General features: G+C 42.3%; 4 protein-coding genes and 1 long non-coding RNA gene across 11 annotated transcripts; 4 read left to right on the top strand and 1 right to left on the bottom strand.

Moving 5' to 3' along the window:
• Nucleotides 1-1,374: 1,374 nt before the first annotated feature.
• Nucleotides 1,375-19,492, top strand: LOC310765099 (cytochrome P450 4B1-like). Its single transcript, XM_083619639.1, has 14 exons — nucleotides 1,375-1,871; nucleotides 3,528-3,672; nucleotides 4,463-4,507; nucleotides 6,256-6,383; nucleotides 8,550-8,674; nucleotides 9,309-9,460; nucleotides 11,684-11,790; nucleotides 12,658-12,848; nucleotides 14,083-14,216; nucleotides 14,488-14,552; nucleotides 15,731-15,813; nucleotides 17,311-17,606; nucleotides 18,874-19,080; nucleotides 19,453-19,492. The coding sequence occupies exons 1-12, from the start codon at nucleotides 1,713-1,715 to the stop codon at nucleotides 17,486-17,488; spliced, it is 1,512 nt and encodes a 503-aa protein (XP_083475765.1). The 5' UTR covers nucleotides 1,375-1,712; the 3' UTR covers nucleotides 17,489-17,606; nucleotides 18,874-19,080; nucleotides 19,453-19,492.
• Nucleotides 19,493-28,106: 8,614 nt separating this feature from the next.
• Nucleotides 28,107-48,700, top strand: LOC310765098 (cytochrome P450 4B1-like). 2 transcript variants are annotated; one of them, XM_083619638.1, is made up of 12 exons: nucleotides 28,107-28,463; nucleotides 29,864-30,005; nucleotides 35,221-35,265; nucleotides 36,702-36,829; nucleotides 38,748-38,872; nucleotides 39,863-40,014; nucleotides 41,084-41,190; nucleotides 41,434-41,624; nucleotides 42,118-42,251; nucleotides 45,010-45,074; nucleotides 46,791-46,873; nucleotides 48,473-48,700. In XM_083619638.1, the coding sequence occupies exons 1-12, from the start codon at nucleotides 28,278-28,280 to the stop codon at nucleotides 48,639-48,641; spliced, it is 1,527 nt and encodes a 508-aa protein (XP_083475764.1). In that variant the 5' UTR covers nucleotides 28,107-28,277; the 3' UTR covers nucleotides 48,642-48,700. The 2 variants fall into 2 exon arrangements, 1 of the variants encoding a protein (XP_083475764.1); XR_014549446.1 differs by having other exon boundaries at nucleotides 28,204-28,463; nucleotides 46,791-47,074.
• A 2,832-nt stretch (nucleotides 48,701-51,532) lies between these two features.
• On the top strand, nucleotides 51,533-86,385 carry LOC310765251 (uncharacterized protein). The gene is made up of 25 exons (XM_083620027.1): nucleotides 51,533-52,322; nucleotides 56,494-56,635; nucleotides 57,481-57,525; nucleotides 58,056-58,183; nucleotides 59,619-59,749; nucleotides 60,941-61,092; nucleotides 61,455-61,561; nucleotides 61,986-62,176; nucleotides 63,184-63,317; nucleotides 63,926-63,990; nucleotides 65,051-65,133; nucleotides 65,464-65,631; nucleotides 71,476-71,758; nucleotides 73,098-73,239; nucleotides 73,911-73,955; nucleotides 76,707-76,834; nucleotides 78,268-78,398; nucleotides 79,240-79,391; nucleotides 79,747-79,853; nucleotides 80,278-80,468; nucleotides 81,468-81,601; nucleotides 82,192-82,256; nucleotides 83,988-84,070; nucleotides 84,401-84,682; nucleotides 85,962-86,385. The coding sequence occupies exons 1-24, from the start codon at nucleotides 52,131-52,133 to the stop codon at nucleotides 84,567-84,569; spliced, it is 3,168 nt and encodes a 1,055-aa protein (XP_083476153.1). The 5' UTR covers nucleotides 51,533-52,130; the 3' UTR covers nucleotides 84,570-84,682; nucleotides 85,962-86,385.
• Nucleotides 77,306-78,261, bottom strand: LOC310765108. Its single transcript, XR_014549450.1, has 2 exons — nucleotides 78,061-78,261; nucleotides 77,306-77,526 (listed from the first exon to the last, which is right to left on the bottom strand). It is a non-coding gene; the product is annotated as an uncharacterized lncRNA (long non-coding RNA).
• Nucleotides 86,386-97,656: 11,271 nt separating the features above from the next.
• Nucleotides 97,657-109,445, top strand: LOC310765097 (cytochrome P450 4B1-like). 6 transcript variants are annotated; one of them, XR_014549445.1, is made up of 12 exons: nucleotides 97,657-98,001; nucleotides 99,773-99,914; nucleotides 100,828-100,872; nucleotides 101,400-101,527; nucleotides 102,678-102,808; nucleotides 103,915-104,066; nucleotides 105,240-105,346; nucleotides 105,528-105,718; nucleotides 106,352-106,485; nucleotides 107,098-107,202; nucleotides 108,212-108,334; nucleotides 108,452-108,534. XR_014549445.1 is itself a non-coding variant. In XM_083619636.1 (12 exons), the coding sequence occupies exons 1-11, from the start codon at nucleotides 97,804-97,806 to the stop codon at nucleotides 108,284-108,286; spliced, it is 1,368 nt and encodes a 455-aa protein (XP_083475762.1). In that variant the 5' UTR covers nucleotides 97,658-97,803; the 3' UTR covers nucleotides 108,287-108,334; nucleotides 108,452-108,538. The 6 variants fall into 6 exon arrangements, 4 of the variants coding, with proteins under 4 accessions (XP_083475762.1, XP_083475760.1, XP_083475761.1 ...); XR_014549444.1 differs by lacking the exon at nucleotides 108,212-108,334 and adding an exon at nucleotides 108,865-109,445 and having other exon boundaries at nucleotides 97,658-98,001; XM_083619636.1 differs by having other exon boundaries at nucleotides 97,658-98,001; nucleotides 107,098-107,162; nucleotides 108,452-108,538.
• The last annotated feature ends 1,709 nt before the right edge of the window (nucleotides 109,446-111,154 follow it).

Here is a 111,154-nt window from a genome sequence, read left to right as displayed (position 1 = left end):
GCACAAGTTAGCATAAGTCTGCAGAAACAATTTTCAAAAACCACCAGCAACGCTGTTATGAAGAACAGCACCTACATCCATAAAGGGCATGTCAAATTATAAATGTTTCAATAATAGCCAGTGTAATGTAATATAACATTGTTATAAGAGACTATAGAGCTGGGGCTGTGGAGCCCAAAATAAACTAGGTCACGTAAAATATATACCCACATCTCCAGGAGACTGTCCTCTACAAGATGGCATTGAACTGAGTCCAATACTTCGTTGGACACAAGATGCTGCAAATAGTAATCAAAACATATAGTGATTAAGCAGCCTGGGGTGTGCACCCTAAAATAATCTTTGGGGCACTACAAATCTTTGGCCCACACCTCCATAAAAGAATCCCCTGCATCTGGTCCAATGCTTTGTTTGAGGGTAGAACATTATCAAGCATGATGCCCTTGTGCTAATAACCAGAATATGCAGACTAGAATCAGAAACTGCTGGTAAGCAACTGAAAATAATTCTTGGGCTATCACAAATTATTTACCCACACATCAGTGTGGTGGGGTGGCATCACTCATCTGATCTCCTGGCTGTTGAGTCATTGCTGTTTATCTGAGGAGGAGAGGATGAAGCAGCAGGGAGGTCAATGCAAACACACCAGCAAGACCACCAGATTCGCAGCTACCTCTCCCTTTCCTGCCTAGTAAACAGTGGCAACTCACCTGTCAGATGTTTAGGTGAGTGCCACCACCTCACCATGCTGTCAGCTGCTACCATACGTTTTGAAGATTGTCTTCTGCAAGTTGACAGTAAACTGTGGGGTCCAGCATTTTCTTTGGGAATCTATGCCAGTAATAGCCAAAATATGTAAGAAGAAAAGAAAACTAAACCAGTTCCTTATTTGTGTTTCCCTCTTTGGCTGTCATTGGCCAAGCATTGACGATGATGCAACTCAATGCCATCTCATTGATGATTCTATCCTGGAGGTGCAGGTGTATCATTGGGGTATCATTTGCATCTACATCACCTGTTCATCATTCTTCTCCCATATTTTGGCTGTTAAATACTGCATCATCATCATTATATTATCTTGCTGCCACAAGATGTGGTGTCGATGGCTACTCACTTAGTTTTAAACGGGGATTAGGCAAATTCATGGATATAGAGTCTATCCAGGGCTGCTGATCACTGATAGCTGTATACTGCCTCCAGGATCATATGAAGCGTGTATCTAAATCCCAGTCGGCCGTTTTTGCGAAACTGGATGCTGGAATGGGCGGACCTTTGGATCATCTTATATTTAATTCTGGTTGAATACTTTCATGACCGAGGACAGCGGCAACAATATAAGTGACGTGGGTTTTTTGGTTTTTTTGCAACCACAGAGGCTGCAGTCTGCCTCGGGAGCTCTACGCCTGGCAGCGGCGGCAGGCAGCAGCAATTGCAACGCTTTTTAACCCTTTCCCTGCAGACACAGCCCCGCGCCCCCGCCGCAGAAAGCTGCTCCTATCTCTCCGATCGCCCAGGTTCCCAGAGGCCTCGGTTGCTTCTTCCTTTCTGACGGCGACCCGGTAGGTTGGGCAACTGCACGATTGCATACACTTTGCCCCGAAGTCATCCATAATATGCAAGAAGCGCCGCCTTCGTCTGTCCGTGGGAGGCACATTGATCGAGGCCGCGTCCTGCTCTGAAGCCCACTTGCTCCACGCCTTCCTGCTGTTGCAATGGATCTGTCGCGGATTTGGCACTTGGCGATTGTCTTTTGCCTAACGTGCGTGCTGGTCAAAGTCATCCAGTTGCATCGCCGGAGGCAGGAGCTACTGAAGGTTTTGAGCTGTTTCCCGGGGCCCCCCACCCACTGGCTGTATGGGCACATCTCTGAGGTAGGCGAAAAGAGAGGAGACTTATTGTGCATGGGAGAAAAGCAGCTTCAAATCCGGACGCCGCCGCAGCGCACAAAGCATCGCGAGGTGGGGTGGGGGTGAGGGACGGGTCCAGCATTATCCGGAGCGCCTGACACACTCTTCTGAATCCTCCACCCAGGGCCACCCGTCCCAGGGGCTTGTGAGTGCCCGTAAAAACTCGCCTACTACGGTACAAAGGTGACATTTACTTTCATTACTGTGCCCATTCCCCCTCCTTGGTGGAAGCTTTGCCCACAAGGAAATGTGGCTGAAAAGGTTTCCCCATCCCCGATCCAAAGAGGTGTTGCTTGAAGTTGCAGCTGAGTAAAATTCACAACTATTAAGAGACATTATTATTAATGGATTGTATCATTTATTAATAAATAAAAACACGCATTATTTACCGGTATGTGCTTTGATTAAACAACTATCTGACTTTTAGAAGACATCTGAATGCAGCCCTGTTTAGGGAGGTTTTTAATTTTTGATGTTTTATCACTTTTTATTTATTTATTTATTTATTTATTTATTTATTTATTATTATTATTATTATTATTATTATTATTATTATTATTATCTTGGGAGCCACCCAGATGGGCGGGGTATAAATAATAAATTGTTATTAAGTTAACAGAAGCAATTAGAACAAGGAAGATGCCTTTATATGGGGTCAGACCACTGGCCCATGGAGCTCGGATTGGTAGCAACTCAGCCTGGAGGAAAAGGTTACATTGTAAATTTCTGAAGTATGAGGCCGAACCTCAATCAGAAAGGCAGCAGACCTTTGACACTGCCTTTAGGTCTGGTGACCTGAAAACACAATGACTTGTTTTTCTAGATTGGACAATGTCACCTTGCATGTTTATGAACCTTAGGTGGCATTCAAGTGAGTTCTACTCAGACTAGACCCATTGAAATTAATGTTGATGATTAAGTTAGTTTGATAAATTTCAGTGAGTCTACTCTGATTAAGGCTTAGTTTAATACCGCCCCTTGAGCCATTTACATTAACAGCCACAGCTACAGCCACAGCCACATTTTGCGGCATGGAGTTTGTCTTCCCACACTTCTCTGATCAGAGATTGGGATAAAGTTCTGCTCAGATGAAGCAGACCAGAGACAATATATTGTTAAAATTTGTGGTGTGCCTGGGCTCCCCTTCTAATTCCTGGACCCCCTTCTCATTTCTGGGTGCCAGATGCCAAATTTATCAATGTCAAAATATAGGCCAAACCAGTTTTTCTGTGTTCAGGAAATAGCCTGGAGAATTAAGTCCATGGGTCTTGCTGTGGTTTATATCTTTTCTGTTCTGTTTTGTTATGTTTCTTCTTCCAGGCATTATTTCAATGTTCATGTTCCCCTTGTGCAGTTACACAATCTCCAACACATATAAAATGCTTTTTCTTTACCAACCTAGTGAAGACATTTTTTTTTTCTTTCAGTTGGCATTTTAATTGAAATTTTATTTTATAGTTTAGTTTTATAGTTAAAATTCCAGGTTTATTCCTTCTCCCGTATTGCGCTGGATCCTAGTTCTATCACTCTCAAGCATAATTTAGATTGAATGTTTGTTCTGATCCCTTCAGGAAAATATTCCACCTTCGCCTCCTTCTTTGCTCTCTTAATTTGTTGCAGCTCTTACCTGTTTCCAAGGTTTTCCAGAAGGTAGAAAACTGGAGCCTTCTGTATCCATTTGCCTTTCCTTTGTGGTTTGGGAAATTCTCTGCCTGTGTAAACATCACACACCCTGATTATGCAAAACCATTACTCGCAAGAGCAGGTAAAAAAAAAAAAGGCATTGATATCTGGTTGATTGGGGTACATGTGCATTGTTGACATCCTAGTTATTCTGATACAACAAGTTGCAGATACCAGTGATAAGTTCCAGTTATCCACAGTAAGGAAAAGGGAAGTCACAGATGCTATATTATCCACCAGATTTGCATGGTGTTCCATGTTGCCCGTAAGTAAATCTGACCTATGCAGCAGAAAAACCAGGTTTCCCCAAAGGAGTGGAATGGAATATCAGGAGTTGGGGAGCTGATGGTTGCTGTATCTGACTTTTGGTAAGCCACACACACATAGCGGGAGACCCTTGTAGGACTTCTCAATGAAGGGGGCATGGTTGTAGTCAGGATTTATTTTATGGGGGGCAGCCCGGGGGGGGGGGCAGAACCAAGTTATCTGTGACACAATTGGTCAGTTAGTTATTTTTACTTATTTACTCCCCCACCCACCCGGCTACACCCCGGATAAAGATAGGCTAGGAGGATTGGCTGTTTCCAGCAGACATTTAAATCAGCGCAATAATGCACAGCAGCATTTAGTTGCTAGCTTATTCCATTAGAATTGCAAAAGATCTGCCTGTGTTCTTATCTAGATGGACATGCAATATCCTGTGCGATTCTTTCACATGTACCATCATCCTGAATCATGTGGGAACTGGTTTGCTACATTAGTAAATGCACCACTCACAGCTTTATGGTCTCGTCTCTAAATACAGGTGCTATGAGTTAGTACTTAGTTTTGTCTTCTATGCTTTTCTTCACTTTATCTCTTGCCCTTTACAGAACCAAAGGACAGCTTGGCCTATCGGAACATAACTCCATGGATAGGTATGTATGTTTGTTTGAGGCCTTTATTATGAAGAAGAATTAATGGAAGTTCATAAATACTGTAAATAGCATAGGTTCTCTAGGAATTAAAAAGGTGTACATTCTGGGACTGTTGGCATGGGCATTCCACATCTAGATTTTAAATGTTTTGGGTTTTGTTTTTTTTAAATTTTCCTCTTAAGTATACTGCCCATGACATTTATTTTGGAAGATATTTAAATAAATAAATAGAATCCAATAGGATAGTGATCTGGATCCAGATACTAGCTGGGCTATTTAGGTATGATTTCTGAAAACTAGAAGAAAAGTCTACAAAGTGTTATGAACTAATAAAATTGCAGACGGGGGAAATGCACTGTTTTGTGAGCAGATTTCTCTTCATGCAGTGGGACTTCACCATCCTCTTCTCCTCCCTGCAGCCCTCATGTGCCCTCAAAATCTTTCCTAGGGGTCTCCAACCACCAGATCTGGTTTTGAGAGTGTGTGGGAAGCTGCAGAGGAGAGGAGGGGAAAGTTCCGTTGCACAAGCAGAAGCCTCTTGCACTAGCAGAATAGGAATGTGGGATACCACCCTGTTTGTTTGCAATACTTTAGCTACATTTAACTTTAGATATTGGAATGACATTTTATACACACGGCCACAGCACAATTCTACGTTTCAGGTTTGAATTCCACATCAGTCCCCATACTTATTTTCAAGAAGGGGGTGGGGAGTAAACTATTGTGTAATGCAGTGTCACCTTTGAGCACTGAGGCATCAGAACGACAGGTGGCATGCATGCTTAAGGCAACTTGCTGTGTTTGAAACATGAACCCCAGCCCAATGAACCTCCACCTATTTTTATAGAGCTGCTACAGGCAGAAAAGAGTAAGAGAGAGAAAAGAAAGAAAGAAAGGAAGGAAGGAAGGGGGGAGAGACCTGTAGAGCAAGGAACAAGTATAGAAAATTCACAACATGTTCACTCAAACCAGACAGACAGCAAGTAAGCCATAAGTGCAAACATGAAATTGAAAAGGCCTGATTGATACTACAAAATCAAGAACCTTAGGGCAGATTGTGACAAAATGTGTCTATTTTTTTGCCATTTGGCTACAATAGAAAGGTAAAAAAGGTAAACAACCCCTGGACGGTTAAGTCCAGTCAAATTCGACTATGGGGTGTGGAGCTCATCTCGCTTTCAGGCCAAGGGAGCCAGCGCTTGTCCGCAGGCAGCTTTCCGGGTCATGTGACCAGCATGACTAAACTGCTTTTGGTGCAACGGAACACCATGACGGAAGCCAGAACACGTGGAAAAGCTGTTTGCCTTCCTGCCATAGCGGTACCTATTCATCTACTTGTGCTGGTATGCTTTTGAACTGCTTGGTTGGCAGGAACTGGGAAAGAGCAATGGGAGCGCACCTCGTTGCACAGATTCAAACTGCTGACCTTATGATTGGCAAGCCCAATACGCTCAGTGGTTTAGACACACAGCGCCAGCCCCGCCACCCCCCCCCAGCTACAATAGAACTGCCAACTAGATCCTCAATCCAAGCAATCTGTGGTTCTGATCGACATCTCAAAAGCTCCCATCTTTTTCTCTACTTATATCAGGTACCTGTTTCTCCAGTGACTGGAGGAAATAAACAGAGAGAGAAAGAAAACAATTGCAGCTGAATTCTGATGACTAGAGAAGATTGTTCTGTTTGATATACCAAGACTCTTATGTTTGTAGATGCTCAATTGAAAGAAAATGTCTGTGTTCCTCCAGGGAAAGGCTTGCTCGTCCTGCATGGGCCAAAGTGGGCACAGCATCGAAAGCTTCTCACTCCAGGTTTCCATTATTCCATTTTGAAACCCTATGTGACGCTGATAGCAGAGTCTACAAAAACAATGTTGGTAAGTCCTGTTGCGGGAATCGACCTAACTGCTTGGCTTTGTTGGAACATGTTGTTGTTGCTGATGCTGCTTTGTTAAAATCATTTCAATTAATATTCAACCAAAAGTTGAAATATAAAAATGAGATTGTACTATACGGCGGAGTGAAGCAATAATGCATAGTTATATCCGTGTATTGGCTACTGAAGGAGTTGTTAGTCTGCTCCAACAGTAGGTGGAGCGGTACTCTATCTTAGTGTGTTAAAGCTTATTTGTCTTTCTCTCCCTGTCTGATCTAAGCCAGCTTTCTCTCTAACTTCCTCTTCTCCCCTCCATGCACCCTTTATAAATTCATGCCATAAAATGTTGCTTGCTGTCTACTGTTGCTGTAAAATTTACAGTGCAAAGCAATACTGTTTGTGAGGCTGACTTGATTTGTACTAGCGTTCTGTTAATACTATATTTCCCAATGCTTTAAAAAAAAAATACTAAAAAGTGTTTACCCTCCACTCAAAAATCAGTAGGGAAGAAGACAGTTGGGCCTCCCTGAGGAAACAATGCCAAAGTCTTGGGACAGTTGCATAGCTATCAACTTACAGATTTGAAAATAAGGGACCAGCAGCCTTGAAAATAAGGGACCAGCAGCCAAAATAAGGGACCTGCAGCCTCACCTGTTCCAGGCACTCCAGTCTTCCTGTCCTCCTGCAGTCTGGTCAAACTCATGCTGGTAGCTTCGAGAACACTGTCCAACCAACTTTGTAAGCAGAGGTTCAACTGAATAGAATCTGAATCACATGCACCACAAGGCCTATGCAGCCTCAACTTAAGATGGCTCCCCGGCCTGGCTTTGCACTGCAAAGTTTGCAGCGGCACGTGCAACAAAATGGCGTCCAGCATTTAAAAACCCCCTCAGCTTGCATTAACTAGCCACACACAAGGCATGCAAGCTCCACCCCCCAGTCGTTCTTAGATTTCTTATTGGGTGAGCAACACAGCCAAGCAACACAGTTGGAGCCTCCCGCCTCCCTGGCCGGCAGGGAGAGAGGGAGAGGAAATTTAAGGGTCATCATTTAAGGGACATTTAAGGGACATTCATCAATAAGGGACAGCAGCGGGACATGGCGCTGGAATAAGGGACTGTCCCTTCAAATAAGGGACACTTGACAGCTATGCAGTTGCTGAGAAAGTTGTTGTTAGCGGGCAGCAGGATTTGTAGAATTCTAAAGTAATGAGTTGGATTACACCTGTTTTATACACCAGATCAGTCTGTGCCAACCTGGTGCCCTCCAGGCTGCAGCTCCCATTAGCCCCAATCGCTGAGCTAGCTGGGGCTGCTGGGAGTTTGGTCCAAAACATCTGGCGTACACCAGGCTGGTGAAGGATGCACCCGGCGTTTTTCCATACCATTTATATTTACTTAAAATATCTTCTGCAGTTCAAGGTGGCTTTCAAAAACAGCAACATAGAAAAGGAACAAGGAGCAATGAAAGCCATCAAGAGACAAGTTTAAAACATTGTCTCGTTATTTTATCAAGGGGCTGCAGCCTATATGGGAGCCACAAATAAGGGTCATTTGTCTTAGGGTATAAAGCACATCAGACAGGTTGCTAACAATCAAAGCTCAAGAAAAGTTTGCTTCAAATCTGTGTGTCGGGAGGCAGAAAAAGGGGAGACGGATGCAGTTCTGATTCTTCTGCCACTTGATAAAGTCGCAGTAAAGTTGGATGTGCCCGAAGTCTATTCTTAATTGAGACATAGTTGCAATGTGTGCCCCAGAGCTGGGAATGAAGGATTCTCAAAAGCTGGAAGAGAAATTGCTGAGACCCAGAGTACAAAGAGAAAATGCAGTAGACAGGCTCCAGACACGCAAAAGGGAGAGATCCATTATTTGGAACTTATCTGTCTTCATACTAATATTTTCCTACTTAAAAATCCCCCATAGGGACTAGACTCTATATGCCTTACTCTACCAGAAATATTCAGGAAATCTTTCCAAGTCCTTTGGATGTTAGGCTCTTTCAGAGTTAGGCCCACCAACCAGTATAGGGAGATCTCGCAAACACACCCCTCTTTTATGCTTTGCGCAATGTGCTTTTTCCATGGTCTAAAAAAGCTAGAATCGGTTTTACACTCTGAGAACATCAGCGGTGAGATTAGCTATGAACCATTGCTCATCTCTTGTCTTAGGATAAATGGGAACAGCTGATCACACAAGGTAAATCAGTGGAGCTCTTTGAACACGTGAGCTTGATGACTCTTGACAGCATCATGAAATGTGCCTTCAGTTATAACAGCAACTGCCAAATGGACAGGTTAGTAGTATTAGTGTCTTTTAGCTCTGAGACAAAAGCCTCCTCTCACAGACTAGGAATGTACTGATCGGTAATTTTAACAGATCCAGCTGGCTCTCCTGAATTTACTTTCTGCATTCCACACCATAGTTCACTGCTCTGAAATACACAGTTGATGCCCACTTAAACTACCACATGTGGCAACAACATAACATTCAGTGCTATTTGCACAAATGTTTGGGATTCTCTTATGATCTGATTCAGCACTGATTGCTTATGTAATTAGATGAAAACTCCAGTAGCTTACAAAAATAACCAGATTTTTCTTATTATGCATAAACATTATGTCATTGAGAAAATGTTGTTTATATTAGTGTAGTAACCTTTCCTTCTCAAAAATAAAATAAAATTGAACTTTTAATATAGTATTTATAAAAGGTAACAGCAGTATTAGCAAGTGAAAAGCCAGAGCTTTCTCACACCCTTTTCACATTTTGAAATATTCACCTATTCATGTGCTTTGTTGTACGATTTGGTGCCACAGAGCTGATTTGGTGGCACAGTGTTAATTTAATGTTTTAAAACTATACTGTAAGAACAATGTTCATTGGTAAGATTTGGCATCAAAACCAGGATTTCATCATTTGACTTTCAGGGAGAATTCCTACGTCCAAGCTGTCATGGATCTGTGTTGCTTAGTGTACACCAGACTGCATACAATCCTGGGTCAGAGTGATTTGATTTACTGGTTTACCCCCGAAGGATATCGGTTTCGGAAGGCTTGCCAGGTTGCCCATCATCATACAGGTAATTTCCCTGAATCATTCTTTCTTTTTCTGCCTTAGATTTTAGAAGTCGATTCAAGCAATGCCAGGCTGCTACTGACCCAGAGAATAGAGAAGCGGCCATACATATTTAAGCTTGTATCCAATGCAGTGGATAAGGAACCATCCGGTCAGTGCAAAAAAAGATGCTCGCACAATAGGACTTTCCCTCTCTTTCCCCTGCATGTCTCCCTAAATCTGTTCTGAGGGGGTTCACGTTATTTTAAAAGGTTGTGTGAATGAGGCCACTAGCTTGAACATAGTGATTAGCTTTGATTACCATATGTTGCTTATAGTCCTCCTGTTTCCCTATACAGCTCTTTCTTGTGTGAAGGTCATGGGAATCCTCCAGAGTTTAGCATGCAAAACATTAAAATTGTCATGAAATAAAAGTCACATCCACATCATCCATTTAAAGCACTCGTATATCACTTTATCAGATGGGGATTCCCCCGAAGGCTCATGGGAACTATAGTTTATTAAGGGCCTCCTAACTATTCTCTCTCTCTCTCTTTTTTAAAAAACAATTTTTATTAAATTTTCCATTTTAACAGTCCAATCAAATTGCATTAAATATTCCAAATTATACAAATACATATCATATAGTCCAAATATTCTGCCAAATAATTTTTTGGGGGGACTTCCTATGCTTCAAGTTTGGGGTGGGGGCTCTGATCATCTTATATCTCTACTGCCTTGAGTTTCCAATAGTTCCTTTAAATCTTCCTGTTGTTAACCTTTCTTCTTTCATGGCCTCTGAGTTGAAGGCGAGTTGAAGTAAGCAATGATGTGCTTCTGTGTGAATTTTATATGCTTTACTCTCCTATTGTTGCAGCTTGTAAGCCTATTGTTGCAGTATCTCCTCACACGCTGGTGTTTATGCCGAATCAGTCCAAAAGTCATTCCGCTGCTGGCAGACGCCATCTTCTCTCAGTTCCGATGAAATCAAATCTAGGCATTTGCTCATTAATTTTCCCAGACTGGTTGCATCAAACATTAGCCTTTCCAGGGCAGATTTGCCAAATCGGACTTGAAGTGCAGATATAATAACAAATTAAGAGCTCACCTCCCCCTATGACTATTTATCTCTGCAGCTCAGTCTTTCCAAAGTTTTTTGAAGTGTCTCCAGCGGCTAACGAGATCCTGCTTCTTTCTAATATCAATATTTGGAGGGTCTTTTATCTTCTTCCAAGCATTTCAGAAAAACAAAAGATTTAATTTTATAATATTGTTATTTCCACACAGTTTATATTTTCCCATCTCACTTGCTGTAAATAATGTAAATGGTTCTTCTGGGGGGGGGGGGTTGTCAGGTATTGTAATAAATCATAGTAAAAAAAGCTTTACCCCCCCTCCTTTTCCATTCCGTTCCAACATACCAACTTAGATGTTATTCTTAGATGTTATTCTTTCTTCCTCTCCGTCTCTCTTGGCACCTCAGTGGCTGGCTTAATTGGCAGATTAATTTTCACTTCCTCACTCGAAGCATGTCCAAAACTTAAATCCAATTTTTCATCTTAAGAAATGGAACTTAGTGCGCTCGCGGGGACAGCGTCCAGGAGATCCAAACTCCCTTCCATCCAGTGCCCCCACCCCCTCCTTCTTTATGAACTTGGGGGTGGTTTATTGGGCATCTGCGGATGAGACTGCATCTTCCCTTACACCAGGAAGAATTTGAGAGGCTGATTACTCCCATCTCAGCCTCTAATTACCTTGTGGGAGCTGGAGCGATGGTATTGTCAGCCATCTTCCGTGGTGCCTCAAGAGGAAGTGGAACAATTCTCAGCAAGAATTCTAACAAGCTTCAGTTCCCATAAGTCTTTGTGGGAAACTCTGAATGTGGTATAAGAGTCCTTGCTCCAAATGAATATAGTAGATGTGAACATACTTGATGAAGTATGCAAGAGATGGAGTCTTAAAAAAAGAATATTAGTGGTTCATGCACATTAAAATACACTAGCATGGTGCTGATAACACCAAGGTTGAAGGTTCAGTCTCTGTGTGGGACAGCTTCATATTCCTGCATTGCAGGGGGTTGGACTAGATGATCCAAAGGATTCCTTCCAACTCTACAGTTCTATGATTCTATGGCAAACATTCACTTATCCAGAAATGTGTATGGGACTAAACATAGTCATCTTAACGAATCTGATCAGTGAGCTAGTAATTTCTGATGAGCTGTTATAGTATTCATTTTCCGACACAGATAAGATAATCAAAGAGAGAAGGAAATCTCTGATGGATGAAGAAGAACTCCAAAAGATCCAGAAAAAGCGGCACCTTGATTTTCTCGACATCCTTCTCTTTGCCAAAGTGAGTAGTGGGTGGGTGGGTGGGTACAGTGGTGCCCCGCAAGACGAATGCCTCGCAAGACGGAAAACCCGCTAGACGAAAGGGTTTTCCGTTTTGGAGGTGCTTCGCAAAACAAATTTCCTATGGGCTTGCTTCGCAAGACGAAAATGTCTTGCGAGTTCCTGCGGGGTTTTTTTCCTCCCCCCCCTTTCCCCAAGCCGCTAAGCCGCTTATCAGCTGATCCGCTAAGCCGCTAAGCCGCTTATAGCGCTAATCCGCTAAGCCGCTAATGGGCTTGCTTCGCAAGACGAAAAAACCGCAAGACGAAGAGACTCATGGAACGGATTCTTTTCGTCTTGCGAGGCACCACTGTAATAGTCATTTCAATATTTGAATCTGTTGCACCAAATATAGCTGTGATTTCCAAGTGACTTGTAATACTGGTGACACTTTTAACTTGAATGTAGGATCTTGCAACCATCATTTGTAATTTTGCATACTCGAGGTGAAGCTTCACTAATTCACTGTCCCAGAGCTTTCCTTGGAATGTTTGGAAGTTTCATATGATGGAGAAAGCAGTGCACAGCTCTTTTTTCTTTTTCTTTTTTGGAGAGGGGGAGGAACAAAATATGATTGAAGGAAAATATTGCACCAGTGTTTCAACATCTGTACTGACTTCTTTTTGTCTTCAAAGAAGAAATGGTGACATCATATTTATCCTGCCTTTTGGCACGGCAGAATGCTGCTAGTTCTTCATTCTGTGCCAAGAAAACCCACATTCTGTGAAAATGAATGTTGCAAATCATGCAGTTTTGCAGATGCATTGTGCAAAGGGTCAGAAACAATGGATTCCTGAATGAACCCCAGGTGACATTTATCCATCTTTAGGATGAAGATGGGAGTGGGCTATCTGATGAAGATCTGCGTGCTGAGGTGGACACTTTCATGTTTGAAGGCCACGATACCACAGCCAGTGGGATCTCCTGGCTGCTGTATTGCCTTGCAACAAATCCGGAACATCAGCAGAAATGCAGGGAGGAGATCAAGGCCATTCTGGGGGAACGTGACACCATCCACTGGTGAGTGCGCATTTTTATTGGACAGTTTCTCCACAATACAGGGAATTTAGGAGAACACACCCATTTTCCCAAGGATGTGCCAAGCAAAGCAGGGGTACAGTGGGAGGAGCTTGCAGGAGAGACCACCCAGCCCATCTCAAGGCTCTGGCCAGAGGTTGCCTCAGTACAGTGGTACCTCGGGTTAAGTACTTAATTCATTCCGGAAGTCCGTTCTTAACCTGAAACTGTTCTTAACCTGAAGCGCCACTTTAGCTAATGGGGCCTCCTGCTGCCGCTGCACCGCTGGAGCATGATTTCTGTTCTCATGCTGAAGAAAAAGTTCTTAACCCAAGGTACTATTTCTGGGTTAGCGGAGTCTGTAACCTGAAGCATATGCAACCTTATGCGTATGTAACCCGAGGTACCACTGTACTTGGCTGATCCTTAACCCTAAAGTGAGTAGGGCTCCAGAAACATTGCCTCCTGATCATCCCCACCAGTTTCCATTGCTTTGTCATTGCTGCCTGTAATTTGTGTGAGAGAGGGGCAAAGGGAGAGGCAAAGGAACAAATCCCTTTCTCCCCCCTTTTTATTTATTTTTTATTTTGACAAAGTAATAATCATAAATAAATAAGAATAAATCAATAAATATATGCCCTTCACCACCAAGACCATTCCATCGTAACTATCCAGCCTCCCAAAATTTGAACACTTCTTGCAGTGGTTTGACCCCTTTCCATTTTAACAGTACAAATTCTACAAACCCCCTCCATATCTCCTCAGATCCCCGTCTTACCTTAATGGCACATGTTAATTTATCATTAATAGCTATAATCCACACCTCTTTATACCTTTCTTCCATGTTATATTCTGCTTGCCCCTTCCACTTCCTAGCTATAATAATTCATGCAGCTGTCAATAAATTTGTGAGTAAGTCCTTCATAGCCTGTGAACCTTCCACCCCATCATAAATTGATAATAATGCTACAAATCCCTTTCTTCCGCTCGACCCCACCCTTTGCCCACATTGCATTTTCACATTGTGTTGGTGGCATTGCATTAGCATTTGGTTCTCCTGCAGTTATTGTGCCCCATCTGCTGAGGGAGCGTCGGACTCTCAACAACATTATGGTGGCACCAGCATAACAGCTCCTGGCACAGTGAGAACATAGGACTGGTCTGCCTGAGGAACAGAGCTGGGCTGCTTGGGATGAACTTTTCCCTGTTTTATTGACTTGCCTTTCTTTTTCCTCAGGGATGACCTTGGCAAGATGACTTACTGTACCCTATGCATTAAAGAGAGCCTCCGCCTTTACCCTCCAGTGCCAGGAGTGTCCCGAGAGCTCAGCAAACCTATCACATTCTTTGATGGACGGACTTTACCTGAAGGTTTGCTTCATTTTGTTCCGCTCACATAGCCAGAATTTGTCTTTATAGATGTGACCCACATTGTCTTCCGTTGTAAAAGTGAGTTAGAGATTATAGCAAGAGCCCTTTAGCAATGAATCACTTCTCCTAGGTGAATTCAAAATGGTCATTACAATATTTGTGACTTTAAATCTGAAGCTTTGCTGCCTCAAACCCACTTTAACACTATGGTTACTCCCTCAACAATCAGATAACACAACTTGACATTTTTTCCATGTTGACTGCTTCCCAGGAACTTGGGTTGCGATAAGCATTCATCTCATCCACAAGAATCCCAGCATATGGAAGGATCCTGAGGTATGGTACTTTGGTATTCTAGCTATTTCACTTTAAGGAAACAATGCTCCTTCAGTTTGCTAGTGTGAAGTCGTTGCTGAATACTATTCACTCTGCAAAAACAAGCTTTTAATGCAGCAAAGGTCCTCCTTATCCACAATCAGTTCATGGATGAGGGAGTTCTTGCTCCAAGACGATCAGGCATTCAGCAATACCAGCTGCAGACCTAAGGGCTGACTGCAATTCCCCATGTTGGAGGAGGGGCTGACACATGGCACAGTCACCTGTGCCCCTTACCTGGCCTGCCCCACCTCCCACACCATACCCCCCCTACCCTGAACCCCTGTGATTGCTTCCCATTTCTCTCCACAGCTCCTCTGCTCCCAAATACATCTCCCCTCCCGAAATAACAACAGCAAGAACAACAACAAACCCACACCAACAGTCCCCCAAGCCTTTCAGCCAAGATGTCTCTGGCATCCTCAGCAGCCTTCGTTTTGTAGCTGCAGTCAGTCCAGTCCCTGCCCTCCTGGGCCAGGTGAAAGAGGCCTGCAAGGCAGGGAGCAGGTCCCCTAAGACTCATAGCCAAGATAGTGTGGAGCGCCTTCCATCAGCTTTGACTGGTAGCCCAGCTGCGCCCTTATTTGGATAGGGATAGCCTAACTTCTGTTGTCTATCTTCTGGTAACCTCTAGGTTAGATTACTATAATGAGACAGAAACTTCAGCTGGTGAAGAATTCAGCAGCCAGGTTGCTCACCAGGGCAAGCTGGTTTGAGCACACCATTCCTGGCCTGATTGCACTGGCTGCCAATTAGTTTCCAGGCCCAATTCAAAGTACTGGTTTTGAGCAATAAAGCCTTAAATGGCTCAAAACTGCAATACCTTAAGGACCACCTCTCTGCATAAGAACTGCCCCAGTCCCTGTGATAATCATCTGAGGCCTTTCTTCGAGTGCCTTTTCCATGAAGGGTTCAGTAGGTGGCAACGGAAACGGGCCTTTTCTGCGGTGGCTCCTGGCTTGTGGAATGCTCTCCCCAGGGAGACTTCCCTGGTGCCTTCATTGCATATTTTTAGGCACCAAATAAAAACGTTTCTCTTCCACCGGGGTTGGGCTGATTAACATTCTATGGCTTTTTAAATGTCAAACTGATGTTTGGGCTTTGTTTCTTTTTTTAAATAATGAATGCTTTCATTTTAGGTGTTTGATCCTCTGAGGTTTTCTCCTGAGAACGTATCCAACAGAAACTCTCATGCCTTCCTGCCTTTCTCTGCTGGGCCACGGTGACGTTTATATAATATAGATGTAAACTAGAGCAGTGTTTAAGATATTAAATCGTAGTGGAAAAGCTAAACTCTGAAGACTCTGTAAGCTTGGCATAGTGAAAATGAATTTAAAATGCATTTTTAGCATGGGGGATATCAACAAAGTCACTTCTGGGTAGCTCCAATCTTGCAAAGAGGTCGTCGTTAGTATCTTCCATCTATGGGGGAGGTGAGGGGAATCCTGCAGGAGTCCTGGGTAAGGTGGCATCCAGGTGCAGGGCATGCTTTCTACTTCCACCCCTCCACTGCTACTTTGGCCATTCCACTAGTCTACTTTCTTTTGCCTCAGATCCTCCGCTCCTCCCTGCCACTGCTGCCCACTTTTTTAAAAAGCAGCTTTTTGGCATCTGGGTTGCTCCTTTCTCCCTCCTCAGTTTCCACCTTGCTTGTGGCCCAGAGTCGTTTCTGGGGAAGTGAAGGGGAAGGTGGCTTCCTATCAGTTTGCCACTACCACTTGCTCTCTTGCATCACCCCCCTCAAACCCCTGCCTGGGCTGCAGGGCCCAGCACTTTGTCCTGAATCTCTGCACTGCCCTCTACTACTTCACAATTCCTTTGGGCACAGTCACATGGAAAAGAGGTCCCCCACCCCTGCCTTTGGCCGACAGGAGCTTTAATTTGTGCTTATCCCCCAATGCTCTCTGCACATATATTCCCACCTACAGTAGGGGGGGAGAACATCCTCCCTCTGCCCGGGGAACAAAGTCCCTTACGGATAATCTGATGAGAATTGCATGCCAGTGATGGGGGGGGGGCAGGTGCATAGGATGCAGTAGGTGTGGCCAGATCCTGAAGTTCCCCACCCATGACCTAAGGTGGAAATGGTGTCAAAAGTGGGGGGGGGTAGAGCTGCTCCCCCTTCTGCCATGCTCACAGCATCCTTCCATTTGCACACACAAGCATCCCTAAGCATTATCCCCACGCATCTGTACTTACACATGCACCTGTCTGGATGAGTGTGCACACCCAGCTTCTCTCTCTTTTCCTTGCTATTCATCCTCCCCTCCTCTCTTTATCTCTCCCCTTTCCCAGCAGCCTCCCTATCCCTCATCCATAGGATAGTTAGAAAGAAGCTTCCATTGACATTAGTGGAATTCCGCCCCTGCCCCATGTCTAATTGTTACCTGGGACAGTTTTCAGGGGAGAGAAGCAGGTGGGGGAAAGGATGGCTATTCCTTCCCTCTCCAGCTCCCATACCCTGAAAATCCCCTGCCCCCCTTCAATGCAGGACCTAGGGGGGAAAGGACCTATTTGTGCAAATGAGACTTTTTTGGGCAAGCCAAATTGCCACACTTAGGGGGGTCAGCTGCTGCAGGGGAGGTCATGGGCCACATCAAACAGTCCAGGGAGGTTCTCCAGCCTTGGGCCAAGGGCATTTGCAGGAAGGTTCAGGTTTAGCATGGAGTCTCTGCAAGCTGAGGTTCTCTGTTGTAACCCACTCTCTTCGTCCTTCCAGGAACTGCATTGGGCAGCAGTTCGCCATGAACGAGATGAAAGTGGCCCTGGCCCTGACTCTGCTTCGGTTCGAGCTTTCGCCTGAACCGACTCAGCCTGCGCCTATCCCCACCCCTCAGATCGTCTTGCGTTCCCACAATGGGATACACCTTCGCATGAAGAAAGTAGCGCAAATCTGAAGCCGCGGCCGGAATAATGTGCAGTGGAAGACTTGGAGCAGGACGTCACATAATTCATTTGGTGCTTCAATAAAAGCCGTTTGTGGCTGAGCACATCGATTGCCGGCCTGCAAATAATGTTTAACAGAGGCTTTATTTTGTACTGAGGAAAGCCAGCAACACTGGCTCCACCTCCTGGCGATTCTCTCCTGGTGGGATCCCAGCAAACTGCTTTCTAGTTTTCCTTCTCCACTGTGAGCCTCAGCAGTGGCTGGGGTAGGAAGACTCAGTGAGTCCACTGCCCATGGGAGTGTCCCAGAGAGCGTCCCAGAGGGGCACCGCCCGTGGTGAGCATCTTACAGTGGATTGCAATGGCTTAGTGAGCGTATTCTCTCTTTCTGCATCTGATTGTCTCACATGAGAGCTGAGATGCATTGCATGCCATCCAACATTCCTCCAGTGAAAATAAGGACACCAGTCTGGGCTTTGAGGTGCAGCTCTTCTGCTCCAAATGGCTCTGGCAGGTGCCCAGGTCTGCCTCCAGCACAGCCACTTTCTCTCGCAAGGTCAACACCATAGCGCTCAGTTGTCCCAGAGCTTCGGCCATCCTTCAGCCAGTGGTGGAGCAAGCCGATTGGGTGCCTGGGGCGGCGTGCATGCCCTGCACCCAGGGGCGGGGCCAGCTGCCCACAGGGCAGGATGAACCGGAGCAGGATGCTCCACAGGGCCTCCAAGGAGTCTGCCTGCCTCTTCCCACTCAGCTGCCCTACAGCTGAGGGGAAAGCGGTGGGCGGACCGTTTGGGGCAGTGCAGAACCTGCAGGCCCCCAAGCCACCACGTCTCTCCCAGGAGAGACGTGTGGCTCGGGCGTGCTGCAGGCCCTACGGTGAGTGCCACCTGGCATTTTGTCACCACCCGGGGCAGACTGCCCCTACTGCCCTCCCTCCCTCCCTCCCTCCCTGCCTTCAGCTTCCACTGCCTCTGAGGAGGAAGAGGAGGAGGCAGCAGCAGCAGCACAGAGGCCGGGGCAGGGATGCAGATGCTGAATGAAGCAAGCCAGAGCCAAGCAACCGTAACAGCCTTGCAGACAGGCCCCACCCCCTTCTCTCCCTCACTTTTCTCCATTGCCCAAAGAAATGCAAAGCAACAAGTAAGAATGTGTCCATGAAAGAATCCTGCCTCTTTCAAACGCTTAATTGTCCTTCGTACCTGTATGTTTTCTGCCACTGGATGGGATAACTAGCCTGAGGAAAGGGCTTGGGCACAAGAAAGACTGGCATCTACACACCCACAGAGCCATGCATTGCTGATCAAAGTCAAATCTCCCTAAGACCGTTTCTAAGGTAGAAATAAAAAGACAGTGACATCCAAGAGTGGAAACAACAAAAAAAAATTCCTTCCAGTAGCACCTTAGAGACCAACTAAGTTTGTTGTTGGTGTGAGCTTTCGTGTGCATGCACACATCTCTAAGGTGCTACTGGAAGGAATTTTTTGATTTTGTTTCGACTATGGCAGACCAACATGGCTACCTACCTGTATCCAGGAGTGGGTCACTTGCGTATCATCTGGTTTGGCTCTATGGTAGCTCACTCAACTGTATATTAAACAGACATGTAAAGGTAAAGGTACCCCTGCCCGTATGAGCCAGTCGTGTCCGACTCTAGGGTTGTGCGCCCATCTCACTTAAGAGGCTGGGGGCCAGCGCTGACCGGAGACACTTCCGGGTCACGTGGCCAGCGTGACGAAGCTGCTCTGGCGAGCCAGCACCAGCGCAGCACACGGAAACGCCGTTTACCTTCCCGCTATAAAGCGGTACCTATTTATCTACTTGCACTTAGGGGTGCTTTCGAACTGCTAGGTGGGCAGGAGCTGGGACCGAAAGACGGGAGCTCACCCCGCCGCGGGGATTCGAACCACCAACCATACGATAGGCAAGTCCTAGGCACTGAGGTTTTACCCACAACACCACCCACGTCCCTAAACAGGCATGTACTGACATAATAAAACTGACGATTGTAGCATAGTGCTCAAGTTGCTCCTTTGATTTACCCAAGTTTCTCCCCAAGGGCAGATCTGGGACTCACCTCTTCCCTACCTTCCCACACTTCCCTTTCCTTCATCAATTGTGTCCAGTTCTGGGCACCACAGTTCAAGAAGGACACTGACAAACTGGAACGTGTCCAGAGGAGGGCAACCAAAATGGTCAAAGGCCTGGAAACGATGCCTTATGAGGAACGGCTAAGGGAGCTGGGCATGTTTAGCCTGGAGAAGAGGAGGTTACGGGGTGATAAGATAGCCATGTTCAAATATATAAAAGGATGTCACATAGAGGAGGGAGAAAGGTTGTTTTCTGCTGCTCCAGAGAAGCGGACACGGAGCAATGGATCCAAACTACAAGAAAGAAGATTCCACCTAAACATTAGGAAGAACTTCCTGACAGTAAGAGCTGTTCGACAGTGGAATTTGCTGCCAAGGAGTGTGGTGGAGTCTCCTTCTTTGGAGGTCTTTAAGCAGAGGCTTGACAACCATTTGTCAGGAGTGCTCTGATGGTGTTTCCTGCTTGGCAGGGTGTTGGACTCAATGGCCCTTGTGGTCTCTTCCAACTCTATGATTCTATGATTCTATTCTATTCTATGATCACTAGCCTTCCTGTTCATGGAGAGCTGAATTTTCAGGAAGGCTATATGCACACCCAATAGCATGTGTAGGGGAAGGACTGGACTATATTTGAAGGAGTCAAAGACTCCCTGGTTTTATAAAGTGAAACTAGTACGTGTGTCAGAATGATATATTATCTCAGTTTGACCTATGGAATTATTCCTAATTCTAAATTTTTGTTTTTGTTCTTTCGTTGTTTTGATGTATCCCTTGACCTAGGCACCCCCAACCTAGGAAGGCACATGTCTAAAACTTAATTCATTATTGACAAAAACACACATGTACAGCAACTCGCTAATGTGTACACACCAATAGCCTCTAGGCAGCTGTCCAGCTGTCCCCAGATTTGTGCCCTGCAGAGCATTTACAGCCAGTGCTTTTTTTCTGGGGGGGACGCATGCCCCTAAACATTTTGTAAATCTAAGTTAGGCCACATTGAGATGCAGTATTTCAATATGAGTAGGAAAATGAGAGTACCCCTGTAAAGGGAATTGGGGGTTGCTCGTGCGTAAGGGGGCTGCTGCTCTAGGCAACGTTGTCTGGCTAAACCTTTCCCTGGCTGGACAGCCCTTTCTCCGTGGCTGTGTCAGTCACTGGCAGAATCCGTCAGTGGGCGTTTCCTGAACTTCTTCCAACATAAAAGCTCTTTGACGCCAAGTCTCCGCCTAGCTTCTCTGCGCGGACGTCTTCTGCGCAGAGTGGGCGTGGCCAGCGGAGGTCCTGGGCTCTCCCCGCTGGTCTCTGTGGAAGAATCTTGGAGCCATCTCTCCGAAGTCCTTCCCTGCTCCCCTTTCTTCCTGGTGTCATGCCGATTTCCTTCCCCAAAGGAAGTGTTCTCTCTCTCCCTGCTGGTCCCTTCTCCTGCATCGTTGGAGAGCCTTACCTCCACTCTTGGCTCCGATGGCAGTTCCCTGACAACCCCTAAACATTTTAAAGAGGAAAAACAGCACTGGTTACAGCAACAGATAGACCACCCCCCTCCCGAACTTATGTATTCTCATTTGACAGGGTGCATGTGACCAAACAGGCTTCTCCTACACAAAAGCCATCTGTCAGGGTTGGAGCTAGGAGTAGGTCAGCAATGAAACAATAAATCTACTGAGGCCAGTGAAGTTAACTCTTTATTGAAGGAAACAAACCACAGCCTAGGCCTAGTAGTCTCAGCAACTCTTTCCAGGAGGTCAAGGATGATGGGAGTTGTGGTCCAGCAACATCCGGAGTGTGCCAGGTTAGCTATCCCCCCACCCTTCTCTTCTTTTTCCAGCAGTTTGGTCCCTGATCTGTTACATGAGCTGTGTATGTGTTTTTGCTTTACAGTTGTCCCTGAAAAAGAGTCTGATGACTGAAATGTTTTAGGCCTTTGAGGTCTCTTCTTCAGCAGTTCTTCCAGTGTACTTATGCTGTGCTGCGCTGTGATGCACTGCAACAAAACAAAACACTCAGGAAGAAGATAAGCAGATGAAACCAATTTTACTCTGCTGTAATGAAAAAATTGCTTAATCTCATTTGGAAGCAACAGAGTAGGGAGAAACGAAACAGCTGGACATGTTTGTACAAGAGAATATATGAAGAGGTGTCAGTTATTCTTTTGAATGGAGCAATGTTAAAGGGTTCAATGTTTTGAATTTTTTCCTTCTTGCAGAGCAATGGAGATGCAGTAGAGCTGCATTCCCACTGCATTCAAGGGGAATGAAGTTATTCAAATGCTATAGTTTTGTTTTCATGTAAGTTAATGTGAACATGTTGAGCCTAGAATCGAGAGGTCGGTGTCCAACTAGGTCCTACTTACAGTAGACCAATTGAACTTCAGTCTATTATTTCAGCAGGTCTACTCTAAGTATGATTTGGCTGCGTACCAACCAAAGAACATTGTCTTCTATGCATTTATCTGAGAGTGAGTCCCATTGAACTCAGTGCTGCTTACTTTTGAGTAGACATGCATAGGATTGGCTTGAAAGGAATATGCTATTGTCAAATGTTCCATGGGTAACTGTATCCAAGCCATATTCATTTGGTTTCTCTTCTCAATCCATAATATGCAAATAATAACTGCATTTTTGTTGTTGTTTAGTCGTTTAGTCGTGTCCGACTCTTCGTGACCCCATGGACCAGAGCACACCAGGCACTCCTGCCTTCCACTGCCTCCCGCAGTTTGGTCAAACTCATGCTGGTAGCTTCGAGAACACTGTCCAACCACCTCGTCCTCTGTCGTCCCCTTCTCCTTGTGCCCTCCATCTTTCCCAACATCAGGGTCTTTTCCAGGGAGTCTTCTCTTCTCATGAGGTGTCCAAAGTATTGGAGCCTCAGCTTCAGGATCTGTCCTTCCAGTGAGCACTCAGGGCCGATTTCCTTCAGAATGGATGTGTTTGATCTTCTTGCAGTCCATGGGACTCTCAAGAGTCTCCTCCAGCACCATAATTCAGAAGCATCAATTCTTCGGTGATCAGCCTTCTTTATGGTCCAGCTCTCACTTCCATACATAACTGCATTTTACAAAGCTGTTAATCAGACACATTGGTGATTCAAGCCCACCTGGAGACAGCTGCGGGCAGGATTCCTGCATTGCAGGGAGTTAGTCTAGTAGATGACTCCATCCAATACCCTCAATTAACCTTTTGAGATACAATCGTACCTTGGTTTCTGAACAGCTTATTACTCAAACGTTTTGGCTCCTGAACACCGCAAACCCGGAAGTGAGTGTTCTGGTTTGCAAACTATTTTTGGAAGCCAAACATCCGATGGGGCTTCCGCGGCTTCATATTGACTGCAGGAGCTTCCTGCAGCCAATCAGAAGCTGCGTTTGGGTTTTGGAAGTCGAACAGACCTCTGGAACGGATTCCGTTCAACTTCCAAGGTACGACTGTACATGGCTAGAATGAATTTGTGTGGAAATATGCCCTCTGCTTGATATGTGAAATCTGATTCAATATTAGAAGACAATGCCAGAACCTGACACTTTATAATTGGCAAGCAACCACATACCGGTACACACAAACAAGCTCACTCCCTCACCCTTTTAAACTCTTAGCCTATTTTTTGTTTTGTTTGTATTTGCCTCTGAAACGGTTGCCAGATCAGTCTTGTGTAAGATCCAGAATTCTGGAGCTGAGGATATTGGGCTGTTTGGAGAGGTTGGCAGTTTCCCCAGTAAAAGTCAACAACATGCTTTTCACATGCTTTGTTATCCTCCTAAGGATGTTACTCAGAAATAAACCTCCCCGATTTTAATGGGATGTACTTCCCATTGGTGATTTGCTTCACAATGCTGCAATTCTAAATGTGCTTTTAACGCATAAACTCAGTTGAACCTAGTAATAATCATTCCTGAGTAAACATGCAAAGGACTGCACTGACAGTCAGTGTTACAAGTTCAGACAGTGGCTGAACTTGTAACATGTGAGTTTAGGGTGGCCAAGTTCAAAAGAAGAAAGAAATAACAGGTCTCCTCTACATAATTGTTCAGGACACCCTATACCTGCTGAATCCCCTCTTCTACACAGCTATTAAAGGTGCAAGAGCAAATTCCTTATTTTTCACCCTGGCTATGCTACATACACATGAGCTTAGAGGACAGTGTTGCTGTGTTCAGCCCTATCTTACAAATTCATGTATATTCTTCATAGCATGGCAAATGACAGGAATAAAAAATGGCCTCTTGCACCTTTCATTGCTTAGCTCTGCACTAGAACTTAAGCAGAGCCTCAGATCACAATGGATCACATTATCTACCAGTTTGAACCCTAAAAGCAAACAGAAAGCTTTTGCAATTTAGCTCTTGTCCAACTGGGGCATAGCCAACCTTAGGCATAGCCATCAGGGGCACTTGCTTTATAAAGACTTAATGATTAACTCAGGTTAACTAGCTGATTTGTACTGATAGTTTTATTGCTGTGTTGGCATCAGTCTGTCTCAAGAGACAAAGGTGAAGTCAAACGGCTGGAGAATCATAGAATCACTGTGGCTGCTGAAACCAGTAACTCTTAACTGCTGCCTACCATGTTGTTTTTGCTGTATTAGCAGCCCTGAAGTGACCTCCTGGGCCTCAAACCTGGGCAGTGTGTATGGAGGTCCTGGGCTGCTCATACAACAAGACCCACCCCCTTGGCCTCACTGATATGGCCCAAAGGAAAGCAGAGCACCAGTTTGGGTGCAGGAATTGCCAGAAGGAAGTGAACAATACACCATTCAATCATCTTAGGGGCTCCACTCTGGATTTGTGTAGGGTTTACTCCTTAGCCTTTTCTTCTCCTGAAGAGGTTGTGCAAGGCAGCAGGTATGGGTTTTTCCTTGGGGTCTTTCTCATGAATGAGTATAGCCAGAAGGCAGTGGAGGTTTAGGATCAGCGTTTTCCTTCTCCAGGATGGAATATCTTCCCAGACTGATAAGCCCCCTCTTCCCCTCATTTCCCTCTATGGCCCGTGCAGTAACCACATTCTTGACTATTGAACATATTATTGGTTTCATTGGCTCAATCCACTGGAGCCTGTCTTTGCATGCAGGCGAAGACCCTAACTCAGAGAGGGTTTGAGACTCATTGGCTACTTTCCTCTGGTTTAGCCGGCCAGTTGAAGCTATTTCCTGGGGTGTGGCCACTGTCCCATGCTGACAGCTTCTAGGAGCTGAGTGTAGGGTGGAGACCTAAGTTAGACAAACTACCCTAGAAGGAGCACAACATATCCCCCACCAGAGGTACTGCCCATCCCCTAACACTCCATGCACCTATTACTACTGATAGCATAAACAGAGAAAAGCTGCCGCCCCATGTTTTTGAAAAGTGTGGGGGGAAGTTAGCATTAGCAGGCCTCCAGGTTGCTTCCCCTGGCCTTTGCTTAAAATGGTGCTGATCTTAAATGAGATAATAATGTGAGCCAAATTAGCTCTGGTGACTTTCTGCATGAAGCAAGAGAGAGCCTGCTCAGCACTAGCTCTAATAGCTCATATGGGGTGTTGGGTGCATATTCCTGTAAAACCTTTTTCTCATCTGTTTTGAGCTCTCTGGCCTCCTGTCATGAATTAAGCAGGCAAGAACTCATCCTCAACGAACTATATATAACTTTATAGGTTTACCTACACACTAACAACATGAGATCAATGCTGTCTAAACAGTGTGCTTCAGGAGAAACCGCAGGATAAATTGCTTTGAAAACTGCTAGAGCCTGGTATGAAATTAGGTCACCCTGTTCCCTGAGGCTCAGATTCTGAGAATCATCATTGGAGCCTGGGAACACCAGCATCCCAGGGTGGATCAACCAACCAACCAACCAACCAACCAACCAACCAATCAATCCAAGGGCATATCCTGGTTAATGTGTTTGGAATATGGCAGCTATTGGGTCAGGGAGCAGAGTCTGGTGGCTCAGGATAGAGCCTTATGAACATGGGGACAGAGATATAGCAAAAAATCGCCAAGCCAAACAAAACTATTCTGCCCTCAAAGTTTTTGTCCTCAACTAAGCTTTTCCTTCTTCCTCTAGAAGTAAGATGAAAGAGGATAAAGCCCTGAAATTTCACGTTACATCCTCAAACCTGTCAACCCTATGTAAAACTGCTAGATGAACCTGATAATCTAGATTTATTTCAGTCTGGGTTCAGCACAGAAACTGGTTTAGCTGCTCTGATGGATGACTTATCACAGGAGAGAAAGAGGGGGCATGTGGCTCTGAAATTTCTCCTTGGTCTCTCATCAGCTGCATTCCTTCTTGACAAATTGGCTGGTTTGGGAACTAGAAATACAGTGGTACCTCGGTTTATGAACTTAATCCATTCCGGAAGTCCGTTCTTAAACTGAAACCATTCTTAAACCGAGGCGCGCTTTCCCTAATGAGGCCTCCCGCCACCGGTGCCCTTCTACCGTTCGGATTCCATTCTTAGACCGAGGTAAAGTTCTCAAACCAAGACACTATTTCCAGTTTTGTGGAGTTTGTAAACCAAATTGTTCTTAAACTGGACTGTTCTTAAACCAAGGTACCACTGTACTGCCTTCAGTAGTTCTATTCCTGTTTCCTTGTCCAGTTTCAGAAAGTGGTAATGTGTTCGATCTCTTGCTATGAAGTTCCATGGGATTCTATTTTTGTCTGCCATGCTTTTCAATATTTACATGAAGCCATTGGAATAGATCAGAAATCTTTTTTTTTTTAAAAAAATAATTTTTATTAACCGACCAATCAAATCAAATCATATCACATCACATAAATTCCGAATTACAAAGCCGAATTTTAAATTTTGTTGAGGGGACCCATATTTCAAGATCTGAAGGAGGATTCTGATCATCTTCTTGCTACTGCGTTAATGTCCGAATCAATCCAAACAAAGTTCATAATTCTATCCAGTCTTATCTTGCTGTTTCCGCATCTCATCTTATTTGTATATTTTCTCTTTTTTCTTTATGATCTCTTCTGATAATCTCCTTAAGCCGATAAACACCAATAATAGTCCTGTGTGAATTTTCCGTTCATCCAATCCTCAAATCGAGATGGTTTCCATATATCATCGCATTCATAGATAACATCGCTCTTTCCATCATTAATCACAGAACTGTTGTTCTTAAGTCCCTCTGAGAAGTTTCACCCACAATATAAAAACAGCTCTATTTCTCTATTTCTCCTCCCAGACTTAAGTCCTCCGACAGAACTTCCCAATATGGCGACGGTATTTTTAACTGTGTCATTCCAAAGCCCTTATACATTCCACGCTCTTCTTAAAGCATGCTTTGGTTAGAAAGTTTATCTCCACACAGACATAAATCCACAGCTTAAGTCCTTCAAACGACATTTCTGACTTGTGGGGGGGGGGGATTCTTGTTTAATCACATAGAGGAAAGAAAGGAAAGTTTTTTCCCCCGGCCCCCATCCAGTCCTTTTGCCATACCGAGTCTTGGTGTGTCTTCATCTGGTTAATTCTTGTTCTTCCGACTCGTCTCGTTTATCAGAGATCTCTTCTGTTAGCAGTCTTTACTCCCCCTCCTTCCTTGAAATATGTGCATTCGCTTCATCCTAATCGTTTCTTTTGAAGTTCTTGCAGCTAGAGGCGCGGATCAGAGGCAGCGTCCAGGAGCGCCGATATCCACAGAAGGGCATTCTGCCTAGTGCCCCCATCCCCTCAAATTCGGGGGTGGTATAGGGCACAGCAGGCAAGGGCAGCCCCCCACAATCCTGGGGGGGTAGGGAGGCTATTACTCCCATCACAGCCTCCAAATTACCTCGTGTGGGTCGGAGAGATGTTATTGTCAGCCATCTTCTGATGCGCCCCTAGTGGCCCCCGGAATAGGTCAGAAATCTTAATGAGGTGTCATCAATATGCAGATTATATCCAGTTCCATGTCTCATTTGCAATGGAGCCACTAATAGGCTGGTTGAGGGCCAATAAACTGAAACTGAATCCAGATAAAAAGAAGGCTACTTTGGCAATCATTTGACCAGAAAGGTAGGTTGAACCCATTAATGGGATAACAGACACATTGCCCCTGAAAGATTAATGCCTCTGGCATTCCAGGTAGAACACATACACATACACATACATAGGCATGGACTTATAAGGCAATGTTGCTGAGTTCAGCCTTAACGGATGGATGCACCTGTATCCTTTGCAACCACACTCCAACACCCACCCAATCTGATTCTTGGGTGGAGGGAGGCATGGTAAATGATAAGACTAGAGATCAGCCTCTTGCACCTTACATTGCTTAGCTCATTCACACTGCGCTAGAACTTAAGCAGAGCCTTGGATCACAATGGATTGTTTATCTGCCAACTTGAACCCTAAAATCAAACAAAATGCTTTTGCAATTAGCTCTTGTCTGATTCAGTGGCTGAGATTCCATACCTTAGGCATAGAAACCAAGAGCCCTTGCTTTATAAAGGCTGGTGGATTAACTCAGGTTAATCAGCTGAGCTGTAGTGATATTATTTATAGCATAATCGGTAAAATGCTGATCTCCACCCCTGTGTTTTGTTCCCCCACCCTCCATTTGTTTGCTCACTTTGGAAGTGGTGCTGCACTTCATTCCAGCCTGCTGAAATACGATATCTAAGGTGTCCACGCCTATTTGTTTCATATATATAGCATTACTACAGGATTGCATACTAGCTGCATCCAGCCATACTTCAACCAAAGAGCCCCATAAGCTGCTTCCAGGGAATTCATACCGAGCAAAATGCAACTCGCCTTGCCTGGACTGGGGTTAAACCTTTACCTGTTTTTTTATGCAGCTGCTACCTTCTGTCTGGTCAGCGTGCTCCTGAAAGTCATCCGGCTATACCAAAGGAGACAAAAGCTGATCAGATCTTTGGAGAGCTTCCCAGGGCCACCGAAGCATTGGTTTTATGGACACACCAATGAGGTAGGACTTCTTCATCCCATCTAGTAGAACTCAGAAAAAAAGCGAGTGATTGTAATGTTTTGTGCCAAACAAATGTAGTGCTGTTGCCATTGCTGGTGCATCAGACTTTTCGTTAGCAACTACAATGCGGGCGGCAAAGGGCAAAGTAGGCATTATGGTGCCACGCCCCATGTGTTAGAATGTGAGCTAGATTCCTATAAAGCAGGATGTAATTTCACGTACAGAGAGGCAGACATGAGATGAATGCTAGAAGTGCCTGTCTGTACTTTACCCCAGAAGCTGCTTGTCCCTAGCCATGGTGCTGTCGCCTTCTGGTTCAGCACCCACTTCCTATTCAACCCACCCATACACTACCTGAAATCAGCCAATTCTCACATTATAGGAATTTGGTGATTTGATTCTAACACAGGGATATGTCGCCATGACCCTGAGGTTGCTTCCAGGCTGTTGCTATTTGGGGGAAAGTACTAGGTTTAGGTTTAGGGATGCGGGTGGCGCTGTGGGTTAAACCACAGAGCCTAGGACTTGCCGATCAGAAGGTTGGCGGTTTGAATCCCTGCGACGGGGTGAGCTCCTGTTGCTTGGTCCTAGCTCCTGCCAACCTAGCAGTTCGAAAGCACGTCAAAGTGCAAGTAGATAAATAGGTACTGCTCCGACGGGAAGGTAAACAGCGTTTCCGTGCGCTGCTCTGGTTTGCCAGAAGCGGCTTAGTCATGCTGGCCACATGACCCGGAAGCTGTATGCCGGCTCCCTTGGCCGATAAAGCGAGATGAGAACCGCAACCCCAGAGTCGGTCACGACTGGACCTAATGGTCAGGGGTCCCTTTACCGTTACTAGGTTTAGGAGAGAAACTTAAATGGGGTACAAATTACAGGATGAAGGGGATAGTTTTGGAAGGTATCTGATAAGCATGCTATGAAGCAGCCCAATGCTTATTGTGGAGTGAGAGATCCCCGATGGCCTGGGGACTTTGTGTTTTAAAGCAGGTTTGAAATGTTTTTGATCAGAGAGAATGCTGACTCTCCAAGGAAATGGAGCCCTGGTCATGGAGATCTATGTTATGCAGTAGCTAAACTTGTTTAGGGGTCTAAGAGCGTATGCACTTCTTTGTCCTGATTGCTCATGCAGATCTGCATCAGATACAGAGCTGGGAATTAGGAATTAGCTTCATCTCATGCCTGATCAAAGACTTTGGAAAACTAAAAAACTTGTTTGTTACTTCATGATATTTTAGGTGGATATAGGCTGGGTAGAATTGGTTATACCAGTGTATACTTAGGACTGTATATGTAATGTTTATCAGGCTGACTTAAAACCCTGAGATGGCCTGGACAGTGGGAAGCCCACACCTAGTTGACTATAATAGCATTGATTTGATTTTTGTCCCCAATTGCCACAGCTCGGTCGAACTGGAGAACTTACCACAATGGTGTCCTGGTCGGAGAGATATCCCAAGGGTCATTCCTTGTGGTTTGGAGCTTTCTTGGGGTTTCTCAATATCTACCATCCAGATTACGCCAAGGCTGTATACAGCAGAGGAGGTAACAAAATGGTCCATTTTAAGGCACTACCTGTGCATCTCCTATCTGTACACTCAGTGTCATTTGGTAGCTAAGCTCTATTGATGGGGGACCTGTGGCCCTGCAGATGTTCTTGGACTTCTGTTGCCATCAGCCCCAGTCAACATTTCCAATGGTCAGGGATGATGGGAGTTGTAGTCCAACATCTGGAGCAGCCCAGGTTTCTCATCACTGTTATGTTGTAAGAGCTTAGCTGTAGAAACATAGGAAGCTGCTTATACTGAGTAAGACCATTGGCCCATCTAGCTCAGCATTGTCTACATCGACTGTCAGTGGTTCTCCAGGGTCTCGGACTTGGGTCTCTCTCAATCCTAACTGGAGATGCCAAGGATTGAACATGGGACCTTCTGCATGTGAAGCAGATGCCCCACCATTGAGCTATTACCCTTCCCTTAGGTATGTCTGCACTCATCACTCCCCTCTGAAGTTGTTGCCTTTAGGCCAGTAGCCTGACTGACTCGTTTTTCTATTTGGCAAACCAAACAAAACCAACAACTATATTGTAAACCAAACAAAACCAAATAAAACAAAACCAACAGCCATTTTAGCCTAGGAAACCCAGGAAGGTGCAAAAAGTATTGCAAGTATCACTATAGAATTATATGTGATATCGCAAACATTAACTTGTCTCACAAACGCTAATCGATTGAGAGGGAAATGACCTCTGAGATACAGGGGTTGCACATGGTGCTGAAGCTCCAGAAAGAGCTTGTTGTTCAGGGGAAGCCATAACCATGTCACTTCTTTGAATCATTCTGAGTGTTAGTCTCTGTGTTTTGCACTTACTATCATATTTTCTCATACCGTTTTGCAGGTTTTTACTTGTTAAACTTGCCTTAAACTTTCAGCAAGCCCAACATTACCTGAAAGGCATAGAAGTTGGTATTTTATAATAAAAGAAGAATAGGCCTGGCACTCTTCTATTGCAACCCTCTAATTTGTTCTATTGGCATCGATGCTGAGTCTTCTTTTCCCCCTCCTCCCTGGTCTAGGTCAATGGTAGAACTACCAAGTGTTCCTACCAGCCTATGGTTATGAAACGCCACATACCCAACACAGCTCAACATGAAAGGTTGACTAGGATTGTACAGATCAGGAACAGAAATCCAGACCTCAAAGGTTTTATTTCAGTGATTACAGAGGCAATGTAAATGCCTGTAGTTAAAAAACACCTGCCCATAGTGTGACAGCCGTAACAGGAAAAATATTTATGGATCAGCAAGGGCTTATGACAACCAAATGTGACATCTTCAGCAGAGGAGGGGTGATGACCAGCCCTTCAATTTCCAGGCGGAAACAAGCCAGAAATCAGCCCAAGGCTTCATCCTTGGAACATGCACCAGTCTGATCATCGAATCATAGAGTTGGAAGGGACCCTGAGGATCATCTAGTTGAACCCCTGCAATGCAGAAATATGCAACTGTCCCATATGGGGACTGAACCTGCAACCTTGGCCCTATCAGCACCACATTCTAACCAGCTGAGCTATCCATCCTGCTGCCTATTTATTGTTCAGTGAGTTTTTATTTAAAGCTCTGTCTACAGTTAGCACAGTTGGAGCTAACTGTGTCTGATGGTTCTCATCTGCTTTTCTCCCCCCCCCCCTTTTCTCCATATGCAAATTTTTTTTTCTCTTGCACTTGCAAAACAAATGATTGATGGTCCCAGTGTGCCCTTACATTCTTTCTTTGTTTACACATGCTATAGTTGCTACATAAATGCCATGTGGAAAATGTTTTTCTTAAGCATCTGGCTAAAAGCGGAAAGTCTCTCTAAAACATGGAACAAAGCCATGATTTTAACTTATCGTACTGAAACATCAGTTTGCCTGGCTTAAATATCATCCTGTGATTCTTCTGACATTTCCCCCTGTTGATGGCACTTTGTCTTTTTCTTAGGGTTCCTTCCAGGTCATGCCAATGCCATGTGGCCTTTTTAGGTTTGACTTGTCGGCATCTAATCAAGGTGTAACTCGCATATTCCACCGTTCTCTACCTCCATGTTAGCTAAAAGCATAATAGTTTACACAGATTCAGAGCAAGAGCTTCACTCATATCAGGCCAGGTTGACTAGGCCTTCAGTGGGTTTGGCTAGAGCAACAGAAGACTGATGTTTTATGTGTTCCTTGATATGCTTCTTGTATCTGCTATATCGCTCAGTAAAATCAGTGCCAGTTCTGGGTTTTGTGGGAACCCTTGGGCTTTGCTCCTTGAGTGTGCCCACCTGCTCTTCCTTTTCACTATTGTCCTCTCACTTCCCTGTGCTTCTGGGCTCAGTTGGCACCATCTTCCAGAGAAAGAGAACACAAGGCATGTTCCTTGTCCTTAATCCTAAACTGCTTGTTTGGAGATATCAGATGATCAGGCAGTAATAGCAAACTGCTTGTTTGGAGATATCAGATGATCAGGCAGTAATAGCAAGGAGGAGGAGGAGGAGGAGGAGGAGGAGGAGGAGGAGGAGGAGGAGGAAGATGGCCAGGAGGCTCCAGGAACTGGCAGCGGGCCTTTTACTGGGGTGTGAGTTCTCCAGTGATACCAACTGCTGCCTCTGGCCCTGAGTAGAAAGCTAATACTTTGTGTGCTTGGAAAATGTTTGCCAGACCACTTCAACAGCTTTTGAAAGAAAGCTTTATAATAAGGTTTTCTGAGAAGAAACCTGACTCTGTTATGAAGTGGTGTGATAACAGAAGGATTCCAATCCACTACTTAACATTTATTTGTAGGAATAATCAGTGGGTGTCATATATTAGTTTTCAGCTCCTTACTAAATATATGAGGTGGCAAAATGGTTTTCATTTAAACAACAACCAACACAGCTTTCCTAGCACTTTCCAGGTGCCCCTTACTTATTATGTATTTTGAGGAGTTTCTGGAGAGCTGTCTCCCAAATTCTGTTTGGTTTCAATTCCTAGTTCTTAATTAACAGAACTTCTGTAGCAGCAGTTGGCACCTTCCTCTGTTGCCTCCAGCTGTTTTCACTGTTACTTCTGCCTTTGGTTGATAAGATCTTGCATTCCAGCAAGACAGTGGGAGCTAGTTATAGAGATGCTGAAGAAATCGGATTCTGCAGGCATTTAAAACCAAATTATCAATTTCACAATTTCCGAATTTGTGAACCAAAACATGGCTATCCTTTGAAATTTGCAGGTATCTGAATTTCTGCAATGCAGTATTCTAACAAATGTTTATTAAAAATATATATTAGGAGAAAGTGTGCATAAAAGAGAAGGCATTAGTGAAAATAACAACAAGGATGCATAGTGTTAGGGGATGGCTTGCAGAAATGTGTACGTTCATCAAAACTACATATAAAATTTGTTTATTCTGAGAAAGTTGCACTAAAATGTTGATGAAGTTTCATGAGGATTTTTATTTTTAAAAATTTTTTTAAATTTTTATTTTTAAAAATAAAAATGCAAATAGCAGCAATGTGTGGATAACTGAATGTCAGATTGGAAAAATGAAACATGGAGAGAACCAAACTTGACAGATCCTTCCCTCTCTAGCCAGCAGAAGTAGTAGCAGAGCTGAGACCCCATCCAACTCAGAACAGCCAATTTTGAAAAATAAAACCGTTTTTTCTAAGTATCCCAGGGATTAAAAACAACAGCTTAAGTTGATTAAACTTGATGGTAAAAGTCCAAAATGAACTCAGGAATGTAACAGAGATATATTTAAATGTGGAAAGTGAAGGCCAGAGAGGAAAGATGGAAAAAGAGAGAGAGCATAGATTGATTATTGGAGCCTACATTTCAGATTACTGGAGGAAAGGGGATCTTCAGTGGAGATCAATCGATGACATTTCCTCCTCCTCATATCAGCATGGAGATGGTTGGAAGGGGAAGGGAAACATTGTCTCTATGTGTTTCTTGAAGAGCAGGCAACAACATTTTTCATGCCTTCATAGCTCAGTACCGAAGTTTTGCAGGAGAGGAAAGGAGAAAAGTTCTCTGTTTATCTTCAACGATCTTTCGCTCTTCTCATTTCACTGAGGAGATGCAAAGGGAGGGAGAAACAATGTTAAAGATCTGGACACAGCATTTCATTCTCCCTATTTATTCTTGGAAGTGCATGTGTGGCATAGGCCCATGACAACATGTATGAGTATTTTGAGTGTGTGTGATAGAGGGAGGGAGAGAGGGAGGAGATAATGCAGGGGAGTCCAAACTTTTTTCAAAGAGGGCCAGATTTGATGAAATGAACATGCATGAGGGCCGACCAAAGTTGTTGACCTTTTTTGAGAACCACGGGGCACTGGCGGAGGAAGGGGGGAGCACACCGGCCCCGGCAGTGTGATCCTGGTGGGGTGCCATCGCGACTGCCCCCCTGCCCACGCTGGGTGCCACACCCCTGCAGGCGGCACACCACGCCCCCGGGACGTGCACCAGCCCCGTCCCTGCCTGCCTGCTCTCCGCCCCCCCCAGTGCTGGAGCACGAAGCTCCGCCACTGCTACAGGGAGGAACCCCCAAAACAGATTAGGCCCCCAAAACAGATTAGGCCTCCAAAACAGACTTTGGACATGCATGAAATAATGTATGAGTGTGGAAGAAGAAAATTAGTTAGTGTTTCTGGAAGCAGAACTTCCTACTTCTGGCTCTGATGCTTGTCCACCTTGTGATGAAAATAGATGTACAAGAGCATCATGATCAGCATCATGTGTGTGCACTTTTTTAAAAAAGCCATATCCTTAGTCATTAATTCAGCATGTGTGTCAACATGATATTTAGAAAGCAACCCAAAATAGAATGTTAAATTGGAGGGGTACTAATTATAACTTATGTTTGTGTGGTTTTTTAAAAAAAACTTTTAAAATATAGATTTAAGGACAACAACAACAAGAGGGGGAAAATGAAACTACAATAACGAAAGGAGGAAGGGCAATAATAAGCCATCATTTTTCCATGATAATATTTTAATTTTTTTTTGCAGTTTCATAAGAGTTCCTTAAATAAAAATAAAAATATTTCTACTAGTTTAGCCAGCCCTCAGCATTTTGTGTCCTTTATTCCATTTTCCTACGCTTTCCCTGTGCTACTTGTCTGCTAATGGTTGTAGCCAACCAATGTTAGCCATACCCAGAATAGACCCACTGATTAATTTTTTTTTTAAAAAATTAAAATATCCTGCTCTCTTTTTCTGCATTGCTCAATGCACTCATCCTTTTTGAATGTTGCAGATCCGAAGGCTCTTGATTTCTACAATTTTTTTCTCCCATGGATCGGTAAGTAGCATTATGCTTTTGGTTATTACGTTTTGATCAGGAATCTCCAACTTCTTTAGGCCCTGGGGCACATCTGGAAATTGTAAGAAACTGGTAGCGAGTGCTCCCAAATACCCATTTCACAGAAGAAAAATTTGAAGGTGCTCAGAACAGTCCCTCCAAAAAAGAAAAGAACAACCTTGAAATGACCTGCACAGAGCCTAAAACAAGGAACACACAAAGAAAAGGGGGGGGGGAGGTTATCCCTTTTAAAAAAAAGCAAGCAAGTATGGGATGGTGAGGGAGCTCTAGCAGGCACCAATGGTCCAATAGTGCCCACAGGTGTCACACTGGGGACTCCAGAGTTAGATGAATTAACTTAGGGATTCTTCTTGTGGTGCTATCCCTGAACAAGGAGTTTCCTCATGCGATGTACCGGTACTCTACCCATGGCATACTATCAATCTATACCATAAAATCAGAACACAGAGTTCCAAAGAACAGCCAAATAAGAGAAACGTTGATTGGGATCCATCTGTCTCGGGAGGCAATGGAAGAGGGCGCCTTTGGGGATGAAGTCAAACTGTTGGAGTTACAGAGCCTGCTGTGGCCGTAGAGACCAAGACAGGAGAGACATGTTTTGTTGCAGCTGGGGCAGACGAAGATGTCCGGTTGTGCTGATGCAGGTGTACAATGGCTTTTCTTCTTTCTGCGCTCCTCCCAGCAGTCATTCCTCCTCCAGTCACTGCTGTGAATATGTACAACTGGTTATTGCATTGGTCCTTGCATTTAATGTAAGTGACAGCAACATACCTCAGAAGTGCCAAGGGGATTTAAGCTCTTATTGCTCTTTCAAGCAAATATTGGACTTTCTGTCCCTTGGCTGACCTCATTAGGGGAAGGGCAGCTATTCACATTCCATTAATGCAATGCGTTTAGTTTATGTTAGACCACTAGCATTTATTCTAAAGAACTGAGTAATCTTCTTGGGAAGACAATGTATGAGCAACTTTGGATAAGGTTGCAGTGCATGTCACTAACCATTATGCTAAGTATCTTGTATAATAATGCCCTGTTCAGATTGAAGCCCCTACTGCAATGCAAGCATAGATCCAGTTCCTATTAAAGTATACCCCTTTGTTTCCTGTGTTAAAGTCCGCCATCATGACTGCTGTGTCTCCTTTTGTCTGTGCCACTCCTTTCTTCTGCAGTTCCAGAAATTGCCATGGTTGAATTCTTTGTAGTAGCAGGGTGGAGATCAACGTGATGATTCACATTAATGCCAACAATCTCTGTATACCATTTATTGAGAGTACAAAATGCAGATGTATTAGTTGCAGGATTAGATGGGTTTGGGCATGGAATTTTAAATCTTCTTAGCATGCCTCTGTTCAGACATGTTCTGCAGAGATTACTAACAAAAAGGAGATTTGACTAGCTTTTTCGTTCCATATTAGGGAAAGGGCTACTGGTATTAGATGGGCCCAAATGGTTCCAGCACCGGCGACTGTTGACTCCTGCATTTCACAGTGATATTTTAAAGTCATATGTGGTACTGATGGTTGATTCCACCAAAGTGATGCTGGTAAGGGCTTTTTTTAAAAAACACACACCAAAAATACCTCTCTCTTATATCTAATAGAAGATCTAAGCCAATAGTATTGTGGTTAAACCAGTTCTTTTTTCTGGGGGTATGCAGGGGTACACATACCCCTAAACATTTTGTGAATCTTTGCACTTTTGTCCATTTACTGTATTTATTTCCCCCACTTTGAACTATAAAATGGTGATTTTCTTGAGTCAAAACATTTTTTTAAGGAAAAAAAGCACTGGGTTAAACTATTCCAGCATGGCAATTGCACTTTGTGCCCAGGTACCAACCAACCTAGAATTTGGAAACCTTGATCAGAAATGTTGATCCTGCTCATAGCTTATTCACAAACTTAAACCATCTTCTTGTACTCCTCTGAGCCTTGGGAACTTCCAGGGGCAGCAGCACCAGGTTTGATTTCCTTTGGATGAGGGAGTACAAGCCCAGCACTTTCATGCAGCAAGATGAATGTACCTGCTTCAGGTATCAACCTGATGGTGAGATGAAGACATGAATTTGTAGCTGTTTAGTATTGGCCCTGAGGTTTGGCTTGGGATTCTAGAGTTCTATTTCATTCAGCAAAATGTCTTGGACTAGCTTTAGTTTCAAATACATTTCAAAATCCTTTGCTTTATTTTCAAATATTGTATTTTTCGCTCTATAAGATGCACCAGACCACAAGACACACCTAGTTTTTGGAGGAGGAAAACAAGAAAAAAATATTCTGAATCTCAGAAGCCAGAACAGCAAGAGGGATCGCTACGCAGTGAAACAGCAATCCCTCTTGCTGTTCTGGCTTCTGGGATAGCTGTGCAGTCTGCATTCGCTCCATAAGATGCACACACATTTCCCCTTACTTTTTAGGAGGGAAAAAGTGAGTCTTATAGAGCAAAAAATACGGTACATAAGTAAAGCATCAGGGAAAGCAACGAGACAGTCCTACATGGTACCATATATGTGGCTCCACGTCAGATCACCCTAAAGAGACTCTGCCTTCAACAAATTCATAGCTTTGCCTCTGCCTCTTCCAAACACACACACCCTTCCCTTAGCTAGAGGATGAGTGTCACCACTACCTCCAAGCTGAGATGGGTACCTCATACAAGCACAAACATTGATTCTCAGTTAGCTCTCACTGAGGAAAAGCTGACAGTCATGGAGTATTAGCCAGAAATCTGCCTAACAAAGGAAATGGGTCTCATGGAATTATATTTAGACATAGTGTTAAAAATACAGGCCACAACACACACAAACAACACCACAAGCTCACCAGCTGCCATCCTTACTTGTGCCATAAACATAGTCTATTAACTCACTAACTGATCATACGTACATTGTATGTTGCATAATATTTTTTTTGGGGGGGGGGGAATCATAAACAGGAAAAAAATATAGGCACCAGAGGTGCCAACTCCTAGGGGCACAAGTCCCTTCGGCCCACCCAATAAAATATTTGAGGGGGCCATGCACCCCAGGTTGATGGGCATTGCCAGGGCTTCCACATTACAAATAAATGGAAACCATCCTACCACAATATATAAAAATAAGAATTCATTGCTTACTACACATGCTAGGTTGGTTTGTACATGATCATAATCACGCAAATCTGATTGCTCCACTAGTGTTTAGATGACTGCCACGTTCTCTCTCCAATCTATAACTGCAACAAGGGATTTTGTGGTATTTGTGGTTGTGGGGGAAATCACCCGGGTGTCAAATGATCTGCCTAAATGTTTTTACCGTGAATTGTAAATGTACTAAATAAAGAAATGGATGGTGTGCCCTGCTCATTCTCCATATGGTTATATGGACATTGCAGCAGCATGGGTGGATGGCTCAAATATGGATGCCAGAAATCTAATCATCTGAGGAATTTACTTTTGACATGTGAAACCTTTCTCTCTTACATTAGGATAAATGGGAAAGGCTGATCTCAGAAGATAAATCACTGGATATTTTCCAGCATGTTGGGTCCATGACACTGGACAGCATGCTGAAGTGTATCTTCAGTTATCAAAGCAATTGCCAGCTTGACAGGTATCATGAGAACTGGGGGGGGGGGGAGGGGAGAGACTTAGGAGCATCTCCACCCCCATCGTTCCGCCCGGACACTGAGGTCCAGTGCCAAGGGCCTTCTGCGAGAAGTGAAATTACAGAGCCTTCTTGGTAGTGGCGCCTGCCCTGTGGAATGCCCTCCCATCAGATGTCAAGGAAATAAGCAACTATCTTACTTTTAAAGTCTTCTGAAGGCAGCCCTGTTTAGGGAAGTTTTTAATGTTTAATGCTGTATTGTGTTTTTAACATTCGGTTGGGTGCCGCCCAGAGTGGCTGGGGAAACCCAGGCAGATGGGTGGTGTCTAAATAATAAATTGTTATTATTATTATTACTTATAGTAAAGGCAAGGGAAAATTTAACTCCAGTTTATAGATGAACCAGAGAACCATTGCGGGTGTGTGGAATCACTTCTCGTATAAATCATTGTCTAGTGAGAACCAATTCACGTGAGCACCAGGTGCACAGAAACTGCTTGAAACCCCTGCACCTGTTCTTTCCAGGCCTATGGGCAGTCTCTCACAAGTCCCATGTTACAATCCAGAGTGGAATGGGTCTAACTAATCACTATCCACCAAGAATGCTTGCAGTTGTGCTGCCACTACTGACAGTTGTACTAACAGTTACTTTGGACAAAAATGGGGTTTAGTGACCGGAAAGAAGTTGTCTAGAAACTGTTGGTTCCAGGGTAGTTTTTTTCAGGTGTAGTCACAATTCTGCCTCCTTAGGGACAGGAGGCATCACTTCCTTGGTGTAGTGATTAGGTTAGGACTCAGCCACGATAATTTGCTCTCTCTGACTAATTTGCCTCAGAAGGTTGTTATGAGTATAACATGGTGATGGTGGGCAAGACTATCTATTTCTTAGAGGACAGGTGGGGTTAGACTGAATGTGATAAATAAACTACATTGTTTTGTATTGTGCCTGTTAAAAATAATCACCTCTCAATTAAACTCTTTCTTTGACTCCTCTAGTAAGAATACATATGTCCAAGCAATTAGTGACCTCAGTTGTTTGATGCAGGAAAGAATACAGACATTTCTCTATCACAATGATCTAATCTATCGCATCTGTCCTCATGGATACCGTTTCTTTAAGGCTTGCAGAATAGCCCATCACCACACAGGTATTTCCTTTGGTTCTTCTCTTCAGTGGAGGGATCTACACCTGTATGTACATAGCTAAGGAAGCAAGCCTAACCCCACTTACCTGGGAGTAAGCCCTATTGAATTAAATGGATCTTTTGAGCAGATACGGTTAGGCTTGTGCGATAACACCCCAAGGGCATGGATAGCCAGCTGCCAGACCCCAAGCAGAACCCAACTGCAAAATTTAATCTGCAGAAAGTCAACCTGGGCTCTCCTGGGGGGTGGGGGGATGCTGAGCAATTCTGATGCCTCTCAGGGGTTTCCTAAACCCTTGACTTTTCAACAGTGGCCCTTCAGATATGTAATAGCTTCTCCAGAGAGACTCGCCTGGCACCTGCTTTACAGTCTTTTGAATACCAGAAGATCTTTTTTATTCACCCACATTTTTTACCTGTGTTGTAAATCTGGACCATAAACTATTTTATGCTGTCTTTATGTAAGGATGTCTTTATTGCTGTCTAAAACCTAAAACCCTGGGTTTGCTCTGAGAATGGCTTAGTTAGATGCCACCCAATAAACTGATGTGTAGACTTAAAAAAAAAAAGAATATTTGATAGTTGATAACATGTCAGGTTTCATATATGATTTCTGACAAAATCAAGTCAATCAAAACATGCTAGCAAGTCTAAAGAATGTGAGTTTCCAATTTTTAGGTTAAGGTTTTACATTTCAAACTCAAAATGTCACATCCAAAGTTAAATAGCAATGTTTGCAAATATTTGTTCCAGCAGGTCTAGTAACAACAGTCCTAACCGTGGATTCAGCTATACAGCTGCAAAGAAAATGTTTTAAGTGCAATATACAATGTGACACTAGATGGTGATGGCAAGCCTTATGGAAAATTCAATGTATTTTTAAAAATGTTTTTAAAAAGAAACATTTTCAGAATTTTTTAAATGTGTGTAGATTCCACCCTTAAGTCCTGTCCCACTATGGGAATTTCTTCATCCTTTTAAAGTTAGTAACATACAGAAAATTACATAGAAGCAGTGAATGTCATGACGTCTGTTTGGGGAAATTATTGGATTTATTACTTTTTTGACACAGAAAAGGTGATTAGGGAAAGAAAGGCACTCCTCAAAGATGAACGGGAACTTGAGAAGATCCAAAAGAAGAGATATCTAGACTTTCTGGATATCCTTCTCTGTGCCAGGGTGAGTAAAATCCACACCATGTATTTCCAGATAAGGGATATATGCACGTATGCAGCCAACAGTCCTGTCCCTTAGATACATTGGTTTACAGTGTTTCTATCTCACTGCCCAGCCAAAAAGGGCTTCCAGAATGGCTTACTTAAAATAATCAATAATCCCATGAAGGAGGCAAGTGGTTGCATGTGACGGAAAACAAAGCAAGTCATCCGTGGCTTTTGACCATGATCATTCTCCATTTTTCAGGATGTAAATGGTGAGGGATTACCTGATGAAGACATACGTTCTGAGGTGGACACTTTCCTCTTTGAGGGTCACGATACCACCACCAGCGGGATTTCCTGGACCTTATATGCCATGGCCCAGAATCCAGAGCACCAGCAAAAATGCAGGGAGGAGATAAAGGAGATTCTTGGAGAGCGAGAGACTCTGCGATGGTGAGAAGGTCCTTCGCTCGCTATCTGTTTTTCTTTTGTGAGGATCCCTGCTGAAGCAGGGCAAATTTTACTGTTTTCTAAGCAAATCTGTGACTCTCTTGTCAGACCTGAAGTGGAAAAGTTTTAGATTTTTGAAAACCCTGGTTAATACCTGGGAACTCTTTGGAGAGGTAAGATGCCACAAAAAGTTTCAATTTGCTTCAGAAATTGCAAATAGTGCTGACCCCCATGAATGTGAGAGTGTGTCATGCTTCAGCATTTTGAGATTCATAGTTAACGCTGAAGGTTACTTTGTTTGGGAGAGGTACATGTGTCTCATATTCAAGTTCCCCTTCAGTTATTTCATTGCAAGTATAAATGCAGAATATGCAAGGATGCTCAAATCTCCTTTTTTGTCACGTCTTTTAATATTCTACTCCACTGTCTGTGGAATATTTTTGTCTTCTTGTCACTTGTGAATCTTCCTCACAGTTTGTTTGTTTGTTTCTCCCAGGGATGACCTTAGTAAGATGACTTACACTACGATGTGTATTAAGGAAAGCCTCCGTGTTTATCCTCCTGTTCCTCAGGTGTACCGAGAGCTCAACAAACCAGTCACATTTCCTGATGGAAAGACATTGCCTGCAGGTCTGCCTCATTATGTTTGATTACATTTCACAGTATTTTCAATGACAGACATGAAGGATGGAAACTGAAAGAGTGGCAACAGTGTCCCGATTGTTGGTTTTGTGACAAGTATCAGGCATGATGGGGTGATAGGGTTGACTTGCTCAGTTGTCTTGAAGGATATAATTCTCTATCTGACTTTGGAGTCATGTGCCCCTAAAGGCTGTTGAGAGGCTTAGAAGTTATTTGTGTTAGGACACTGGAACTAAAGAGGCAAGACACAAGGTTTGGGATGTTACTAGGGCAACTTTATTAAACTACAACATTAAGAACTTCTAAGCTGAATAGGAAATATCTATGTGTGGGAAATACACATCCTCTGTCAGGCTCCTAAGTATGCCATATCCAAATTTTAAAGTATGGCTGGGTAAGATTCTCGCAGGAAATATAGGCTGCATTTGCAATCTTATACAGACTTACCTGGAAGTCCAATTGGGATTGACTTCTTAGTAGATAGGTACTGATGTAGACTTACCATAGTTCATGTCATAAATCAACTTCATACCATAGAATCAATCCATTTAACTGGGTTCTTGAATTGTGCCATATTTTGGATGTGGTTGGATGGTGTCTTGAACCTCCTGATTTCAGTACATGTAACGTCCTTCAAGTATACTCAAGGTACACCAGTAATGACTTACAAAGCCCTAAACAACTTGACACCTGCATTTTTGAAGGAGCATTCCTCCAGCATGAATCTGTCCATGTGCTAAGTTCAGCGGCTGATGCCCTGAATTCTGGTTGTCCCACAACATAGGGAAATCTGAAATTCAGCAACCAAATGGCCTATTCTGCGGGGGTATGTGGAATGTCCTCTCCCATAATTTACCACTGGCATGATGATAAGCTTTCAGCATCTCTTGAAGACTCATTTGGTTCAGTAGGACCTTATGGTGCACAAATGCCTGCCTAAGTTTTGGTACTATCACGTTTGCCCAATTTATTTTGCTGGCTGAGGCAGAGCAACCGATGAAGACTCCCTTTGCAAGTCAAGGTGCATGGTAGGAAGGCCCATAGCTCAAAGACAGAACATCTGCCTTGGATGCAGAAGGTTCCCAGTTCAATCCCCAGTCGGAAAAGACTCCTTCATGAAACCCTGGGCAGTTGCTGCCAGTTTATGCAATAATGAGCTAGAATAGACCAAAGCTCCTCCTCAGCGTAAGGCATTTTCCTATGTTTTCTACTGTTTATTGCGATAATTTTTAGGCCACATAGTACAATGGTTTAAAAAGGTAAAGGTACCCCTGCCCGTACGGGCCAGTCGTGTCCCGTAGGGTTGCGTGCTCATGTCGCTCAAGAGGCCGTGAGCCGGCGCTGTCCGCGTGACGAAGCTGCAGCTGGCGAGCCAGCACCAGCGCAGCACAAGGAAATGCCGTTTACCTTCCCGCTATAAAGCGGTACCTATTTATCTACTTGCACTTAAGGGTGCTTTCGAACTGCTAGGTGGGCAGGAGCTGGGACCTAACGACGGGAGCTCACCCCACCGCAGGGATTCGAACCGCCGACCATACGATCAGCAAGTCCTAGGCACTGAGGTTTTACCCACAGCGCCACCCGCATCCCTAGTACAATGGTTTAGACGCATTTTTATTTCATTTATCCATTTAATAAGAATGACCGCTCCCTGCTTAAAAAACTGGGGGCGCCCTTTGCGTGGACGCGTGCAGCCCCTAGATCTGGAGCGGCTCCAACAACATAGGCTTGGCTTTGCCTTCCCTCAGGTGGGATGCCTGGAGGTCTCCGCCTACCTCAGTCAGTCGTCCAATCCCACCTGGGGGAAGCGTTGCCAAGGAGACCAGGTCAGGTAGGGGAGGGATTACCTGCCCACACAATAGAGGGAGGATCTTACCTGGGAATCCTCACTGGAGCCAAGTGAGGATTCCCAGGTAAGATCCTCCCTCTATTGTGTGGGCAGGTAATCCCTCCCCTACCTGACCTGGTCTCCTTGGCAACGCTTCCCCCAGGTGGGATTGGACGACTGACTGAGGTAGGCGGAGACCTCCAGGCATCCCACCTGAGGGAAGGCAAAGCCAAGCCTATGTTGTTGGAGCCGCTCCAGATCTAGGGGCTGCACGCGTCCACGCAAAGGGCGCCCCCAGTTTTTTAAGCAGGGAGCGGTCATTAAGAACTTCTAAGCTGAATAGGAAATATCTATGTGTGGGAAATACACATCCTCTGTCAGGCTCCTAAGTATGCCATATCCAAATTTTAAAGTATGGCTGGGTAAGATTCTTGCCTCACTGAAGACAAGTTTGAATTAGACAAGCCAATGCTAGGATAAGGCATCGTCATATCTTCCTCTGCAGATATATTTACATATTAAACTATGCACCACTTCGGAGGCAGTTTGTAAAACTGACTGTGGTCAAGGAATGACAAAATAAATAAAAATGAAGTTTAAAGTCACCCTGAGGACTTCCAGATTCATCTATCTGCTTCATGAGATCTCTGCAAAACTCTTTGTCACCTCAGAGAATGACCATGTCTTAATGAAAGCAGACTCAAATCCTCACTAAGGCATTGTAACCAACATGCAAGTAACTCAGCAACAAATACCACAAAATGCATTGGGATGCCATAACAGCTGCATCTTAAGCAATCCTTCCCTGGGGCCTTTCTGCAATCCAGCAATGCAGCACTGAAAACACAACTTTGTGGTGTGTTCCACCTTCCATTTACTAATCAGATATTTCTCTCCTTTCCCTCCAATCCTTAACAGGTGCTTTGATATCCCTGAATATTTTTGCTCTTCACAAAAATCCTGACGTGTGGGAGGATCCTCAGGTATTTATGCTCTGGAGCATTGTTTGGTTAATGGTTTAGAGCATGTTGGATGCACATTTAAGTGTGTTTATTGCACACTAAAAGCAGCTGACTCCTCCCCCAAGAATAATGAGAACTGTTGTTTCTGCCTCACAGAGCTTCCATTTCCAGAACCCTTAATATACTACAGCTCCCAGGATTCTTTTGGGGGAAATCATGTGCTTTGACTGTGCACTGAATATGTTTTAAATGTGTAGCATGGGTGTGCACTTAGAATCACACTACCACAGCAGCGTTGCATGCAAAATGGGATAAATGTACAGTTGCTCAGTTCCTGATGTGTGAGGTGGAGACTTTGTGGATGCTCTAGGATCTGGGCTTCTGGTATTGTGCCCCACTTTTTTGGGGGGATCCCTTGAGAATTGTGCAAAATGGCAAGAGTTGGAGCATGAAAATTTGCTGCAACTTGGGACAACTTAGCATTCCACAGCCTAATGTTGACATACCTGCCAACATTTGTCTGATAAAAATAGGGACATCCCATTCCATAATGATAATTTTACTGTTTATACCCCACACATCTTACTGGGTTGTCCCAGCCATTCTGGGCAGCTTCCAACATATATAAAATCATAATAAAACATTCAGCATTTTTAAAAAAAATCCCTATACAGGATTGCCTTCAGACGGCTCTGGGGTCAGAAAATTCCATACCCTCCAACATTTCTCCAGTGAAAATAGAGACATCCTAAGGGAAAGTGGGACATTCTGGGATAAAATCTGAAACTTCTCTAAATCAGGGATGTGCCTGGAAAATAGGGACACTTGGAGGGTCTGCATTGATTGCCCTGTGTTGATGTACAGACAATATCAAGCAGATGCAGCATGGATGCATATTCAGAGCAATGAACATTCTGTGATTGAAAATACAGGAAGGAAAAATAAATAACAATAAAAATTCTTAGCCAGAGTAACTCTGAAAAGAAGAAGAGCTTGGATTTGATATCCCACTTTATCACTACCCGAAGGAGTCTCAAAGCGGCTAACATTCTCCTTTCCCTTCCTCCCCCAAAACAAACACTCTGTGAGGTGAGTGGGCCTGAGAGTCTTCAGAGAAGTGTGACAAGCCCAAGGTCACCCAGCAGCTGCATGTGGAGGAGCAGAGATGCGAACCCGGTTCCCCAGATTACGAGTCTACTGCTCTTAACCACTAGACCACACTGACTCTCTAGACCACAAAAGAATTCTGCAACCTTTATTTTTTCTGCAAATGATACACATTGTACTCTTGCTTAATTTAACTTGCATAATGTACATTGCTTCTGTTGGCCATGGGGAGCATTTATCTAGGGCACTGAAGTCTCATTTTCTCCCTCAGATCACAAGTTTGGGATGCAGTACATGCTGGGTTCAACCCCCGGCAACTTTCTACATGTCTATGCACATCCATGTTGCCAAACTGAAGGCTAGCCCACATATACATGTACATCACTTGAATTCTGTCTTTGATGTCTGGCAGTGGCATCTGAATGCATCAAGTGACCTCAGTGAAAACCAGTGTGCTTTACAAGAGTGAAAGCTCCTCTTGTGGTGTTGTGACTGTGATGGTTTCTTCACTTGTGCAATATCACTTGATACTGCAGTAATCCAATGATCAGCATGCATGCATGAAGCAGGTCCAAGTACATCTCGTTGCTGATGCAAGCTGCTGATAACTACAGTCTTACTCTCTTTCAGGTGTTTGATCCTCTAAGGTTTTCACCCGATAATTCATCTCAAAGACATTCCTATGCATTTTTGCCGTTTGCTGCTGGACCCAGGTAATACAACTAATGATGTAAAGCTGTTCACTGAAAATAGACAGAAGCAAGATGAAAGATAGTCAGCCAAAGCAAAACTTGATTTATATGATCAATGAGTGAAGTTCATCCTCAGAATTATGGATTGCTGCTTACCTGTGTCTGGTTCTCACTGATATTGTGACAAGGAGAACGGAACAGCCCCCTTCCATGGGACAGAAGGTTTGTTCTCTCTTTTTTTAAGGAATGAGCAGAGCCATCTTTCCAGAAAGATTAGCTTTCCCCCCTGATAAAGGGGTCCCTGTGTGAGTGTTCTGTTTACTGAAGCTTTAGGACCAATCCACACTCTTTGGGTTGCCTCTGCCCCCAAGTCCAGGGTAATCCATGTGGGGGGTTTTCTATGGGTTAAATGCTTTCATAGTGAAGCAGTTGTCTGAACACACCACAGATCTTGCTCTTAATTTAGCACACTATTGCACTTAGTACATGGATTCATGGATCCTTAAGAAATAGTTTTACTGTGGATATATTCTGCCTGTGATGACAACAAACACCCAAGATTAAAAATAAACTCAAAATGTGGTTAGTATGAATGGATTATTGTAATGACTTAGATGGTTATAACTGAGGATCAGGAATCCTGCACTACAATCCAAATTCTTCTTTATTTAAGCCCTCTGTGGAAACGCCCCATTGCTTCAGAACAGGTTTTGCCAAGCTGGCAAAACAGTTCCCATCAGCACGAATTTGCTGGCTGGAGCTGAGGGGAGCTGAGGTTCAAAGCGGCTGTAGGGCAGCTGTAGATTGGGAAAGGCTTCTCTAGAGGCATTCCCACCCCCACACCAAAATATCCCATTTCCCATGTACCATCACTTCTTCATTCATTTCATATTCTAGTAACCCATTAGTTCTGCAGCTGGAATAAACAAGGACAGCTGAGGAGCTGGTTGCAAATTGCAGAAACCACACAGGTTCAGGGTTTATGGGTTTTCAGCACCTGCATTCTTGTTTAGACACGCGTACCGAAATGTTTAGAAAGTTTGTATGAGTTTTAATTTGTTTGTGGGCTATTCTGTTACCAGCTTCCTGTATGTTTTAAATCATGGTTGTAAATTTTTATTGTTTTATCTTGTATGTAAACCACTTTGAGATTTATTTCTACAATCAAGCAGAACAGGTGACTCCCCATACATGAAGTACTGGGAGATAATTAAATAATCCAATTCATGCCTGGAAATGGCAGGAGAGAGCTGTAGAGTCCTCATAATTCATGAGGAGACCCTCAGCAAGGGCAGAGGAAGCCTCAAAGAAGGCCAGAGGTGCAGCAAGGCTTTGTTTGTGCTGCCCAGCCTCTCCATCTAACAGCTGATGTAGCTGCTGCTTTCCTGTGTGTCCTTCAGCCTCCTGCCAGCCCCAGGATATTTTTGGATACCGTATTTTTGGTATGGATTAAAGAGAGAGTGACAGAAAAGGCGTTTGGGGGGGTCTGTGCCTTATGCACGCGGGGGCCCCCGTGTAAGTGTGGCGACGCTTATATATGATTCTTATGACATGAAATACTAAATAAAAAATTATTATGAGCCTGTTCAAGTTTCAGCTTGAATGTTTTTTCTTCCTCAGGAATTGCATTGGGCAACAGTTTGCTATGATGGAGTTGAAACTGGCGGTTGCTCTGACTTTGCTGCGCTTCCAAGTTGCACCAGATCCTGCTAATCCTCCCCTTGAGAAACCTCAGCTCATAATGCGCTCTTGGAATGGGATTCACTTATATTTAAAGAAGCTTGCATAGATTCTCTGTCAACCACAGAACATGACTCTTGTAAATAATAAAACTTATGGAGCTGCTAAGATGCGTTAACTTTATCGCTATTTGGTAGATCAGAAGAAACATATTACAGTCAAACCTCGGCTCCCAAACGGCTCCATTTTCAAATGTTTCAGATCCTGAACGCCAAAAACCTGGAAGTAAATGCTCCAGCTTTCACACATTTTTCAGAAGCCAAACATCTGACGCGACTTCCGCTTGAGTGCAGGAAGCTCTTGCAACCAATCGGAAGCCGTGTCTCAGTTGTCAAACGTTTCGGAAGCTTAATGGGCTTCCGGAACAGATTACGTTTGACGACCGAGGTTTGACTTTATACATTTAAAGAGCTATGATACTGCCATCCCTGCTGTTTTTCAGTACCTGTCAAAGACCTTTCTCTTCCAACAAACCTTTTAAGTAGAAATCTTTCCTAGCCTGCACTTGTATTGGAATCCCCAATGTGTTTGAATTTAAAAAATTGCTTGAGTGTTTACCTCCCTGGGCTCCATTGGGAGGAAGGGTAAGATATTAAGGAAGGAAGGAAGGAAGGAAGGAAGGAAGGAAGGAAGGAAGGAAGGAAAAGCCTCTATGAGAAGCAGCCATGGTGTTGAACAACTTCAAGTAAACATGCATAACAAAATCCAGTTACAGACACAGATTATAATAATACCTGGTACAGTGCCAGAGTAGCTGGTTAAATAGTTAAATTATCTTAGAAGAGTTGTATTGTGCGACACCGCCCCCCACAGTGAAGCATGGATATTGGGAGGGCCTGAGAATTTTGTGTCCTTAGTAATAAAAGGAGAAAAAACCCAACCCAAACTTCCTTGAGCCAATATTTCTTTGCTTTACTTCTCTCAGCACTCATCTGTGTTGTGTAAGACATTCAGATAAGGCTATATCCAGGACATTATTGAACCATTCCTCTTTAGGTAGCATCAGACATGACTTCAATTGTTCCAATGACCGTCTAAGCCAGCATCAGTAAGAACAAATCAAGACATCACATGTCCCTGGCCCCCTCAATCGCTAGGTGGCGTGTTTGATTCCCATAGTACAACTATGCACTGTGTAGCATATCTGTAACTTGTTTTTCTACCCAGCAGCTCAAATGTGTACATTTTCCTCCCCTACCTGCTTCTATATTTGCAGCAGCCCTGTGAGGTGGGCTAGGTTATGTTAATATAGATACATAAGCAGCAGCAGGGGGCCCAATCCACATACAATGTACCAGGCCCAGGAAATCCTGTTGACATCTCTGAGATTACCATTGCTCCTGATCTGGAAATTCTCCCAGCTGGTGCATAACGCCGCAGCTAGACTGATGGTGGGGATTTTTCTTTTTCTAGAAAAATAGCACTGTATATATCCTTGGGAAGTGATTTTGATTGGCAGAATGTCCCATGGAAAAAGCTGAAGTCCCCTTACCCTGATTCATAAAAAGGTAAAGGGACCCCTGACCATTAGGTCCAGTCATGGCCGACTCTGGGGTTGCGGCGCTCATCTCACTTTATTGGCCGAGGGAGCCGGCATACAGCTTCCGGGTCATGTGGCCAGCATGACTAAGCCGCTTCTGGTGAACCAAAGCAGCACACGGAAACGCCGTTTACCTTCCTGCCGGAGCAGTACCTATTTATCTACTTGCACTTTGACGTGCTTTCGAACTGCTAGGTTGGCAGGAGCAGGGACTGAGCAATGGGAGCTCACGCCGTTGCGGGTATTTGAACCGCCGGCCTTCTGATCGGCAAGCCCTAGGCTCTGTGGTTTAACTTGAGGCATCTGATCAAGGCCTGTATTTTAAAATGAGCTTAAAGATATATTTGCAAATGTTTTTATGCCAGGCAGAAGACCAGCTGGCTAAGGACTTTGGCAGATGTTTATCCTCCTGGACAAGGGCCCCCCTGATTTATAGCAGGAGCCAAAATTCTCAAAGTTGTAAAAGGGAATTATAGGCTGGGAGCAAAAAGGTTACACTGACCCCACATATTACAGAATACAATCAAGCTGCAAAAGCACTAATTAAGAGTTAGTAAATAGTAGGATTTATTGTTTAACAAAATATAATACCATGTGCCTCCCATCAGAGGCTTTAGCCACATTTTCCTAAGGTTAAAGGGCAAGAGCTAATGGGAAAAGCAGCTGGCCAGGAAAGGGGGGTGTAAATTGAAGAGTTTTACTTTAAAAAGCTATCTATGTTAATGTATGAGATTTGTTGGCTTAAATGTAATTATGCAAAGGATTTAGAAAGTAAGAAATGTTAGATTCTTATGTTAGATTCTTATTTCATTGATGGTGTGTGAGAATGTGAAGCCAAGATCTCTGTTTAAGACAAAATGTAAGACAGAATGAGCATCTGTTTTAGCCATCTATTTTGGAATGGAGGGGCAAGAAGGGCAAAAGGTGATCTGGTAATTAAGGTGCCTTGTTGAGGCAAATGTAAGATATATGGCTACTTGTTTGCCATTTATGGATAGAAGGAAATATAGCTCTTTGTCTCCCATAAAAGGTAATAGGAAATGGGTGTATCTTTTATGATTGGTTCTAGCAAACAGCCAATAGGAATTTCAACCAGGCTGATTGGACAGAGGCAGCCAAAGGAGGAGCAAGGGGGCTGGGTTGAGGAAATATAAGTGCTGGCCATCAGGGCTGGAGGATAGGCAGAGCTTTGGTAACCATATACCACTGTGCCTATCATTTATTTGTCTGACAAATAAATTATTATTTTAATTTCTCTATTGCTGCGTTGAATATTTCATTCCAGCTAAGCGTTAACCACAAGCAGGGTGCTACAAACCCACAGCACCATCCGCGTCCCTACCGTGATTCATAGCTCCAGTCAAATTTGCAGAATTTCTGTATTTGTTTTGTTTATTTGGTTTTTTAAATTTTGTTTTCTCCTGCATAAATCTTGTGCTTCTCAGCTCCTGCTATCAGAAGCTTGAGCTGTGCAATCTGGGACCTTGTGACATGGCAATACATTAGATAAATAATTAATTGTACTTTCATACAATAAAACTCAGGTTAATGCTTACAGAGTGTAATTATATGACCTCAACACACACACACACATATACATTCACATCCAACACTGTCACATCTAGGAAGTGCATTTTTTATGACTGAATAGATATTAAAGGGCACAATAGTTGTTACACTGTTTCTTGGCAGGGAAAAAGGAAAGCTGAAAGGGAGAACGTTATTGGTTGTTGGTCCCACCCAGTAGACTTTGGCTGGACTCAAATTACAGTTCCTCTAGTCACTAAGTTTAATCTTTGAGGGAAATTACGTGGGTGGTTCTTGCAGGCGAATACTTCTGATTTCCCTGGTAATGTACCAGAGATTACAACAATTTGCAAAAAGATAGTGTTCAGTATTAGTACTAGAACTCCTTCTAGACCTGGCACTTTTAGGAATAGGAGCTCAGTGGAAGAAGGCACAGTAAACCAAGGTGGGAGTGTCAAAACTGTTCGAGAGATGGTCCTAAATTCTTCTTGGTCTTGGCTGCCTTGGGATTTATCTCATATTTTCCACTTGACAATTATTTTGAGCTTTGCCTATGTGGCCCTGAAAGCTGTTCAGCTGTATCGGAAAAAACAGTACCTGGTCAAAGTTCTCAGCAGTTTTCCAGGACCTCCCGCTCACTGGCTATATGGCCATGTCAAAATGGTAAGGTGGCTGTGTGTGGCAGAGCGAGGGTGGTGGAGAGAGTGTCTTTATCTATGTATTTGCTAAGCTTTATGCTAAGAAAGTAATGGATTGATGGCCACGTTCTTCTGTGTTATGTAAACATAGTGAGAAAAGTGCTTTTCGCTTGCTTTTTCTACTAACAGAGATTTAGGAGAAGGTCTTTTTCCTTTCAAATGCAAGGAAAAGTCTGCTTGCACTTTTAAAAGTGCTGTGTAATGTTTGTCCACATTTGCGATAAGTAAATATTTTTGTGTGCTTTGGGACTCCCTCCCTATTTATTGACACTAGGCAGGCACCCTCACCGCAGTGGTTTGGACACTGACTGAACACATCTTTATTTCACCAAGCCTACTCAACCATATGATTTAGTGACATATATCTTTTTTAAAAGTTTTAGTGATTTTATCTGTATTTTAATTATGATTATTTCATACATGTTTGCTGTATCAAGTAAGCAAAACATTCCCTTTTCCAATATGGCTTCTCCACATAGTACTTTCTTTGTCCTCATGCCACAGCAATATGTTAAATCACCCAAAAAGGTTTCTGCTATGTGTGTGGAGAATTAACATTTAAATCTCAGAAACGAAGTTTCACTCCACTTGTTTGAAAGGCACGCACACTTTATTTTGGTATTGTGGTAGGTGATCAAGACAAACCATCGGCCCCATATATTTGTAGTAAAACATGTGTAACACTCTTGACAGCCTGGCTAAAAGAGGCATCTTGCAGAATGCAATTTGTTGTACCAAGGCAGGTAGAGTCTAAGGATGCTTGTGAACTTCTGCTGCCTGTTAGTCCAGAAACAAAATAGAGACATAAAACAACACATAAAACAGCACAATTTTAACTGCTTTCTTGAGCATTGGTTCAAATTCATATTTTGTGATAAGAGGAATCCAGCCACAGTGTTTTCTCAGCTTCATGTCACATTCTGAAAGGATATTTTATATCAAATGTGCTGTTTCATTAATGTTGTCATTCAGTCTGTTTAAACCTACAAGACAGCTGACTTGGGGTACTGTACCTGGTCTGTTGAATACTGACTGTGTATATTCAGAAATAGGGATGAATAATCTCTCAGTCTCAGTACTGTCTGTTTCTTATTTGCATAGCTGTCAACTTTTCCCTTTCTTGCGAGGAATCCTATTCGGAATAAGGGAATTTCCCTTTAAAAAAGGGAAACGTTGACAGCTATGCATATTTGTCCAAACTTAAATTTGGTTCTCCACATTTCTGCAGTAACTTGCAGATTGTGATTATTCTAATTTTTTTAAATCTTCATGCAAATTATTTAGCATTTTACTGTAAATGTCTCCTAAGAAACACATTTTTAATGCACTTTTAACTAATACAGTGGTACCTCGGGTTACAAACACCTCGGGTTACAAACACTTTGGGTTACAGACTCCGCTAACCTAGAAGTAGTACCTCGGGTTAAGAACTTTACCTCAGGGTGAGAACAGAAATCGCACGGTGGTGGCGTGGTGGTAGCGGGAGGCCCCATTAGCTAAAGTGGTACCTGAGGTTAAGAACAGTTCCAGGTTAAGAACGGACCTCCGGAACGAATTAAGTTTGTAACCAGAGGTACCACTGTACACACGTTTTTGCAAACATTTTCTTCCTATACTGTGCATCTTTGTACATTATTTTTACATATGTTTATTTTTATGCACACCTTTACCTAATATATACATTTTTCTAAACATTATTTGCTTGGAGAACTGCACCACAAAATTCAGGTAAGTGTGAATTTCACAGGACGGTTGTGTTTTGATTCTCATATTGTTTTGGAACATGGGAATTTTGCATATCCACCTTTAAATGTGAACTGAATCAGCATCCCTACTCAGGAGTTCAGTTTACATTCCAAGCTAGAGAAGAGCTTTTGGGTGACATTGTGCTCAGTTCAGAGCATTGCTGAACTTTAAACTAAGTCATATTCCAAGGTAAATAAAAAAAAAAATCCTTCCAGTAGCACCTTAGAGACCAGCTAAGTTTGTTATTGGCATGAGCTTTCGTGTGCACGCACACTTCTTTTATCTGAAGATAAGGTGCTACTGGATCGATTATTTTTATTTTGTTTTGACTACGGCAGACTAACACGGCTACCTGCCTGTAACTAGATCCAAGGTAAATGATTGCAAACTGCAGCAACAGCACTAGAGATCAGCTATAGCAGATCTGCCAGCCATTATGCTAAGCCAAGCTGTAAGGAGTGCTTCATGCTGTTACTTCCTCATATCTTGTTTGTTTCATACTTTTTGAAATGCAAGGAAGCGACAAATGATGGAATTTCTCCTCATGTTTGTACTAAAAGCTTTCAGTCATTGCCAGATACAGGGCTGAACTGCGAACATTTAAGTCAACATTCAGAAACCAAACAATCTACTCAGCCAGTAGAAGCAAACATTTCTTCCTGAGAGCACTTTGAAGGAAAATAATAGAGAACCTCATATAATCTGTGCTGAACACGAAGAGCAGCGTAAACAACATGTTACCTGCTCATGACTTAAGGACTTTATGGTGATATGATTATTCCACATCCATCGTACGTTCTCGAAGTATAACATTAACTTGGTCTTGACTGATACCTGCTGAATATTTTCTTATCATTAGGCACTTGTGGTCGGGGGAGAAATACACTTTCAGTAAAGTGCCAATTTGGAATGCCATTCCATTATGAAAAAAATGAGAAGGATTCTGAGTGCAAAATTGCACAGTTGTGACTCTTGTGTTATGGAATCTCAAGCTTTTAAATTCAGAGGGGGGCCATATTTTCTTTTTCCTAAACAGAAGACTGGCATACAGAGTTTATTTTACTCTGAAAATAAAAGCCTGATCCATAACTAGGTCAAGAAACTGACAGCCAACAAGCAATTATTAAATTACCATTGCTTATTTAAAATTGAAAATCAATGATGCAACTTCAGCATACCACCGAAGTCTTCCTCCAGACATTGTTCATGTATGCCTAGCACTCTGCAACCTTTTGCTGGCTCAGATGATTGCTTGGCAGGTGGAGGGGAAACAACACATTTTCTTTCCTCAAGAGAGAGAGTTATCTTGGAAAACCCTAGTTTTCAATGTTTTTAAAAGAGCCTCTCTCCTCTAATACTCATGCTTATGATGGAAAACTCAAAATGTGTGCACACATTTATCACAGGCATAATCCAGTCTCTCTCTTGTTAGTTTCTATACACTTATATGTCCCACAATAGGTCCAAGGTACCTTTGGCTTGCTAGATGTTGTTCAGCTACAACTCCCATCAGCCATAGCCACTGCTCATGCTTGCTAAGGCTGATGGGAGTTGTAGTTCACCAAATTCAAGAGAGCCAAAGGTTCTCTGCACTTGTCCTATTATGTTCTCTGTAAAATCCTACTGTGGGTCCAGTCACAGCACCCTCCACCCCTGTGCAATAGCAATAGCTATGGTGTAAAGGAACAAACATGTCAAGACAACGATCTGGGGTAAAAAGTGGTCACAACTTTATTGATTACAGGTATAGGTAGACTTTGGCTCAGGCATTGGGTGTATATCTATATTAGCCTCCTACTGGAGGACTGAAATTTCGAACAGGGTCATGCCATGTATTGTGGACTCCCCAAGACATGAATCTGTAGTCCCACATTCGGCCTCTACTCCCTGGCTCCCCTATTGGACGTGCAAATCTTTGCATTTGTGATTGATCTATTTCTCTTATGCAATCTTACCTAAAACAGAGGAAAGATTTGCACACATAAAGAAGCATAATCAATCATAAATGCTATATAATAATGTTATTATAATGGTTCAATTTATTTCAATTAGGAAACAATGGTTTTTCTAACTATTATTTGGTGGCTGTTTTCTTCTTCTTAAAATTTAGACATCAGTGGCTTTATCATTCTTAAGCAGTGTATGTTCTTCTACACCTGTGAGGTTCAGTGCAGAACAGAAAGAAAGCAGGTTTTAAAAGACTGGGGTGTTAGGACAGAGCCAAGGGGGTGAATAATTCCATTGTTAAATATGCATCCTAGCTTAAAGTTATAAACCATTGCATTATATAACCATCTAAGTCTGATTTCATCCTGAACTAAACGTTTAATCATGGTGTCCAAGATGTAAACTGACTACTGATCTTTTTAAAAAAAATAATAATAATGCAGATGAAACCAGAAGAAGAATTCCTGAACATAGCATTATGGACAGAAAAGTACCCACACTGCCATCCACTTTGGTATGGAACTTTCTTGGCTTTCCTGGCCCTCAACCACCCTGAATATGCAAAGGCAGTGTACAGCAGAGGTGGTAAGAAAATTGTATCTTATGTCCCTCTCATCGTGAAGTTACATGAATATGCTAGAGGTTGTAAAAATTATCCATGCATTTATCTCTGTGCACTAAGTTGCGATGCTCTTTGCTTTTATTGAGATACAAATGTAAGTGATTCATATTTTAAGGGCATCCCCAAGCTGGTGCCTTTAAGATGTTTTGAACTACAACTCCCATCAGTCCCAGTCAGTGGCCTGGCCCTCACTGCCAGGCAAAGAGCTCCAACTCTCAGGTCTAGTTCCCCCCAAGTTTGTAATGCTCAGATCAGATTAATAGAGAAGGCACATTGCAGGCTACAAAGTTCAACAGGTATATTAGAGACTTGCACACGCAACGCCTTGCACTATGATTGAGTGGGCTTGGGGCTATGTGACATCAGCACACTGTGCACGCATGCCCAACAGCGTGTGCACATGATGTCAGCATGGCATGCTATGCGGTGGGTGGGTGCGCCCACTGCAGAATTTGGGGGGCGGCCCTTTCAATATTGGGGATCCTGGCCACCTGCTCCCCCACTCGGTAACCCTGGAGACTTGGATACTTCCTTTTGGAAAGTGGGGGAAGCATGATTATTTGCCCAATGGGCAAAGAAAAGGTTGTTTGTCTTAATTCTCATGTGCAAAGATGTAGGAGTGTGCCTTGGATCTGGCTGCTGAAAAGCAAAGAAAAGCAAATGAAGGAGCTCTGGGTGCCCATAGGAATCCCCTAGACTGAGGCAACAGAGTACAATTTAGCAAATTAAACATTTAAATTTGTTCTCACAAATAGTTTTTTACCATCTTATGCTAAGCTCATTTTCTCTCATTTATCACACTATTCAGATCCTAAAGCCCTTGTAGCATACGACTTCCTAATTCCATGGATTGGTATGTATTTTCTCTCACTAATTTTATGTATTCCTGTATTTACTGTGATATTCTTGTATCGAGCATATACAGATATTCTCAGCTTTCAAAGTTCAAACTTTGGGAAGCTGCTAGTATTTGTTAAGCTGGTGCCTTCCCCACTGGTGCCTTCCAGGAGGCTTCAGTGCCAGCTTTATTCCTTTGGCCAACTGATTTCTGCCCATTTTACTCAGGAATCAGACTCTATAGTATGTTTCCCTACAATCTCAAAAGTCTGTCCTTATAGAGTCTGTGAAGATGGACTTCTCGGGTTGTAAGGAAATATACACACTGCATTCCATGCTTCAGAAATCTTTTAGTAGGTAAATAGATTTTTAACTTGAATTGTTCCAGCAATTAAGTGCCTACTTCAATGGGTCAAATATAGTGCTGTAAACCCTGTCATCTGTGGTGGATAATTTACCATGTGACCCTGACCCTGGTGTATGTGCCTATGAAAGACAACATTATCTTGGGCTTCTGTTCCTCGTTTTCCTTCCTTTTCCTGGCAGGAAGGGGGCTTCTCGTCCTGAATGGGCCAAAGTGGCAGCAGCACCGGAAACTGCTGACTCCCGGATTCCATTACAATATTCTGAAGCCTTATGTGACTCTTATGGCAGAATCAGTCAAGGAGATGCTGGTAAGAAACCCCATTGATATGTTCAGGAGGTCAGCTCCAGTCTAAGAAGTTGCTCATCCACCTTCATGATCTCAGTCCTGCTTTGAGCAGACTCAGAGGGCCTTTATTTTTCGCTTTCTTTGACCTGAAAGCCTCCTCTGACATACCACAAAGATCTTTTGAGAAGTTTGAGTCAGAAGCCCCCATCAAAGTGTGAAGCTAGTTGAGCAGCCCTTTGGGTCTCAGGCAATGAGTTTGCAGCAGCATTGAATTCTAAATTTCCTTCATAAACCTGTGAACCTTAATATTGTCTTAATTAGTTCATTCACTTTCTCAAGATAAACGGATGGTCACCATTAGCTTTCTTTCTGTAATATTAAAATGTATCACTTTGAAGGGTTGTTCAGTGTTGTATTAGCTAGAATTGTATGTCAAAACTGTGTTTACGTTTGCAGACAGTGTTTTTGACTGGAATGCCTGTTATCACCCTTTCCTTTATAGTCCTGTGAATTAATGATCAATTCATTAGCTCCTGAGAATCTCCTGATCTGCCTTCTTTGCTTCCGGGTACACATTCAGCCACCCAGTCCTGAAGCACACAGTTGAGTCTCTCTCAGAGGACAGCTGCACATAATCTTAGCAAAACCATTTCCCAAATGCAAGGATCATTTGCAGGGGAAAGTTAATGGGCAGCATGGAGAATGCTCAATTCTGTCTCACACCTCTTCATTCTTCTCCATATTTCCTCCCCACAGGCTTTATGTGTGTTCCTGAACTAGGCTTACGAGCCAGTAGAGGAAACTGCCCAGCAGACAGTGGTGGCTGATGCACATTGCGACCAGGAGGGTAGAAGGCAGGGTGGTCAAAAATAAGTGGCGCCAGAGCAAATGACAGGCAGAGCCAACTAATCTTACTCCATGCCGAGTTCTAGAAATGCAACACTGAGGCTAAAGACACAGGCATGCCTTTGACTGGTTATAAGTAAAAAGGCATGTGGGTGGGGACAGTGCTCCAGTCATCCCAATGAACTAGCCTCCACTGCTAGGAGGGGTCTAGGCAAATTGATGTATGGGGAAAGGGTTAAGCACCTGTACTTCTCACCCAATGATTCTCCTTTGGAAATGCTCTCTGCCATGCCATGCCTTAGTATTATGGGGTAAGCATCACTGTCATTACCTTGTAATGTGCAATTTCACCTTCAGTGATGTGAGTACATTAAAGGACCCAGAATAAGAAATAATCAAAGCACCTCAGAAAATAAATATAACTTATTCTGCAATTAACTATCAAAATCCATAGTTGGGCAGCCACTGACATACTTGACAATCTAAAGTTTTCATATATTGACCATAGCAGATCATATATTGTTCCAGTATCTAATAACGAATCATCTAATCATTCTAGAGACTTTCCCAGAATGAGACTTCTCATTTCTGTCCCTTTCCCAAAATATTAGGATATATGGGGAAAGCTGGTACCAAAGAATGGCACAGCATCAGTGGAGATGTTCGAACATGTCAGTCTGATGACTCTTGATACTATTATGAAATGTGCCTTCAGCTATCAGAAAAATGCTGAAACGGACAGGTGAGTATAAGATGCCTATTTAAGGTAAGGTGGGAGCCACAGGCCAATAAAGTCTTTCTTTTTTGTGCCATGGGCTAGCAGTGACATGAGAAGCAAGCCCAACATTGAAATCACCTCTGCAATCTGCATATGAAGCCACTCATTATGATGGCCATCACTACATCGTACGTGAGCAAATTCTATAGTTTAACTGTGCGAAGAAATGCTTTATTTTGTCTGTGATGAATCTTCCAACTGTCAGCTTCAACGGATGGCCCTGGGTTCCTTCCTCTAGCCCCTGGACCAATTTGTTTATCCTTATTGTGGGATAACCAGCCTCACATAACCAGCATGCTTGGGTCTAATTAATGCATGAAGGGGTTAAGACCATAGAGTATGCTGTCCTGCCAGGCTTAGCTCACCTTGGAAGACAGTAGGTAATCAGAAACTAATTGGTGAGCGACCTGGCTGCTGAATTCTGCACCAGCTGAAGTTTCCGAGCTGTCTTCAGAGGTAAACATATGTATAACGTGTTGCAATATTATAACATAGAGGTTACCAAAGTATACACAACAGAAGTTGTGTATCCAGATAGGGATACAGCTAGGCCACTAGCCGAAGTTGATGGAAGGAACTCCTTGCCACTGATGCCACCTAGGCCTCAAGTGACAGCAAACGATCCAGAAGTACCCCCAAATTATGTATCCGTTCCTTCAGAGGGCGTATAACCCCATCAAGAGCAGGCAACCTCCCATCCATCCAGTCCAAGGAACCACTCACTAACAGTGCTTCAGTCTTATCTGGATTGAGCTTCAATTTCTTGGTGCTCATACCAAGGCAAGCACTGCCACACCTGCAGATGCAAAGGAGAAGCAGAACTGTGTTCAATCAGCATATTGCTGACAACATACTCCAAAACTCTGGAAAACTCCACTCAGGAGTTTAATGCAGATGTTGTGGGGGATAAAATTCAACCCTGATGAAGCCCACATTAAAGGTTCTATGGAGCTGAGAAGAACTCCCCAAGCATCACCCTCTGTAAACAACCATCAAAGAAGGAGTGGAACTAGTACAAAACAATGCCACTCTCCCCTAGCCTCCAATCTCAAATAGAAATGGATCTAGAAATGGGACTTTTAATAAACATGTCATCTAACCTTTTTTGTCTTCATTTTGTGCTTATATTTGTTTCCATTTTCCTACTGTCCACAGAGACAATTCCTACATTCAAACTGTATTTGATCTCAGCTATCTGTTCTATCAGAGACTGAAAACACCTTGGCATCACAATGATCTCATTTACCGGTTGAGCTCCAAAGGGCGTCAGTTTTACAAAGCTTGCAAAATAGCCCACCATCACACAGGTATGTACCTTTTACTTCCTAGCAACATCTTCTTCCTCCTCCTCATTCCTCTCCTCTTCTTCTGAGCTAATATATAAATTTATTTCATAATAGAAAAATCAAAAGCAAAAAGATACTGTTTCAGTACCATTAGGAAAATTAAAAATTGTAACAGTGTCAGTATGATGAACTAAGGGCATATAAAATGTAGGTGTGAAAAGAAGAAGATGGGGAAAAAAACAATTTAATATGGGTTAAATGATTAGTAACACAGTGGACTTATTAGGAAAGTTAGAGAAATGAGAAATCTAAAAAGGTTGAATATATTTGCTTGCCTCTTGGGTATAGCTTTATTCATTTCATACTGTATGTTTTCAATGCAGAGAAGGTAATAAGCGAGAGGAAGGATTCCCTCAAGAATGAGAAAGAGCTTGAAAAGATTCTGAAGAAGAGGCATTTGGACTTCCTGGATATTCTTCTTTGTGCAAAGGTGGACATTGTAGAAATAATGCACCTATGCCTGCCATGCTATATTGCTAAGGGCTTTTCCAGCCATCACTATTCTGTTCAGATGACATAGCCCAAGCAAAACTCCCATGGTCTGCAATATATACATAAAATTGTAAGGCTGTCATCACACTGCAGCTTGTGTGGCTGCTGACAGGTGGCCCTGTCAACTCCAGCAGCAAGGCAGAATGGTGGGTAGGCACGAGTGAGGAAGCATCATAGCTGGCAGGTGGTCCAGGTGAGCTGTTTAATTGAGGGGGTGGTGCTTCAGAGAGCAGTTTAGCAAACTGCTTTCTGAAGGACCTCCCCCTTCTTTGATGTGAGCTGGGAGAGGGAGGAGGTCTTGGAGAACTTTAAATATTGGATCTCACTAATCCAATAAAACACTATGTTCCCTGTGCGGTTAGGATGAAAATGGAAATCCATTGTCAGATGAAGACATACGTGCAGAAGTGGACACATTCATGTTCGAAGGTCATGATACCACAGCTAGTGGAATCTCTTGGCTCTTTTATTGTATGGCCCAGAACCCTGAACATCAGCAGAGATGCAGAGAGGAGATCATGGAGCTTCTTGGGCAACAGGAAGAGATACAATGGTCAGACTAAATTATTGTTCAACTTTAAATGTTTATTTCCTGGGTCATGTTATGAGGTTTCTGAAGGAGAGCAACACTGCAGAGTAGTTTAGGATCATAGTAGTCTGACTACAGGCCTCAGGTTGTGTAAGTTCCAGGGAAGATGGGCCAGTCCTATACTGTAGGAAAAGAAGCTCTGATTTCTATTTCTATATTTAAATCACTGCTATGGCTGCTGCACGGATGTACTGTAGCTAGTGTAGTCATGCTTGTATTGCCAAAAATAATGCAAAAATCAAAATCTATTATCAAAAAGAGACAGCTCTTCAAAAAGTAGGACACAATTAGCCACCCTCACCCATTACTTGCATGAAGAGGTAACACAGTTACAACAGATGGGCTGTGGACTGAGCCCACCAATACTCCTGGTCTCTAATGTCCCGATAACTTCTAAAGAGGGGAGCCTCCTCTATTCAGGTGGGATTCCTGCATGATTTGTTTTCGAGGTAGACTTCCTGCATGGTTTAATTTCCCATAAAAACAAAAAACAACAACCCAGTTTTGTATGCTGTATTTCATTCAATCAATCATTTAACTTATTTACTGCCTTTCTCACACTATAACAAAACAAGGTGTCGAACAGAATAAGTTAAATTAAATAAACCTAAGACCCCCACAATCAATATAATTTTTGATTGCATAACCCTGCTAAAAGAATTGCATTGTTCACTAATATATGCATCTCTATGCATGCTTTAAGCTAGCATGTGCATTTTTGCACTTGTTATTTGGCTGGAGAAGTGCAAATTTTCAAGGGTGGCTGTGTTCAGTTCACATCTTGTTCCAGAAAGTGTGAGTAAGGTACGTTCACCTTTAAATATGAACTGAATCAAATTTCTCCCCTCTCCCCAACACTTGTATTGAGCAAGGAAAGCGTAGGTACTGGATTCCACCCTGTCTCCTTTTTCCTTCATCTTAATAAAACTTTATGTGACTTAACTCCAGTCATTTTGGGCGGTGTCTTTAAGGGACGACTTGGGAAAGATGACGTACAGCACCATGTGCATTAAGGAGAGCCTTCGGCTTTATCCTCCAGTACCTCTTATAGCACGAGAACTGAATTCTCCTGTGACTTTTGCTGATGGACGAACCTTACCAAAAGGTAGGCTTCCCCTCTCTCCCTTCTGCAGACTTCCTTTGAACTCGTCCTTTCCTCTTCCTCTTCCATCTTCATTCTTACACTGTTCTCATTATTCAATTCCACTGTCTCTTAAACTTCCATCAAGGGTTTCTAACCTTTCCTGGACCACATTCACCCTTGGCCTACCTTGTGGGGCTACTGACAACTATGATGCGGCCACCCCACACTCTTGCATGCACACACTCACATTCGTGCACACAGGGAATATGTGGAGGACACACACAGGTGTGCATGCCGACACAGAGCCTGTTTTCACAGCCCCTGTTTTCAGCCCCTGTTTTCAGATGGACAATTTCTGGATCTGCTAGGCCTTAGATGGACTATCTCTTGAGGCCCCACCTACACCTAAATGAATTGCTTGGGCAAACAAACAAATATTACATGACCAGGAAAGCACAGTCGTATGCTTTCCAGCTGCCTTCCTGTACTCTGTGCAGGATCATCCTGGTTATCAGTGCAACAACTCTGAAAATCTGCCTGTCTTTGGAGCAAGTTATTGAGAATGAATGTTTTGGTAAATGCCACTGCTGATGAAATGATAATAGATGATGCGTCTCTTTTTTTCACAGGCTTTCTAACTGCATTGGATGTTTATGGTCTTCACAGAAATCCTGAGATTTGGGACAATCCTGAGGTAATAATAAAAGGAGAAAAGCCTAAGCAAGACCTTTCTGGTGAGACTGAGAGAAGTTGACATGTTTTGAGGAAAAGATGGTGGAATAAGTGCCATAGACACATACAATTTCTTTAAGAAAAGAGGCCAATTGTTTGTCACACTAACACTGTGTGACTAGATGTGTGGATTTATCCCAGTGTTTTGTTTTACCAGTTTCTTGCTTGTTTTAGCTTACTAAACACATCCAGAAGTATTTCAGTTTGGAGGTGAGAAACGCTGATTTAGTCCATTGCCTCATATCAATGGCCTAATGCCAAACTATCTAGCTTAGTGTGTCCCTCTGCAGAATTGGGTAAGAACAGTAGGAGGAAGATACTGTACTAATTAAGTAGAAGGACAGGCCACATATTATGTAGTTATGATTCTTAAAATTTTGCTAATGCAGTTACAAAATGGCAAAAATCTATTGCGAAAAGAAAATCATTGCAAAACTATATTGGCAAAGCTGCTGTGGAATCCTAATCCAGAAAACATTCCTAATCCACCTCAGGAGCTCTGGAAGTATTCTGCCAAAAATCCACCCACCCACCAGTCCCTAAAGTGCTGCTTACAAAAACTGTGTAGGCTTCCCTCTCCATTCAAAGAGCAACTTCAGGAGCAACATCAGCACCACAGCAGGGGGGAAAGGTTAGCATTTCCCTCCCAACCCCTGCAGGCCTGTTGCTGGTCAGACACCCCAGTGACTGTGTACAGTTTTAAAAACATGCACACTGATGCAATTAACATCACGTCTCATTTGGCCCAGGCATTTATAGATATGTCTCATTTGGCCCAGGCATTTATTATAGGTGTGAAGGAATTTTCCTTCATATTACATTGGGGAAAACATGTTGCTAAGAGTGCAATCCTATAATCCTATACAGAACTAGGCCCCATGGAGCTCAATGGGCATTATGACTTGGTAAGTGGGTATAGAACAGTATTCTTTTTTGGGAATGCCCCTTTTTCCTTTAGCTCTTTTGCCACTATATCTGTTGCCATTCTAATACAAAATTCCACGACTTATTTTCTGCTATAGGAATTTAATCCTCTAAGATTCTCCACAGAGAATTCAAAGCATCGCCACCCATATGCTTTCTTGCCTTTTGCTGCAGGGCCAAGGTAAATATTTTCTCACCTATACTTTGCACTGTTCCCTCCATAAAAGGAGACTTTGACATTAAGCTTCAATGAAAGACACAACTGTGTTCAAGGCTTATCAAACTGTGAATGAATCCACAGCAAAGCAGAATTAACTGCCAGCATAAAACAATATATACTCAAAAGCCTAAAAGGGTTGGGAATATGAAGGAGAACAAAGATGGTGCCAGATATTCATTTCTGGGAAGGGAAATCTAAAAGTGAAGGAGCAAGAACCGAAAAGGCCTTGATTTGACCACCTGCAAAATGCTCTTCTGTTTGTAATGTAATGTTGCCCTTCATTCTACTCAGGAACTGCATTGGACAGCAGTTTGCCATGAATGAGATGAAGGTTGCTCTTGCATTGACACTCCTGCGCTTTGAGCTTTTGCCTGATCCTGCCAACCTCCCGATTCCCATGCTGCAAGTTGTCACCCGATCCATAAATGGGATATATCTGAAGCTGAAGGCTCTCCACTGATGGCTGCTTTTACCAGAGTAGTAATGCTTGCTTCTGGACTCTCAATTCCTGCCAATAAATACATACATACTATCCCTGATAAAATATGTAAACATCCTACATGCAAAGAATTATTATTACTGTATTTCCAATAACATTGATCTGGATCCAGCCATGACGTGGGGAAAAGGTGGGGATTTAGCGCTCATGGGGGGAACATATTAGAATGTGTGAGTGAAGGTTCCAGCTGTTCCCACCAGCTGCCACCAAGTGGTTCCGTCATTTTGAGCCAGCAGCTCCAGCCGAATCAGAAAGTCTTCAGGACATACTCTAGACAGTGAGCAAAGACAAAGCAGCAGTCAGCTGGCGATGTAGAATCTAGTCAATCCCTTGTGGTCCTGGCTCCCCAGGAGTTTCTTTGTTTTTCTATTGGACTGTTGATCTTCACCTGCGTGGCTCTGAAAGCCATCCAGCTATTTCAGACAAGGCAGAACCTGATCAATGGTTTTAGGAGTTTCCCAGGACCTCCCAGCCAGTGGCTCTATGGCCATGTCCATATGGTAAGGGATCTCTGACTTTCCTGGTGGGAAGGTGGGTCTCTCTTTGTAAAATTGCATTTCTCGATAAAGAACTGGAGATTGACTGGATTCTGTGTTACCAGCCACCATTCAGTTGTGCCTAAAGAGTAGGGCACAGAATAACTACTTTCTGGAGCATTGGTTCCAATTCATATTGTGTGATCAGAGGAATCCAACCACAGTGCTTTCTCTGCTTCATATCATATTCTGAAAGGATATTTTCTATGAAATGTGCTGTTTATTATTGTTGTCATGCAGTTTGTTTGCACCTGCAAGGCAACTAGCTTTGGTACCACGGCACTGGTTTGAGAGACCAGGCTCTTAGAACTTTAGTTTGGGTGGGCTATCCTGCCCTGTAATGTGGCTGGCCAGGGAATGTAGAATGGCCAGACACTGGGACGTGACATCTCTCACCACCTGTGAGGGACCAATAAATATTGGTAGGCACCATTAATATTAATATCATGCAGTGCACTTCTGCTCGTTTTATGAAGGGAATTGTTGTCCTCTCTAGGCATACAGAGGCTGGTTCAAGATCCAGCACCATTTCCAAATATAGATTCTTTCAGTATTTTGAGACTGCTGTGATTGTAATTATATTGTTTGGCAATTCCTTTTAAGCTCTCAGTCCAACCAGGTCATATTCAGAATAGACTTGTGGAAATAAATGCACTTGATTAACTTAAATCCATTGGTTTCACTGACTTTGTGGCTTGGAACGGAGAGCTTGGGTTATTTACAATATAAACTCTGATACCAGGGCTTAATATGAATGGATTTATTTTTTTGCACATTTTATATCACAGACCTAGAAATACTTTGGGTCCCCCCCATAAAACAAAGTATATATATCATTCAGCTTAATAATATATATGTCATAACTATGGTATTACAAGGATTATACAGGGAAAAGGCTGATCGTTTAGACTTTCTCATTCCCCCTCCATGTTCTCACATCAGCTGTTCTGGGGGAGGAGTCCTGAAGACCTTTTAATATGTCACGATTATTTCTTGTATTTTAAAATATGTAATTTACCTGTAAATCATCCTGGAAGGATTTATTTCCTGTACTGTGGGATATAAATAACTGTCATAAGAGAAGAATAAATAAATAACTCTAGATGTTGCAAATAAAAAAAAAATGCATTGACTTCTACATCTTGTGGAAATGTGTTAACTGTTTTTTAAAAATCCAGAGACTATTTTCTTCCCTATGAGAATATCTGCCTCAAATGCGCTCCTTTGTACCTTGTGGCTTCTTCTCTGAGTATCAGTTAATTCTAGGCATACTAGGTACTTCCCCTGATAAAATATCTTAAGCATCTTATACGAAGACAGTTAAAAGTACATTTCCCAATAACAGTGATCCTAATCAATATCTAAAGTGGGGAATGGGGGAAGATTCTGGGCCCACAGGGAGAAACAAAATAGAATTTGGGGGCTGAGGTCCAAGCAATTCCCAGATTCCTACAGCTCCAGCTGCCACAAACTTGTTCTGGCATTTTGAGCCAGCAGTGCCAGCCGAACCAGAAAGTCTTCAGGACTTATTCTAGACAGTGAGCAGAACAAAACAGCAGTCAGCTGGTGATGGAGAATCTAATCAATCCCTTGTGGTCCTGGCTGCCGGGGAGTTTCTCTCAGTTTTTCTATTGGACTGTGACCTCCCAGCCACTGGCTATATGGCCATGTTCACATGGTAAGGGAATCCCTGACTTTCCTGGTGATATGTTTGGTCTCCCATTGTAAAACTGTGCAGAACAGAAAGAAACAGAAAGAAAGCAGGTTTAAAATCTGATTAATGATTCAGATGAAACCTGAGGAGAAAAGAACTCGTAAAGTCAAATAAATGAGAATTTGGAGCCCTTTTCTTGCTCATCCAAATCTGCCCCTTTTTACTAACCCGTGGGAGAAGGTATGAGAGCCATTTAAGGACAGCTCCCCAGTGTGCCAAGATTCCTGGATGAGAATAATATCAAAGCCAGTTAAGAATGTAATGAAACTCAGTTCTCTGGTGGATGAAGCCTAGCCAGCCACGGTCCAGGTGCGTTGGGCAATCTTTTGCTGTTCTTTTCATTGTCATGCGGCTACATTTCCAGCCAGGTAATTGAGGCTGCCACTCCTCTGTTGCTGGCAAGTATGTTATTGCATCTCCAATTCTTGCCATGGCTCAGCAAAATCAGATTGGTAGATAAAGCCCATTACAGGCTACAAGTTTCGACAGGTACATAAGAGACTTGGATACTTCCTTTGGGAAAGTGTGGGGAGTGCAACTATTTCTCCCATAAATGGCCGGAGTCCCCAAGGCTGGGCAAAGAACTGGGCACAGCTTGAAGTAAGCTGGGCCTGCAAAGCTTGTTTGTCTTAATCTGCATTTGCAAAGATGTGGGAGTGTGCATTGGATCTGGCTGCTGAAAAGCAAAGAAAAGCAAATGTGGGCGCTCTGAGTGCCCATAGGAATTGCCCAGAATGAGGCAACATAGTGCAATTTAGCAAAGCATTTAAGTGTGTTCTTACAAATACTGTTTACCATGTCATGCTAACCTCGTCTTCTCTCATTAAACTATTCAGTTCCTTAACCTCTTGCAATATACAGCTTCCTAATTCAATGGATTGGCCTATATTTTCCTTCACTTCTTTTATGCATCCCTGTAGTTACTGTGATATTCTTGCATCCAGCATATACATATATGCCCAGCTTTCAAAGTTCAAACTTCCTTTGGGTCTACAGGAAGCTGCTGTAGGTCAGTATAAGATGCCTATTTTAGACAAGGTGGCAGCTCCATGCAGATACAGTCTTTTTTCCCTGTGCCATGGACCAGCAGGCATGAGAAGCAAACCCACAGTTGCAGTCAGCTCTGTAACCTGCATATGGTTAAGGAAGCCATTCAGAATGACAGTCATCATTGTATCTTTGGGGAGGAAATTTTATAGTTTAACTGTGCAAAGAAATACTTTATTTTGTCTGTGCTGAATCTTCCAACAGTCAGCTTCAATGGATGGCCCTACATTCCTTCCTCTAGCCCCTGGACCCAATTGTTTGTCCTTATTGTGGGATGACTAACCTCATATAACTAGCATAATTAAATCTGAATAATGCATGAAGCCCATAATGTTAGCTGTCTTGCGAGGCTTAGCTCACATTGGGAGGGACTAGGTAATCCCAAATTAATTGGTAGCCAGTGCAGTCAGACCAGGATTGCTGCAATATGGTTGCAACCTGGTGAGGTACTGTAACTATATTCAGAGACATACCCTATATATAACATGTCACAATAATCTAACACAAAGGTTATATAATAATAATAATAATAATAATAATAATAATAATAATAATTGTACCCACCTATTAGACTAGGTCACCCCAGCCTCTCTGGGCAGCTTCCAGCATATACAGAAGCATAATAAAACATCTATCAATAAAAACTTCCCTGTACAGGGCTACCTTTACATGTCTTCTACTTGACTTTTTAAATATGTAACAAATATTTGTTGTAGCTATTAAATATGTAATTTAATTGTAAGCCTTCTTGGAAATACTGATTTCCTGAACTATGGAATATAAATTACTGTGATAAGAGAAGAATGAATAATAAATCTAGAAGTTGCAAATAAGAAAAAATATCACATTGACTTTTTGTACAACTTACGGAAATGTACAGTGGTACCTCTGTTTGCGAACGGGATCCGTTCCGGAGGCCCCTTCGCAACATGAAAAGAGCGCAACCAACAGCGGCGCATCTACGCACATGCAGGTTGTGATTCGCTGCTTCTGCGCATGCACATGATGTCATTTTGCACTTCTGCGCATGCGCAAGCAGCGAAACCTGGAAGTAACACTTTCCGGTACTTCCGGGTTGCCGCGGGACGTACAGTGTTACCTCGCAAGACGAATGCCTCGGAAGACGAAAAACTCGAAAGACGAAAGAGTTTTTCGTTTTTTGAGTCGCTTCGCAAGACGATTTTCCCTATGGGCTTGCTTCGCAAGACGAAAACGTCTTGCGAGTTTGTTTCCTTTTTTCTTAAAACCACTTGAAGAGGTGCGGTTGTGACTGACCATGCTTCGCAAGATGAAAAACCGCGCAAGACGAAAAGACTCGCGGAACGAATTAATTTCGTCTTGCGAGGCACCACTGTAACCTGAAAGAACGTAACATGAAGTGGACATAACATGAGGTATGACTGTATGAACCATTTTTTAAAAAAAAGGTTAACTAAGCAATCTAAATTTACACAAACTACCATATGACTAAAACAATAATTTTATAGAAAAGGAGACACTTTTTAGATATAACCCATGTATTTTTTCCTTTCTTGAGCTAGCCTAACCTCAGCTGGGAGCCCATGGCTTAGTCCAGTAGCAGGGCCTTGAAGAGCTCCAAGCTGCTAACATCCTCCAACCAAACCCAGAGCAGTGCTCTTTTCCACCTTGAGCCCCCAGATGTTGTTGGCCTACAACTCCCATCATCCCTGACCATTGACTAAAATGGTGGAAAATTATGGGAGTTGTGTGCGAACATCATCTGGGGACCCAAAGCATATTTTTGCAAAGCAATGTCATTAATAGAATGTGTTGTTCGGTTTCATTTTCCCAAATACATGCAGTGTATGTTGGAGAACTACAGCGCAAAATTCGGAGAAGGGGAAATCTTGAATAATGTGCTTTGTTTCTTGTATTTTATTGTTTGAATTTTAAAAAAACAAACATCAAAACGGAAATTGAATCCAATATGTCCCCTATCACTATTGGGGAATTTGCAGCTACCGGTATAAAGACTTCAGTTCCTGAGAGGAGACTGGCTCATGGGATGCCTCTGGCTTGATAGACCCTTTTCCAGAAGTATAGGATTCAGTCCATGCAGATGAGGGAAGCCCAACTCAAGCAGGGGTTGGCTGACAATATTTATTCAAACTGGAAGCAGTTGCTATTGCTCAGTAGAAACACTGCACAAAATAAGAGGCAAACGTAAAACCGAAATAATATTTTCTTCTCTATCAATTGCCCTTCTCTATATCAGTCCTCCTTGAAGTCACTGTGATATCTTCTCTGAATATCAGTGAATTCTGGGTATACCAAATACTCCCATTGATAAAGTACATTATGACCCTTCATGCAGTTAATTAACATTTCCCAATAACAGTGATCTAGTACAGCTCTGAAGTGAGGAAAAGGGGAGGATTCAGCACCCAGTGGGTGAAACTAATTAGAGTGTGTGGGTGGAGGTTTAAACAGTTCCCAGATTCCTGCAGCAACACCTGCCACAAAGTTGTTTTAGTAATTTGATGCAGCTCACAAGACAAAGCCAGGAAAACAGCAAACCTTTTGAGGACTTATTCTAGCTACTGGAGCAAAGCAAGCAGCAGGCAGCTGATTATGGAAATTGTCATCAATCTCTTGTGGTCCTGGCTACCGGCGAGTCCCTCTCGGTTTCTCCATTGGACTGTGGCATTGATCTTCATCTGCGTCGTTCTGAAAGCCATCCACCTATTTCAGACAAGGCAGAAACTGATCAAGGGTTTCAGGAGTTTCCCAGGACCTCCCAGCCATTGGCTGTATGGCCATGTCCACATGGTAAGGGAATCTGACTTTCCTGGTGAGATGTTGGGTCTCTCTTTGTAAAATTGCATTTACTGATGATACAGCTATTTTCTTATACCCAGAAGTGAAGCTATTAAAACACAATATAAGCTATAGACAAACTTGGGAAGTGTTGCGGGACTCACCATAAACATAAATCTGGTTTTTATTGTTGTTGGCATGCAAAGACTACATCAGGAAAGATAGATATCAGAAAGATAGATGAAATCAATGGATTTAAACTTTATGATGTGACACAGAATAATTATTTCTTGCCGAGTGCTTTCTCAGCTTCATGTCACATTCTGAAAGGATATTTTCTATCAAATGTGCTGTTTCATTAATGTTGTCATTCAGTCTCCTGGCACCTGCAAGGCAGCTGGCTTGGGGACTGTGCTGGTTCAGCAGACTGGGCTCCACATGATTGGACTGTTGGCTGCACATTGGCTGCACATGATTGGACTGTTGGAATTTTAGATTTGGCCAAGGAATCTACATTAGCTAGTCACTGGGACGTGACTCATGGCACCTTCTGAATGGAAGGCCACCAACAAGAAGCCACAACTGCCACCCACTAGGAGCAGCATACATGGCCATTGTGGGCCTAGTCATAGCACCCTCCCTACTGTGTGAAGGCAATAGCTATGGTGTAAAGGAACATACTTGACAAGACAACAATTTGGGAGGGGGAAGGCCACAACTTTATTGATTTCTGGTGTAGGTGGACTTTGGTTCACATCTATATTCATTTCATTTTCCTGTTGGAGTGCTGAAATTTTGAACAGGGTATTGCCACGTATTGTGGCCTCCCCAATATGCTGATCTCTAGTTCCATTTTCAACCTCTACTCCCCGACTCCCATATTTGGCATGCAACAGTTTGCATTTTTGATGGACCTGTTTCTCTTATCCAATTTTACCTAAAGTTGAAGAATGATTCACAGATTCAGGCATAAATATTATATTATAATTTTATGTATAATGTTTCAATTTATTCCAACAAGAAAAAATGCTTTTCTAAATGTACTCTTTGGTGGCTGTTTTTTCTTCTTAACATTTATAGTTCAAAGGCTTATTCATGCTCAACCAGTGTGTGTTCTTCTACACCTGAGAGTCTGAAATGAAATTGATAAGGGGAGGCCAATGCAGAATAGAAAGAAACAGGTTTAAAAAGACTGTGGTTTTAGGATTGAGCCAAGTGGGTGAATTATTCCTTTGTTACATATGCATCCCAGCTGAAAGTTATACACTATTACATTACCTGATTATCTGTTTTCATCCTGAACTAAACATATAATCACAATAACTAAGATGTAAATTGGTTACCAATACAGATGAAACCTGAGGAAGAATTCCTGAACGCAGCTGCATGGACAGAAAAGTACCCGCACTGTTATCCACGTTGGTATGGAAGTTTCTTGGCTTTCCTGTGCATCAACCACCCCGAATATGCAAAGGCCGTGTACAGCAGAGGCGGTAAGAAATTTGTATCTTATGTCCCTCTCACTGTGCAGTTACATGAGTATGCTAGAGGCTGTCAGAATTATTCATGCAGTAAGTTGCATTGCTCTTTGTAAGGCAAGAAATAAATGTAAGTGATTCATATTTCAAGGGCATCCTAAAGCAACCTACCCCAACCTGGTGCCTTCAAGATGTTTTGAACTCCAATTCCCATCAGTCCCTCACTCCCAGGCAAAGAACTCCCAGCTCCCAGCTCTAGTTCTACCCAAGTCTTTAATGCTCAAATCAGATTGGTAGAGAAGGCACATTGCAGTGTACAAAGTTCAACAGGTACATTAGAGAACTGGACATTTCCTTTTGGAAATTGGGGGAAGCAGAACTATTTGCCCAACAAATGGCTGGAGTCCCCAAGGCTGGTCAGGGAAATGGTCACACCTTGGAGTAAGCTGGGCCTGCAAAGGTTGTTCCTCTTAATTCGCATGTGCAAAGATGTGGGGTTGTGCCTTGGATCTGGCTGCTGAAAAGCAAGGAGACGCAAGTGAGGGAGCTCTGGCTGCCCATAGGAATCCCCTAGATTGAGGCAACAGAGTACAATTCAGCAAATTAAACATTTAAATTTGTTCTCATAAATAGTTTTTTACCGTCTCCTGCTAAGCTCATTTTCTCTCTTTTATCAAACTATTCAGATCCTAAATCTCTTGTAACATACAGCTTCCTAATTCCATGGATTGGTATGTATTTTCTCTCACTAATTTTATGCACCCTTATATTTTCTGTGATATTCTTGTATCGAGCATATACAGATATTCTCAGCTTTCGAAGTTCAACGTTCCTTTGGGTCTACGGGAAGCTGCTAGTATTTGTTAAGCTGGTGCCTTCCCCACTGGTGCCTTCCAGGAGGCTTCAGTGCCAGCTTTACTCCTTTGGCCAACTGATTTCTGCCCATTTTACTCAGGAATCAGACTCTATAGTATGTTTCCCTACAATCTCAAAAGTCTGTCCTTATAGAGTCTGTGAAGATGGACTTCTCGGAGGGTAGGGATAGAGGGGCCCTTCATGGAAGGTATAAAAGCGATTTATACAAGCCAAAGGGCTAAATTAATTATCAATAATAATCTAACTAACTCGTTTGTGATCTCGAAGGGTACTAGACTGGGGTGCCCCCTGTCCCCTCTCTTATTTATTATGGTGCTGGAAATAATTGCAAATAAAATAAGGAAAACTTCAGAAATAAGAGGAATCAGAATTGGAGTAAAAGAATATAAATTAAAGGCTTACGCCGATGATTTGGTAATATCGTTAGAAGACCCAATTAAAGGTATCGGTAAATTTCTAGAATTATTAGAAGAATTCGGAAAACTGTCCGGTTTTAAGTTAAATAAAGTCAAAACCAAGATGCTGACAAAGAACTTGGCTGAAGATTTAAGAAATCAGTTAGAGGTACAAACAGGAATCAAGGTGGTGAAAAGGGTGAAATATTTGGGTATCTGGGTCTCCACAAAAAACATAAACTTAGTAGAAGATAACTATACTAGGACCTGGAGAGAGATTAAAAAAGACCTAGACACCTGGAGTAGGATAAAACTCTCCTGGTCGGGTAGAATGGCTGCAATTAAGATGAGTACTCTTCCGAGATTGCTATTTCTATTCCAGAACATTCCGGTGATCAGAGGTACGACAGTGTTCAAAGATTGGCAGAAAACCCTTTCCAGATTCATCTGGCAGGGCAAAAGAGCTAGAATTAAATATAAACTACTTACAGACTGGAGAGATAGAGGAGGGTTTGCCGTCCCGACCTTGAAATTATACTATGAGGCCTCGTGCCTGTGTTGGATCAAAGAATGGGTTGTATTGAAAAACACAGATTTGTTGGATTTAGAGGGATTTGACACCAGATTTGGTTGGCATGCATATCTATGGCATGAGAAAGAGAGGGCTCACAAAGGATTCTCTAACCACATTATAAGAGGAGCGTTGCTTGAGGTATGGAACAGAAATAAAAGACTTATAGAAAAAGACACCCCCTGGTGGTTATCACCAATCGATATTTTAGCAATTAAGAAATTAAACATGGAAAGCCAAAGATGGACATATGAAGACCTCCTGGTAAGATCAGATAAAGGATGGAAAATCAGAACATATGAAGATTTAAAGGATAAATTAACGGGTTGGCTACAATTTCACCAGATTAATGCTTTATGGAATGAACATAAAAAAACAGGGATGAATGAGAAAAAGTCCAGATATCAGGTGGAAATATTAGAAGGAAATACCAAACTTTTATCCAAAATGTACAATCAATTATTAGATTGGGATACCAAGGATGAAGAGATAAAGGAGGTTATGGTCAAATGGGCCATAGACCTTGGATATAATCTAGATTACGACAGGTGGGTGAAACTTTGGAATAAGGATATGAAATTCACAGCATGTGTGGGGCTCCGAGAAAATATGGAAAAAATGATGTACAGATGGTACATCACCCCCGTGAAATTGGGGAAAATGTATAAGACCGGGGACAAATCCTGCTGGAAATGCAAAACAAAAGAGGGTGACTTTTACCACATGTGGTGGGCCTGTGAAGAAGTGAAGAGGTTTTGGGGACTTATTTACGATGAACTAAAAAAAATTCTGAAATACACTTTTCCCAAAAAACCCGAAGCCTTCCTTCTGGGAATGGTTGGAGAGGAGATTAGGAAAGAAGACCAAACAATGTTCCAATACGCAACGGTAGCCGCCAGGATATTGCTAGCGCAAAATTGGAAAACCCCTAATATCCCAACTGTTAGAGAATGGCAAATCAAGTTATTTGAATTTATAGAATTAGCAAAGATGACACAAAAAATCAGGCAGCAAAAAAACGTAAAATTTATTAATGATTGGAATAAATTTATAACATACATAGAAACAAATTTAGGAAACAATAAAATCACAGTAGGTGTAATATAAAACCGGCGATGTATAGATAGAGGTTGCAAAAAGATACCGCAGAAAGATAATGTGGTGATATAGCTCAAAACTGAAATGGAGGGAAGTCAATTAATGTTATGTTGTAATTTGATATGTGGTTTGTTTTGTGATGTTTTTTTTTTTTTCATGGGATGTAATGTCTTTTTCTTTTCGTTCATAAGTTTTTGTTTTTTTACTTTGTATGTTTTTGGTTATGCTGTTTTCTTGTCTTAAAAAAAAAAAGAACTCAATAAAAAGAAATTAAAAAAAAAGAAGAAGATGGACTTCTCGGGTTGTAAGGAAATATACACACTGCATTCCATGCTTCAGAAATCTTTTAGTAGGTAAATAGATTTTTAACTTGAATTGTTCCAGCAATTAAGTGCCTACTTCAATGGGTCAAATATAGTGCTGTAAACCCTGTCATCTGTGGTGGATAATTTACCATGTGACCCTGACCCTGGTGTATGTGCCTATGAAAGACAACATTATCTTGGGCTTCTGTTCCTCGTTTTCCTTCCTTTTCCTGGCAGGAAGGGGGCTTCTCGTCCTGAATGGGCCAAAGTGGCAGCAGCACCGGAAACTGCTGACTCCCGGATTCCATTACAATATTCTGAAGCCTTATGTGACTCTTATGGCAGAATCAGTCAAGGAGATGCTGGTAAGAAACCCCATTGATATGTTCAGGAGGTCAGCTCCAGTCTAAGAAGTTGCTCATCCACCTTCATGATCTCAGTCCTGCTTTGAGCAGACTCAGAGGGCCTTTATTTTTTGCTTTCTTTGACCTGAAAGCCTCCTCTGACATACCACAAAGATCTTTTGAGAAGTTTGAGTCAGAAGCCCCCATCAAAGTGTGAAGCTAGTTGAGCAGCCCTTTGGGTCTCAGGCAATGAGTTTGCAGCAGTATCGAATTCTAAAATTCCTTCATAAACCTGTGGACCTTAATATTGTCTTAATTAGTTCATTCACTTTCTCAAGATAAACAGATGCTGACTACCATTAGCTTTCTTTGTGGAATATTAAAATGTATCACTTTGAAGGGTTGTTCAGTGTTGTATTAGCTAGAATTGTATGTCAAAACCCTGTTTACATTTGTAGACAGTGTTTTTGACTAGAATGCCTGCTATCACCCTTTATAGTCCTGTGAATTAATGATCAGTACATTAGCCCCTGAGAATCTCCTGATGTGCCTTCTTTGTTTCAGGGTACACATTCAGCCACCCAATCCTGAAGCACACAGTCGAGTCTCTCTCAGAGGACAGCTGCACATAATCTTAGCAAAACCATTTCCCAAATGCAAGGATCATTTGCAGGGGCAAGTTAATGGGCAGCATGGAGAATGCTCAATTCTGTCTCACGCCTCTTCATTCTTCTCCACATTTCCTCCCCACAGGCTTTATGTGTGTTCCTGAACTAGGCTTACGAGCCAGTAGAGGAAACTGCCCAGCAGACAGTGGTGGCTGATGCACATTGCAACCAGGAGGGTAGAAGGCAGGGTGGTCAAAAATAAGTGGCGCCAGAGCAAATGACAGGCAGAGCCAACTAATCTTACTCCATGCCGAGTTCTAGAAATGCAACACTGAGGCTAAAGACACAGGCATGCCTTTGACTGGTTATAAGTAAAAAGGCATGTGGGTGGGGACAGTGCTCCAGTCATCCCAATGAACCAGCCTCCACTGCTAGGAGGGGTCTAGGCAAATTGATGTATGGGGAAAGGGTTAAGCACCTGTACTTCTCACCCAATGATTATCCTTTGGAAATGCTCTCTGCCATCCCATGCCTTAGTATTATGGGGTAAGCATCACTGTCATTACGTTGTAATGTGCTATTTCACCTTCAGTGATGTGAGTACATGAAAGGACCCAGAATAAGAACTAATCAAAGCACCTCAGAAAATAAATATAACTTATTCTGCAATTAACTATCAAAATCCATAGTTGGGCAGTCACTGACATACTGGACAATCTAAAGTTTTCATATATTGACCACAGCAGATCATATATTGTTCCAGTATCTAATAACAAATCATCTAATCATTCTAGAGACTTTCCCAGAATGAGACTTCTCATTTCTGTCCCTTTTCTAAAATATTAGGATATATGGGGAAAGCTGGTACCAAAGAATGGCACAGCATCAGTGGAGCTGTTCGAACATGTCAGTCTGATGACTCTTGATACTATTATGAAATGTGCCTTCAGCTACCAGAAAAATGCTGAAACAGACAGGTGAGTATAAGATTATAAGAGTATAAGACTGCCAGCGCAGTCAGGTGTAACATGCTCAAACCATCTTGCCCTCTTGAGCGACCTGGCTGCTGAATTCTGCACCAGCTGAACTTTCTGAGCTTTCTTCAGAGGTAGACATATGTATAACGTGTTGCAATATTCTAATATAGAGGTTCCCAAAGTATACACAACAGAAGTTGTGTATCCAGATAGGGATACAGCTTGGCCACTAGCCGAAGTTGATGGAAGGAACTCCTTGCCACTGATGCCACCTAGGCCTCAAGTGACAGCAAATGATCCAGAAGTACCCCCAAATTATGTATCCGTTCCTTCAGAGGGTGTGTAACCCCATCATGAGCAGGCAACCTCCCATCCATCCAGTCCAAGGAACCACTCACTAACAGTGCTTCAGTCTTATCTGGATTGAGCTTCAATTTCTTGGTGCTCATACCAAGGCAATTTAATGCCCCAACACTGCCACACCTGCAGATGTAAAGGAGAAGCAGAACTGTGTTCAATCAGCATATTGCTGACAACATACTCCAAAACTCTGGATAACTCCACTCAGGAGTGTTATGCAGATGTTGTGGGGGATAAAATTCAACCCTGATGAACCCCACATTAAAGGCTCTATGGAGCTGAGAAGATCTCCCCAAGCATCACCCTCTGGAAACAACCATCGAAGAAGGAGTGGAACTAGTACAAAACAATGCCACTCATCCCTACCTCCGATCTCAAATACAAATGGATCTAGAAATGGGACTTTTAATAAACATGTCATCTAACCTTTTTTGTCTTCATTTTGTGCTTATATTTGTTTCCATTTCCCTACTGTCCACAGAGAAAATTCCTACATTCAAACTGTATTTGATCTCAGCTTCCTGGTTTATCAGAGACTGAAAACACCTTGGCATCACAATGATCTCATTTACTGGTTGAGCTCCAAAGGGCGTCAGTTTTACAAAGCTTGCAAAATAGCCCATCATCACACAGGTATGTATCTTTTACTCCCTGGCAACAAGTTCTTCTTCCTCCTCGTCCCCCTCCTCTTCTTCTTCTGAGCTAATATATATATATATTTCATAATAGAAAATTCAAAAGTAAAAACATGATGTTTCAGTACCATCAGGAAAATTAAAAATTGTAAAAGTGTTGGTATGATGTACTAAGGGCATATAAAATGTAGGTGTGAAAAGAAGAAAAAAAATTTAAAAAATTAATATGGGTTAAATGATTAGTAACACAGTGGACTTATTAGGAAAGTTAGAGAAATCTAAAAAGGTTGAATATATCTGCTTGCCTCTTGGGTATAGCTTTATCCATTTCATACTGTTTGTTTTCAATGCAGAGAAGGTAATAAGAGAGAGGAAGGATTCCCTCAAGAATGAGAAAGAGCTTGAAAAGATTATGAAGAAGAGGCATTTGGACTTTCTGGATATTCTTCTTTGCGCAAAGGTGAACACTGTAAAAATAATGCACCTATGCCTGCCATGCTATATTGCTAAGGGCTTTTCCAGCCATCACTATTCTGTTCAGATGACAAAGCCCAAGCAAAACTCCCATGGTCTGCAATATATACATAAAATTGTAAGGCTGTCATCACACTGCAGTTTGTGTGGCTGCTGACAGGTGGTCCTGTCAACTCCAGCATGATGGCAGAATGGATGGTGGGCACGAGTGAGCAAGCATCATAGCTGGCAGGTGGTCCAGGTGAGCTGTTTAATTGAGGGGGTGGTGCTTCAGATAGCAGTTAAGCAAACTGCTTTCTTAACGACCTCCCGCTTCTTTGATGTGAGCTGGGAGAGGGAGGAGGTCTTGGAGAACTTTAAATATTGGATCTCACTAATCCTATAAAACACTATGTTCCCTGTGTGGTTAGGATGAAAATGGAAATCCATTGTCAGATGAAGACATACGTGCAGAAGTGGACACATTCATGTTCGAAGGTCATGATACCACAGCTAGTGGAATCTCTTGGCTCTTTTATTGTATGGCCCAGAACCCTGAACATCAGCAGAGATGCAGAGAGGAGATCATGGAGCTTGTTGGGCAACAGGAGGATATTCAATGGTCAGACTAAATTATTGTTCAACTTTAAATGTTTATTTCTTGGGTCATGTTATGAGGTTTCTGAAGGACAGCAATACTGCAGAGTAGTTTAGGATCATAGTAGTCTGACCACAATGCCTCAGGTTGTGTAAGTTCCAGGGAAGATGGGCCAGACCTATACTGTAGGAAAAGAAGCTCTGATTTCTATTTCTATATTTAAATCACTGCTATGGCTGCTGCAAGGATGTACTATAGCTAGTGTGGTCATGCTTGTATCGCCAAAAATAATGCAAAAATCAAAATCTATTATCAAAAAGAGACAGCTCTTCAAAAAGTAGGACACAATTAGCCACCCTCACCCATTACTTGCATGAAGAGTTACAACAGATGGGCTGTGGACTGAGCCCACCAATACTCCTGGTCTCTAATGTCCCGATAACTTCTAAAGAGGGGAGCCTCCTCTATTCAGGTGGGATTCCTGAATGATTTGTTTTCGAGGTAGACTTCCTGCATGGTTTAATTTCCCATAAAAACAAAAAACAACAACCCAGTTTTGTATGCTGTATTTCATTCAATCAATCATTTAACTTATTTACTGCCTTTCTCACACTATAACAAAACAAGGTGTCGAGCAGAATAAGTTAAATTAAATAAACCTAAAACCCCCACAATCAATATAATTTTTGATTGCATAACCCTGCTAAAAGAATTGCATTGTTCACTAATATATGCATCTCTATGCATGCTTTAAGCTAGCATGTGCATTTTTGCACTTGTTATTTGGCTGGAGAAGTGCAAATTTTCAAGGGTGGCTGTGTTCAGTTCACATCTTGTTCCAGAAAGTGTGAGTAAGGTACGTTCACCTTTAAATATGAACTGAATCAAATTTCTCCCCTCTCCCCAACACTTGTATTGAGCAAGGAAAGCGTAGGTACTGGATTTCACCCTGTCTCCTTTTTCCTTCACCTTAATAAAACTTTATGCGACTTAACTCCAGTCATTTTGGGCGGTGTCTTTAAGGGACGACTTGGGAAAGATGACGTACAGCACCATGTGCATTAAGGAGAGCCTTCGGCTTTATCCTCCAGTACCTCTTATAGCACGAGAACTGAATTCTCCTGTGACTTTTGCTGATGGACGAACCTTACCAAAAGGTAGGCTTCCCCTCTCTCCCTTCTGCAGACTTCCTTTGAACTTGTCCTTTCCTCTTCCTCTTCCATCTTCATTCTTACACTGTTCTCATTATTCAATTCCACTGTCTCTTAAACTTCCATCAAGGGTTTCTAACCTTTTATGGACCACATTCACCCTTGGCCTATCTTGTGGGGCTACTGACAACTATGATGCGGCCACCCCACACTCTTGCATGCACACACTCACATTTGTGCACACAGGGAATATGTGGAGGACACACACAGGTGTGCATGCCGACACAGAGGTACACAGCCCCTGTGTTCAGATGGACAATTTCTGGAGCTGCTAGGCCTTAGATGGACTATCTCTTGAGGCCCCACCTACACCTAAATGAATTCCTTGGGCAAACAAACAAATATTACATGACCAGGAAAGCACAGTCGTATGCTTTCCAGCTGCCTTCCTGTACTCTGTGCAGGATCACCCTGGTTATCAGTGCAACAACTCTGAAAATCTGCCTGTCTTTGCAGCAAGTTATTGAGAATGAATGTTTTGGTAAATGCCACTGCTGATGAAATGATAATAGATGATGTGTCTCTTTTTTTCACAGGCTTTCTAACTGCATTGGATGTTTATGGTCTTCACAGAAATCCTGAGATTTGGGATAATCCTGAGGTAATAATAAAAGGAGAAAAGCCTAAGCAAGACCTTTCTGGTGAGACTGAGAGAAGTTGACATGTTTTGAGGAAAAGATGGTGGAATAAGTGCCATAGACACATACAATTTCTTTAAGAAAAGAGGCCAATTGTTTGTCACACTAACACTGTGTGACTAGATGTGTGGATTTATCCCAGCGTTTTGTTTTACCAGTTTCTTGCTTGTTTTAGCTTACTAAACACATCCAGAAGTATTCCAATTTGGAGGTGAGAAAGGCTGATTTAGTCCATTGCCTCATATCAATGGCCTAATACTAAACTATCTACCCCACTTTAATTTTATTGCATTAGCCGTGTGGCCATAGCATGATATACATAGAAATAACAACATAAAATGGGGGTGGGGAGGTAAAGGTAAGCAGCAGAGGATTTAAAACATCGAGTGACCTAATAGTACAGAAACAAAAAGACAAAAAACTGCTGAGGCTGGAGGAGGATCGTTAAAGGGGTCCTTCAGCTCCTCAGATTTGTCCTAGCTCCATTGTCCTTGTACAATAAAGCTACTTGGAACTTCGTTCGATTGTGCAGCGTATCGACTGCAGCTGTGGTGTTAAAAAAGAAGTTAGTGCCGCTTTCCTCTTCATCACACTGAGCAGGAAGTTAGCTGTCATCTCAGTAATCCAACAATCAGAATCCTGCAGAAAAAGGGACACTATCTACCCCCTGGTATGATATTAGGTGTGCAGCAGAAAGAGATAAACACAAGTGATGCCTGCGTTTCCCTATGTGGATACTACCAGCTCTAGAGTGTGTGCATGAGAGAGAGATGCTGGTGAAAGTGTGTGTGTCTCTCTGTGTGTTTCTGTGTGTGTTTGTGTGTGCATGTAGAGCCAAAATTCCTCCCTATGCCATGACTCTGATCCAAATCCCTTTCCTGCCAGCAGCTGTTAGCAAAAAGAAAAATGTTTGGATATATCTTCAAACACTCTGATGTCAAGCTTAGAGTGTCCCTCTACAGAATTTGATAAGAACAATGTGATGAAGATACTGTACTAATTAAGTAGAAGGACAGGCCACATGTTATGTGGTTATGATTCTTAAAATTTTGCTAACGCACTTACAAAATAGCAAAAATCTATTGCGAAAAGAAAACTGTTGCAAAAATATATTGGCAAAGCTGCTGTGGAATCCTAATCCAGAAAACATTCCTAATCCACCTCAGGAGCTATGGAAGTATTCTGCCAAAAATCCACCCACCCACCAGTCCCTAAAGTGCTGCTTACAAAAACTGTGTAGGCTTCCCTCTCCATTCAAAGAGCAACTTCAGGAGCAACATCAGCACCACAGCAGCGGGGAAAGGTTAGCATTTCTCTCCCAACCCCTGCAGGCCTGTTGCTGGTCAGACACCCCAGTGACTGTGTACAGTTTTAAAAACATGCACACTGATGCAATTAACATCATGTCTCATTTGGCCCAGGCATTTATAGATATGTCTCATTTGGCCCAGGCATTTATTATAGATGTGAAGGAATTTTCCTTCATATTACATTGGGGAAAACATGTTGCTAAGAGTGCAATCCTATAATCCTATACAGAACTAGGCCCCATGGAGCTCAGTGGGCATTATGACCTGGTAAGTGGGTATAGAACAGTATTCTTTTTTGGGAATGCCCCCTTTTCCTTTAGCTCTTTTGCCACTATATCAGTTGCCATTCTAATACAAAATTCCTTGACTTATTTTCTGCTATAGGAGTTTAATCCTCTAAGATTCTCCACAGAGAATTCAAAGCATCGCCACCCATATGCTTTCTTGCCTTTTGCTGCAGGGCCAAGGTAAATATTTTCTCACCTATACTATGCACTGTTCCCTCCATAAAAGGAGATTTTGACATTAATCTTCCATGAAAGACACAACTGTGTTCCAGGCTTATAAAACTGTGAATGAGTCCACAGCAAAGCAGAATTAACTGCCAGCATAAAGCAATATATGCTCAAATGCCTAAAAGGGTTGGGAATATGAAGGAGAACAAAGATGGTGCCAGATATTCATTTCTGGGAAGGGAAATCTAAAAGTGAAGGAGCAACAACCGAAAAGGCCCTGATTTGACCACCTGCAGAATGCTCTTCTGTTTGTAATGTAATGTTGCCCTTCATTCTACTCAGGAACTGCATTGGACAGCAGTTTGCCATGAATGAGATGAAGGTTGCTCTTGCCCTGACACTCCTGCGCTTTGAGCTTTTGCCTGATCCTGCCAACCTCCCAATTCCCATGCCGCAAATTGTCACCCGATCCACTAATGGGATATATCTGAAGCTGAAGGCTCTCCACTGATTCTTGCTGTTACCACTGTAGTTATGCTTGCTTCAGGACTTTCAATTCCTGCCAATAAATATTGGAAGGCACCATGAATATTAATATTATGCAGTACACTTCTATAGAAGAAAATAGAAGAAGAAATTTCTGGGACTTTCGGGTTAGCGCCAACGACGAATGGCGGAGTTCCTCCGATCGGAGGAACGGGCTCTGTGGAAATTGGGTCTTCCCGCCGCGGCGAAGGCGGGGGCCCGCTAGAAATCCCAGGCGGAGAAGCCTGGGAACATGGGGTTCAGCAGAGCACCAAGAGCACCTCCCCTACTCACGAGGAAACCCCTTTTCGGGGCTCCGGAGTGAAGTGGGGTGAGCAGTGCGGTGCTGCGAACCGATCTCTATTTCCATGGAGGGAAGCCGCACAGCCATCGCCGGAGAGCGCTGACTTTTTCCTGATGACATTTGGACTCTAAATGAAGCACCCGTGAGTAAAAACGGAGAATTGGATTAAGAAATTTGCAAAATTTATGAATTAGGCACAAGCGGGAAGGTTTAAACAGGAAGTCCGCCTTCCGCTTTTTGTATATTGACTGAAGCAAAGACCTTGCAACCTAATAGCCTGGAAAACTGCTTTAAAGTTGGAAATTTCCTGCATCCACTACCAATAAAACCCCCTTGGAAGCAGGAGAAAAGGGGGGGGGGATTTGACTGTTTAATCCTGCAGGAGGAGAGTAAAGGAATTTAAGTTTCCATCGTCCCAAACCTGGGGACGGGGTGTCGGGACAGAAATTGTTTGAGACGTCCATTGATTGAAAGTGGAGAACACCGGATTGATGGACTGGATGTAATGGACAGAAAGGACTGACATGACCCGAAACCAGGAAGAAGGGATGTTGGATAAAAATTAGAGATATCAAGGGAAATTCTTTTGTTAATTTTGGAATTAGTGCAACATTAATGAAATATCAGGGAATATGCTGGAAAGGAACTAAATTGGCTTTAGCAGAAATGATTTAAGGAGATATGAATGAATATGATGTAAACTTTGAAATTTTAAGATTTTTAAGATAAAATAAGGTTAAAGAGATTAAGGTAAATTGAATAACAGATTATATTAAAAGATGGAAAGGTTATGTTGAATTAATAAATAAGATAGATTGTGAAGATTAATCATTTAAATTAAAATTGAGAAACATGGGAAGAATTTGCTGGAATAACGAATTAAACTAGAATACGAAAAGGGAGGTGTGAAGAGGTTCAAGAAATAAGCAAATGAAAAGTTGTAACCTGAGATTTGTATTTTTCTTCTTTCCTTTTTGGTTTTTTTTTTTGCTGTATTTTTTTGTTTTTCTTGTTTTTGTTAATGTATTGATGAAATTTTGAATAAATATTTTTTTAAAAAATTTTTAGAAGACATTTCTACAGAAATGTTCAGTAATCGCTTTTACATTCTCAACCCAACATGCTTTCTTTTATCCTACCAGATCATATTCAGAGTAGAATCATGGAAATAAATTTACTGGATTAACTTAAGTGCATGGGTTTCAAAGTTTTACTTTGAGTGTCACTTATTTGGGCTCCTTCCTTTGCCCATTACACTATAATGTTCTGTTTTAAAAAAGAAATATTTTATTGAATATCCTCTTTTATAACAAATTACAGATAGCAATTATCCAATTTTACATTCTCCCCTCCCCTGTAACTTCCCTCATCTTCCCTTTCTGGTTTGTTACCAAAAAAAAATTGTTACCTTCTGCATGTTAATGTACTTTAAATGTTATTACATTGTCTTCCCCATGTTTTAATTAAATAAAATTTGTGGATGTTTATTCAAAACCTACCAATGAGTCCATTTCTTTATGTTGTTTTTATAAATAGATTATAAAAGATCCCCATTCATTTTAAAAATCTCTATTGTCCTTTTCATGCAATTTATCTGTTAACTTTGCTAATTCTGCATAGTTCATCAGTTTTTCTTGCCACTGTTCTTTTGTTGGTACTTCTTCAGTCTTCGAACCTTGGGCTAATAAGATTCTTGTCGCTGTGGTAGCATACATGAATATTTTCAATTTTTCTTTCAGTAGCTCTTGACCTGAAATGCCTAGCAAAAAGGCTTCTGGGTTTGTTTGTTTTTTACAAATGTCATTTTAAACATGTTTTTCAATTCATTATATATCATTTCCAAAAGGTTTTTAACAATTTTGCATTTCCACCACATAGGATAAAATGTGCCTTCCTTTTCTTTACATTTCCAACAGTTTTTTTATCCTGTTCTATACATTTTTTTTCCATTTTTACAGGTGTAATATACCGTCTATACATCATTTTCGTGTAATTCTCTTTCAGCAATATGCAGTCCGTGAATTTTGTGCCCATTTAATCATTACCAATTTGACTTCTTCATTTTTAGTTTCCCATTCTAATAAAATATTATACACTTTCTTTAATAATTTGGTATTATCCTCTATAATTTTAGTTTGCACTGAAATAACTTAAGTCCACTGGTTTCAAAGTGTTTACTTTGAGTATTACTTATTTAGTTCCTTCCTTTGTCCATTACACTTTAATGTTCTAATTAAGAACATTGTGTATGGGGCATGGGCTGTCACCTTCATGGGGGGGGGGTGGACTTAGGACAGTGGCCATATTCCTACTGTTAATCATGAAAACACAGTATGTGGTCATGAATGAATCCCCTTCTGTAACATTTAAAATAAGCTACCTTCTTAGAAAAATTCACACAGTGGCAAATAATGACAACTATAAAATTTCCTTTTCCTGTGACCTCCTCAAGCAGTGATAGACTACAAGTTATCTTAGCTCACCAGCAGCTTTCTTCTTTTCAGTCCTATCAGACTAGTTGAGCAAATAGCTACCAGAAGATGGTGTTGTTGTTTAGTCGTTTAGTCGTGTCCGACTCTTCGTGACCCCATGGACCAGAGCACACCAGGCACTTCTGTCTTCCACTGCCTCCCGCAGTTTGTTCAGACTCATGTTTGTAGCTTTGAAGACACTATCCAACCATCTCGTCCTCTGTCGTGCCCTTCTCCTTGTGCCCTCCATCTTTCCCAACATCAGGGTCTTTTCCAGGGAGTCTTCTCTTCTCATGAGGTGGCCAAAGTATTGGAGCCTCAGCTTCACGATCTGTCCTTCCAGTGAGCCCAGAAGATGGTAGCAAATCATTATCCAGCCAAGACCCTGTTAATTATTTTAGACAAGTATTTGCCCCTGGCAGATGGGATGTTGGGATAGAGGATATTTAATTGTCATGAATTCTTTGCTACCTTGCTGTGATTTTATGGCAAACTATCTCCTGTGCCTATTGAACCTGTCTGCTGCAGAGCTTCGGTTATTTACAAATATGCCTGGATTTTAACTTTTTATATGTTTTACATTGTCAACTTTGGGGGTTGTTCTTTTAATAAAACAAAGTATGCATCAGTCTGTTTAATAATAAATAGATCATAACTATTCTGTACAGGGAGAAATCCTGATCTTTTGGACTTTCTCATGTGTTGTAGTCCTTAAGTGGGTTCTCTATTGGTAGGGGAAAATAACAGAGACCAACCAGAGAATATTGAGAAGCAAAGCAGCTAGTAAGCCTGATCTTTATTAAAGCTGTTGCAACAGGGTGCTCCGCTCACATGCAGGACGACGGAGGAGGACCCAGAACAAAGGTGTGCCTGCCCTTATATAGACATTTTAAATTCCCTGCCCTGGAGCTCAAGACCACCCTCTCCATACATCATACATACATCACAGAAGGGGTGTAACCCAAGACCATCCTCCACAAACATCATACCTACATCACAGAAAAGGTGGTCTACAACAGAAATTTGAATGTTGTTGTTTTTCCTGTCTGCCAGGTTATCTGATAATTCCTTATCTGATTGCCTTTCCTGGTAGTCTGCCCATTCATTTGAAATGGTGATTACCCAATTCCTGTAACAAGGAAGGTTTTTTTCACCTCCTCCCTCCTTGCAGAGAAACATTTGGTCAGCTTGGGAGTCAAAATGGTTTCAGGACTGTCTTCCTGTGCTGCTTCAGACATGGGGTTTATATATTTATGTACGTGTTTACTTGGTATATTTATGAACATTTATTATATATCTAAGACCTTAAAATTCTTATTACACATGCCCCCTCCTTGTTGCTGATCTCACACGAACTGTTCTGTGGGAAGGGTCCTGAAGACTTTTTAAATATGTAACAAATATTTGTTGAAGTTATTAAATGTGTAATTTAATTGTAAGCCTTCTTAGAAATATTTATTTCCTGAACTATGGAATATAAATTACTATGATAAGAGAAGAATGTAATAAATCTAGAAGTTGCTGAAAATATAGAGTTATAATATGTTAAGATATAGAGTTAAGATAAATGAAAGAGGGTAAGGATTTGCTGATTTGATTATTTAAATGGGAATACAAAAAGGGGAGGTGTGAGGAGGCCAAGGAAACAAGCAAATGAGTTTAAAGTTACAAAAAACGGATTTGTTTTTAATTCTTTTTTATCTATTTGTTTTTTGTATTTCGTATTTTTATTCTTCTTTTTTCTTTTTTCTGTGTGCTTTTGTTTTTGTATCTTTTTCTTTCTATATGACTTTTTTCTATTTTGTAAACCTATGTTTTTGTAAAACCTCAATAAATATCTTTTTTAAAAAAATAAATAAATCTAGAAGTTGCAAATAAGAAAAAATATCATATTGACTTCTTGTACAACTTATGGAAATATATTAACCATTTTTTAAAAAGGTCAACGAGCAATTTAAATTTACACACACTACCATATAAATAAAACAAAAATTTTATAGAAAAGGAGACACTTTTTAGATATAAGCCATGTATTTTTTCCTTCTTGAGCTAACCTAACCTCAGCTGGGAGCCCATGGCTTAGTCCAATAGCAGGGCCTTGAAGAGCTCCAAGCTGCTAATGGCCTCCAACCAAACCTAGAGCAGTGCTCTTTTCCACCTTGGGTTGTTGGCCTAAAACTCCCATCATCCTTGACCATTGACTAAGATGGCGGAAGATTATGGGATTATGGGATTTGTGATCCAACATCATCTGGGGATCCAGGGTGGAAGCAGGCTGAAACTTGGCACTCTGTCCTCGTGAAAATCAATAATATTAGTGCCATTTTTTCCCTAGCATACAAATGTATGTAATTTTGTCTAATATGTATATTTTTGCAAAGCAATGTCATTAATAGAATGTGTTGTTCGGTTTCATTTTCACAAATACATGCATTTTTATGCACAATTTACTTCAGTGTATGTTGGAGAATTACACCACAAAATTCGGAGAAGGGCAAATTTTGAATAATGCGCTTTGTTTCTTGTATCATTTCAGAGATTGTTTATTGTTTCAAAAAAATTATTTTTTAAAAGAAAAAGGAAACTGAATCAAATAGCTCCCCTATCACTATTGGGGAATTTGCAGCTACTGGTATAAAGGCTTTAGTTCCTGAGGGGAGACTGGCTCATGGGATGCCTCTGGCTAGATAGACCCTTTTCCAAAAGTATAGGATTCAGTCCATGCAGATGATGAGGGAAGCCCAACTCAAGCAGGGTTGGCTGACAACATTTATTCAAACTGGAAACATTTGCCATTTCTCAGTAGAAACAAAAGTTGAACCAAATAAGAGGCAAATGTAAAAGCCAAAGAATATCTTCTTCCCTATGAGAAGTTTAAAATCTGCCTCAAATGTCCTTCTCTATACCAGTCTTCCTTGAGGCTACTGTGATACAATCCAATCGTTTTGGATTACAACCACGTCAAACCTGGAAGTGTGTGTACCTTTTTTTGGATTACAACCCCCCTTTTTTTTTGGATTGCAACCAATTTTGGGGGGAAGGCACCATTGACGAAAGCGCGCCTTGGATTGCAACCTGTTTTGATTTACAACCCGACCTCCAGAACGGATTATGGTTGTAAACCAAGGTACCACTGTATCTTCTTTGAATATCAGGTAATTCTGGATATACTAGATAGTTCCCCTGATAAAATACTTAAGCACCCTGCATACGGCTAGTAAAGCAACATTTCCCAATAACAGTGATCTGGATCCAGCTCTGAAGGGGGGGAAAGGTGAGGATAGAGCGCCCACAGGGCGAAACCAATCAGAGCATTTGGGTGGAGGTTCAAGCAGTTCCCATATAACTACAGCACCAGAGGCCACAAAGTTGTTTTGGCATTTTGAGACAGCACTGTCAACAGAACCAGAAACCTTTCAGGACTTATTCTCTTTTTTTTATAATAATATTTTATTAGATTTTAACAAGAAAAAAGGTTACAAAACCATAAACAACAACAAAAAAACACCGGGGAAAAAAGAGGAAAAAAAATACAAACATCAAAAATTCAACACAAAAAGAAAGAAAAAAAAGAAAGAAGAGAAGAAAAAAGAAAAAAGATAAGAAAAATAAAAATCCCTCTTTTCAATTTCTCACCATTTTTTTACTTATTTTCCTGACTTCCTCCCACCTCCCTCTTTGTATTCCATTTAAAGATTTGTTCAGCAAATTCATACCTCTTACCTTACCCTTAATTATATATCCCCATATAATATCCTCATATTTTCATTTATAGTCAAACCATTCTTACAAATTCTTATTTCACCTTATTACTCAAACCACTTCATTTTTACAATAATTTCATTAATTTTATCTTATCCTCAAATCATTAAACTTTCAAAATTTAAACCAAATTTTGCTAAAGCCAATTACATCCTTTCCAACATCTTTTAATGTTTCATTAGTATTAAACTAATTCCATAAATATAAGTTTATTACAAAAAGCATTTCTCATTCTAAGTTAATCCAGCGTCCCTTTTCCTGGTTCACGGCAATGTCAGTCCATATATCATTATATCCTTGTCAATCAGGTGTCCTAATGTCTGAGGCTCTCAAGTCACTTCCAAGCCCCTTCTGCGAGTTTTCTTGTTCCTGTTTGTAATTACATACATCCTTGTTCCCTGTTGAGTTCTTTCGCCTTTCCTTCTCTTTCTCCTTGGGGGGCCAATCTCCGGGTAATTCCGTACAGTAACATTCTTCATTTCCTTTTATCCAATTGTCCCATTCCCCGGTGTTGCACTCCCCAGTGTTCAGTTTGTAATCCAAAGAGTAATTGTTCCAAAAAAGATCTTCCACTTGTTTCACAGTCCCACCAGAAACAGAAATTTTCTTAAATCCAAAGTTTAGCCAGTGTCCTCCAAATTCCATCTTCCAATACTGCAGCTTTTGGTCATGTGAGACTTTAATTCTCTGTGTCTTTTGAGATACATTCACAATCTCTTCCATCTTTCTCTGCCCTTGCACTTGCCCTATTGAACCAGTTTCCTGAATAGATTGTAGTGCAGTTTCTGTAGCTGCATTTTCCATTGGCACCTCTTTGCTGACTGCAGCTGCTGTATAGTCCATCTTTTGATTCATCAAAGACACTTTCTCCTCCAGCTGTCGCAGCACATCATATATTTTGCCCAGGGCAGATAAAACTTCCTCTCTAATCATTTCTGTCAAGGTCAAGGAGCTGGTCCCACGGTCTAATTTTCCCAGTTACAATGTTCTCTTTATAGTTTAGAACAAACACACTGGCTGGCTTCCTCTAGGGGGTGTAGTTACTTTTTGACATCCATTTTTAAATTGTATCCAACAAGGAAAAAATTACTTTCGATTTTCAGATATTTTGTTTCCTTTCAATATAAAACAAACAGGCAGAAAGCAGCATTGGAATTATTTTTTCCCTTTTCCAGTTCTATATGTCAATTTTTCTATTTTCAAATTGTAGATATCACTGACAGTTTCTTTCCTGTCATTCCGTCCCCAGGTTAGGGACAGTGGAAGCTTATTTTCTTAACTCTCTCTCTGCAGGATTAGAAAGTCAAATTTTCTCCCCCTTTCCTCCTGCAGTCTAGGGGGGTTTGATGGTTAAAAGTGCAGGAAACTTCAGGCTATCTGTTTTCCCGGCTTTTAGCTTGTAAAATCTTTGCTTTGATCTTTATACAAAGGACGGGAGGTGGACTTCCTTTTTGCACCTTCCCATTTCAGGTCAAATTCAAGGCTATATTTTAATCCAAAATTTTCAATTGTCCTACTCACGGGTTGTTGTTTAAAATCCGAATTGTCACAGGAAGAAGGACAGCGCTCTCCGACAACAGCTGTGCAGCTTCGCTCCGCAGAAGTAGCGATTGACTCTCAGCACCGCGCCAGCCCCCGTCTCACTCCGGAGCCCTTTATAGGGTTCCTTTGCCGAACGGGGGGCGCAAACGGTGCCCGCCGAGTCCCACGGCCGCAGGCTTCTTCCGCCTGCGGTTTTCAAAGGGTCCCCGCTTCGCTGCAGCGTTAGGACCCGATTTCTGCGGAGCTGTCTCCCTCTGAATCAGAGGGAATCCGCCATTGTCAGAGGCACCGCTTCCGGAAGTTCAGGACTTATTCTCGATAGTGAGCAAAACAAAGCAGCGGGCAGCTGGCAATGGAGAATCTATTCAATCCCTTGTGGTCCTGGCTCCCCAGGAGTTTCTCTCAGTTTTTCTATTGGACTGTGGTGTTGATCTTCACCTGTGTGGCTCTGAAAGCCATCCAGCTATTTCAGACAAGGCAGAAACTGATCAAGGGTTTTAGAAATTTCCCAGGACCTCCAAGCCACTGGCTATATGGCCATGTTCACATGGTAAGGTATTCTCTGACTTTCCTAGAGAGATGTTTTGTATGGAAGCATAGCAGGACTAACCATAAAGAACGATAAATCTGGTTTTTGTTGTTGGTGGCCTGCAAAGACTACATCAGGAACACAGAATGATAGATGAAATCAGTGAATTTAAACTTTATGGTGTGACACACATTAAATACTTTCTTGAGCATTGGTTCCAATTCATACTGTGCGATCAGAGGAATCCAGCGCAGCATTTTCTCATTTTCATGTCACATTCTGAAAGGATGTTTTCTATCAAATGTGCTGCTTCATTAATGTTGTTGTTCAGTCTGTTTGCACCAGCGAGGTAGCTGGCTTGGGGACAGCTGTGCTAGTTTGGTAGACTGCACATGTTTGGACAGTTGGAACTTTATATTTGATGGGCTATGCTGCCTTGCAGTGTGGCTGGCCAGGGAATGTAGAATGGCCAGAATCTGGGACGTAACTCCTGACACTTTGTGGATGGAGGGCTGTCGACAAGGGGCTGCAACCACTTCCCATCCAAATCAGGCTAAGTGGCCATTTCAGGCCCAGTCGCAGAGCCCTCCAACCCTGTGGGAAGCCAATAGCTATGGTGTAAAAGAACATACTTGACGAGACCACAATCTAAGGAAGAAAATGGCCACAACTTTACATTTGATGGGCTATCCCGCCCTGCTATGCAGCCAGCTGGGGAATATAGAATGGCTAGCATCTGGGACATGACTCCTGGCACCTTGTGAATGTAGGGATGCCCATGAGGGGCTGCAACAGGGAAAGCAGGGTAAGTGGCCATTGTGGGCCCAGTTATAGTACACTCCACCCCTGTATGAAGCCAATAGCTATGGTGTACAGGAACAAACCGGACAAGGCAAGAATCCGGGGGGGGGGAATGGCCACAACTTTATTGATTACAGGTGTAGGTAGCTCAGGAGGGCTGGAGGGCTGAAATTTTGAACAGGGTAGTGCCATGTATTGTGGCCTCCCCAAGTTGATAATCTGTAGTCCCACATTCAACCTCTACTTCCCAGCTCCCATATTTGGCATTCAACTTTGCATTTGTGATGGATCTGTTTCTCGTATCCAATGTTACCTAAAACTGGGGAAAGATTAGCAGATATGCACCCACAAAGGAGCATAAGCAAACATAAACTTTATATAATTACTGTACAATTTGGTGGCTGTTTTTTCTTCTTAAAATTTGAGTTCAATGGCTTATTCATGCTTAACCAGTGTATGTTCTTCTACATCTGAGAGGTTGGAATGAAATTGATAAGGGGAGGCCAAAGCAGAACAGAAAGAAAGCAGGTTTAAAAACTGATTAATGATTCAGATGAAACCTGAGGGGAAAACAGCTCGTAAAGTCAAATAAACAAGAATTGCTAGCCCTACCATTGCTCATCCAAACCTGCCCCCTTTTTACTGCCCCTGTGGGAGAATGTATGAAAGCCATTTAACGACAGCTCCCCGGTGTGCCAAGTTTCCTGGATGAGAATAATATCAAAGCCAGTTAAGAAGTTGCAAATAAGAAAAATTATATTATTGACTTCTTGTACACCTTATGGATATGTATTAACCTTTTTTAAAAAAAAAGGTTAACTAAGGAATCTAAATCTGCAAACACTACCATATGAGTAAAACAATAATTTTATAGTAAAGGAGACACTTTTTAGATATTTTAGATATTTTTCCGTTCTTGAGCTAATCTAACCCCAGCTGGGAGCCCATTGCATGCAGTGCTTCTTAGGGTGGCTTAGTCCAGTAGCAGGGCCGCGAATAGCTCCAAGCTGCTAACTTCCTCCAACCAAACCTAGAGCAGTGCTCTTTTCCACCTTGGGTAGCCAGAAGTTGTTGGACTACAACTCCCATCATCCTTGACCATTGAATAAGATGGCAGAAGATTATGGGAGTTGTGATCCAATATCATCTGGGGATCCAGGGTGGAAGAACATAGAAAATTCATCAACATTTTAGTGCTGATTTCTCTTAACATACAAATGTATGTAGTTTTGTCTTATACGCACAATATAGTTTCATTAATAGAATGTTTTGTTCTTTTATTTTCACCAATACATGCATTTTTATGCATACATGCTGGAGAACTAAACTGCAAAATTTGGAGAAGGACAGATTTTGAAGGATGGCGGTTTTGGTTCTTGTATCATTTCAGAAACTGTGAATTGTTTCAGTTTTTCATTAAATGGAATTTAATTTTTCGCTCTATAAGACGCACCAGACCACAAGACGCACCTAGTTTCTGGAGGACGAAAACAAGGAAAAAAAAAATTCTGAATCTCAGAAGCCAGAACAGCAAGAGGGATCGCTGCGCAGTGAAACCGGCAATCCCTCTTGCTGTTCTGGCTTCTTTGATAGCTGCGCAGCCTGCATTCGCTCCATAAGACACACACACATTTCCCCTTACTTTTTAGGAGGGAAACAGTGAGTCTTATAGAGCAAAAAATACGGTATGTCCCCTATCAGTATTGGAGGGGACGCGGGTGGCGCTGTGCGTAAAACCTCAGCGCCTAGGACTTGCTGATCGCATGGTCGGCGGTTCGAATCCCCGCGGCGGGGTGAGCTCCCATCGTTCGGTCCCAGCTCCTGCCCACCTAGCAGTTCGAAAGCACCCTTAAGTGCAAGTAGATAAATAGGTACCGCTTTATAGCGGGAAGGTAAACGGCATTTCCGTGTGCTGCTCTAGTGCCGGTTCGCCGGAGCAGCTTCGTCACGCTGGCCACGTGACCCGGAAGTGTCTCCAGACAGCGCTGGCTCCTGGCCTCTAGAGTGAGATGAGCGCACAACCCTAGAGTCTGTCAAGACTGGCCCGTACGGGCAGGGGTACCTTATCAGTATTGGGGAATTTGTGGCTACCAATATAAAGACTTCAGTTCCTGAACATCCAATGCTATTTGAATTCTTATCATTTCTATAAAATAGAGGAGATTATATCCACAGACAAACACCAATTAAGGAATGGTGCTACTGGATAGAATCACTATGTGATTTGCAAACGATCAAATCCTCTAAATCAGAGGTAGTCAACCTTTTTATACCTACCACCCACGAATACATCTTTCTTGATGGTAAAATTTCCTTACCACCCACCAGTGCTTGATGGAAGGAGGATTCAGTAGAACCCCCTACCGCCCACCTAGAATCCTGAAACACCCACTAGTGCAGTGGGCGGTAGGGACCAGGTTGACAACCCCTGCTCTAAATGCTCTACTTGGTTCCCTCTTCTAAAAATGGTCCATTTTAGAGCCAGTTACCTGTCAAATCTCCAGCCAGACTCACTAAGATTTGCTTTTCTTGAGCTGCGTTTTCCAGCTATGCCCTCTGTCGTCCTAGATGGATGATTTAACAGGGTACCATACGAAGACACACTCTGTATATGTGGGCAACTGCAAGTGGAAGATTTACTGGACAGTCATATCTTGGAAGTCGATCAGCTTAGTTCCTGAATGTTTTGGCTCCCGAACATCACAAACCCGGAAGTGACTGTTCCGGTTTACGAACTATTTTTGGAAGTGGAACGTCCAGTGGGGCTTCTGCAGCTTCTGATTGGCTACAGGAGATTCTTGCACCTAATCAGAAGCCACACTTTGGTTTTTGCACATTTTGGAAGTGGAACGGACTTCCAGAATGGATTCCGTTCAACTTCCAAGGTACGACTGTATTGGACACTATACATTGGACCCAGGAGGTGATTCCTCACCTTGCCGTCCATACAGGAAAGCTGTCTTTCCCCATAGGAGAAGGTCCTATGGTTTCTTAGCAATGTAAATGCTTCAGTGATTCATAAATCACCCTTTTTGCTCTGGTGGCCAAAAAGATCAGAAAGAAGACACTGGATGATATAGCAGTGAACCGTAAGGGAGATGCTGAGATCGAAATAGAGACCATTATTTGTGGCACGACACCCCTTTTGCTTGAATTTATTTTTGATTTGTCATGGCCAATGGCTAGTACAATAAAGTTATTTGGATTTGGAGTTCCTGAGGGGAGACTGGTTCAGGAGATGCCTCTGGCTTGATAGACCCTTTTCCAGAAGTATAGGATTCAGTCCATGCAGATGATGAGGGAAGCCCAACTCAAGCAGGGGTTGGCTGACAATATTTATTCAAACTGGAAGCAGTTGCTATTGCTCAGTAGAAACATGGAACAAAATAAGAGGAAAACGTAAAACCGAAAGAATATTTTCTTCTCTATCAATTGCCCTTCTCTATATCAGTCCTCCCTGAAGTCACTGTGATATCTTCTTTGAATATCAGTGAATTCTGGGTGTACCAATACTTCCATTGATAAAGTACATTATTACCCTGCGTGCAGTTAATTAAAACAACATTTCCCAATAACAGTGATCTGGTACAGCTCTGAAGTGAGGAAAAGGGGAGGATTCAGCACCCAGTGGGTGAAACTAATTAGAATGTGTGGGTGGAGGTTTAAACAGTTCCCAGATTCCTGCAGCAACACCTGCCACAAAGTTGTTTTAGTAATTTGATGCAGCTCACAAGACAAAGCCAGGAAAACAGCAAACCTTTTGAGGACGTATTCTAGTTACTGGAGCAAAGCTAGCAGCAGGCAGCTGGATATGGAAATTATCATCAATCTCTTGTGGTCCTGGCTACCGGCGAGTCCCTCTCAGTTTTTCTATTGGACTGTGGCATTGATCTTCACCTGCATCGCTCTGAAAGCCACCCAGCTATTTCAGACAAGGCAGAAACTGATCAAGGGTTTCAGGAGTTTCCCAGGACCTCCCAGCCACTGGCTGTATGGCCATATCCACATGGTAAGGGAATCTCTGACTTTCCTGGTTAGATGTTGGGTCTCTCTTTGTAAAACTGTGTTTCTCAATAAGGAACTGAAAATTGACTGAATGTTGTGTTACCAGTCACCATCCAGTTGTGCCTAAACTGTAAGGCAATCATTATGAAACTAAGAAACTTTATTTGGTGTAGTGCATTAGTAAATGAAGTTAAAAGGATCATACAAAGATTGTGCAACATACTCGTGGCATTAGCTTATTAACTGCTGATATAGTTGTTTTCTTAAACCCACAAGTGAAGCTATTACCACGCTATCAAAGCTATTGAGAAACTAGGGAAGTGTTGCAGGACTAACCATAAACAGGAATAAATCTGGTTTTTGTTGTTGTTGGCATGCAAGGACTACATCAGGAACACAGAAAGATAGATGAAATCAGTGGATTTAAACTTTATGATGTGACACAGAATAATTACTTTCTTGAGCATCAGTTCCAATTCATATTATGCGATGACAGGAATCCAGCCAAGTGTTTTCTCAGCTTCATGTCACATTCTGTGTTAAGTTGTGGGCGAACATATCAGACGACACAGCGATTCTTCCAAAGCAGCTCTTTATTTGTAAGCTGGAACAGAAAGAACTGAGGAGCTCAGTCAGCCTGCTTATATAGAGCTCCTGAACAATGTAACTGTTGCCATTTTCTAAAACTATCCAATCACTGAACGTCATTTTCGATCCTTCATTTGCATAACTATCTACAGTATCCCCCTGCTGGCCCAGGGTGAGAACTTCAGTACATAACATTCTGAAAGGATATTTTCTATCAAATGTGCTGCTTCATTAATGTTGTCATTCAGTCTGCTGACATCTGCAAGGCAGCTGGCTTGGGGACGGCTGTGCGGGTTCAGCAGACTGGGCTCCACTCATTGACTGCACATGATTGGACAGTTGGAATTTTAGATTTGGCCAAGGAATCTACATTACCTAGTCACTGGGACGTGACTCCTGGCACCTTCTGAACGGAGGACCGACAACAAGGGGCCATTAGGAGCAGCGTACACGGCCATTGTGGGCCTAGTCATAGCCCCTCCCTACTGTGTGAAGGCAATGGCTATGGTGTAATGGAACATACTTGACAAGACAACAATTGTGGAGGGTTGAAGGCCACAACTTTATTGATTTCAGGTGTAGGTGGACTTTGGTTCACATCTATATCCATTTCATTTTCCTGTTGGAGTGCTGAAATTTTGAACAGGGCATTGCCACGTATTGTGGCCTCCGCAATATGCTGATCTCTAATTCCATATTCAACCTCTACTCCCCGACTCCCATATTTGGCATGCAACAGTTTGCATTTGTGATGGACCTCTTTCTCTTATCCAATTTTACCTAAAGTTGAAGAATGATTCACAGATTCAGGCATAAATATTATATTATAATTTTGTGTATAATGTTTCAGTTTATTCCAACAAGAAAAAATGCTTTTCTAAATGTACTCTTTGGTGGCTGTTTTTTCTTCTTAACATTCATAGTTCAAAGGCTTATTCATGCTCAACCAGTGTATGTTCTTCTACACCTGAGAGTCTGAAATGAAATTGATAAGGGGAGGCCAATGCAGAATAGAAAGAAACAGGTTTAAAAAGACTGTGGTTTTAGGATTGAGCCAAGTGGGTGAATTATTCCTTTGTTACATATGCATCCCAGCTGAAAGTTATACACTATTACATTACCTGATTATCTGTTTTCATCCTGAACTAAACATTTATTTACAATCGGTAAATTGGTTACCAATACAGATGAAACCTGAGGAAGAATTCCTGAACGCAGCTGGATGGACAGAAAAGTACCCACACTGTTATCCACGTTGGTATGGAAATTTCTTGGCTTTCCTGTCCATTAACCACCCTGAATATGCAAAGGCCGTCTACAGCAGAGGCGGTAAGAAATTTGTATCTTATGTCCCTCTCATCGTGCAGTTACATGAATACAGTGGTACTTTAGGTTAAGTACTTAATTCGTTCCGGAGGTCTGTTCTTAACCTGAAACTGTTCTTAACCTGAAGCACCACTTTAGCTAATGGGGCCTCCTGCTGCCGCTGTGCTGCCGGAGCAAGATTTCTGTTCTTATCCTGAAGCAAAGTTCTTAACCTGAAGCATTATTTCTGGGTTAGCGGAGTCTGTAACCTGAAGCGTATGTAACCTGAAGCATATGCAACCCGAGGTACGACTGTATGCTGGAGGCTGTCAACATTATTCATGCAGTAAGTTGCACTGCTCTTTGCTTTTATCAAGATATAAATGTGATTCATATTTCAAGGGCATCCTAAAGCAACCTACCCCAACCTGGTGCCTTCAAGATGTTTTGAACTCCAACTCTCATCAGTCCCTCACTCCCAGGCAAAGAATTCCCAGCTCCCAGCTCTAGTTCTACCCAAGTCTTTAATGCTTAAATCAGATTGGTAGAGAAGGCACATTGCAGTGTACAAAGTTCAACAGGTACATTAGAGAACTGGATATTTCATTTTGGAAATTGGGGGAAGCAGAACTATTTGCCCAACAAATGGCTGGAGTCCCCAAGGCTGGTCAGGGAAATGGTCACACCTTGGAGTAAGCTGGGCCTGCAAAGGTTGTTTGTCTTTATCCGCATGTGCAAAGATGTGGGAGTGTGCATTGGATGTGGCTGCTGAAAAACAAGGAGACGCAAGTGAGTGAGCTCTGGCTGCCCATAGGAATCCCCTAGATTGAGGCAACAGAGTACAATTCAGCAAATTAAACATTTAAATTTGTTCTCATAAATAGTTTTTTACCATCTCCTGCTAAGCTCATTTTCTCTCTTTTATCAAACTATTCAGATCCTAAACCTCTTATAACACAGGACTTCCTAATTCCATGGATTGGTATGTATTTTCTCTCACTAATTTTATGCACCCTTATATTTTCTGTGATATTCTTGTATCGAGCATATACAGATATTCTCAGCTTTCGAAGTTCAACGTTCCTTTGGGTCTACGGGAAGCTGCTAGTATTTGTTAAGCTGGTGCCTTCCCCACTGGTGCCTTCCAGGAGGCTTCAGTGGCAGCTTTACTCCTTTGGCCAACTGATTTCTGCCCATTTTACTCAGGAATCAGACTCTATAGTATGTTTCCCTACAATCTCAAAAGTCTGTCCTTATAGAGTCTGTGAAGATGGACTTCTCGGGTTGTCTGCATTCCATGCTTCAGAAATCTTTTAGTAGGTAAATAGATTCTTAACTTGAATTGTTCCAGCAATTAAGTGCCTACTTCAACGGGTCAAATATAGTGCTGTAAACCCTGTCATCTGTGGTGGATAATGTACCATGTGACCGTGACCCTGGTGTATGTTCCTATGAAAGACAACATTATCTTGGGCTTCTGTTCCTCGTTTTCCTTCCTTTTCCTGGCAGGAAGGGGGCTTCTCGTCCTGAATGGGCCAAAGTGGCAGCAGCACCGGAAGCTGCTGACTCCCGGATTCCATTACAATATTCTGAAGCCTTATGTGACTCTTATGGCAGAATCAGTCAAGGAGATGCTGGTAAGAAACCCCATTGCTACTTTCAGGAGGTCAGCTCCAGTCTAAGAAGTTGCTCATCCACCTTCATGATCTCAGTCCTGCTTTGAGCAGACTCAGAGGACCTTTATTTTTCGCTTTCTTTGACCTGAAAGCCTCCTCTGACATACCACAAAGATCTTTTGAGAAGTTTGAGTCAGAAGCCCCCATCAAAGTGTGAAGCTAGTTGAGCAGCCCTTTGGGTCTCAGGCAATGAGTTTGCAGCAGTATTGAATTCTAAAACTCCTTCATAACCTGTGACACTTGATATTGTCTTAATTAGTTCATTCACTTTCTCAAGATAAACAGATGCTGACTACCATAAACTTTCTTTGTGGAATATTTAAATGCATCACTTTGAAGGGTTGTTCAGTGTTGTATTAGCTAGAATTGTATGTCAAAACCGTGTTTACTTCCTCTTCCATAACACAAAGTTCTTTTGAAAAGTTTGAGTCTGGACTACCTGTGAAAGTATGAGGCTAGTTGAGCAGTCCTTTATGTTGCAGGCAATGACTTTTGCAGGAGCAAATACATTTCCCCCCAATGTTTAGTTATGACACACGAACTCTCTCTCCCTCTCTCTGTCTGTCTGATGCTTCCTCATTCTTCTCCACATCTCCCCTGAATCAAAAGGCTTTATGTGTGTCCTTGAGGTACGCTTACCAGCCAGTAGAGCAGGGGTCAGCAATCTTTTTCAGCTGTGAGCTGGTCCATTGTCCCTCAGACCATGTGGTGGGCCGGACTATTTTTTTTTTGGGGGGGGGTGATGCATTTTAAATAAAAGCACACATTCTACTCATGTAAAAACACGCTGATTCCCAGACCGTCCCTGTGCCGGATTTAGAAGGTGATTGGGCAGCATCCGGCCCCCAGACCTTAGGTTGCCTACCCCTGCAGTGGAGGACGCTGCTTAGCAGACAGTGGTGACTGATGCCCATTGGGACTAGAAGGATAGAAGGCAGAGAGGCCATCAGTAAGTGGAGCCAGAGCTAATGACAGGCAGAGCCAACTAGTCCTACTTTAATCCCTATTCCCTGCTGAGTTCTATAAATGCAACATCATATCTAATAATGAATCATCTAATCATTCAGGAGACTTCTCTATTCTCATTTCTTTCCCTTTCCTAAAATATTAGGATGTATGGGGAAAGCTGGTACTCAGCAACCCCACAGCATCAGTGGAGATGTTCGAACATGTCAGTCTGATGACTCTTGATACTATTATGAAATGTGCCTTCAGCTACCAGAAAAATGCTGAAACGGACAGGTCAGTATAAAATCCCTATTTCAGAGAAGGTGGGAGTCCCAGACAGATACAGACCTTCTTTTCTGTGTCATGCGCTAGGAGTGTCATGAGAAGCAAGCCCAAGATTGCAGTCACCTCTGCGATCTGCATATGGTTAAGGAAGCCATTCAGGATGATGGACATCACTACATCTTTGGGGAGTAAATTCTATAGTTTAACTGTGTGAAGAAATACTTTCGTTTGTCTGTGATGAATCTTCCAACTGTCAGCTTCAATGGATGACCCTGGGTTCCTTCCTCTAACCCCTGGACCAATTTGTTTGTTCTTATTGTGAGATAACCAGCCTCATATAACCAGCATGCTTAAGTCTAATTAATGCACAAAGGGGTTAAGGCCATAGAGTAAGCTGTCCTGCCAGGCCTAGCTCACCATGGAAAGTACCAGGTAATCAGAAACTAATCGGCAGCCAGTGCAGTCAGGCCAGAATTTGTGCAATATGCTCAAAACATGTTACCCTGGTGAGCTTCAAGGCCGCCAAACAGATGTCAAAGAGATAAACAACTACCTGACATTCAGAAGACATCTTAAGGCAGCCCTGTTCAGGGAAGTTTTTAATATGTAACGCTGTACTGTTTTTAACACTTGATTGGGAGCTGCCCAGAGTGGCTGGGGAAACTCAGCCAGATGGGCGGGGTATAAATAATAAATTATTATTATTATTATTATTATTATTATTATTATTATTATTATTATTATTCACCAGCTGAAGTTTCTGAAACTGTCTTCAGAGGTAGTCCTATACATAAGGTGTTGCAATAATTGAACTTAGAGGTAGCCAGAGTATAGACAATGGAAATAAGGCTATCACTGTCCAGATTGGAGTGCAGCTGGGCTGCCAGCCAAAGCTGATTGAGCGCACTACAGGCCACCAAGGCTGCCAGAAATACCCCCAAACTACATACCCACTCCATCACAATCCATCTAGTCTAGGGAACCATGCACCAACAGTACCTCAGACTTATCTGGATTGATCATCAGCTTGTTGGCTCTTACAAAGTCATCTATTCTTCGTTTTTTTTGTGTGTGTGTGTGTGTTTATATTGGTTTCCATTTCTCACTGTCCACAGAGAAAATTCCTATATTCAAACTGTTTTTGATCTTGGGCTCCTAGCTTGTCAGAGACTGAAAACACCATTGCATCACAATGATCTCATTTACTGGTTGAGCTCCAAAGGGCGTCAGTTTTACAAAGCTTGCAAAATAGCCCACCATCACACAGGTATGTATTTTTTACTTCCTGGCAACAACTTTTTCTTCCTGCTCCCCCCCCCTCCTCTTCTTTTTCTGAGCTAATATATAATTTTATTTCCTAATAAAAAAATTCAAAATAAAAGAAGATATTGTTTCAGTACCATTAGGAAAATTAAAAATTGTAAGTGTTGGTATGATGCACTTGAAAAGCAAGACAATTTTTTTAATTAATTTAACAATGGTCTTATTATAATAGAGAGACTAGAAATGAAAAAGGTTGAAGCAAAATTAAGAAAACACATAACTGCCTCCTCCTTTCCAACTTAACTTCTTCTCTAGTTATGTGCTCAATCATTTATATAAGGAGAAAGGACTTTCTATTTATAAGAAGTAAAATTTTATAAATGAAATCAACCAGCACCTTGGCATTATATTTACCTCCCTATCAATTCTTCTCATACTTCCTAATAACATGAATTCTCTTTCTGGAACCCTAAAATCTGATCATTTGTCTAACATAATGAATATATCTTTCTTATACTTCTGAGAATTTTCATGAATGCAGCCAATTCAATAATTTCTCTCTGTCCCCAGAGAAATATTTCATTGTCCTTTTCCCACATCATTCCTGTTCATGATTTCTCCCTGGATTTCTGAAAATCATGTAACCTTTACTGAATTGTTAAATGTTCAAAAGACCCTGAGGAAACCTGGGTGTGTGTGCGCGTGTGTGAAAGGGCAGAGTTTGCATCTGGATTCTCATCTTCCCTATATCCTGGGACTTCTTCTCCTTTTTAGCTTTCTCCTATGTGAAGCTTTAATCCCAACATGATAACTCTCTCTAAGAACATAGGAATAGCCTGCTGGATCAGGCCAATAGCCCATTCTAGTGCAGCATCCTTTCTCACAGTGGTCAACTAGATGCCGGTGGGAACCTAGGAAGCAGAACCTAAACACAAAAGAACTTCCCCCTCTTGTGGTTCTGGGAAACCAGCATTTGGAAGCCTTAATGCTCCCAACTGTGGACTGAAATTTGGACTGAAAACTGTTTAGCTCTTTAAGCTACTGATCATTCTAAGCTTCCTTTTCAGAGCTCAGCTAATAAAAGTATTTGTTACCCTAAGCATAACACAATCTAAATATATTTGCTTGCCTCTTATGTATAGCTTTATTCATTTCATACTGTATGTTTTCAATGCAGAGAAGGTAATAAGAGAGAGGAAGGATTCCCTCAAGAATGAGAAAGAGCTTGAAAAGATTCTGAAGAAGAGGCATTTGGACTTCCTGGATATTCTTCTTTGCACAAAGGTGGACATTGTAAAAATAATGCACCTGTGCCTGCCATGCTATATTGCTAAGGGCTTTTCCAGCCATCACTAACCTTCTTTGAAAGGTTTGATGTGAGCTGGGAGAGGGAGGAGGGTCTTGGAGAACTTTATATATTGGATCTCACCAATCCTATAAAACACTATGTTCCCTGTGTGGTTAGGATGAAATTGGAAATTCATTGTCAGATGAAGACATACGTGCAGAAGTGGACACATTCATGTTTGAAGGTCATGATACCACAGCTAGTGGAATCTCTTGGCTCTTTTATTGTATGGCCCAGAACCCTGAACATCAGCAGAGATGCAGAGAGGAGATCATGGAGCTTGTTGGGCAACAGGAGGATATTCAATGGTCAGACTAAATTATTGTTCAACCTTAAATGTTTATTTCCTGCTTTATGGGTTTCTCAGCAATTAAGAGAAGATGAAGGGACAGAAACACTGCAGAGTGTTTTAGGGTCAGAGTACTCTGACTACAAGTCTCAGGTTCGTTAGGTTCCAGGGAAATTGGCCTAATCCTATGCTCTCAAACCCTATTTGCTACATCTTAATAAATGGTTAAAAAGGTAAAAGGTAAAGGTAAAGGACCCCTGACAGTTTAGTCTCAGATGACTCTGGGGTTGTGGCGCTCATCTCGCTTTACAGGCCGAGGGAGCCGGCATTTGTCTGCAGACAGTTTTTCCAGGTCATGTGGCCAGCATGACTAAGTTGCTTCTGGCACAACGGAACTCCGAAGCCAGAGCAGCGCACGGAAACGCCATATACCTCCCCATTGGAGTGGTACCTATTTATCTACTTGCACTTTTGGATGTGCTTTCGAACTACTAGCAGAAGCTGGGACTGAGCAATGGGAGCTCACCCCATCGTGGGGATTCGAACCGCCGATCTTCTGATCGGCAAGCCCAAGGCAACCACAGCACCACCCGCGTCCCTTAAAAAACAGTTATGAGACCTAAATCTGGCAATTTTGGGCTGTGTCTTTAAGGGACGACTTGGGAAAGATGACATACAGCACCATGTGCATTAAGGAGAGCCTTCGGCTTTATCCTCCAGTACCTCTTATAGCACGAGAAGTGGATTCTCCTGTGACTTTTGCTGATGGACGAACCTTACCAAAAGGTAGGCTTCCCCTCTCTCCCTTCTGCAGACTTCCTTTGAACTCATCCCTTCCTCTTCCTCTTCCATCTTCATTCTTACACTGTTCTCATTATTCAATTCCACTGTCACTTAACTTCCATCAAGGGTTTCTAACCTTTTCTGGACCACATTCACCCTTGGCCTACCTTGTGGGGTTACTGACAACTGTGGTGCGGCCACCGCACAATCTTGCTTGCACACACTCACATTCGTGCACACAGGGAATATGTGGAGAACACATACAGGTGTGCATGCCTACACAGAGGTACACAGCCCCTGTGTTCAGATGGACACTTTCAGGAGCTGCTAGGCCTTAGATGGACTATCTCTTGAGGCCCCACCTACACCTAAATGAATTCCTTGGGCAAACAAACAAATATTATATGACCAGGAAATATGCTTTCCAGCTGCCTTCCTGTACTCTGTGCAGGATCATCCTGGTTATCAGTGCAACAGCTCTGAAAATCTGCCTGTCTTTGCAGCAAGTTATTGAGAATGAATGTTTTGGTAAATGCCACTGGATAGCAATTAATTCTCATTACATAATATCACTGGTGACGAAATGATACTAGATGATGTCTCTTTTTTTCACAGGCTTTCTAACTATATTGGATATTTATGGTCTTCACAGAAATCCTGAGGTTTGGGAAAATCCTGAGGTAATAATAAAAGAAGAAAAGCCTAAGCAAGACCTTTCTGGTGAGACTGAGAGAAGTTGACATGTTTTGAGAAAAAGATGGTGGAATAATTGCCATAGACACATACAATTTCTTTAAGAAAAGAAGCCAATTGTTTGTCACACTAACACTGTGTGACTAGATGTGTGGATTTATCCCAGTGTTTTGTTTTACCAGTTTCTTGCTTGTTTTAGCTTACTAAACAGATCCAGAAGTATTCCAGTTTGGATGTGAGAAAGGCACATTTAGTCCATTGCCCCATATCAATGGCCTAATGCCAAACTATCTACCCCCTGATATGATATTAAATGTGGAACAGAAACATATAAACACAAGTGATGCCTGCATTTTCCTATGTGGGTACTACCAGCTCTAGAGTGTGTGCATGAGAGAGAGATGCTGGTGAAAGTGTGTGTGTCTCTCTGTGTGTTTCTGTGCGTGTGTGCGCATTTAGAGCTAAATTCCTCCCTATGCCATGACTCTGATCCAAATCCCTTTCCTGCCAGCAGCTGTTAGTAAAAAGAAAAATGTTTGGATATATCTTCGTACAACTCTGATGTCAAGCTTAGAGTGTCCCTCTACAGAATTGGATAAGAACGGTATGAGAAGGATTAAGTATAAGGACTGGCCACATGTTATGTAGTTATGATTCTTAAAATGTTGCTTACGCACTTACAAAATGGCAAAAATCTATTGCGAAAAGAAAACCATTGCAAAATATATTGGCAAAGCTGCTGTGGAATCCTAATCCAGAAAACATTCCTAATCCACCTCAGGAGCTATGGAAGTATTCTGCCAAAAATCCACCCACCCACCAGTCGCTAAAGTGCTGCTTACAAAATCTGTGTAGGCTTCCCTCTCCATTCAAAGAGCAACTTCAGGAGCAACATCAGCACCACAGCAGGGGGAAAAGGTTAGCATTTCCCTCCCAACCCCTGCAGGTCTGTTGCTGGTCAGACACCCCAATGACTGTGTACAGTTTTAAAAACATGCACACTGATGCAATTAACATCATGTCTCATTTGGCCCAGGCATTTATAGATGTGAAGGAATTTTCCTTCATATTAGATTGGGGAAAACATGTTGCTAAGAGTGCAATCCTATAATCCTATACAGAACTAAGCCCCATGGAGCTCAATGGGCATTATGACCCAGTAAGTGAGTATAGAACAGTATTCTTTTTTGTGAATGCTCCTTTTTCCTTTAGCTCTTTTGCCACTATATCAGTTGCCATTCTAATACAAAATTCCATGACTTATTTTCTGTTGTAGGAGTTTAATCCTCTAAGATTCTCCACAGAGAATTCAAAGCATCGCCGCCCATATGCTTTCTTGCCTTTTTCTGCAGGGCCAAGGTAAATATTTTCTCACCTATATTTTGCACTGTTTCCTCCATAAAAGGAGACTTTTACATTAATCTTCCATGAAAGACACAACTGTGTTCAAGGCTTATAAAATTGTGAATGAGTCCACAGCAAGGCAGAATTAGCTGCCAGCATAAAGCAATATATACTCAAAAGCTTAAAAGGGTTGGGCATACAAAGGAGAACAAAGATGGTGCCAGACATTCATTTCTGGGAAGGGAAATCTAAAAGTGAAGGAGCAACAACCGAAAAGGCCCTGATTTGACCATGTGCAGAATGCTCTTTTGTTTGTAATGTAATGTTGCCCTTTATTCTACTCAGGAACTGCATTGGACAGCAGTTTGCCATGAATGAGATGAAGATTGCTCTTGCATTGACACTCCTGCGCTTTGAGCTTTTGCCTGATCCTGCCAACCTCCCGATTCCCATGCCCCAAATTGTTACCCGATCCATAAATGGGATATATCTGAAGCTGAAGGCTCTCCACTGATGGCTGCTGTTACCAGAGTAGTAATGCTTGCTTCTGGACTCTCAATTCCTGACAATAAATATTTTTCTAAGAAGGTTTACAGGTAAATTACACATTTTAAAAACACAGCAGATAGTTGTGACATATTAAAAAGTGTTCAGGACCCTTTCCACAGAACAGCTGATGTGAGACCAACCTATATATGACCCTGTTAATTGTTAGAATTCCTGCTCCATGATTGCAGTCATGGGATTGTTGTCTATCACATAACGGTGTATGTTTTGACTCCACAGTGTGGGAAGTGACGGAGACAGGATGTTTGTGTTACGATTGTCCATTGTTTTTTCTCTTTGCTATCTGATGAGAAAGAGGAAGGAGCTAAGTCAGAATGCTCCATATGTGTTTATATATAAATAAACGTAGATTATCCAAATGCTGAGCTACTGAGTTCTGTTACGCGGACTGCACAAACTCTGTGGATCCCTGAGTGTGCTGGTGTCTGTTGGCATCAGTCGCTGTGATGTTAGGGCAGAAGAAAGCCTCTGAAGCTCCCGAACGATTGACCAGGAGGGAGAGAACATGCCAGCCAGGCATGTGTCTCTACCAGGGTCCTACTCGAGAGTAGGATGAGCTAATGACAATGAGCTCCAGATGAGTATTTGCCCCTGGCAGATGGGGTTTTGGGATAATGGGTATTTAGTTGTCATGAATTATTTGCTATCTTTCTGTGATTTTATGGCAAACTCTCCTCTGCTTATTGAACATGCCCACTACAGAGCTTTGGTTATTTACAATATAAACTCTGAAATCAAGGCTTAATATGGCTGGATTTTAATTTTTATATGTTTTATATTATAGACCTAGGAATACTTTGGGGTTTGTTTGTTTTTAGTAAAACAAAGTATGCATTAGTCAGCTTTATAATATATAGGTCATAACTATTGTGTTCCAAGGATTGTACGGGGAAAAGCCTGATCTTTTGGACTTTCTCCTTGTTGTGATCTCACATCAACAGTTGTGGGCAAACATCATCTGTGGACCCAAGGTGGAAGAATGTTGAAGCTTGGCACTCTGTCCTCATGAAAATCCATCATTTTAGTGCCATTTTTCCTAGCAAACAAAAGTATGCAATTTTGCCTAATATGCACATTTTTGCAAAGCAATGTCCGTAAATAAAATATATTGTTGTATGTTATATTCACTAATACATGCATTTTTTTATGCACACTTTGCCTCAGTGTATTCTGAAGAATTACGCAGTAAAATTTGGAAAAGGGCAAATTTCAAAGTATGTCTGTTTCGGTTCTTGTATTGTTTCAGAGGCTGTGAATTTTGTCATTTTTTATTTAAATGGAAAGTGAATCAAATATGTCCCCTATCCCTATTGGGGAATTTGAGGCTACTGGTATAAAGACTTCAGTTTCTGATGGGATGCATGCAGTTAATTAAAACATTTCCCAGTAACAGTGATCTGGATCCAAGTGGGGGAAAGGGGAAGATTCAGCGCCCAGCAGGTGGAACTACTTAGAGTGTGTGTGTAGAGGTTTAAGCAGTTCCCAGATTCCTGTAGTACCAGGATTTGATCTGATATTTTGACACAGCACACAAACCAAAGCCAAGCAAGCCAGAAGGTTTTCAGGACTTATTCTAGATGCTGGAGCAAAGCAAGCAGCAAGCAGCTGGCAATGGAAATTGTAATCAATGCCTTATGGTCCTGGCTACCTGTGAGTCCCTCTAGGTTTTTCTATTGGACTGTGGCATTGATCTTCACCTGCATGGCTCTGAAAGCCATCCAGCTATTTCAGACAAGGCAGAAACTGATCAAGGGGTTTAGGAGTTTCCCAGGACCCCCCAGCCACCGACTATATGGCCATGTCCACATGGTAAGGGATTCTCTGACTTACGGTACCTAGTGAGATGTTGGGGGTCTCTTTATAAAACTGCGTTTCTCAATAAGGAACTGAAAATTGACTGAATGTTGTGTTACCAGTCACCATTCAGTTGTGAATAAAGTGTAGGGCAATCACTATGAAACTGGAAAACTTTATGTCCATAGAGTGCTTTGCTTCTTTGTTGATTGAACAACTTGAGATGTATTTGTCAGGGCATGTTTGCAGGGGTAAATCCAGTTGCCAGCTGTAT

Source organism: Podarcis filfolensis, assembly GCF_964270895.1.
Source record: "Podarcis filfolensis genome assembly, chromosome: 6".
NCBI lineage: Eukaryota > Metazoa > Chordata > Lepidosauria > Squamata > Lacertidae > Podarcis > Podarcis filfolensis.
The sequence above is the reverse complement of the archived record's forward strand: the minus strand, read 5'-3'. Positions and strand labels throughout refer to the sequence as shown.

Bases quoted from the DNA above. Each gene is read 5' to 3' on its own strand.
- LOC310765098 (XM_083619638.1), top strand. From the start codon at position 28,278: ATGCAACTCGCCTTGCCTGGACTGGGGTTAAACCTTTACCTGTTTTTT. The intron at 28,464-29,863 runs GTAGGACTTCTT...CAATTGCCACAG, and splicing joins TTTATGGACACACCAATGAG to CTCGGTCGAACTGGAGAACT. The intron at 41,625-42,117 runs GTGAGAAGGTCC...TGTTTCTCCCAG, and splicing joins GAGCGAGAGACTCTGCGATG to GGATGACCTTAGTAAGATGA.
- LOC310765099 (XM_083619639.1), top strand. From the start codon at position 1,713: ATGGATCTGTCGCGGATTTGGCACTTGGCGATTGTCTTTTGCCTAACG. The intron at 11,791-12,657 runs GTGAGTAGTGGG...ATCCATCTTTAG, and splicing joins ACATCCTTCTCTTTGCCAAA to GATGAAGATGGGAGTGGGCT. The intron at 14,217-14,487 runs GTTTGCTTCATT...ACTGCTTCCCAG, and splicing joins TGGACGGACTTTACCTGAAG to GAACTTGGGTTGCGATAAGC.
- LOC310765097 (XM_083619634.1), top strand. From the start codon at position 97,804: ATGGAAATTATCATCAATCTCTTGTGGTCCTGGCTACCGGCGAGTCCC. The intron at 102,809-103,914 runs GTCAGTATAAAA...CACTGTCCACAG, and splicing joins AAAAATGCTGAAACGGACAG to AGAAAATTCCTATATTCAAA. The intron at 105,347-105,527 runs GTGGACATTGTA...CTGTGTGGTTAG, and splicing joins ATATTCTTCTTTGCACAAAG to GATGAAATTGGAAATTCATT.
- LOC310765251 (XM_083620027.1), top strand. From the start codon at position 52,131: ATGGTCCTAAATTCTTCTTGGTCTTGGCTGCCTTGGGATTTATCTCAT. The intron at 52,323-56,493 runs GTAAGGTGGCTG...ATAATAATGCAG, and splicing joins TATATGGCCATGTCAAAATG to ATGAAACCAGAAGAAGAATT. The intron at 58,184-59,618 runs GTAAGAAACCCC...CCAAAATATTAG, and splicing joins AATCAGTCAAGGAGATGCTG to GATATATGGGGAAAGCTGGT.